This window comes from Quercus suber, unplaced genomic scaffold, assembly GCF_002906115.3.
Source record: "Quercus suber isolate HL8 unplaced genomic scaffold, Cork oak 2.0 scaffold_168, whole genome shotgun sequence".
In the NCBI taxonomy this organism is placed as follows: domain Eukaryota; kingdom Viridiplantae; phylum Streptophyta; class Magnoliopsida; order Fagales; family Fagaceae; genus Quercus; species Quercus suber.
In genome coordinates, this window is record NW_027069628.1 from 1,072,546 (window position 1) to 1,216,724 (window position 144,179).

A 144,179-nucleotide genomic window follows, 5' to 3' on the forward strand; every position below is an offset into this window, starting at 1 on the left:
AAATTACTATTCTATATAAAACCAATCACAGAGTTTAGATTAACATGTAATTCTCACTTTTCTTTTCTTATCTAATAAAGAAATTTAAATCAACTAATAAAGATTTTTTTTTTTTTTACTCAAATGATAGAACTAATAAAGAAATTTAAACTAATTACATTCTACTAATAACTGCTAAACCAAAAAAAAAAAAAATTCAGTATAAAACTATTATTGTTATAAAATAAGTTTTGTTGTAATTGGTTTTGTTATGGTTTGATGTGTTCTTGAATCCATAAATCAGACTTTGTTTATCTGTCATTTGATTTGTAAATGTTAGGTTTAATTGGTTAGAAAATCTGCAATTAACATTCAATAAAAGGGTACAAAACTTGCCACATCATTATTATTATTATTTAAATAAAACTGTTTCTATATTTATATAATATCTATATTTATATTTGAGGAGAAATTATATACGGCACAATTTTTCGTTTGCTAAATGGTGGATGGTAATAGTGGCAGAAGCCAAAAGATGTCTATCATGGTTACTTGAAATGGAAAAAAAAAAAAAAAACTTAAGCTTATCAGTTATCACGTTTAAACTTATGCTTTTCCCTTCAAAGTATTTGCAATGTAAAAATTTGCTTTCAATGTTACTCCACCTTTTTTTTTTGGATCATCTTATTCTTATCCCACTTATTACCAAAATAAATTTAACAAAATAACTTTAAATTTTTATAACAATCCAATCTATCCAATTTTAAAGAATACTATATTAGACAAGTTTAACCCAAACACAAAGTTTGGATTAATACATAACTCTATCTTTTCTTATATCTAATAAAGAAATTTAAAACCACTATTCTATATAAAACCAATCATAGAGTTTAGATTAATATATAACTCTCGCTTTGATTTTCTTATCTAATAAAGAAATTTAAATCAACTAATAAAGATTTTTTTTAACTGAAATGATAGAACTAATAAAGAAATTTAAACTAATTACGTTCTACTAATAACTGCTAAAAAAAAATTCAGTATAAAACTATTATTGTTATAAATTATTCCATTTACATATTAATAACTTAATAATACTTATTTTACAGGTCCTACTCTCATCTTTATTAGGTAATAAAGATTGTGCCCAAATATGTGTATGAAGCTATGACTTATAAGCTATTGGAATGTTGGTAATAATGTTTTCATTGCCATAAAGCAACCAAGGTGTGGCCTTTATGTGTTATGTGGAATATCCTACATTTGTAATCAAAGAACATGTTTTTAAAAAAAAAAACTATTTGTAATAGTTATTTAACTGATTATCCCGGGCAAACATCATTATCTATATGTTTATATATATATATATATATAAACAAACATCATTATCTACCAACGTGTGGACGTAAAAATTAATAAAATATCTATAAAAAATTATTCAATATCTTATTTTGTTCTTCTTTTTCGAACATTAAGATATTATATATAAATATCTATTTATTTATACAGTTTTTTTTGGTTATCATTTATTTATACAGTTAAAAATAAAATAAATAATAATAATTATTATAATAATAATAATATAAGAATTGACATGTGTAACTTGACGCAAATTGCATGTATCACTTGCCCATATTTGCTTTTGTTTTATATTTAATTTTTTTTATTAGAAATTTGGAGATGTGTGAAATTCTCAGCTTATACAGTAAATTGTAGGGGTGTTCGCGGTGCAGTGCGGTATAGTTTTGAGCCATTTTTAGCACCACATTTTACGGTGCGGTTTAGCTAAAACTATAACTACACCGCACCTTATTTTTGCGGTCACATGTGCGGTGCGGTGCAGTGTGATGTGGTGCTGTTTAAAGTTTAGCCAAAACCATAACCACACCGCACTTCATTTTGTGGTCACATATGCAGTGCGATTTATAAGATATGGTTTGAATGATTTGAAGTTGATCTATTTTTCAAATTTTGGGCTTTTTCTACCCAACCCAAAACTAATTTTTTCCTTTGTTTTGGTCCAAGTTTTAAATTATTGAGCTAGTTTTTTTATTTTATTTTGGGCTAGTTTTTCTAATCAACACTTGTTAAGATTATCAAACTATTTTTTTTTTTTTGAAAACTAGGGTTATTAAACTATTAATAATATATTTTATATTAAAAATAATTAAATATATAGAGAGGGTGTGGTGCGGTGCGGTTTGTGCGGTTTTCTTATTATAAAACTGCAAACCGTACTGCACCATGCAGTGTGGTGCGGTGCGGTGCAATATTACTTGCGATGCAGTGCGGTTATGCCATTTTGTGGACGGTTTTGGTACGATTTTTGCGTTTTGAACGGTTTGGTGAACACTCCTAGTAAATTGAATTAGTTGTATTTCTACAAATGATTAAACATAGAATAATAGAGAACAAAAAGAAGCAATTTATATATTAGGTAACTCATATGGTTATATCCATCATCAATAAATGTTCTAAATATATTACATCACTTTTGTCTGTCAATAGACAAGCGTTTGGACTATTGGAGTACTGGTTATCCTTATAGCCAAGTCTCCTCTATGAAAGTAAATCATTGTATTTAACCTATAGGAATCAACATTGAAACTTTGAAGTTAGTTATTTTTACTATGCAGTTATCATTTAAAATCATTCGCATTTTTAATATTCCAATATATAATTGGCATAGAAACATAACGCCCAAAGTTTAGTAACCATAACTCAACTATAGGTTTATGGAATAGTTCAACACAATTGAATTGATAATAACTCCGAAGCTTCCATTTAAAAATTTTGGGGGAGAGAGAGAGTGGGGAGTAGTGTGTGTGTCTATATATATATATATATATATAAGTGTAGGGACTCAGTTTGGGTTGACCCTGAGTATGAATGGGTTTTCAGCCCAATCAAGCCCAAACAATCAATTTATAGAGAGTGGGTTAAAGGTTTAGGCGCTGGCCGTCGTTCATTAAGCATGAACCTTTATTTATAAAAAGATACTTAGGGTTTCTTTACAACTGGGAGGATGCTCCTCGGCCCATGGCCGAGGAAGCCTTTTTCTTCTCTTTTTTCCTCTTCCTTTTTTTACTTTACTTGCTTTCCTTATATAGTCTTCATCTTTCTATCTCCTTATTCCATCTGTTGATCATTCATTTGCCTCTCTTCTGGCCGTTCGTCCCATCAGAGGCCTTATCAGTACTCGAGTGGTTCACTCTGATCAACGTTGCCCTGCTAAGGGGTTATATCCCCATTAATGCGGCTAGGGGGGTTAGGTGAATGCATTAAATGCGAGGGTGACAGCTTACATTGGGCCTGGTCTTTCCCGAAAATCACCCTTGTCAGGCCGAGGATGAGGAGGTCCTCGGCGTGGATTGGGAAAAGAGGCTTTCCCCAATTTAGCCTTGAATAGTCAGTGTTCCTCGGCATGGGCCTTGGGCCTGCTACCCGATGGGCTGAGGCTATCAGGCCCACGGGCCCCGCAATAGCCCCTCAAAACTCTGCTGCACGTTCCCTCGGACGGGGAGGAGGGTTTTGATACCTGCGGGCCCTCTAGACGAGTCTCCCCGCTTTGGCTCGTGTTAATGCTAGCGGCTTTTTGACTACCCGATACGCGTTTTTAGCGTTTTAAGACTTAATGGGTGTCCACATTAAATTTTGGCGGCACCACGTTTCCCACTTTCAACGGTATGATCTCTGGCTTTTATGAACAAGCGGTTACATTTGGGGACCTAAGGGGGAGTATAAGTACCTGTTTGAACCGCCTGGTTTCATCATTTTTGCGCTTACAACCATCGATGCGTATGACTTAAGTCTAGTTCAACTTGCACTCTTCCTGAAGAGAATCGTCATACTTCTGTAAGTCTTCTTTTTCTAGCGACCCTAAATTTCCTTGATTTTACTCCTCCTTTTCTTCTTTTAGAACTTTTAGTCATCTCTGGGGCATGGGTAAGTTTAAGAAGTTGGTTGAGTCCGACGAGATGATGAACAAATTCATTGTCGACTATGGAATACCAAATAATGTGAGTTTGAAGTACTGTGAAGAAGGGGAGTGGTACCTTAAGAGGAGAGAGGGTGAAGTTGTGATCCCAATAGTCGCTTTTGTAGAAGGGGGGATGAGAATCCCTATGAGCCCAGTAACTCTCAATTACCTTAGGCATTTTCGCCTGGCTCCTACTTAGTGTGCCGTGAATGTATTTAGGATATTAGGGTGTGTAGATACCCTGAATGAGAAAATGGGGCTGAGATTGACTCACCACGATGTGAACTGGTGTTACAACCTTCATCACCTGAGGGGTAAGACGTATTATATGAAGACAAGGGACGATAGGGTTCGTCTTATCTAGTGTCTTCCTGATTCCAATAAGGGGTTGACCCAAGATTTCCTCATAGTATCGGGAGAGTGGCACAACGGTTTTCATTGCCCAACAGTAGAGGGGGAGCCAGGTAGGATATCCGAAGTAAAAGACAATCTAGGTTTCAGTATTTTCAAGTTTTATAACTGTATATTTGATTTGGTTGATTAACCATAGGAGTTTCACTTTTCTTGTCACAGATCCGCACGCTTTTGCACGTCATTTCCATCTGGTTAACAAAGCGGATTTGGAGACCGTTCTTAGGTCGGACCTTTTCCTAAACGAAACCGATAACCAGGTCAGAGCTGCTCATCACATCCTCGGATGCGACCCAGCTCAGAAATCATTCCTAGTCCCGAAGCACGTAATTAGAGCTCGTGACCTTCGGCTTACGCAGATCACCGTGGTGGAAGACGGTTTTACATTTACTGAGGGGTCTTATATACCTGAAGGCATTCCGCTAGCAGGTCCCTCCTCATCCCAACAAGTAACAATGGCCGAGAAAGGACTATCTAAGAAGGCAAGGGAGGTGGTTGAACTGAGTTCTTCTGAGGACGAATATAGTGTATTCGACCTAGCTGATCAATCCGAGGATCCCTCTGGTGATCTAGGAGACCCTCATTTGTCCGAAGCCGATCTCCATTCCCTAAGAGTTAGTACTCCGACTGAGATGGGTTTAAAAAGACAGCCCCAAACCAATCTTCTTGACCTGCTCGAAGGCGGTTCCAAGAAAGGTGTATCAGATGAGTCGCAGCCCCAGCCCCCAGCACCTCCGCCCCAGATTTTAACTGTGCAAACCAGGTCGTCCTCTGTCCCCATAATATCAGACCCCCAGACTGAGTCTCCTGTCCTGAAAAGGAAAAGGCTTTCTAAGGGTAAAGAGCCAATGGATGGGGGCAAGTCCCATTCCCCGCCCGAGGAGGGTAGGTTTCGCAGGCCTCCGAAGCAACTGAAGTTCGGTGATCAACGGAAGAGTAAGAAGGCCATCCAGCAGTCTGAGGCTCAAGCCTGGCTGCTCGCTGCCATGCTCCATGATCAGCCCCTGATGGATAACGCGTCGATGCGGGAGTCTCAAGGAGCCGAGGGGGCTCTTGTAGCCGAGGCCTTGGAGAAATCTCTTCTTCTTCCCACTGACATGGCCGAGCTAAGAAATATGACTGGGGTAGAGGTTGTCCTCGACCTTAAGAAGTATCTAGGAATGGTGGGTCCTTTGGCACCTATTCACTTTATTCAAAGTTTGTCACTTAATACCTTCCTTTCTCTTTACGGAGTTACTTGTTTTTTTTGGCAGGCTATTCAGGCCCTTTTCAGGTTAGGTGAGGAGGTCGATGACCATAGCAATGCCTTAGCGCAAGAACGTGACAAGTTCTTGGAGGCTGCCAATACTCTTAAGAGATCTGAGGCCGACCTAAAAAAGGCGACCGAGGATCTGGCAGAAATGACGAAGGCCAGGGATACTGCTATTTCCGACCTAGCCGTGGCCAGGAAGCAAGCTGAGGATCAAACTAATAGCTTGCAAGACGTTGAGGGTCAATTACAAACTGTCAAAGAGAACATTACCTATATGAAGGAGAAATTGACCAAGGCAATCCATGAAAAAGGTGTTGCCGAGTATGCCAGGGACGAGGCTGTGAGAGCCAAAGACGAGGCGGTATTTGCAAAAATAGACGCTGAGCGCTCTGTGGAAAAGGCAGAGGAGGATGCTTTCGCAGATGGGGTGGCTAAGACTGAAGCCACCCTTCGGGCTCAAGTTCCTGCAGTGTGCAGCATTACTGTTCTCAAACCTGGCATGAAACCTCAACCAAGCAGGGGTTGATGCCTCATCTGATCTTAGAAGGGAGGACAGGGTATATTACCCTATTGCCATTCGCTGGTTGCACCTGCTGCTCCGAGGAGGGATTCATTACCAGCGGTTGAGAGTCACGATAAGACCGCCGAGGATACATCATTAACTGACCAACCATCCGAGAGGTTGAGTCCCAGAGACGTTGGGGAAGTTATAACCGAGGGTCAGGAAATACCACAAGACGTAGCGAGGCCTACGGCGGAACCTTCGAGACCAAGCCCTTAGGCCTTGGCTAAAGCCTTTTGATTTGCTCATCGGATTAATTTACCTACTGAGTCGGGAGACTAGTATACGACATAGGTTAATTTTGTTTATTTCTCTTTTATTTCATTTTGTTTATTGCCTTAGTGGCGTTGTAAGGAAATTGTGCACTTTTCGTTTGAACTGAATACTTAATACTTTGCTTCCAACTAATGATATTTTCTTTTATTTGCTTTACTATTGTATTCTGCTCAATATTCGTATTCTATTTGGAGTTAGCCTCATGAAACCATCTATTATCCTTCAAATATAAATCTAAAGACCGTATTATAGCTTGACTCTAAGTAACGCTTTGGTTTTTTTCAGATAGTTATTTTTCCATGGGTTCGAGTCCGAGGACCATGCAATACCTTGGTTAGGCCTAGTACTTCTATTTTTCTATAAGTATCTGGTTTTCCATAGGTTTGGGTCCGAGGACCATGCAATACCTTGGTTATGTCTAGTACTTTCATTTTTCTATAAGTATCTAGTTTTCCATAGGTTTGGGTCGAGGACCATACAATACCTTGGTTATGTCTAGTACCCAGGTATAATGGTGTGTATAGTTTTACCATAGGCTTGGGTCCGAGGACCATGCAATACCTTGGTTCTGTCTACCACTTCTATTTTGCTGTAAGTATCTAGTTTCCCATAGGTTTGGGTTCGAGGACCATGCAATACCTTGGTTCTGTCTAGTACCCAGGTATAATGGTGTGTATAGTTTTACCATAGGCTTGGGTCCGAGGATCATGCAATACCTTGGTTCTGTCTACCACTTCTATTTTCTGTAAGTATCTAGTTTCCCATAGGTTTGGGTCCGAGGACCATGCAATACCTTGGTTCTGTCTACCACTTCTATTTTTTGTAAGTATCTAGTTTTCCATAGTTGGGTCCGAGACCATGCAATACCTTGGTTCTGTTAGTACCAGGTATAATGGTGTGTATAGTTTACCATAGGTTGGGTCCGAGGACCATGCAATACCTTGGTTCTGTTACCACTTCTATTTTTCTGTAAGTATCTAGTTTCCCATAGGTTTGGGTCCGAGGACCATGCAATACCTTGGTTCTGTTAGTACCCAGGTATAATGGTGTGTATAGTTTTACCATAGGCTTGGTCCGAGGACCATGCAATACCTTGGTTCTGTCTACCACTTCTATTTTTCTGTAAGTATCTAGTTTCCCATAGGTTTGGGTCGAGGACATGCAATACCTTGGTTTGTCTAGTACCAGTATAATGGTGTGTATAGTTTTACCATAGGCTTGGGTCCGAGGACCATGCAATACCTTGGTTCTGTCTACACTTCTATTTTTCTGTAAGTATAGGTTTATCCTCGGATCGCTTTGCTGGAGGTGATTCCTCCTTGGGTCAGATTATGATCTTTACACGTGGCGTTGATCTCGCCTCCAGCTTAAGGCCCCATCTTTTTCATTTATGAAGCGCCCATTGTCCGTTCGTGTTCCGCGCTTGACGCTTCGGTGCGCGAAAGCGCCTTCATTAATGTCCTCTAAATTAACACGAGTCCAACGGTCTATGGCCTCCTTGGAAATTGGTAGCTTCATTATTAGCCCAGCTGATAATTCTCTTTTCGAACTCTGCATGAATTAATTTCACCAACCCCACCCCCTATAAAAGGTGGCGAGATAGTTTCTCCACAACCCATGGACCTTTCAACACAAACAGAAAACAGAACACATTTTCCAACTTCCCAAGCCCTTTCAACAACCCGCCGGAATCGTGACTGGAATGGGAAGAGCCGGTATGGCCGCAGCCCCCACTGGGCTTTCGGTGCGGCAGAATCTAGGCGTAACCCGATGGCGCCCTACAAGGTGGCCCAGAGGGATGTTGTTAGAGTACCTAACGTCTCTCCTCGGTGCGCACCCCCGACTAAGAAGACGTGGAATTCACCTCATGGGCGGTGCTCGAGTTTGCCATCTCCAACGGCCAACACTCGTGAGAATTGGAGAGAATCAAGGGAACATCATGGGGGAAGGTATCCCGGAGCCCCTGCATCTGCTCCTCTCTTTGTTCCAGCTCCGTCTAGCCGAGAAGGTAGTTGTCGTGGCCTGGAAACATGATGGCCCTCCCCCTTCTCTGCCTCTTGTCAAGCTCTCCCATTCTCTTTATACCAATAAAAGGACGGCTTGACACTTCCCATCGGCTAGTTTTTTCTTAGGGCAGCCCCACCTGGGCCTCTGATTGTAGATAGCTGGTAGGATTAGCTTGTAAAACCTGCCTGAGCCTCTGATTGTAATCTGAACTATTTCTATTTTAAATAATAATAATATTAAGATTTTTTTTTTTTTTTTTTTGCCAACCTACTGTAAAACGACCACTTAGAACAATTGCCTGTGCGCCGGCCAGCACCCTAATCCTCCCTACAGACGGCGCCAATTGTAGGGACTCAGTTTGGGTTGATCCTGAGTATGAATGGTTTTTAGCCCAATCAAGCCCAAACAATCAATTTATAGAGAGTGGGTTAAAGGTTTAGGCGTGGCCGTCGTTCATCAAGCATGAACCTTTATTTATAAAAAGATACTTAGGGTTTCTTTACAACTGGGAGGATGCTCCTCGGCCATGGGCCGAGGAAGCCTTTTTCTTCTCTTTTTTCCTCCTCATTTTTTTACTTTACTTGCTTTCCTTATATAGTCTTCATCTTCCTATCTCCTTATTCCATCTGTTGATCATTCATTTGCCTCTCTTCTGCCGTCCGTCCATCAGAGGCCTTATCAGTACTCGAGTGGTTCACTCTGATCAACGTTGCCCTGCTAAGGGGTATATCCCCATTAATGCGGCAGGGGGGTTAGGTGAATGCATTAAATGTGAGGGTGACAGCTTACATTGGGCCTGGTCTTTCCCAAAATCACCCTTGTCAGGCCGAGGATGAGGAGGTCCTCGGCGTGGATTGGGAAAAGAGGCTTTCCCCAATTTAGCCTTGAATAGTCAGTGTTCCTCGGCATAGGCCTTGGGCCTGCTACCTGATGGGCCGAGGCTATCAGGCCCACGGGCCCCACAATAAGTATCCAAAAGGTAGCTTTAATAAAGGTTTTTTTCCCTTTTCAATGGAGTAGAGTTCCCAAAACTAAAGGCCTCTCCAAAACCCTTGAACTCAGTTCGAAATGAACTTTTTGTTTATCATTTAGACGAATATCACATGTTAGTCGTCATAAATCTTATTTAATTACCTAAGAAGTATATGTTGAGGAGACACACAAATATATACATATTTTTTTTTAAAAAAAATGTTTATGTTTATGTGTACCATATGCATTGCAAGTAAAGTACACCTCATAAGTTAGAATTTTTATTTTAAAAAAATATTGAGGATTTAGAGTTGGATGATCCCATAAATTTGTTTGTAACCACAATTCAACTTATTTTGATATACTTCATTCATTATAAAAAGATTGATAATATCTTGGAAAAAAAATGCAATTTAGAGAATTTCAGTCAAGCAGAAGTGTAGCTTGCTCAAGCAAAAAAGAAATTCGGGTGAAAGATAACCTCACTTGCTCAAAGCAAAAAACCAACCCAAGACTTTGCCTATCCTTCACTCTAAGTTCTTTCAAGCTAGGCTGCATGGATCTATTTTACCAATTCCCTTGAACTAGGTTTTGTGCCGTCTTTTCTGAACCTTAATTGTCCACCTATTTTCATAATTTTTTTGATAAAAAGGAGATTAGGACACTTGGAGCTATTGAGAAATATTTTGTGGCTCTTATCTATTGAGCCAAACTCGTAAACCTTATCTGTTTTTCCACTCTACTTATGATCCCAAAGTGAGTGCATAAGAGATTGAAACCATGTAGTTCATTTCCAACGAGGTTTACTACTATCAAATCTTCAAGGAGGATCCTTGGAGTGCTATAAATTCTGGCCACTACTGAATCCTGATGAGGAATTTGTGGAAGAAGTTCGCTAAATTAAGAATCAAGCTGTACCAAGAATTTGTAGTGAACTATTGTAACCGTGTTTTCCTTAGTGAATTCTCAACATGACTAGGTCACTGGAGTGATTTTTCTATAAAGTGGTTGTTCTTTGTTTTTCCACTTTGTTCCCAATATGTGTGCTTTTACTACCTTATTAGTAGTGGTTTAGATTTTTTGTTTTGATGGAAAGTAGTGGTTTGGATTTGATATTTGATATATGTATTTAACATGATTCTAAAAAAGAAGAAGATACATGTATTTAATATATTTGCTTGTCTATATTATTATTATTTAAAAGACTTCCAAGTTTGGGATTGACATTTTATTGGTTCAAACATACCCCTATACAAGGAAGTCAATTCCGTACTGTACCGGCCGGTATATACCATACCGGCTAGTAAACCGATAAAGATAACCCTCTTGTTTCGTACCGAAACAAATACTGGCCGTACCAGCTGAAACACAATATGTTTTTTTTTTTTTTTTTTTTTTAGTGATAATTTTGGCAGTTTTTTAAGGGCAAGATGGTGCAAATCTGAGTAAGATAAGAAAACCCAGTAGAAAGAAAGAGAAAAATGAAAAAAAAAAAATGCACAATAGCTTTGCAAAATGAAGTTAGAATCACCTCTTCTTCAAGACTTCGAATTCATTATTCTTCACATTTTTCTTTTACCATCTTCTTCTTTAAGGACTCAATGATGACGATTTGCTTCTTCTGTTTTGTAACTTCGTTCTCTACACTTACTATTCCCTGGACTTCCCTTTTGCCTTTTCAATGTAAATGCTGAGTAAACTTGGTCAAAAGAATACACTTGCTTCTGATTTTCTCAAGGCATTAGATGATATTTTGAATTGGTGTTACCAATCTTTTGACACGTGGGGACTAGCATTTATTGAGTTTGGTAGGAGTTGGATTATTTAATAGTTTTCACTTTTATATATTTATGTTGATAACTCCATCAAAAAATATAAAAAGTTGCCAAAGTGATATACTGAGTTATTAGAAATATAACTTTGTAATTTGTATATTGTATAAAATAGTAAAAAGTATCAGTAAACTTGGAACGGTACACCGGTATTGATCAGTATCCGAAATATATTGTACTGCTAACTAAACCAATACAGTATCCGGTACGGTATTGACTCCCTTACCCCTACATCCCTAAGTTTAAGTAAAAACAAAATTAATAAATAAGCTTGTAAAAATACATTTTTAATTCCTACTAAAATATTACCTATAAAATAGGATCACTCTTTATTCAAATATTTGAATTACTCCAACTTTCATATTCCTCTAATCACTAAGCCCACGTTGTTTTGTTTTGTTTTTTATTTTTTATTTTTATTTTTTATTTTTTTAGCTTTTACCATTAACTTATTTCAGTTATTTGCTCTTATCAGTTATTTTCTTTAATTGTTCTTATTACCTAAAACAAATCTCCAAAGATTTGAGAGTTTTAGTAACTAAAATCTCCAATATCTATATCTATTAATCTGCTTCTATTTTATAAAGATAACTACAATTCATTAGTTCTAAATTATATGTGTAACGAACCAAGGAAAAGCGTTAGCCATATCTGCATTATACCTCAAAAGGCCTAGTCACAATTGAGGCTCCTTGTAGTTGTTAATAAAACCCAGATCTACCAAGTAAATACCCGATGTGGGACTCATCACACACCCACACACATCACATAATCAATCAAATTGGGGTATCACAATATGAATACCCAATAATTGAAGTTTTATTTCACCCTACACTTTTATGACGCAATTTTATTAATTTGATGTTTGATGATACCAACTAGTTGATTTATCAGTTTCGTCGATTGGCAATAATAATATAAACATAGAGAGCTCCATGGATGCACAATTATCCTCTATCATCATCCTACAATTACAAGTAAACACTCTCAAAGACATCACATTGGATTCAAGAAATATTATCTAGAGAAGAATTCTATTTTATAAAACTTGGCATATCAAAAAAAAAAAAAAATTATTATTTAAATTTGCATTATCCTTAAGTATTATCCTATGGACAAAGTTTAACTACAAAATTAGTTGTAGCTTTAGCCTACAACCTTACTCAATATTTTTTTTTATTAGAGGTGAATTTTGATAAATCCACCATTGGATTACATCTTCTTTTTATATACTCCATGCTTGTAAATTTTTTAGAAAATCGAAGATTGATAACTAAGTCATCAATAAATTGTTTAATTTGCAAGTTTTTGTAGCTTAAAATTATGCATAAAATATAAGTTTATAAATTATATAGTAAATAATATCCGATTAATACAAAATTTGATATGTATATTAAGAGTATAAAGAACATGCAATTCAACGGTTAGATTTTCAAAATATGTAGTGATGTTTATTTTATTGAGTAAAGTTATAGCCTAAAGCTACAAACAATTTTGTAGCTAAACTTTGTCTTTATCTTATTATCTATGGTGCTTATAATATCATATTCATTCAATTATCTTAAGGCATTATCCTTTATCATAGTGTTGCGATGATCTTGATGTGTTATCGTTTATATTTTGATGGCTTTTGCACCAATGCAAAATTTTCAATTTTTTTTTTACTATATTCAATTTGGTATAAAAAATTTTCATTTAGGAATCAAGTAAATCAGAAATAAAACAGTCTCCATAAAGTGGAGGTAATGGTATTATTAAATCATTACAAATTTTGCATATGGACATAAACAATTTAATGTAAGTACCTTAGGTTTTGGATCTTAAAAGGAATAAACTTATCTATGGAAAGCAAAAGCTATTTATTCAGGTGATAACACTTCGTTACAAGCTACTACATATGTCATTACAATTACATTGGTGATACTAAGGTGTTTGGTGTGTGTATATATTATGTATATATTGTTGGAAAAACTGGTTTTGCATCTCATACAAAACACGCAGCAAAAGCTACATAAGAATCTACTTTATTCATGAGAGATAACATATAATCTTGAATCCTAGAACAAATAACAGAAAGCGTAACTTGATGTAGTAAAATTCAAAAACAAGACTTGAGAAGACTTTTAATCTTCATCCCAATTCCACATGGTGCCTAAGATGAGTGGTCTCTTAATTAGTTCTTTAGTACGTTGATTTTTCTTTTTGGAAAAATGTATTCAAAATATACTGTTGAGAGAAATTGTTTTCTCTTCTTTTAATCATATGTACATTTTTAACTGCCTTGACAGTTACTTTATTTAATAATTCTTCTTGATTATCTAATTGAGTTAGCCTTTTGGGCCAGCCTAATTAGGCTTTAGTGTGTGGCTTGGGATGAGACCAAAGGGACAAATAAGACTCTAGCTCCATAGGGTTTTGGGCTTATCTAATTTCATTAAATATAAGCTTTAGTAACTCTTTACTAAAGTGGTTGGTCCTAAATAATCAGTTTCCTTATCTCAAGGGGATATTTTGTGTCTCTATAGAAAGAGATTATGGATCCTATTTTAAGAATATGTGTTCCCTCAACACTACGTGTAGTTACCCAACATACTAAGGTTTTGATCGTTAAATTAGATCACATTCTTGATATATTAAAGCAAACTACATTTCATGATTGGGTTTATAATCCTCTCAGGATTGAGAGTCTATGAAAATAGAAGTCGTAAGATTTATTATTCAAGTGGCAGTTGTTAATTAAATAATTAATCTCACAGCGGTCCAGTTCAATGTGTCTTACACACTAAAGACACATCAACTAGAAGTCTCCATTTCCATGATTAAGACAAACTATCTTAATTGACATGCTATAGTCTTCATAGATGAAATGTTCAATTTCATCATCAACTACGAACTACATTTTTTAGTTTTCAAGAACTTGTGATTTATATCTTTTGTAACTAAATCACATACATTGCATCTTATGGACTTTGATAATGTCCAATTAGTTCATTTAGGGTGTTAGATATTGATAATAATTAGATACTTTGATATTAACTTACATAAGCATCACCACCGCACGGCCTTAGTGCGATAGTCACTCCATAAATATAAATGCTTATAGGGTGTGGGGGCTAAGGACCAGGGTTCAAGTATTCAGTAGAAAGTTTCCCACATGTATACACTTAGATTAAGCTAGAGTAGAAGTTTCTATCTCGAATAAAAAAAAAAATTACATAAGCATCTTAATGTGTTGCATGTTGATATTAATTTGACGCTTTGTTGAGTCTTAGGAGTCTAAAATTGTTTTTTGAGAAAAAGGAAATTCGTACGAACTTTATTAAAAGAAAGCTTAAGGAATTACATCAACATGAACTACAAAAGAAATTTCTGGTGGAACACATTCCATCCACACCAAAAGGGGAAAAGAATTCTTAGCTCTCCTACCTAAGGTATGGGCAACCCCATTACCTTGCCGTTTAACATGAGAGAAAGAGCAGGTATGTTGCAAAACCATTATAGACTTACAGTCTTTTACTATGTAAAGTTGAATTTATTCAACTATGTGTTGGCTTTATTCCGAGCTAAATTTGATTGTAATTCAATATTTAGAAACCCTGTATTTAGGTGGGAATAATGTAATGATTGTATGTGAGAGAGTGTGAAGATTTGATCAAGAGTGTGCAACAAGAAGGTGACTTGTGATTGACTTGCGAGTGGTGATTCGCCAAAATGAAGCACACATGCGAAGCATGCAGGAAGATGAAGAGTCAAGCCAGCTAGGTCACTACAGGACAAAAAGTATAGTCTGGCCTAGTCTGGTAACTGGCGACTAGAACTTGTGACTCATCCCAGTCGCGAGTAACTAGCCAGTGCACCTTGTTTTGCTAAAAAGTAACTTTTCACATTTCATCTCATACCCTACTATAAATACCCTTATACCCATGAAATGTAGAGAGCTTCCAGAGAGAATTTTGAGAGAGAAACCCTAGAGAAAAATAAGATTGATTCATCCCCAATCTTATACACTTGATTCTATAAATTCCTCTACTCTCACCTTCTCCATTGTAATAACTATGAGAGGATCATAAATCAAATCCACACCTCACCAAATTTAGAGTAGTGGGAAGTTTCTTGGTGTTTGGAAGTAGTTTAAGAGAGAACCAATTCATATTTGTTGATGTAATGGGCTAATTGCGGGATTCGGAAAGCCAGAAAAGACACGGTTTGGCGTAACCTTGTTGGAGCAAAAAGCTTGGAGGGCTTAGGTGAATTAGGTAGATTAGGCTTGGAGGATCTATTGCTATTCATGTATCCCAACTGATTTTCTAGTAGATCATTTATAGCTTGGAGGGCGGCAAAGAGGTTTTTTGTCGAGTTTTTCGGTTTCCTCTTCGATAACACGTGCCAGTGCTTCTTGCATTTTAGGGTTTTGTAACAAAGTGCTTCTTGATCTTCATTGTTGATAAAGTGAAGAACTTTATAGCTAATAACATCTTCAAGTTGCAAGAGTTAGTCATGTACTGAGATCTGTGTATCATTGGTTAGTCACGTACTGGGATTTGTGCAAAGGGGTGGCGTTTATATATTGAAGAGTTCAGAGATTTTGAAGCGGTAGAAGGTTTCTGCTATAAATTCATCTACGAGATTGTAGAGTTTAGGGATAAAATTTTTGTACTAGATTTGAAACTTTTCTTTACAATAGTGAATTGCTTTTTAGGACTGTTTCTCCCTAAGTTTTTTATTGTGAAACTAGTTTATTTCATTAGTTTTCCTAGGTCATCATATCTTGTCTTATTTACTATTCCGTTGTGCATGATATTAACATGATATTGATGTTTTTTTTGTTTTAACAATGTTTATTCATAATAAATCTAATTAACAACTTGGGTTTAAAACTTGTTAATTCTATTAACTGGGGTCTAAATTTCTCATCAAAACCAATTACATAATCACAAATTTCAAATTTAAGGCACAAAAATAACAAATATAAAATCAGTAAGTAAAGTAGTGCGTGTGTGTGTGTATTAATAGGTAAAATTGAGAGAAAATCCAATTAGATTTTAAATTAAAATTTAATTAGAGTCTAATTTTGTGTCACGTGTCCCATTTAATATAAGTTTTTAAATTTTTGTGCCAAGTTAATTAATTCAATGTAAAAATTAGAATTTAATTAGAATTTAATTTTGCACCATGTATTTCATCTAATGTAAATTTTTTAATTTGTGTGCTAAGTGAGTTAATTCAATGTAGAAAATGAGAAGTTCAATATAAATAAACCACACCACCGCGCACTCTTGGTGCGGTAGTCACTCCATAAATATAAATACTTGTAGGTGTGGGGGGTAAAGGCTGGGGTTCAAATCTCTAATAGGAAGTTTTACACACATATACACTTAGATTAGGTTAGAGTAGAAATTCTATCTTGTATAAAATATATATATATAACCAATGTTTAGAGAAAATTTAATTAGATTCAAAATTGAATTATGCTTTTGTTAGCTTTCCATTCAAATTACACTGTTTAAATTTTTGCTGTTATTTTTTTTTTTTTGAACTAATGAGCATCTTTTTTTTATACTATTTCTATTTAGATATGTTGTATGCCAAGATCTTGAATGTAACAAATTGTAATTGAAGGATACTGTTCAGGTATCACTTCTTCATTAATGCGACATGAGAGTTAGCTGCAGAGCATTTAATGCAGTGGTAGAAGCTTTCCCTTTAGATATTTCATGGCCTCCCTCTGTTCCGTTCCTTCTTGATACTTATCATCATCAGTGGAATCATCCAGAATATTGTTCTTGATGTCAGACTGCACCTTCTGGTCTAGGCTTTACTTAGTCGAGGAAGCATTCCTCCTCGGACCGCTTTCTTGGATGAACATGATCAGATTTCACCTCTTTACTTACCAACATGGATTCTTAGGAAGGTGTTTACCCGTCCTCGGACTACTTAATGTCCTCAGATTGGGCCCCTGGTCCAATATATACATAGATATGTACTCCTGGGCTTATCACCCTTACAATATCTCCTCGAAATTCTTCTCTCTGACTCCTCGGGAAGAAATGAGGATTTCTATGTCACTATAGTTACTCTGTGCTCATCATACATCACCTCTGACTGCGCAGATGCCTTTTTAACTGCCCAAGGCATGCTCTTGACACTTCGGTATACGAGACGCGCCTTCTTCAAATTTTTACGGCTCCATGTTTCCCACATTCTACGATGCAATGCAGATCCAACGGTTGAGGATTTTTTTAGAACTCGGGTAGGAATTTTCCTGCTTGTAACTAACTTTTTTATATAAATACTCCTTGGCTCTTCTTTCTTCTCTTTATCTTCTTAGTACCTCCAAATCTCTCTTAGGAATGGGTAGGTTTGCCTATTTGGTAGACTTCGAGGAGGGTATAGAGAGCTCTAAAGCTCAATATAGGATCCCGCCAGGAGTCTCCATTAGGTATTGTAAGGAGAGAGAATGGCATGAAGCTAGGCAGGAGGGAGAGGAGGTTATCCTAATGATCGCCTTCATAAAGGGAGGGATGAGAATCCCTATGGGCACAGTAATTAGGGATTACCTAAGGCCTCATATGCTAGCTCCCACCCAATGTGCCACTAACATGTTTAGAATATTAGGTAGCGTCGTCGCCCTGAATGAGAAAATGGGCCTCAACCTCACCTACCACGATGTCAACTGGGTCTATAATTTTTACAACCTGAAAGGGCAGGGGTACTACCTAAAAACTAGGCACCCCGAGGTTAGACTTATCTCTTGCCTCCTTGATTCCAACAAGGGCATGAACAAGGATTCTTGATCATCTTGGGGGAGTGGCATGATGGCCTCCCCAGCCCGACGAGAGAGGGGCGACCAGGTGGGGTTTTAGGTTTATGTTTATTTCTTCAAAGTTACCCTTTCTTCACTTTGACACATTCTGTACCTATTTTCTTCTTTTTGTGTTGATACTTGAAATTTCTCTTGATTTATGTCATTCCCTTTTTTTTTTTTGATTGTGTTTCTTAATTGTTTTGCAGAAAGCTTTACTACTACCCGAGGACATGGTCGACCTGAGGACCATGAAGAAACAAGAGGTATTCTTATGGGGATTTTTCACCTTAAATTAGACCTTATTTTAGACTGTATCCCATGAACTCACGAAATGCATGACTGTCTCTTTTGGTTCGTTTGGTTGAAGGGGTGAAAAAGTGAGAGTATAGAAGAGGTTTTAGTTTTCCTAATTTGTATTTGGTTAAGGTGGAAAAGTGTTGGAATAATAACAATAAGTTTGTATAAATTTACTATATGCCCTTGTTAAAAAAAATGATGCACAATTAAAACAAAAAGGTGGCAAACAACCAAAAAAAAAAAAAATCACCTAAATTTATTAAAAAAAGAAAAATCATGTCAATAAATGTTTTTAAAAATATTCACGTCTAGCTAAACCCCTCCCCCCCCCCCCGNATTGTGTTTCTTAATTGTTTTGCAGATCGTCACGTCGCTATTCCTAACTTCAGTCTTGTTAACAAGCAAATTTTAAACAAAATACTTCAAGCTGAGGTATTGTACAAAAGGACGGTTAACTCCGAGTGGCCTACCTGATCCTTGAATACACCACGCTTTCATCAAGTTTCCAGGCACCAAAGTGCGTAATAAGAGCAAAGGATCCTCTCCTACACCAGATTAACGTAGCTGTGCTGGGCTTCCTAAATCCAAGCCTGTACCTTAAGGCGTACTAAAGGTAGAACCAATCCTTAAGTACAAAATTGAGGACGAGGTCACACCTTCACAACTAGCCATTAAAGAAAAAGAAGAAAAAGAAGAAGAAGAAGTAGTTGAAGTGTTTGATTCCTAGGACGAGTTTGAGGTATTCAACCAACCTCAGTCCCCAGAGGCTTTCACCAATGATTTCAATCACCTTCCTTAGCCAAAGTAAGCCAGATACAAGGGGATTCTTCTGTCCTAGAAGCTATGGGGATACAACGTAAACCAAGGGCCAACTTCATGGAGGTCATGGAGTCCTAAGTTGGGGGAAAGGCGCTCAGGCAGTTACTTAAGCTAAACTTCCCTCTCTTCTCCCTTTTCATGACCCCAGTAAGAGCTTGCCGATAAGAAGGGAAACGAGAGTAGAAGGGGAAGGACGTGGTGGAAGAGGGATGAGGTGCCCTCCCTAGGGAGATTGAGCCTTAAAAAGGGGCCAAGGTAGACAAGACTACCTAGACAAAGTTCTTGGGCGATGGGGCTCGGAGACAAGGGTCGAGATCTTTGCGCCAAGTTTCCAAACTGGAACCCCCTCTGGTGCTAGATGGGTCCCTTCTTCCTACAAACTCATCAATTAGGGACTTTCAAAAGGAAAGGCTAGGTATGTAGCAGATGCTGTAGAGCAAGCTTTACTACTACCCGAGGACATGGTCGACCTGAGGACCATGAAGAAACAGGAGGTATTCTTATGGGGATTTTTCACCTTAAATTAGACCTTATTTTAGACTGTATCCCATGAACTCACGAATGCATGATTGTCTCTTTTGGTTCGTTTGGTTGAAGGGGTGAAAAAGTGAGAGTACCTCCCAAAAAAAAGAAGAGCAAATCCTGTATCAAGCTAGGAAAAAAAAAAAAAAAAACAAAGCAACCAGCAGGTCCATGCCTAGGAAAGAAAAAAAAAAGAGTGGAAAATCGGCCTACAAGTCCTACACCCAGAAAAGAAAAGAAAGGAGGTAGTTCAGTCATTGATGCAACTATTCCTCACCCTTCTATTTTCTCCACAAATTGAGCAGATAGAATTTTGGTAGGCCAGAAGAGAAAACATGTGGGCCCTACCAATTTTTCCATCCTCCCCTTCTCTCCAACCAACTCCTCTAAAACCAATTTTATCTCCACTTTTCTCTCCCCTATTTTCTATCTTCCCTATTTCACCACAACCAAATGAACTCTTAAAGTTATAACTATATAATACTTAACACTAACCATCTGTTTTGGGGGGTTAAGTCTAACAAAATTTAGCATTAAAAAACCATTTTACCCTCTACTGTTTGTTTTGAAGGGAAGGTTAATTTTTTTTTTTTTTTAATGTTAAATTCTATTAAACTATCGAAATGCATAATTATCCCTTAAAATTATAACTCTATAACACTTAACCCCGGTCATTTGTTTTGGGGGTTAAGTTTAACAAAAGTTAGTATTAAAAGACCATTTTACCCTCTATTGTCTTTTTCGAAGGGAGGAGTAAATTGACCTTTTAATGTTAAATTCTATTAGATTGAACCCCAAAAAAGATAGTAGGAAGTAAGTGTTGTAGAGTTATAACTTTAGGGGGTCAATTGTGTGTTTCGATAGCTTAATAGGCAAAATGTAAAATGGGGCAAAGTGTAAATGTGGTATAGTTTATGGTGAAAAAGTATAATTTCCCCTTACTTTGTATTCCAAAAAATGGTGTAGTTTTGAATTAAATAAAATTGAAAGTTAACAAAGCAATTTTGAATTTTGATGAAGACTAATGTCATGATTGAATTGAATGAAAGAGAAGTTAGATGACTAATTTAAATTTTAGGTAAAGTTAGAAGGTGTTATTTATGATTTATCTTTTTTCTTGTGTTAAGTTGATGTTCCAGCCTATAGGAACTTATGAGAGTGTAGTTGGATGTTTCCCAGTGAATTTACATTTGTGATTGATTTCAGCTTCACTTTGTGGGTACCATGTTAGATGAATTTACATTTGTGATTGATTTTAGCTTCACTTTGTGGGGACCATGTCGGATGAAGGAAAAGTGACTATCCTTCGCTCCTTTCGCATATTAGACTTGTGAAGTCCTATGAGTGAATTCACAACATTGTCCACAAGTTGAAACCCCCCCCCCCTCTCCCTCACAAAAGAAAAACACCAAGTTAATTATTTGTTGGACATTGATTAAAGAAAAAAAATATATATTTACCTTTGAACCGATTTGAAGGAAACTTCCTTTAACTCACTATATGGTAGTTAAAAATACTATTTACATGTATTTTTAGTCACATGACTTTTTAAATGAATTGTGTGACTTATTTAATAAATGTTGTTAGGTTTTAAGACTTTAGGATCAAATGTATTAGAACTTCAATTTGTATTGTGTTGGCAAACCATGATCAAAACATAGAGTCTAGATTTAGGCTTGCTCAAATTATTTTATTTGTAAAATTGGAATCGAGTGATTGCAGAATTTATTGGACTAAATCTGTAAGGCTCGATCGATCGAAAATTAGACTCGATCGATTGAACCACGTGCATATTTATTTTTCTGTAGAATTCCAATTTAGTCCAAACTCTACTTAAACGTATTGGATTTCAAGTAAAACACTCCTATATATAAAGGAAACCCTAAAACGTTTTTATAAGTTTTTTAGAGAGTTTAGAGTGCCTCTTGTGCCTCTTTTGTATTTAGGGTTTTGTACCTAAAAGCTCTCTAAAGGTTACTCTTTATGCTGTGTGTGTGAATCTTTTGTGAGATCTAGAGGTGGTTACCTTCACACATACTTAGGGTTTCCAAGATTTAAGATTATGTTAGGAACTTGGTGATCATTCAGTTGTAGATTCAATATTTTAAAGATACACAAGCGAGAGTGCTTGTACTTGCTGGGAATCCAAGAAAGAAGTAGTCTGTAGACTCGGAGCTGTCACGTGGTCGTGGTAGTAAGTTTCTTACTTAAGGTAGCAATAGGATGTTAATGGTCTAAGTCGTTATTGTGTAAACTTTAATTCTTTCATAGTGGATTCGATTTACCTTGAAAATAACTAGGTTAACTCCTCCTTAGGTTTTTTACCGATTTGGTTTTCTTGGGTCATCATATCTTTGTGTTCTTTATTTTCTGCATTTTACATTGATATGATTTATCTGTGTTAACCTATAACTGATAATTTGACTAAGTAATCACTTGACTAATTAACTAGGTTAATCTTGTTGTGTTTTAAGGGGTCTAAAAACAAACAAGTGGTATCAGAGCGGGTTGCTCTCTTATTGTAGATCTTTTGATCTAAGAGCTGATCCTTGACCCCTGTTGTCATGGATAATTTTAAGTGTTTTACTATTTTTTATTATGATGATTTGAATAAAAAGGATACTATTGTTTCTGCTGATTTTATTGATACTTGTGAAACTCTTCATAAGGAATTATTGAAATCTATGAAAATTTCTAAGAAATTCAAGGAAGAGTTAAAATTGGCTAATCTTGAAAAAGAGAAATTGGTTGTTAGATTAGATGAGTCTAATAAAAAGAACGAATTTTTGAGAAATCAAATTTCCTTTTAAGATGAAAAGATGAAAAGCTTGGAACAAGAGTTAGTTGAATCTAAAGCTAAAATTGAAAATTTAACTAATACCAAGCCTGCTGTTGATAACAGAAGTGTTTGTGTTTCTCTTAAGCCTAAAATTGAGAAAGTTTATATCTCTCATTCCAAGAGAAATAATAAAGAAAATACTTATTTTGCTAGGTTAGACATAAGCAAAAGTTCTGATGTAGACGCTGAAGTTTCTAAATCTATGTCTAAACCTATTGTTAGAGAGCATAATAAATATATTTTTATGCCTACTTGTCACCTTTGTGGTGTTGTTGGTTATATTAGACCAAATTGTTCTTTGTTAAGGCAAAAACTAAAATCTGAAACTAGATTTGTTGTTAGGAATACTGATGTTCCTAAATTTGTTCCTGTTTGTCACTTTTGTGGTGTCTCCGGTCACATTCATCCTAATTGTCATAAATTGAAATTTAAGCATTATGTATTTCAATCTAGGATATGTGATGATATTTTTCCTGCCATAAGTCTAAATAAATTGTCTCATATGTTTTTGAAAAATTTAAGCTTGTTGGCTTATGAAAGGAAATTGCAAGATTTTAGTCTTTCTCAGAAGATAGGTGTAATCCCTCAAATACACTCTGCTTTTCATGGATTTTTACCTACAAAGCCGAAGACTCATGCTATATGGGTGAGAAAAGATTCTCTAAGGTGAATGTTGCTGACTTGTCCCTGATTTAATTTTTTCAATTATTTGTGGACATGTTTTGTTTCTGTTTTTGGTTGTTTTTTTTTAGGTTGCTTTTTATTTAAAAAAAAAAAAATCCAAAAACATTGAAAATTTTCAAAAAGACAAAAATATTTTATTTTATGTCTAGTTTTATTTTTCTTGAGGATTACATGAATTATTATATCTCTCTCTTGATTTAGAATATGCTTGACATTGTGGAAAAACTTGAATAGTATGTGTTATATACATGCTAAGTTATTTTTAATTTTGTGTGAGTATGTACTAGTTTATACATGTACTCAAGGATTAATTAAGAAATTGATATTTCTAATTTGTGTACCCTCTATAGCTTAGTTAAGCACTGTTATGCATTACATTTGCATTTTTAATCTTTTAGCATAATATGTGCTTTTGGTTTTGGTCATAAATTTTTTTTTGAAACCAAAAAGATTTTTATTTCTTTTGTATTACACATCTTGGATTTGTAATCAAGGTTGACCATATTATCTTCATAACATGTTTATGTATCTTGTTTAACTTGGATGAACTTATTTCTTACACTTTACTAGTTTGAGCTTTGTAGTGCATGTTGTGTGGAAGATGTTTATAGTTTTTAATTACATGATCTTGATCTTGAAGTCACATGCCTTTGATTGTCGGACTTGAATTTATTGAGAAAGACATAAATAACCATTTTGCCACTGTTTACTAGCCAATTGCGAACACCTTAGTGCATATCGTAAGATTTTATGCTCAATAAAGTGTAGCACATGCATAAAAAGAACATAAGGTGTAGTCTCGGTTTAAATGCTAAAATTGGTGTATACATTATTAAGCTATAATAACTTTAAATCAAATAAAATTTGTGTGTACATTATTCTGGCTATCTTTAATAAGTTTCTGATAAAATAAAATTGGTGTGTACAATATGAGGTAAATCAAGAAACTTACATGATTGCAAGCTTGTTTTCTAGGAGATGTGAGAGTTATATGATGTAACTCTTTAAGTGTTAATTTCTTTCAAATTCTATGTGATGAATTTTGTAGAAATTGTGCTTGATTTCTATTCACATATTACATCACATGTATCTCAAGTTTTTACTAGTTGTACACATTACACAAGTTACTATTTGCTAAACTTGGTACATTATATTATGTGTGATCTTGTTTTGGCCATTCAAGATTAAAAGTTCATTGATCTTAATGCAAAATGTGTTTAAAGTTTGAGATTTATGAACAAATTGATTGAAAATCTTGATTTTGGAAGTTCTGGGTTAAATTCAAAGGTTTTTTGAAAAACTTTTCATCTCATACTCATGCATTTTCTTCATAAAATATTGTGTTTTAAGGAGTTTCTACATTAAAATGCTCTGTTTTTTCAAAAATTTGATTTTTTTTTTTTCAGATTTTCGATCGATCGAACTTGTTGCTCGACCGGTCGAAATTGCGATAAAAATTTTGGTTTGAATCTGCCTAGCTCGATTTGTATTCAATCAATGCTTGATCGATCAAAACTGAAAATTTTTTAGTTTCTAAGTTTTTGACCAAATTTTTTTATGCATCATTTGTGTTTAGGATTTACATGTATTACATTGTTTTTCTGTATCCATCTTGCAGTTTTGCAGTCAAATTTCTCATTGTTTTCACACATAACATGCATGCACTTTACTAAATTGGGTACTCAACTTGATCTAAAAATTAATTGATTAATTTTTAAGTTATGTACTTTTAGTATATGCTATTTTTATGTGTGAATTGTATAAAATATTTATCTTAAGAGATATGATGGATAATCAATGTGCTAATATTTTCTCTACTCATGCAACTATTTATGAGTCACATAGTGTCAAGTTTGCATTTATTGAAAGAGAGAATTTTTTTTTTTTTTTTTTATGTGTATCCTCAACTTATCAACTTAATTTTTTTAAGTTTGGTTTGTGTCTTATTATTTTCCCACCTCCTAAATTTTCCCTAAAACTGTTTTTTCCAAAACTTATTTTGTTTTTTTTTTTTTTTTTTTTATAGGGGGAGAAGCTTGTTTTTTAACCTTTGCTCTTCATAAGGGGAGTTGTCTCTATTTTCTATAGGATTGAATAGTTTTGTGTTCCCTTAATTCTCCATTTTCTCTTAACTTTTGTTGCGTATGTTTTTAAAATTGGGCAACAATGAGTTGTCTTTGCCAATATGTGACAAAAAGGGGGAGATTTACATGAAATGTGGAAATCTTGTTTGTTTTGTTTAGGGGGAGTTGAAATTGTTTTTGAAAGAGGGAGAAAATAAATTTTTTTGATGTATCTAACTTAAGGGGAGAGTTAGTTTGTTTATTTTGTTTTAATTGTATTTTCCACACATGCGTTTATGTGTTTGTTGAGTATTTCAAGAATATACAGGTTAATTCAGTTGTGGCTGCTGTCTACACTTGCAACTAACAGATAGTAGTTAGGTTGAATTGTATTTGGGTTGTTTGTAACTTTGAGCATTTCATGTTTATGATGTGTTTTGTCATGGATTGTCAAATGGGGAGTTTGTTAGGTTTTAAGACTTTATGATCTAATGTATTAGGACTTTAATTTGTATTGTGTTGGCAAACCATGATCACAACATAGAGTCTAGGTTTAGGCTTGCTCAAAGTATGTTTATTTGTAAAATTAGAATCGAGTGATTGCAGAATTTATTGGACTAAATCTAAATTAGACTCGATCGATCGAACCACATGCAGATTTATTTTTCTGCAGAATTCTAATTCAGCCCAAATTCTACTTAAACGTTTTGGGGTTTCAAGTAAAACACTCCTATATATAAAGGAAATCCTAAAACGTTTTTATAAGTTTTTTAGAGAGTTTAGAGTGCCTCTTTTGTATTTTGGGTTTTGTACCTAAAAACTCTCTAAAGGTTGCTCTTTATGCTCTGTGTGTGAATCTTTTGTGAAATCTATAGGTGGTTACCTTCACACATACTTAGTGTTTCCAAGATTCAAGATTATGTCAAGAACTTGGTGATCATTCAGTTGCAGATTCAAGAGATTAAAGATACACAAGCGGGAGTGCTTGTACTTGCTGGGAATCCAAGAAAGAAGTAATTCGTGGACTCAGAGTTGTCACGTGGTCATGGTAGTAAGTTTCCTACTCGATGTAGTAATAGGATGTTAGTGGTTTATGTCACTATTGTATAAATTTCAATTCTTTTATAGTGGATTCGGTTTACTTTGAGGATAACTAGGTTAAATCCTCCCCAGGTTTTTTACCGGTTTCGTTTTCCTGGGTCATCATATCTTTGTGTTCTTTATTTTCTGCACTTTACATTGATATGATTTATCTGTATTAACCTAGAACTAATAATTTGACTAAGTAATCACTTGCTAATTAACTAGGTTAATCTGGTTGTATTTTAAGGGGTCTAAAAACAAACAAATGTGAAAAACTTTATAAATTGTCACGTAGTGAATTGGAGGAGATTCTTCCAAGTTGGCTTGGAGGGAAACATTGTCCTTGATTAAATTTATCATTCTTATCCTTTTTTTGTTGCCACTTCTTGTTAAATTCTATGATAAAATTTTCATGTTAATACAAGATATGGTGTAATAAGATAGATGCTTAACTTTTTTTTTTTTAATTATTGTTTATACACTTCTAAGTTAGATTACGAGTACTTTAAAATGCGAATGGTGAAAACAATCTAACCATAGATTACTTCGCTTCGACTTTCGTCTTAGCAACAGTACAAATAAATTTGGCCAAAAGAAATAAGATTGCCTTCCAAAATAGCCTCTTTATTTATTTATTTATTTATTTATTTTCTGAATTCTTCCTAAATTCACTTGTTGTAACGTTTGCTCCACTCCAGATATGCCATTAGCTTCTTCCAAATAAAATTGTATAAAAAATGCAAATTGATGGTTGCCACCCACATTTGGTAATTTAACAACTCCATACGTTGACATTTAAAAGGGAGTTTGCTAGGATTGGCTTTCGCTCAAACGAATATAAAGAAAGAAAAGTAGCCCAACCTTTCTTATCGCCAAAATAGAAAGTTTGGTAAACGTGTCAAACTTGATTCTATTTTATCAAGGAAAGTAACTGAGAACAAAATTGAGAGGGTTTGATTTAAGGAATACAGGAATCTGAGGTTTTTTTTTTTTTTTTTAGTTTTTGGGTAGGTGCAGCCGGTACGGGCCCAGATCCGACCCGACCAGTGTTGAGTCGGGGCGGGGAAGGAGCGATGGGTGCGAGTGTTGAGAGCGAAGCCGCCGCGCTCGAGGACGGGGTTGCCGGAGTCGGGCTGGATGGCTGGCCAGACGGTGAAGGGGCAGTTGTTAACGAGGGTTAGAACGAGGCCTGGGTTCTTGGCTTTGGTGAGGGTGCACAGGATAAGAAATGTGGCAGTGAGAAAGAAAAAGGAACTGGAAGCCATTTTCAGAAGCTGTGTGTGTGTGTGTAGAGTGATGGATAGAGTGAAGGGTTTGGTTGGGTTTTATAGGAGCTTGGTATGTAATGCAAACTGGTGTAGTGCTAGCGGGAAGTAGTACTGAGTTGAAGACTGGAAAGACCAGATTACCCTTATTCGTATATGAAACGTTGGCTTTTTTTTATGGTTTTTGAATTCGTGTACTATTGTCTCTTTGTGGTACTATGTACAACGCCGGTCAGAAACTACGACGTTGGTCAGAAACAACGGACAGAGAGAAGTAAACTTTTTATTATTATTATTATTATTATTATTATTTTTAAAAGGATTTTTTAATATTTTATTTTTACTTGTCAAAGTTATAGGTGATTCTTTTGACTACTAAAGTTAGACGTCAGTTTCGTTTTAAACAAGTGAACAAGCAAACGTGGGATACCAAGGACTAAAACGTCTTTTGGCCTCCCAATAACAGTGAAGTTGTGAATAAAGGCTAAATTCTATGGGAAATGTTAACAGTATTAGTAAACTAGTTCTGCTTGCTGGCACAGTGTTTTACTCTGTTTTTTTAGTTTGAAATTTGAGGATTGAGATCAGCCGGAGTATTTAGGGAATTGCACTTGATGCAATTTTTATTTTTATAGAATGTTAAAATTGATAGTTGTAAAAAGTAATTTTTAATCTTAATTATTAATTATAAAAAATTATTAGCTCGCATCTTTGATATAGTGGTTACTTCATAAATATAAATGCTTGTGAGATGTAAGGGGTAAGAGTTGAGATTCAAATTTTAGAAAGAAGTTTCACACGTATACACTTAGATTACTTAGATTACACTATAGTAAAAATTTTATTTTGTATAAAAAAATATTAATTATAAAAAAAATTAAAAAGAATTAAAGTAAAGGAAAAGGTAAAACTTAAAAATATAAAACGTAAAATTTTTTTGTGACACATCTTAGGCTAAATCTTAGATATTGAACCGGATCCTAATCCGAAATTTGAATAATTTCTTTTGAAGTTTGTACTCATGAATCCTGACAGATACTTGTCCATTACGTGTCATTGTCCACCGTAGCTTTTATCCTTACCTCTAGAAACTACAGTTGCTACTTAATACTCTTTTTTTTTTTTTTTTGGAGAGAATACTTGCTGCTNCCTTCAAATTTCTTTCCTTAAATCAAGACCGTATCAATCTTTTGAATTTTGATAAAATAGCATTGATGCATATTAGTTAAATTACATTTGAAGGGGAAATCTTTCTTGCATGCTTACTTGTACTGTTTGATCACATTCATTAGACATTTGCTTAAATGGTTGTTCAATCCTAATCATATATGAATGTTTCAATAAGCTTTCTCCGTTTGAACATAAATGGGGTTTTAACGTTGAGGGCTACTTTTTGATCTTTGACGAAGATATATATATATATATATATTCTCAAATTCCTAATTAGTTTTGGTTTGGGTTTTTTGGCGTAAAAGACAAGAAATTTACTTAGTGTGAAAGACAAAGATTCTCTTTGTCATAGAAAGAAAATATTTCTTATTGAAAAAGTAATGGTATTTTGTCCATCAAGGAATAAAATTGAAGTCTTATAAATAGGCATGGTTGCAAAGGGTTTGATGACTTATACCCAAAATTTTCTCTTAGGCGAGGAAAGGGTGAAAGGTTCTTAGAAGAACATGAGCGAGTTTTTTTGAAGAGCTATTTGATGGCTTTTGCCCAAGGTTCCTAGAAGAGGTGAAAAGCTCCTAGAAGTAGATAGTAGATTATTTTGGGTTGAAAGATTACCCATAGTTGTGTGTTAAGAGTTGTTTGTTTTGTGAGTGTGAGTTATTGAGTATATTAGGCTTTTATGTTGGTGAGATTTATGAGTATTGTATGTGTGAGTTGTGAGTGTTGATTAATGTCCTTGGCCGAACCATATTAAATATTGTTATATTTTGTATATGTTTATTGATGTGAGAGTTTCTACTCTTGCACAACAATATAATATATATATATATATATATATAAAATATTAGGCCCAACAAGTATTAGCGTATTTATTTTTGTTTCATAAGTTAGTGGGCTCTTGGCCCGCAATTAATTCATTACATGGGTTAGGCATTTGGCCCATATTTTCTTTGCTATATGGGCTGGACTTCAAGGCCCATAAATAGAAGTATGCTCTCACCACCAAGTACGTGCTCTTGGAAACAGACAATCAACCCTTACAAAGTTCATACGTTACATTATCCAGTCCAGAAAAACTGATCATGCGGACAAGCACTCATAGCTATTGAGACCCGTTCAGCTGCTATTACAATGAGAAATGCTATGTCTACAACATTTTTACAACAATTTTACAACTAATCCTAAGTGGCAGGTTGTTACTGGTTATTATTGTTGGGGCAAAAAAGTAATCTTACTATTAGTTTCAAATTTGAACCAATAATATCTAACCACCTATGATTTGTTGTAAAAATATTGTAAAATTGTTGTAGACTCTCTATTACAATATTTTAAATTGAAGTACCATTTTATATGTCTGAAGTGTGAACTTTACTACGTGAGACTAAAAGAGAGCAATTTTTGCTCATTAGCCACTGGCTAAGCACTATGTTGTTGTATTTACATTAAGGGAAGAGAGAGAGAGAGAGAGAGGAGAAGCAACCAATAATTACACAAATACACATTATACATGCATTAGACAAACCCCAAAAGATTACATCCCCACTCCAATCCTAAAAGAAAGAGGCTTTGCAGTTTGCACCATATAAGCCCATTACATAAGACACAGAGAAATGTAAATAACAACCCAAAAGTATATTTATTTATGGATTTTGCTAATGTGTGCCTAAGGGCACACAATAATTTTCATTTTTAGAAAAGAATTTCATAAGAATTGAAAAAGTATATAACTTTTTCAATTTCTAAAAAAATATTTCTAAAAATGAATTGCCGGCACACATTAACGGATGTTTTATTTATTTATTTTTATTTTTTTTACTTTCCCATTATAAGAATTAAACCGACTGAAATTAAGATGGGGCATGCATGCATATCTCGTAGTCTCTCTTCTGTTTAGTGGCAGAAAATGACTTTGAGCTCACGTGGAGAGGAGCACTTATGCATGAGAGACGGACTGTCATGTGCATAAGTAAACGTGGCAGGACAAGCATGCTTAAAGAACTGAGAGTAGGTCGAAGACCTACACGTCCGTGGGCTATTATAGTAGTTCCTACAACACAGTTCATCGGTACCAAACGCTTGACACCCACTCTTACAAGCAACAACTGGACCGTGACCCGGCGGCGACCGGAGCTGGAGTTTGTCAGGACAGGTGGCGAGCAGATTGACACGGCAGCCAACCACAGGGCATTGGCCTTTACCCTGATGTGGGGTCACAGTTATGGGGACGTTAAAGCCGTCAACGAGGCTAACAGCGTAGGAGGAGAGGTCAGTGTGGCCATTGTGGAGACTGAACTGAGCTAAAGTGGCTGGGGTGGCGCCGCCCAAGCCGTTGCACTCGAGACGGTTGCCGCAGCCACCGGTAGCGCAGGAGAAGCGGTTTTTGGCGTAGGTGCAGCCGGTACGGGCCCAGATCCGACCCGACCAGTGTTGAGTCGGGGCGGGGAAGGAGCGATGGGTGCGAGTGTTGAGAGCGAAGCCGCCGCGCTCGAGGACGGGGTTGCCGGAGTCGGGCTGGATGGCTGGCCAGACGGTGAAGGGGCAGTTGTTAATTTTTTGGAGAGAATACTTGCTGCTAGTTACGCCTAATTAATCCGAGATGAACAGATCTGGCCCCGTGGGTTCATAGGGTTATAATTTTTAAAACATAACCTCATGGGGGCATTTTCAACATAAACAAGCATTTATAAACGGAAGGCTAAGAAAGCAGACGATCTCTGCAGGGTCGTCAGCTTTAAGTCGATAAAGGGTCCTTGATAAATCGACGGCACTTGCAAAACTGACAACCTCGAGGTCGACGGATACATCTCGGATAAACAGGAAGAAATGAAGCGACGATGGACCATAAGACTGACAAAATGGAGAGGCTGACAGGTCTAGGTGGCCATGCGTGGTCCCCACGAGTGCTCGTATATGGAAATATTTTGCGCATCACGTACCAAGACCTTATCACGCTCATGTGTTTTTTATCATATGGAAAGACACCCTAGAATCATGGAAATCCTAACATCAAATACCCTTTACAAAGGAAGATCCCTACATTTAAGGGATTTCGGTATGCAAGAAATTCCTTGCCCTCTTGCTATAGAGTTCTTTGAGATTTCTCATTCACTAACTTGACATTTGGAGAGTTTTTGGGCGGGATCACATCGGTGCCTTCTGTTTCGTCCATTTTTTCTTATTCCATAGGTACCCATTGAAGTGCTTTGGAACCAACAACTCACTGACGATTTTAGCGTATCATCATAACCAATGATCAAACCAACCAAATGAGAAAAATGAAAGGTAAAACTTCTTATATGATGTAGCCCAAATTCTTTAATTAAATTCAACCATAAAATTATATTAACTCAACTCAAAAGGAAGTTCGTTTAAACTTATTTATCTGGTAAATAAGTTAAGGTAAAATTCAATTTTCAGTTAAAGTTTTAAAGTTAAGTCCAAAATATAATAATTTATTTGTATAAGCTTGATTTTTGTATTTAATATTATAATGACTAGACCGCAAGTATTGGTGGTTGAAATGGCATTTTTGGTCATTGGACCACTGGCATCAAGTCATCGACTACTTTGGTGGTGAATTTCGGTGGTTTGCTTGAAAAATTTTGCTTGTCATAAACACTTGAAAATATTTACTGCAAATTTTTTATATGTAAATTTTTTACTTCAAGAAAAATGGATCGTTAGTCAATATATCTTAGATGCAATACATTGGATTTCTTAATTGAATTCAAACACATGATTATTTTGAATTTAATTACCTTGGTAAAAGATAACCTGATTTATATTTTATTGATCAATTTTACTCAATGTTGAAATCAATTAGAAAACTGAAGCTTTACTATTAATTTTAAATATCATTATTATATTGTTTTGGTTTGTTGGAGTGTCTAACGGCGCAATTTAATTGGACAGCCACTAACGAAAAGCCTACATTGAAGTAGGATCAAATTCAAAATTAGATTGAATTAACATTATGAATTTTTAATAATATTATTAGAGCACTAGCATTTGGGGGTGAATTAAAGTATTTTACCTTATACTTTGTAGCGTTGTGTTTTTAGGGTGTTTTGTCTTTTGTTTTAAGCTTCATTTCTCATTTATCTTATACCCCTTATGCATCATTATCCTTGTTCATATCTTCTTTCTTTCCCTCTTTCTTCTCTGCCCCTTTGTCTATACGTGTCAAAAAGGGGGAGAGTATACTAGAGAGTATAGTCATTTCTATATGAATCTTGGGCACATTTATAGGGGGAGAAATTTCATAGGAGAGATGCATATACCAAAGGGGAGAAGACATCCTTTTATCAAGAAAACCATGTTTTGTTTTGTTTTACTCTTTATTTGTTTTCTAGTTTATGTTTAAGGTGCTTTGAGTTATGTTTAGTATCTATACTTTGTTGTTCTCATCGCATTGTGTTTATGCGTTGGACATGTAAACATTCCTTTTGCCTTGTACTTTATTGATTGCATGTTTGGATGATCATTTGTTGCTAAGTGATCATTGTAGTCATTTTCATATGACTGTTTGGTGTTTGATCAAGTTGCTCATATGTTTCACATCATTTTTACTTGATCGTAATTTACTTATTACATTTTACTTGTCCTTTTATTACTTGCTTTACCTTGAGGGTCTAATATGTTTTGTGCAAATGTTTCAAGTTATAGATATATATGTTCTAAGTTAGTCACATGTTTTAGATTTAGGTGTGAGTGACTTTTGCCATTGTTCACAAACCCATGTTTAAGTTTAGAGTTTGTTATAGGGTGTTTTTGTCATGGAATAACTAAAAGGGAAGATTGTTAAGTCATGGTTTTTTATATAACATTTATGTTGGCTTTATTTCATGACAAAAAGTATTGTAATTGCATTAATTTATTTCCTTGTATTTTGTGGGATTTATTTGTAATGAGTTTAGTATTAAGTTGGTGAAGATTGCTCAAGACAGTGAAGTTCGCAATTTGCTCGCGATTGACTCGTGAGTGGACGACCTATGAAAGGTCACATTAGAATCACATACTGGAAGCTAAAGAGTTAAGTGCCAGATTGTATTTTGCGAGTCATTTCTAGGGATGGCAATTGTTACCCGACTTGCGGGTACCCAGCCCAACCTTACCCGACCTGATAAACAGCATGGTCGGGTCTGGATTTTTAAAATAAAACCAGAAACAGGTTTAGGTCGGGTCTGGGTTTTTCCAATACTCGACTCGAACCCGAACCCGACCCGTTTAGTTTAGCTAAAATTACCAAAAAAACTAACTAACTAACTAACTAACTATATATATATATATATTACCTTATATCTAACCTTAACACTCACTCTCATTCTAACCCTCACTCTGATTCAGCAACCGCCCCTCTCACACGTGAGCCATACTCAGTTTCCAGTTTCCACTCTCATTCTTAAGTCTCAACTCAAGCGATCACGCCCCACACAAGCCCTCCCTCAAGCAATTAAGCACCACGCAACCGACAACTCACCCAAGCCACCATAGTGAAAACCAAGCCCAGAAAACATGATCCAAGAAAATCCTCGTTGACAAGTCAAAACTCTCAACAACCATGAAAATCTCCACAACCATTGTGAACCACCCCTCACCCGTTACAGACCCACAATCAGTTGGGTTTGGGTGGTTTTTTTTTTTTTGGGTGGGATTTTTAGATTTGCTAATTTTATTTATGGGTTTGCAAAATTTCTGGGATTTGTTGGATTTTTTGTGCAGATTAGTTTGTTAGATCCTGACATCCGTTTGGATGGTAAGAAAATTGCCAAGAAAATTCTGTGATTATTTTTATTTATTTTTGGGTTCGTTACATGTATGTTTTGTGATGATTTGTGATTTTGGGTTTGAACTGGTTTCTTTGTTCGTGATTTTGGGCTAAGGCGGATTTGGGAGCAACAAAAAAAACCCGTTTATTAAATGGGTTGGGTTTGGGTAACAGGTATGGACCCGTGGGTCGGGTTTAGGTATAAAGAAACCCGCCCCGAACCCACCCTGTTGCCATTCCTAGTCACTTCGCGACTTGGCTAACCCGCAAGTGACCTGTGAAACTCTCTGCCAGGATGATTTTAAGTGTGACTTTTATATCTTTCCCTCATACTGTCAATACCCTTATTACCCACAAAATTGTAATGAGCCTATTTAAAAGAAAACCCTAGAAATGTTTCTATAACACACCCACCTTATTAGAGAGAGCTACACATCCTCAAGAGAGAAATCCTCGAAGTCTCTTCTCCTCCCCTTTCCCATTGTTATACTGTGAGAGGAGATTTGTACCTAAATATAACCCACACCTATTCAGAGTGTAGAGAATGTTTTGGAGCTTGGGAAGCATCAGGTATTTGCCAAAATAAGCCGGTGACGCTTGGTGAATGCAATTGAGCGGTATTGTGTTATCTGAATAACTAGTGAAGACAAGATTCCGAGGGTCTTTAAGTACCCAGGGTGTGATGAGATTCATCATAATTCGGAATTTTTTCTAAAGGTTAATGATTTACATTCATCATAATTCGGAATTTTTACATTTTTCAATTACAAAAATACCCAGGGTGTGATGAGATTTAGGCATTTATAGGTGAAATAATTTTATTTCGCATAATTCTCATCACACCCTAGTTATTTTTGTGATTTGAAAATGTAGAAATTCCAAATTATAATAAATGTAAATCACTAGCCTTCAGAAAAAAGAAAAAAAAAAAAAGAAGGGTCTTTAAGTACGCTCGTGATAAGTAATAATAATCCCAACCATACAAAACTTAAGGATAGCACTGTAAAAATACCTAGAGATGTGATAAAAAAATTATTTCACCCACAAACGCATAATATTCATCATATGTATTTTATGAGTACAAAATGTAGTAATCTCTTAAAAAAATAGAAAGCCTCTAAGAAGCGCTTGATAATTACGGAATACTAGCATTTGAGCACGCACTCATGTGCGTGCTCAGTAGTTTTTTTTTTTTTTTTTTTTTTTTTGTAAATATTAATAATTTACATCTATTATAATTTAGAATTACTACATTTTTTAATCACAAAAATACATAGGGGTATGATAAGAAAATTATTTCAACCACAAACGCATAACACTCATCATACCCCTAGGTATTTTTTGTGATTGGAAAAATGTAGTAATCCAAATTATAATGGATGTAAATTAATACATATTAAAAAATATCTATTTTTTTTTTATTTTTACTCTTGAAATAAAATATTATTTTCCAAAAATTTAAACTATATTACCAATTTTAATCTATTTATAACGAGCCATATGAATTTTCAAAAGAAAAAAAAAGTCATGAATAATTATGCTATACAACTCAAGACACATCATGCAAGTATGACTTGTATTGCCAACTTTGATTACTAAAAAATTCTTATGATATACTACTAAATAATATAAAATAATTAACAAAATTTATCTTAAATTGAAAAATATTAACAATATCATCTTCTTTTTTAATTCATGTAATATGTTTGTAAAATATTCAAATTTTTTTTCAATAATTTTTTAATTGGACAAAGTTTAGTTACAAATTGGTTGTAGCCTTATTCAATAAAATAAATATTACTACATATTTTGATAATCTAACCGTTGAATTGTATGTCCTTTATACTTTTAATATACATGTCAAATTTTGTGTCAATCAAATATTATTTACTATATGATCTATACGTTTATATTTTATGCATAATTTTAAATTACAAAAATTTACAATTAAACAATTAATTGATGATATAACTATTGATTTTTAATTTTCTAAATTTTTTGCAAGCATGAAGGATATAAGAAGAAGATGTATTCATTGATGAATTTGTCAAAATTCACCTCCAATTAAAATATATTGAGTAAGGTTATAATCTTAGGCTACAACCCATTTTGTAACTAAATTTTGTCATTTTTAATTAAGGTTACTAGTTCTTACAAAATTTTTATTTTTATTTAGTTAATATTAATTAATTTTGACATCATCGTGGATGAACTATAATTTGAATTTACCATTCTTGTTATCATAACTATCAATTTTTGGAAAGTATATAAAAAAAAGTGTGTGTGTGTGTTTTTTTTTTTTTTGGGGAAACTTGAAATATCTATTAGTTTTAGAATAAGTAAATTTAGTTTCCATATGGATAAAACTTGTGTGCGGTAGCTTACTGGATGCTTCTTATATGGAATGACCCTTAGTCAAGGGTTCAATCCCCCTGGGTTACTTATCTTTATTTTTTAAACAAAAATAAATCATGAAGAAACTAACCAAACGGGAAAAAGAATCTAATAGAAGCAAAATGACAATTGAATTTCGGCAATCCAATTGACGAAATTGATGTCAGTTTCTGTCTCCACTTTTTCTTAAATTTCAGCAACACGAAATACCAAAATTTTGTCAGATTTGTTAGCTTCTCTCTCTTCTTTTACTTGTATTTCGACAACACCAATATTGAAATTTGCATCTCTCCTTTTAGTTAAAAAACTTTGCATAGTACACATAAATCCAATAAACTCTAATTTTTATAATATTGAGCCAAAAGACTTGTTGTATTACATTAAGGAGAGAGAGAGAGAGAGAGAGAGAGAGAAGAAGCAAGCAATAATTACACACATACACATTACACATGCATTAGACAAACCCCAAAAGATTACATCCCCACTCCAATCCTAAAAGAAAGAGGCTTTGCAGTTTGCACCATATAACTATAAGCCCATTACATAAGTCACAGCGAAATGTCAATAACAACCCAAACTATATTTATTTATTTATATTTTTTTACTTTCCCATTTTAAGTACTAAACCGACTGAAATTAAGATGGGCATGCATGCATATCTCGTGGTCTCTCTTCTGTCTAGTGGCAGAAAATGACTTGGAGCTCACGAGGCGACGAGCACTTATGCATGAGAGACGGATTGTCATGTGCATAAGTAAACGTGGCAGGACAAGCGCGCTTAAAGAACTGAGAGTAGGTCGAAGACCTACACGTTTGTGGGCTATTATAGTAGTTCTTACAACACAGTTCATCGGTACCAAATGCTTGACACCCACTCTTACAAGCAACAACTGAACCCTGACCCGGCGGTGACCGGAGCTTGAGTTTTTCAGGACACGTGTTGAGCAGATCGGGACGGCAGCCAACCATAGGGCATTGGCCTTTACCCTCATGTGGGGTCACAGTCATGGGGATGTTAAAGCCGTCAACGAGGCTAACAGCGTAGGAGGAGAGGTCAGTGTGGCCATTGTGGAGACTGAACTGAACTAAAGTGGCCGGGGTGGCGCCGCCCTGGCCGTTGCACTCGAGGCGGTTGCTGCAGTCGCCGGTGGCGCAGGAGAAGCGGTTATTGGCGTAGTTGCAGCCAGTACGGGCCCAGATCCGACCCGACCAGTGTTGAGTCGGGGCGGGGAAGGAGCGATGGGCGCGAGCGTTGAGAGCGAAGCCGCCGCGCTCGAGGACGGGGTTGCCGGAGTCGGGCTGGATGGCTGGCCAGACGGTGAAGGGGCAGTTGTTAAGCAGGGTTAGAACGAGACCTGGGTTCCTGGCTTTGGTGAGGGTGCACAGGATAAGAAATGTGGCAGTGAGAAAGACAAAGGAACTGGAAGCCATTTTCAGAAGCTGTGTGTGAGAGTGAGAGAAAGAGCGAAGGGCTTGGTTGTGTTTTATAGGAGCTTGGTATGTTATGCAAACTGGTGTAGAACTACTACTAGTAGGATTACCCTTATTGGTATATGAGAAGTTGGGCGTTTTTTTCTTTTGGTTTTTGAGTACGTGCACTATTGTCTTTTTGTGGTACTATGTACGACGTCGGTCAGAGACTTTTTTTACGTACAACGTCGGTCAGAAACTAAACTAGGGACAGAGAAAGTAAATTTAATTTTTTTTAATTTTAAAAGAATTTTTTTTTTTTTAATTTTTAAAAGGGCAAAGTTAAAAGTTATCTCACTCCTAAGGTAAAATAACTTATTTTTAACTTTGAAATAACATTATACATATTTTTATATTTTTTTTTACTTATGCATATTTTAAAAAATTAAGAATTATATTGCTCAAACTCGGGCAGAAGATTACCAAAGTTAGATAACTCACGTCAGTTGAACAAGCAAACGTGGGGATGCCAACGACTATAACGTCTTCTGGCCTCCCAATAACAGTGAAGTTGTGGATACAGAACAGGAAGTCATTTATTTAAGACTTTACAGTATTATTAAAAGTTCATAATTGTTAATTTAATCTAATTTTGAATTTGATCCTACTTTAATTTATCATAAACTAAATAAATGCTTTTTTTTTGGTTGAGAAATAACTATATAAATGCTTAAAGTTAACTTTATTTATTCAATTCTACTTTGTAACTTTTAAAAAATATATATATATATATATATCCATCCTATAATTTTGGCCTTTATTCAGTGTAGGCTGTCCAATAAAATTTCGCCGTTAAGACACTCCAACGGACCAAAACAATATAGTTCTGATATTTTTGGATATTTAAAATTAACAGTAAAGCTTCACTTTTCTAATTGAATTTAAACACTGATCGGTAAATTGATTTAAACCATGTTATCTTTTACAAGGATAATTAAATTCAAAATAATTATGTGTTTGAATTCAATTGAGTTTATATATATAAATTATTACATTTTGGGTTTATTATATATACAAAAATTGAGTTTATACAAAAATATTAAATATTATATATACAAAAATTGAGTTTATACAAATAAATTATTACATTTTGGGCTTAACATGTTTAATAGTTTAGTTAAAAATTGAATTTTACCTTAACTTATTTACTAGATAAATGATTTTAAATGAACTTCCTTTTGAATTGAGTCTAGACTATTCATAAACCTTTCAAATTATTTACGGTACTAGTTGAAAAAATAATACTATTTTTAATACATTAGTTAATATAATTGTATAGTTGAATTTAAATTAAAGAATTTTTTTTTGAGTAAAGAAATTAAAGAATTTGTGCTACACCATATAAGAAGTTTTACCTTTCATTTTTCTCATTTGGTTGATGTGATCATTAGTTATGTTTTAAAAATTATAACCCAAGGAACCCAGGGGGCCAAATCTGTTCAGCTCGAATTAATTAGGGGCATGTGTAACTAGTTGCAAGTATTCTGTCAAAAAGAAAAAAAAAAGTATCAAATAGCAACTGTAGTTTCTGGAGATAAGGATAAAGGATTTTGCTAACGTGGACAATGACATGCAATGGACAAGTATCTGTCAGGACTCATGAGTACAAACTCCAAAAAGAAACTATTCAAATTTCAAACTAAAAATGAGTAAAAGACTGTGCCAGGAAGCAAAACAAGTCTCCTAAATAGAATTTTATATATTATTCTTATGTAGTGTTTGGTACAAGGTAATGTTTTAAGATTTTTGAGAATGTTTAAAGATTTCTATATTTGGTTGCAAATTACGCAAGGGAATCAGATGTCAGGGGAATCTAGATTCCTCCCTTAAACCCCTCTCAGTAAGAATATGGATTCCTTTTAAAACATGTGAGTATCCAGATTCTCAAACTTAAAGAAAATTATATTTTTTATAAATTAACAATTTTAACAACTTTTCTTTATCATTTAAGCAATTAAGATAAAATATAAAACAAATCATAAATATCATTTCTCTTGTCTTTATCTTTTTCCGCCAAAACTTTTCTTGTCTTTGTTGCTTGATTCTGATAGTGACTAAAATGGTAAAATACAAAAACCAAGATTTGGGTTTGTATAAAACTATTATTTAAGAAATTTAAAAAATATCAAATTTATTCTCTAATTACAAATGGTGTTGAATACTGTTTGTGTTCTTTCTCCTCGTATACCTAATTTGTAGTTTGCATGGTTACTAGTTATGTTCTTGCCTCATGATCTTTAGCATTTTCAGTTAGCTGGATGGATAGGAAATTTGATATCAAATGTATTCAAAGTTGGTATCTCAATAGTGGTTTAGAATTCAATCTTTTCAAAGAACTCCGACTCCATAGCATGTGTTGAACAGTTGGTCTTGACTGCATTGGTCTCACAGTAACCGCGTTATGGCAATTATATGCACAAAGAAATGTTTGGGTAGCAAATGCTAAATGGATAGTAAGCAGAGATAAAAAAGAAAGTAGAGGATTTGAAGGAATATGAAAACTTTCAAATAGTATAAACTATCGTTTATACTTAGAGAATAAATTGGATATTTAAAAAAAATCTTGGTAGTGTTTTGTATTAGCTAAAATCTTAAGAGTAATTTTTGCATATTATTCTTAAATTTTTTTTCTTTCTTTCTACAAAAGTAAGTCAAATAAAAATAGAGAAGTATTTTGCATCAAATCGAACTAATCGTTTTTGGCACACACAATCCCAACATTAGGAACAATAAAAGAGGAACTCTGATTCGAATCAATGGAAATAGAAGTAATTTAGTTCGATCAAGTGGATCATGAGACAACAAGTTTAGACCCCAAATTAATTATGCAGTTAGTTTATCTATTTATTACCAATTAAACCAATTACGTAATCACAAATATCAGATTTAAAGTATAAAAATAGCAAACATAAAATAAATAAATAAAGTAATAAAACAATAAAGACACATTGATTTGTTGACAAATTAAAAAAATAGTGGAGAATGACTCATAAGGAAACCCACTATAAGGGACACACCCCGACTAAGGCAATCCACCATATGAAAATGAGTTACAATCTAGTACAAGACACTTGTTAGACACATGTTTCTAGATATAGCTAACTAAATCTATTTGATAGAAGCCATTTTCTACTTACCAAAAATAAACTTCTTTTTTTAAAAAAATTTGGCATTTAGAGAATTAGAGATATGGACTCTATATTTTTATTTTTTAAAATAAAGGACAATTAGGATTTTTGTTTTTTTGAGAAAACAATTAGGATTGTTGGTTAAGACACAACAGTTAGAAATCCATATTTCATTTGTCATCTATTAAAAATAATGTTTTCTTTATTTTTTATTATTGTTATATGTTTCATATATGGACTTATATATGGTTGGGAGTATAAAATGACGTTAAACTGTTTTAAATTGGTTATATTTTAATATATTTGAGAATTTTTAGAACTATTTGATATACTCAAATAGTGTATTTTCTACCTTTTTAATAAAAATATTGATCTAAAATGTTTAAAAAATACCAATTATGATCAATATAATTTAAAATATAATTCATAGCTTACAATCAAATTGAATGAAAAAAAAAGGGGTCATATTTAGTTATGTAAAAATTTTTTTTTTTTGAGAGCATGTAAAGATTAACTTGGTGTAAGCATTTTTATTATATATGAGAAAATAAACATTTATCAAAAGAATCATGTTACATACATATTTTATGTATAAATAATATATACATAATAGGTTATTCATATTTAAAATTTATCTATATATATACACATACTAGTCTCATCACATGTGCTTCACGTGTGCGATGAAGCTTTTTTTTTTTTTTTTTAAATGTGACACGGGTCATGATTTATAAGCTTATGTTTGATGTGTAATTTTAAACTACAAAACTTGCAAGTATGAAGTTTATAAGAATAAGATGTAATCCAATGGTTGTTTTGTCAAAATTCACCTCCAATTTTATAGCCTTAGGTTACAACTAATTTTGTAACTAAACTTTATCATTTTGATATAACGTATGAATCAGTAGTTTTTGTTTTTTTGATAGAAACTGTGGGTAGATTTTTTTTTTAGTTATAAGAATGTGGGGTATTGGAAGTACAAAGGAATTTTTTAATAGGAATTATTTTATTTTATATTTTATATTGGAGTAATGGGATGTGGGTGGTTTTTCTTTTATAGGAATATTTTAATATTTTGTTGATTTACTATTTTAACTCAATGGAATAATGATAAGTTAATTAAATTAGGGGTATTTTAAACAATAAAAAGACAATAATTAACTTTCTGAATCCTCTTAATACATCATAGAATTATTCTTTTGGCTTAATACTACCGTATGTGTCTATTATACTAGAACTTCTTACTGACTTTGAGGCACCTTTTTAAAGGTTTGTAACCACAGTGACTCACTAGGATGGAAGGCTACGTGGTTTTAGACTTTGATTACTCAAATTGATAATTAAGCGTTGTTTGGTTTGTGCTGGGTTGTATTCATTTTTTATTTTCATATTCTAAACTCATATTCTCTTTCTCAAATCCTATACTCATTTTTTGTTTGGCACTAATTTTCTAGTCTAGTATTTGTTTTATCTTTTCCTTTTATCTTTTGATTAAAAATTCCACCCACAGCCACACCTACTACCCTTGTTTACCACCACCAAACCCAAATCCACCACCTACAACCTATATTAATCACCATCAACCCCAAATCCACCACCCCCACAGTCACAAATCTGAACACATAGCTACAACCACATCCATCAGTAGCCACCCATATACAAATGGGTTCAAAACCCACATTAAATCCAAATCCACCACTCACATCCACATCTACAACCAATATTCTCCACCACCACCCCCAGAGAGAGAGAGAGAGAGAGAGAGAGAGAGAGAGGAGAGAGAGAGAGAGAGGAGAGAGAGAGAGAGAGAGAGAGAGAGAGAGAGAGAGAGAGAGAATTAACATGAAATTCCCAAATTTGTGAGAAACAAAATAGAGAAAACATACGCCAAAGAAAAAATAATCACATGCACAAGACAATGTTTACGTAGTTTGGTAATTTGCCTAAGTCCACGGAGTTGCAGGGATTTTACTATTATCAGGGAAAAATTACAAATTGCGGCAGTACATTTTTTCTCTTTTTCAAAAACTACATCAAGAACCCCTAATCACTAAAATAACGGTTTCTATATTCTACGCACAGGATTCATAATAAGCTACAAAATGGGCCAAAAAATCTTTCTCGGGGGCGTTGCACTTGGACCCCCAAGAGACTTGTCCATGAGTGCTACAACTTGGGCCTATTAGCCCAAGCCTTCGCTCCATGGACTAAGTCTTAAAAAAATTTCCATTAAAAACTACGCAACATCATTTCAGGTCGGATCGTCATCCGAATGAAACACAACTAAACCCCACAAAACCCAACATATTAAAAATCCATTGGTTTTGGAGCCTGCAAACTTTGGATTTTTTTTTTCAAAAATGTCGATATATTCATTTTTAGTGAATATGAAAACAGTAAAAATGTGTATACATTTTCTATATTCAAACTCACTTTGTTGAATATTGTATTGAAATAAAAGCTAAGTACACAAATCAAAGCTAAACCATTTTTTAGTGGTAGATCCCACAAAAATAGAAAATGAAAACAAAATACACAATTTTTTTTTTTCTCTTAACCAAACAATCTCTTAAGGGCTTAGCTTTCTATACTCACGGGCTAGAGACTGCAAAGTCTATTTGGCTAGTTTGAATATTCTACCTTTGACTTACTCTCACTATTTCTAAATGTCGTTTGGCATGAGTTTATAAGCTGGACTTTTAACTTTTATGTACAGTTTTTTTTTTTTTTTTTTTTTTAATTTTAAATCTCACATTTTCTTACTTTCTTTTTAAAGTACAAGTATACTCTAGTACACTTTTAACAAAAATTTTTTTGACGAAAAGCTAGATAAGTTGTTCTAAAAAAATGTATCGATAGGGTTGTTATTGAAACAACACAATTTTTATTAGAGAAAAAGTTAACAAATGGCCTAAGGGCAATAATTTAGAAGATATTTAAAAAAAAATTTTTATGGAAAAAAATAATTAATTTTTTTTACTGCTTTTTCATACCCATGAAAGTGGTGTCAATTTTTTTTAAAAATGATTTAGTAACAATTTTAGCACATTATTATACACTAATTACATCAAATCGTTATATACATATATNAGTTTTTTTTTTTTTTGGTTAGGAAGTTTTATTTATTTAGTGTTTTTGATATGGACAAAATTTAGCTACAAAATTGGTTGTACCTTTAAGGTACAACCTTAGTTAATAAAATAAAAATTACTACATATTTTGAAAATCTAACTATTGAATTTCATGTTCTTTACTATTACATCAAATCGTTATATACATATATATATATATATATATATGTATGTATGTATGTATGTATGTATGTATGTATGTATGTTACGAAAAAATTATAAAGAAATTGGTCATATTTATAGGTGCCTTTAGAGCAATTATTAATAAACCATTTTAGAAATGTAAGAACCCAAAGAACAGCCCAAGCCCACTTAGAATAGTGGCTCCCAATACTTCAAGCCCAATACAATAAATTTGTAAGAGAGTAGGCTTTTTGAGTCAATTGCAATTCTAAGTAAATTACAAGCTTGAGGATAACAGGATTAAACCAATTAACATGAACGAAACAAGCACATATCCAATGTAAATTCTTCCTTGGGTAGGTTTGAGGATGAATTGTTCATTAACAGTCAAAGTTGATTTGTTTACAGTTGGATCTTTAGTTCTCTCTCTTTCATTTCGTAAAAATGTCACTCCTTTCTAGAAGGGTTCATTTCATTATATAATCTTTTCTATTGCATCTCAGCCCTCCAATTGTACGTCTTAGGGGAGTAAGTTGGATGCTTGTCCCATCAGGATCCTTCTGGAGGTGGTAAAGAAAGTTGTGAGCTGTAAAGTCATTGTTCAGGTGTCTTTTCCTCATAAATGCAGCTAGCTCATTTAGTGCAGAGTATTGAATGTGGAGGTGATGACCACCTTTCTAGATATTTCATTTTTCCCTTGCTTGCACGACTCTATACCACAGTTGTGAAATCCAGACCGAACCGGACGGTCCGACCCGGTTACCCGTGACCGGACGGTCCGACTTGGTTACCCGTGACCCGGGCTCCAATCCGGTTCTTTAGTGAGTGAAACCGGTTTTGAAATTAATTAGGTAAAACGCGTGCTCCAGGAATAAAACCAACGACCTCCTAGGATTTCTGGACCTTTGTCCAACACGCCAACCACTGAACCACTAGGCTTCCTTGTGTTCTTCTTGAAACTTATATTTTATTTATTTTAATTCTACAAGATTAATAGTTTTGGATTTAATTTTATCACTATTTACTTAATAGTATTTTCTTTTTCTTTTTTTTTTGGTTCAAGAATTATTCTTTCACATCAATAAATATGAATATGAAAATTGTAAATTTATGTTAAAAATGATGTTATTTTAAATTAAAATGCATTTTTTATTTGAAAGAATAACAAATAAAATTTTTTAAAGCTTGTTTATATTTATTATTTTCTATTCACTTTATAAAAATAACGAAAAATACATTTGAAAGTTGTTTTAATTGCTTAATATTTTTTTAAGTGTAAATTTTCATATTTTTACACATTTAATACATTTATTTGTATTTTAATTAATATTAAATTAATTTTGACGTCATCACGGTTCAACCTTGGTTGGACCTCGGTCCGACCTTAAAAACCTTGAACCTCTCTCTTTTCCGGTTCTTTGAACGGTCTGGGTTTGAAAACCTTGCTCTATACCATAGTGCTTTACTTTCTAGTGCAAGGAGTTGAATAAGTTATTCCCAAAAGGCATTTACTCCTTGGTCTTCTTGGACAACGGGCTTGCTAGCCTCCTTTTCTCGGACCTCTTCTCATAAGTTTAGTCCGAATTAGAGTGATCTTCACATCTTCCTTCCTTGGTCTTAGCCCATGTGTCAGACCTGGGTTGGCGCATGAATGAGCCTTGATCTTCCTCGAACAGGACCCATGGGCCCTAAAATCTCTTTGGATACCTTCTCCCACAAGAACAATTATGACATCACTTTAGTAAGAAATATAAGAAATTCTTAACAAAAATTAATTTTTTTGCTTTTTTCATAAAATTTTTAAAAATATTTCAAAAATAAATATTTTTAGAACATCCATTAACTTTTTTTTTTCTTTATTATCCTTGAACTTATTAGAAATAAAAAAAAAATAAAATAAAATCATAATCACGTCGGATTTAATGGGAGGGATGCTGTAAGGCCCTGTAAACGAAAATGATTCAACCAATGGTGTTTACGAAAGCGTGCATGGTGCGTTAGAGTGAGAGAGTGACAGTGAACGCAGTGGCTTCGATCGAGGTGGACGGTCACGACAAGCACTTTGGCAAAAGAGGGTAACCAGCACCATCTCTGAGGTCCCTGTCGATTTGTTTATACGTTTAAAGAAATAAAGAAAGACAATTCAAAATCAAAATTTGTGTTTGGATTTACCTGCCTTGCTCACTGCTGGGTTGCAGGGGTACTGTGTTTGGATATGGATCTATTTTTTTCACTCTTAACTTTTTATTGCGTACTTTTTTTTTATTACTTTTACTTTATTTGGATTCCATGTAAGGGTGAAAATATCCTTGTTACTTTTTGTTTGTTTGTTTGTATTTATTAAGTTTATTTATTCGAATTTTTTTTTTTTTGGATCGGGTTTATTGGAGTTTCTTGTTAGTATGTCCGTAAGTTTCATAATAATACGAACTTTGAAGCATAGAGGTTATGAGAAAAGCATGGGTTCAAAGTTCAAACATATTAAGGATGGAGACACAAATATCTCTTCTTTTTTTCTTTTTTGGACTGAAAGATAGGTGTGAAAGTATCAAACATAATTTTTCATGAACTTTGCTATATGATTATTTTTGGGAAAAAGAATGTATGTGAAGGCCAGGTCATTTGAAACTCCCAATGCTACTAAGTCAAGCACTCAAACCATCAATTTGGCTTACTTAAGAAACTTTTTCTCTTCCATTCCGATTTTACATGAGTCTCACAACAACCAATTATTAAAATTTATGCACAACAAATTTCTCTACCTTACTCTTCAACCATGATGAATGGGGCTTGACCTGTGCTTGTGCCCTTGTCTGTAGTATACTAAGGTGGAAAAAGATCCTACGAAGCTAGAGTGATAGAGCTATATTATTGAATCGCAACAAATCTTTGATACACATCTTCAAATCCAACTTACGTGTTAAACTTTTGTTTCTTCTTTTCATTATAATTAATTTGACTCCATTGCCACCAAGTGTTTTAAGTCTTGGTTGATTTTTGGCTATCATAATTTGCTAGGCTCCACATAATTCGCTAGGCTCACCAGGAATGCCGACTACTAGATTCTCAAAGAAATTCATCATTCACATTAAGCCATTGTTTGGGTGGAGAGAAGAATGAAATGAAAATGAATGAAAAGAATAATTTTAGAATATACTTCTATTTCCTTGTTTGAGAGTTTTAATGGGTGGAACAGAAAGTTCATTTTATTATATGAGAGTTTAAGTGAGAGAGAATAGAATAGGTAGGGGGGAATACTCATTTCTTTCTATTTCCTTTAAATCTCAAATCTCAAATTTTCATTCCCCCAAAAAATTGAGAGGAATTTAAGGGAATGAAATTATATTTTATGAATTTTTTTACTAAAACTCCCAAAATACCTCTATATATTTAGACATTTATTTTAAAATAGAGGTTTAATAGTAATATTGTTATAAAATAATTCTATTCATTTCCGTTTATGTTATTTCCAAACAAGGCTATTTATCTTCCATTCTTTACCATTTTTTTTGTTTTAAAACACCCAAACAAAGTTACTTAATTTTATTCAATTCATTTCCTTTAGTCCTTTTGTAGTGATATTTTAAGTTAAGTAATGTATTTCAACTTGGCGAGAGAGTGTAATTAAGTGTGTGTGTTTAGTTGTTAGTTTGTTTCTCTAGAAAAAAAAAATTCCATTCTATTCATTTAAGATCATTGCATTTCATTCTATTCTATGTACTCTCAAGTAAAGCCTTGCCGATACTTGTTTCTAGAACTTTATACAACGACTAGCTCCTTTCGTGGCCCAAGCCCACAAGCCGCATAGTTACCTAGGAGGAAATAGGTAGGAGGACATACATCAAGGGAATGAAAAACCACATTTTATAGCTAAACTTGCATCCTCCCTTTTAAATCATGGTGCAATTCTCAAGCATAATTTTTGGTCATTTATCGCAGTTCAATCAATAATCAACAGTCATTATCTATCTTTTGCTCTTTAGACTAAATTACATCCAGATAAACTATGCTCTCTAGCAGTTTGGTTGGACTTTGATTACTTCAAATGCCTAGCTAGAACAACATTTGCTAAGTCCCTATACCTAGAAGGAGCCTTTCTTCTCCAAGGATTAAAAAAAACGAAAGGAATCTAGAATAAATGCACGAGGAACCAAGAAAAAAAGCTTGGAAATGCCATTGAAAGTGAGTGAGTCAATGTGGTTTGGATTTGGAGGTTGACGATGATTTAGTTGATAGGATAGCTGGAATCTGGATAGGTATTGATGGCATGGATTCCACTGACTTTGGTGGCAGCAAAGATAGCTTAAGAGTAATGCCAAACTATTTCACAAGCTAGAAGAAATAGAGTAATGCCGCCAATGCTCAAAGTTGAATGCAAATTATGGGCCCTCACTCTCAGTAATTCAGCTTAAGAGTTAAGGAACCCAAAAGTTCTCTTCACTCTTACTTTACCTGTTCATCATTACCGGGCTCATTGGCTGCAGCCCATCTTTTTACTTTGGCTAAGCGACCCATGGCCTATCTGAGCATAACATATCTAACTCAAAGTGATAAGAATATTGCAAGATCCGAATCTGGATAGGTATTGATGGCATGGATTCCACTGACTTTGGTGGCAGCAAAGATAGCTTAAGAGTAATGCCAAACTAATTTCACAAGCTAGAAGAAATAAAGTAATGCCGCCTGTTGAAGTGGGCCGTGTGTGTGGCTTGAATTGCCACAAGCCCAAGTCAAGTAGTATTAGGAAACCAAATTCAACTAGGAATTTAATTCCCAGTACAGCCGGCCTATAATATATATATATATATAGATATATTAAGGGTGTTGAATGGTAAGAGAGAATTAGAGAATTCCAATTAACCTAGTGAGCAGCCGCATGAGAGAAAAATAGAGAAAAGAGAGGCAGCCAGCTTCTATTCTTATTGTTTTTGTGAGAGAGTGCTAGGGTGTAATTGGGATTTGGGTTTCTTGAGAGTGTTATTGTGCACTATTGTATCTCCCTATTTTTTATAGTGAAATTTCTCCGTTGTCTCCGTGGAGGTAGGCAGTTTGCCGAACCACGTAAATTCTTGTGTTTTTGTGTGTGCTTGTTATTTAATTTCCGCTTATTTACTGTTATTAATTGGAGTCCTGGGGTGCTATCTGCACAACAAGTGGTATTAGAGCCAGGTTAGGATTCAATCCTTTGAACACAGTAAAGATGTCAAGCACAAAGTATGATGTAGAGAAGTTTTGTGGTAAGGGAAATTTTTCTCTTTGGCAAAGGCGGATGAAGGATCTCCTAATTCAACAAGGAGTTCACAAGGCCTTGCTTGGGAAGGAGAAGAAACCGGAAACGATGAAGGATGTAGAATGGGAAGAGATGGATGAGAAAGCAGCCAGCGCTATTCGTCTAAACCTAGGTGATGAGGTCATTCACAACATCCTAGAAGCAAAGACCGCAAAGGAGGTTTGGGAAAAACTAGAAGGTCTTTATATGAGAAAGAATCTGACGAACAAGTTGTACGTGAAGAAACAACTGTATAGTTTGCATATGAAGGAAGGTTCAGATCTGTTGGAGCATCTCAACACGTTTAATATGTTGAACACTCAACTGTCAAGTTTTGGGGTGAATTATGAGGACGAAGATAAAGCATTACTCTTGTTAGCGTCGCTTCCTACTTCTTTTGATCATCTAGTGACTACGTTGATGTACGGCAAAGAGACTATAGTACTCGAGGAGGTGACTAGTGCTCTCTTGTCACACATAAAGATGAAGCAAGATGGTGATGGTTCTCAGGCTGATGGACTTATTGTAAAGTCTGAGTCAAGCAATAGAGGTAGAAGCAGGTCAAGAGGACGGAACTCCAACAGGAACAGATCACAGTCTAAGTCACGTGCAAAGAAAGATGTAATAAGTTTATTTATTCGAATTTTTTTTTTTTTGGATCGGGTTTATTGGAGTTTCTTGTTAGTATGTCCGTAAGTTTCATAATAATACGAACTTTGAAGCATAGAGGTTATGAGAAAAGCATGGGTTCAAAGTTCAAACATATTAAGGATGGAGACACAAATATCTCTTCTTTTTTTCTTTTTTGGACTGAAAGATAGGTGTGAAAGTATCAAACATAATTTTTCATGAACTTTGCTATATGATTATTTTTGGGAAAAAGAATGTATGTGAAGGCCAGGTCATTTGAAACTCCCAATGCTACTAAGTCAAGCACTCAAACCATCAATTTGGCTTACTTAAGAAACTTTTTCTCTTCCATTCCCATTTTACATGAGTCTCACAACAACCAATTATTAAAATTTATGCACAACAAATTTCTCTACCTTACTCTTCAACCATGATGAATGGGGCTTGACCTGTGCTTGTGCCCTTGTCTGTAGTATACTAAGGTGGAAAAAGATCCTACGAAGCTAGAGTGATAGAGCTATATTATTGAATCGCAACAAATCTTTGATACACATCTTCAAATCCAACTTACGTGTTAAACTTTTGTTTCTTCTTTTCATTATAATTAATTTGACTCCATTGCCACCAAGTGTTTTAAGTCTTGGTTGATTTTTGGCTATCATAATTTGCTAGGCTCCACATAATTCGCTAGGCTCACCAGGAATGCCGACTACTAGATTCTCAAAGAAATTCATCATTCACATTAAGCCATTGTTTGGGTGGAGAGAAGAATGAAATGAAAATGAATGAAAAGAATAATTTTAGAATATACTTCTATTTCCTTGTTTGAGAGTTTTAATGGGTGGAACAGAAAGTTCATTTTATTATATGAGAGTTTAAGTGAGAGAGAATAGAATAGGTAGGGGGGAATACTCATTTCTTTCTATTTCCTTTAAATCTCAAATCTCAAATTTTCATTCCCCCAAAAAATTGAGAGGAATTTAAGGGAATTAAATTATATTTTATGAATTTTTTTACTAAAACTCCCAAAATACCTCTATATATTTAGACATTTATTTTAAAATAGAGGTTTAATAGTAATATTGTTATAAAATAATTCTATTCATTTCCGTTTATGTTATTTCCAAACAAGGCTATTTATCTTCCATTCTTTACCATTTTTTTTGTTTTAAAACACCCAAACAAAGTTACTTAATTTTATTCAATTCATTTCCTTTAGTCCTTTTGTAGTGATATTTTAAGTTAAGTAATGTATTTCAACTTGGCGAGAGAGTGTAATTAAGTGTGTGTGTTTAGTTGTTAGTTTGTTTCTCTAGAAAAAAAAAATTCCATTCTATTCATTTAAGATCATTGCATTTCATTCTATTCTATGTACTCTCAAGTAAAGCCTTGCCGATACTTGTTTCTAGAACTTTATACAACGACTAGCTCCTTTCGTGGCCCAAGCCCACAAGCCGCATAGTTACCTAGGAGGAAATAGGTAGGAGGACATACATCAAGGGAATGAAAAACCACATTTTATAGCTAAACTTGCATCCTCCCTTTTAAATCATGGTGCAATTCTCAAGCATAATTTTTGGTCATTTATCGCAGTTCAATCAATAATCAACAGTCATTATCTATCTTTTGCTCTTTAGACTAAATTACATCCAGATAAACTATGCTCTCTAGCAGTTTGGTTGGACTTTGATTACTTCAAATGCCTAGCTAGAACAACATTTGCTAAGTCCCTATACCTAGAAGGAGCCTTTCTTCTCCAAGGATTAAAAAAAACGAAAGGAATCTAGAATAAATGCACGAGGAACCAAGAAAAAAAGCTTGGAAATGCCATTGAAAGTGAGTGAGTCAATGTGGTTTGGATTTGGAGGTTGACGATGATTTAGTTGATAGGATAGCTGGAATCTGGATAGGTATTGATGGCATGGATTCCACTGACTTTGGTGGCAGCAAAGATAGCTTAAGAGTAATGCCAAACTATTTCACAAGCTAGAAGAAATAAAGTAATGCCGCCAATGCTCAAAGTTGAATGCAAATTATGGGCCCTCACTCTCAGTAATTCAGCTTAAGAGTTAAGGAACCCAAAAGTTCTCTTCACTCTTACTTTACCTGTTCATCATTACCGGGCTCATTGGCTGCAGCCCATCTTTTTTCTTTGGCTAAGCGACCCATGGCCTATCTGAGCATAACATATCTAACTCAAAGTGATAAGAATATTGCAAGATCCGAATCTGGATAGGTATTGATGGCATGGATTCCACTGACTTTGGTGGCAGCAAAGATAGCTTAAGAGTAATGCCAAACTAATTTCACAAGCTAGAAGAAATAAAGTAATGCCGCCAATGCTCAAAGTTGAAAGCAAATTATAGACCCTTCCTCTCAGTAATTCACAAGCTAGAAGAAATAAAGTAATGCCGCCAATGCTCAAAGTTGAAAGCAAATTATAGGCCCTTACTCTTAGTAATTCAACTTAAGGGTCCGTTTAGTTGGAGGAGTGGAAAAGCAAGAGGATGAAAAATTAGTGGGATAATGGAAAAGTGGCAGGATAAAAAAGATTTGGTTTTCTCTCATGTGTGTTTGGTTGGAGGAGTGAAAAAGTGGGAGGGTGAAAAACTCTTTTATTTGGTTGAAGAGAAAAAGGGAAGGATGGAAAATGTAGTTTATATAAATTGATTATTATGTCCTTGTTATATGATATATAAGAAATAGATATATTTACACTCATTAAATAATATAAAAATTAACACAAATACATATACATTTATATTACATTTCTTTATTATTATATATAATTTAAAATTTATGGGCAACAAAAATTGATTATGTGTTATCTGGGAAGACATTAAAAAAAAAAAAGGTTCATGTTGTTGTGAAGATGTTGGGAGATAAGGATGAAAAGGCAATAGGGTGGGAAAGCGAGAGGGGTAGGTAAGAGCAATAAAAAGCGAGGGTATTTTTGTCACATAGCACGCCTCAACATTTTCTTCTCTATTTTCTCTCCATTTTGGAGAGAGTTTTTGTGGGCCTTGGTGGAAAATGTCTAGCTCCACACAAAAGTTTTCTTTCCCCTCCTTCCAACCAAACAACACTCAAATTCATTTTCTTTTCTATTTTCTCTCCAGAGTTTTTCATCCTCCCTATTTCACCTCCAAACAAACACACTCTAAGAGTTAAGGTACTCAAAAGTTCTCTACTCTTACTTTACCTGTTCATCATTACCGGGCTCATTGGCTGCAGGCCTGCAGCCCATCTTTTTTCTTTGACTAAGCGGCCCATGGCCCATCTGAGCATAACATATCTAACTCAAAGTGATATGGATATTGCAAGATCCTAATTATGACATGGGAGACTTTCCTTCCTTTTAATGATTATATTTCCAAACCAAATGGTCAGACTTTTTTTATATTTTCTTTTAAAGTCTTGTCTCCCGGGCCAAACTCAAACTTTTATAAATTTGATTTACCGATCAATATAAGCGAAAGTGCTAAACCAGTAACTATCAAGTGTGATTTGACTTTAGATTTCAAATTTAGCTCAGCTCATCATATGCAATTAACGCTTTCAATCATTTACTTTCTTTCCTCTGCTACAAAATTTCTCATTCTTTGAACTAACACAAAATCTTCCAGATTGTTAGGACAAGAGAATTAAAGCATTTTAGAGACTCATAGGACCCTTGAATGTATATGATATTATGATATGACATGTATTGATGTTTATGAAACTGGGTCCACAGGACCACAAGAAAGAACTATGAATCTAAGCAGTAAAAGCCTCACCGCAGAAAACCTAGAGTCCCACTAAAACAGTTCAAAGGCTTCACCTAATGGCTGTGGTAAGTATTCTATAATAGAGATTGAGAGCTCCTCATTAGTCATTAAGTCATGCATTTTGCTATTGTATGTGTCTGAAGCTGGATAGGACCGATAGATCTAATTTGATATGGTTATCTGTATTGGCCAATATCCATGGAATTTTTTCAAAGTTAAAACCCTTAGCTCAACCGACAATCAATGGTTAAAATCCCTATAATCTAGGAAAAGATGTTTGGCATATCTTCATTGATAGCTTCATCTGAAGTCAATTATTGTATCTGATTTGGGTCCAGATGGCAGAGACTTCACCACCATTATGCAAAGCATTTCCACTCTTCTAGACAGCTTTTCTAGGTAGGCAAGTCCTCTTGTGCTTGTCCATGTATAGACATATGTCCATTTTATTGTATTATATAATAATAATAATAATAAAAAACTCCTTTTGATTTCTATAGAGGGTTTAGGATAGGGCTGCAAATGAGTCAAGTATTAAAAGTTTAGATTTGTTTATTTAATTTTATTTCAAACATGAGTCGAGCTCAAGCTCATCACCAACTAAGATCACATGTTTAAACTTGGTTCATTTACTTGTTAAACAAGCTCAAGCTTATTCATGAGCTAGTTGATTAAATTTTTTTCTCCTATATATACTTAAAATCATGACTAAAATGTTTTATCCTTTCACAAATTTATGAATTTTTCCTACAAATAGATTGTTTATGTTATGAATAAACTATAAATATAATTTTAATATCATATGAACCAATTTACAAACTTATACAACCCAATTTTAAGTCTATATAAATATATTTTTAGATAAGTGTATATATAAATATATGGTATTATGTATAGCTAATTTGAGTCTTTATGTTCACAAGCTTGTTCACGAATATATTATTATGTTTGAGCTTGATTCGTTTAATAATCAAGCCTAAAGTTAGGTTTGAGCTTAGCTTATTTACTAAACAAACGAATATAAACAAGTTTTTTCTTAATTCGGACTCAAATTGTTCATAAATAGCTTAGATCATTTATGGCCCTAACTTAGGATAAAAAATTAATTTCAATTTTATTGCAGAAAAGACAAAATAAGAACACAACCATTTTTTGTTTGTTGAATACATATACCCAAAACATTTTATAATGCCAGGAACTTAAATATTCAAAACTCATTGGCGGGTCCCTACATGCCATGCCGACGATATGGTTCAAATATACTCAAAAACAAAATTATAACAAATACTTATAAATTTTATCATGGATGCAATGATAGCAGTGAAGAAGTCAACCCACAATGAGGAGAAACACATATTTCTAATCTAATCAGTTCGGTATGTAATGGCATAGGATTCCCAAGCACTTTTAACAAACATTCCCACATTTTTTTCAAGTTTAGTAATGATTACCAAGGATGAAGTAGATAAATTGTTTCTTTTAGCTTGTGAAAAGCCCACTCACAATAAAGCATACCTATACCACTGGCAGCATGCACCAGCTCATGCGCAAAATGAGAAGACAGACTCTAATCCATCTTCTCTTAGCATGGCTCCTTCTTGCAACTTCTCAACACTCTTACTTTGCTACCAATGTCCAAGCTGTACAATCAGGTAAGCCACTATCCCTTATTGTTTTCCTCCTATTCAGGAGGTGTCTCTTTAGCTGAGTTATTAGGTTCTTTACTGTTATATAGTAGCACTAAAATGGTGTGGATAACAACTAAGCAGAGACACTATATTTATTCTTACAACTTACAAGCACTAACGTACCTTGGCTTTGTTGCTGAATACAGTTCATTTCAGGTTCAGACCTGGACAACTGAGCTCAAGGTCACACAATGGATATGCCTTATCTGCTAGGGTAAGTACAAGTACAAGTTTTTTCAACTCAATTATTTCTCTCATCTATGTAAGTTCTAAATGCAAATTCCATACACCTGAACTTTTTTATCTATCCTATGATTAGAAACAGGTCAGAGGAAAGAACAATCATAAAATCCCATCAGGCCCCAACCCAGTGGGGAATCAACGCCCACCGTCTAGAAAATAAATAGATGGATCCACTTTTTCCGCATAGCTTAGTAACAGTAAGGGCTACTGCATATTTTGGGAATTTAGAGATCAGATGTACTTGTAGCTTTGGAGAACTGTTGTTTAGGGTGTTGTGCTCATGCAAAAGAAGAAATTTAATGTAGACTGTATTCTAAAAGCTTCTATTACTGAACAATGGTTAGTATTTGATGTAGAATTCCATATGCTTAAATCTCCACAAAAATATTTCAGCATAAGATTTAAGCTCCATTATATAAAACCAAAAGGGGAAAAATGCAAGAAAACAAGGCACAAAATTTATTTCCATTACAATGTCTTACGTTTTTATGCATGGGCTGAAGAGGTTCACACCTTTATCAGCTGATCTCCTGTTTGCAAAATGGGTATATTTTACACATCCAAAATGGGTACAGAGATGCTGATGTATGAACCAATGTGAATATCATCTTCGGGGCTGCTTAAGTAAATTACCCAAATGCAGAAAAACCAATCTCCACAAACACAACAGACTTTTTTCTTTCACTAATTTGTAAGTTTAGAACTTTCTATTCTTCAACATAATAAACCCATTTGCAGATGGCACTTCTTGCAATGCTGTGTCACTTCATTTGACAGTAAGGATTTTATGGTAACCCATTTTCAAAGGGAAAGTAATTACTTGAAACATGAGTAACAATTGTGGGTAGGCTTGCTTAGAATTCATGTTGAATGTAGGGGTTGAATTATATTTTCAAAATGAATGAGCCAACATAAAAATGGCCATTATATATTAACCAAAATACAATTTGTTAAGATATACAGGACTCACCATAAACTACAAACATATCAGTTTACTGTCATTTTATAAGGCACGTTTCCGCTTTGATCGCTTGCTTCTCCTTGGGCGTGGATAATTTGGAACGTCTTTGCTAACACTAGAAGCATATGCTTCTTCTAGAGCGTTCTCATCCTGTCATAAAAATAAGTTAGTTTCTAAAGCCAACGTTAAAACAAAAACATTGGGAAAAAGATTTGCACAATATAAAGCTAGACATCCCAATTCCAGAACATAATTGAGGTTGGCATGGTCAAGAATGATAAAGGTTCTCCATTTCAAAAATAAAATAAAGCAGTTGCTAAATCTCTTTTAAAACACATTTCTTTAGTACTGAGTTCACACACATATCAACTGCGATCAACATTATTAATAGAGAATCATCTGTGCCAAAAGTAACATTCAAATTCGACTATTCAGAATAAAATTTTAATAATTTATGAACATAAAACAAATATGGTTTGCTTTTCATTTTGATGTCTCTTTGTCATATGCAAATCAATAGGCCACCTTCCTGTCATAGGGTAGTACAGTAGCAAGACACAGAACACCCTTTTTCCTAGTCTGTGTGGTTCCTTCCATGAAATACAATATGAGAAAATTCCGCAGATATGCACACATGCACCAAAACACAGGTACCATACATGTGTACTACTTGACTGTTTGATGTTGAGCCAAGGTCCAATCAGTGTCCAACTTTATGACAATAACAGAAGTGACAAACTTGAGGTAGGGAACCACAAACTGTTGTTAAGACAAACAACTCATGATCATGCAGCCATATGGGTTCTATTTCAACTCTGTAAAATATGACAAACTTTCATGTTTCTGTTTGCTTTTGCACCATCAGTTTTTAGTCAAAGAAATTAGAAGATGCACAGAAAAATATGAGAGAAGTGCTACAGACAATGTTGGCACTAAAATTTGCAACAAACTAGAGAATTCTGAACCTTCCATTCCTCGGTACCACAGATCTACTCTATCAAATTGAACTAACCTGATGAGCCTAAACATTCAAGTAGTATTCTCTTTTGCTTTAAAGGAAAAAATATGACCAAGTTGAAAAAAGTTGTAATCTTCATAATAACATTTGTGCAATCAGGATGGAAGGCTTCTCTAACTATGCACATGAGCTTCATACCCATTGAAGGTATTATTCACAAAAGGAAAGCAACATAATATTATTTTATAACAAATTGCTTTGGAGGCCAAGATCAATAACTCAAATGAGATAGGAAAAAACTAGGAGTCAAATTTCACCTTGTCCTTAGTCTCTTCATCTTGATCATCGTCAGAATCAGATGTGGAAACCAGAGTCTGAACATCTTCTGTGGGTAGTGCCTTCGTCTTCTTTTCTTCCTCTTCTTTCAACTTCCTAAACCTGTTGATTGCCACTTTCGTCGGTAAAACAACTTTTGAAAAAGCTGATGATACATGCATTTTTTTCACCAAAAAAAAGATGATACATGCATTTTTTCATGTAAAACTGACCTCTCGCCAGGCTGTTCTGTCTGAGAAGCTGATCGTTTTGCACGTCCTGCTGTAATGATTCCATTAGCATTCTCACTCACAACAGGCTTTGCACCACCTAATTTGCGTAACCATACTTGTTGGGCTGTGCTGAGCACATTGTTTGTGAACCTAAAAACCACATGGTAAATTCTATGAACAAATGGACAGAAGAGTTTGTTATAAAAATATAGTTGTTGAGGTCCACCAAGCATAAATTTTTAGAAGGGGGGAAAAGAGAAAGTATATCAGTGCAAAGCCATATGATTCAGTTTGCATTCAAAATATCTGATGCAATTCATTAGTTCTTGACATGTTAGTTTGTATGGAGCAATAAGATTTTAACAAATTAGTTCATATAAAAGAAGATTCAGACATCTAGACTAGCAGATTCTCAAGATAACAATAAAAGAAGATTTCTTTATTAGTAGGTATATGTTGTATTAACGCAAGCATAATCAGCATAGAACAAATCACAATTTTTCACAGAATCAGTACATGCACAGATCTTAAGGTCATAGAACAACCACCCCAAAGTTTTGTGCTAGTTCAAATTCTTATGGGACATATAAACTACTCTGCACATATCATAACGGTCAAATAGAAAATTTATAAAACCAGTTATTGACTACAACAATAACAACCAAGCCTTAGTCCCAAATTTTTGGGATTGGCAATGGATCCTCAACAACAATAACCAGTTATTGGCTAAAGCATATAGGTGGATAAGGATAAGTGAAATTGGCAACAAGAAACCAACCAGTAAATTGATAATCCTGATGGCACAGACAAGGAGAAGTAACCAATCATGAGTGGAAGAAATTTGAAAACAAGAAGTGTGTTCTTTTGAGTTGGATCGTCAGTCTGCCAATAAAAGACAATCAAGTCTTAAAAATGCTTAGAAAGAAAATTGAGAAGTGAGAGGAAAAAAAAAATGTTAAAGAGGATTATGATTTACCTGGGGAGGCTTCATGAGCTCCATTGAGACATATTGAGAAACAACAAGGAGGACAGGTAAAACAAGGTAAGCCACAGTGTCATACCAGCCCAAAGGTGGCTGGCCATCCTGCATGAAAATTATACACGGTAAAACCCATATCAAACGCAAAAGCTTGCCAAAAAAAATAAAAAATAAAAAAAGAAAGAAAATTGGCCATTAAAGTGCTATACTTGTATAAAATACAACTGAGGAACTAACGTAGGTTTTCCTAACTTGCTATTGTAAAAGCGTAAATCTGATGCTGCAGATCCTTGAAGGTTCACATGGAACACAGTTCATCAGTATCCTGTTCCTAGGACATGCTTACCAACCAAAACATGCATATTCCCAAATCAAACTACTAAGGCAAACTTAGCTTTTCAAACTTCAGAAACTGCTTATCTCCCTTCTTTTAGCTGCAAATTCTGGGCGGTACTATAAATTATATAAAAATTTAAAAATCTTTCAAAATTACAAAGGAGAAGACGTAGGGGGATATTTTTCACATAGAAAGTAGAAAAATTTCCTATTGAAAAAATTTTATAAGAAAGAAAGGTCATCTATTTCCCCAGACATTTAAGGCATCTCCATGGGCCATTAAAAGCTTCTCCAGTCATTGTACCACATGTTATTATATAAATCATCTGCCACAAGACCAGACAAAATTCCACAATTGGGCCCCCTAAGAGCCCATCAAGTAAGGAGTTCAGACCCACATATATTCTATAGATTGTGCTTGCTTTGGAAGGCAAACAAGATTGACATAAGAATTTGCACCAGTCACCAATACCCAACTAACCCAACTAACCCAACATGCAACAATTCACCTGAAAGCAGTTAGTATAGATTATTTTGCCAGGAAGAGGATAGCAATGAGTCGATGACTTAAAAGATTGGACAGTGTAGGAAACAAGCCACAATACCAAACATATCCTGACCACTGACTAATAATCTCTGCATCATTAAATGTTGCAGATATGTGCTTCAATTTGAGACATTGACCTAACACTTCCATGATCAGTAACTAACAGAAAACTTCCATGACAACGGAGTTTAATTAAGAATTTTATGTGAAAAACTAATGTTCAACATAGATAAAGATGAAAGACAACTTTTAGCTTAACAAGCCATGGAAACAAAAATTATTCTTACCACAAATGGAAAAAGCCAAGAAACGCCAGATCCACTTTGTCGGGCAGCAATTGAAGTTGGGCCACCCAGAGAGGGAATCCAAAAGAAACCTTCTGTCAACAGTCCCTTCAAACAGAATGATTAACAAAAATTAACAATAATGAACTTGCGTGAAGACATAAAAGTTTCAGTTGAATAAAATCACCCAAAAGATAATGGGATAGCAACCTCTTAATTACCTCATTTGCCACATTTGATAGAGCTTGATATAACCCTATCCAGACTGGAATAGTAGCCAAAGTTGGGAAACAACCTTTCCACAAAAAATAAATAAAGATGTTAATATGCATCAGCAGAGCAGCACTATAAGGTGAAGGGAAAGATAACACTGGTAAGGCCTTGAAATAAAAAGAGAGACAAAAAAGAACTAAGAACCCAACATAAAAAGGTACTGATGATGTTTGTCTATAAAAAATAGAGAAACTGTCCAGGAGGACCTGAACAAAATAAAAAGAATGAATTTTTGACTCCATATCATTAGACAAGTTCATGTACAAAACAAAACAGTCAAAGTGTTGCATCTGAGGAAAATAATGCAATGTTAGAACTTTAAGATTGAGAATTCTTCGAGGGAGGACTTAATATAATATGTTGGAGCCCCCGTTAACCTAAAAGCTTAAGCTAATTATTTTGAACCCATTAATGTTTCATCACTTAGCCACTCACATGAGAATTTTTTCAACAAATGTTAAGAGACCAATTAAAAAACATACCTGCTAATGGATTAACCCCGGCCTGCTTATACAGCCTTGATGTCTCAAGTTGTATTCTTTCCTTAAAAGAGAAAAAGACAACAAAAATATCAGAATGAACTGTACTTACTACTTTTTCGGGGAAGGTGGGGGAGGAGGAATTGTTAAAAAAAAAATAAAAAGAAAAAAAGCAAGACCCTTATAAGTTATAACCGAGAATGTGTGGACTCACCTGATTTCCGGCATATCTTTGTTGAATGGCTTTAATCTTTGGTTGAAGGTTCTGCATAGCTAGTGTTGATTCAACCTACATATATTACTAAATGTCAACCCTTTTTAATAATACCATCACCATCGAGACCACCACCACCACCACCACCACCACATAATATCAAATAGCCACACCAAAACATTCATAAATTAAAGGTGGAAATTTACAATTGGTCCCTAAAATTTGGGTCAGATTCTATTTTAGTCCAAAAACTCAAAAAGTTCTTTCTCAGTAAAACATCCTAAGTTAGTCATTTTGTAACCTTGTCTTTATAACAGCTTACCATGAGACAACGGCTTTGTCGAATTTTGTCACGTAAGCAAGAATTACAACGATAATAAGGCTACAAAAGAACTAACTTGGTATGTTTATAATTTCCATCAGAAGAACTAACTAACTTGGTACGTTTATAATTTGTTTAGTACTATAAAGGACCTTTTCAAATTTGAGTTCTATAATTAAACCTAATCCAAAATTTACGGACCAAAGTTTTTTTTTTTTTTTGGTTAATCTAAATTGAAAGTTGCATTTGTATATTGTTTGAAACACTCACCTGTTGCTTTGTCAATGGATATGTGGCAATTTTAACAATAATTGTAAGTAATATTATCGCAAACCCGTACGCGTATGGCACGTGCACAGCTGATAGTCCATCCTTCAATACCTAATACAATCAAAAACAATTTCCATTTCACAAATTGGCAAATTTCGATGAAATGAAATCATTTTATTAGCTCACAATTTCTAGCAAAAGCATTTACACAAGATTAGCAACAGTAGTTTTATTATTTACCTTGAGAACGACCTCCATGGCGTCGGATATGAACCCGAACCAGCCGTTGTTTTTCTGCACGGCGGCGTCCGCGGCGGAATCGGCGGTGGCAACGGCGGCGTCGGCTAGCGTGTAGAGAAGGCCTTCGGTTCTGGTGAGGATAGCGGAGAAATCGATATGAGAGTCGAGGGAATTGATGGGAGGAAGGTTTTCGTGGAAGCTGAACTTGACTCTGGTGGAGACGAGTCTACTGCGGTGTGAGTGGAGGAAGCCATGGCGAGGAGACGGGAGAGGCGTGCCGATGAACGGTGGGGATGAAATTAGGGTTTTCGCCATGGATGGTGACGAGAAGTGAACTAGAGGGAGTTGAGTGAAGCTCAAGCTCAGCTTCTCATTACAGAGAGAGATGGTGGAGAATGAATTTTCGAATTATCCGTATTTTAATTTTAACGTAAATTTTTTGTTTTTTGGTGAGAAGGATGAATTATTATATTATAAATAAATAAAGCATAAAGGGCAAGGGATCTAGCGCGGGATTGGCTAACGGTGACTGATTGAGCGAATATCAGGATAACACGTCACTGGATTGAAGGGTTCTTTGGTCATCTTGGGTTCAAGGTGGTGTGACGTGGCATATATCGTTGGTTAGTTAGATAAGTTTTACGTTTATCAGTTTAAATTTTATGTTCACTTGAGCTAATGTAAACAATGATGCAAATATGTCTGCTTAATTAATAGAAAAATAGTTCCTCAAAAAAAAATAATAATAATAATAGAAAAATATTCTTTCACTTTTTTTTTTTTTTTTTTTTGGGAGAAGGAAGAACTTTCTATTATTGAATGACTGGTAAATCAAATACAATGAAAGACTGGAGGAATAGACTCCATCCAGACTAATAAAGGAAAAAACATTCTAGCCCTCTAGGCTAAGCATGTGCTACCGCATTTTCTTGCCAACTGACATGAGAGAAAGAGAAGCTCTGAAGCAAGTTTACTTAAGACAAAATGTCCTGAATTATGTGTCCATCTTGTGAGTTTACCAACCCCTTCCCCTGAAGCGATTTGATAACCAACTCAGAGTCGCCTTCGAAGATTGAGTTTTGAAAACTCGTTTCAATGCAGAAAGTGATTGCTCTTCTTGCTGCCAACAGTTCAATGAATTGGGCTGAATGTGGTTTATGGATCTTTCTGAAAGGGCAGCCATAACCTGTCCTTCAGAATTATGAATCACCATTCCAAGACCTGCTTGATCAGATTCTCTAAACATAAATCCATCAAAATTAGTCTTCATCAGACCTGAACCTGGAGGACTCCACTTCCTTGTTTGGCTTTTTCTATAAACTAATTGTTGCTGCTGCTGCAGATTTTTGAAGCCCTTGATGTAATCCTTTGCATACCCCGCAATTCTATTCAAAGGCAAACTGCTCTGTTGAAGGTGAGACTTGTTCCGATGGTGCTAGATTGACCACGCTGTGGTTGCAAACAGCGGTACCTGATGTTGTCTTGACTGCACTAGTCGGATCAGCTTTGGGAAGGAACCCGATGCTGCTGCAAACCTATCCACCCAACCAAACTCTACTGTCCACACCTGTTGAACCTTTTCACAACCCCATATAGCGTGTAGCACATTTTCAGACTCCTTGGAACACAGATGACACAAAGAATCTGTGAGTATAGTCTTTTTGAACAAATTCTCTCTAGTAGGAAGAGAATTAGTACAACATTTCCATAGGAAGTGTTTTATTTTTCCAGGAACTCTCAAGTTCCAAATACTCTTCTAGCATTGCCATCGAGCCATAGCTTCCTTAGAATTTGTCAAATCCGTATCAGGTGTCTCACAAAGGAACTTGTAACCCGTTTTGATTGAGTAATTCCCTGAATTTTCCTTTGGCCATATCAATGTATCAAGTTGTAAGGTAGAGCAAAGTGGCAGTGATTTGATAAGTTTTGCTTCAGGTGGGTAAAAACACAAGTCGATCAGGTGAGTATTCCACCATCCTAAATGAGGATCAATGAGGCAATCCATTGTGGCTTCCCTAGATAAGAGACTCGGTGGAGTAACAATTTTTCCTCCCTCTGAATTCACAGCAACCAAGCATCCTCAAAAATATGAGTAGTCTTCCCATCCCCAATCCTCCATCTAGAGCCTTGAGTAATCAAAATCTTGGACTTTAGTATACTCTTCCAGGTAAATGATCCGGAAGAGGAATATGCTTCAAAGATTGAACAATTTGGGAAATATTTTGCTTTGAAAACTCGATAAAATTGGGAACTAGTATCCTGAATCAATCTCCACACTTGTTTCACCAACATTGCTTCATTGAATTTGCATAAATCCTTAAAACCCATCCCCCCTTCCACTTTGGGTTGGCATAAAACTTCCCACTTCTTCCAATGAATTTTTCTCCTATCACCTTGTTGCCCCCACCAGAATTTTCGGATCAACATCTCAATATCATGACATAAACACATTGGAAGCCTAAAACAACTCATTGCAAAGGTAAGAATGGCTTGTACTACAACCTTCAATAAGACCTCCTTACCGGCTTGGGAAAGTAATTTTTCTTTCCAACCCTGCAACTTAGCCCACACTCTATCTTTGATGTAATTCAAGCTAGCCCTTTTGTTTCTTCCTACCACCGAGGGCAAACCCAAATACTTCTCATATTCTTTTATCTCTGGCACTCCCAACATATTTTTTACATGCTTCTTAAAGAATTCGCCACATTAGAACTAAAGAAAAGGGTCGTCTTGTCATTGTTAATTTTTTGCCCCGATGCCTTCTCATATTTGCACAAAATATTTTGTATTTTTTCAAGCTTATCCACCCTAGCTCGACAAAAGAGGAGTCATTTGCAAAAAATAAATAAGATATTTTTGGTCCATTCCTACAAAGAGAAAAACCCTCCACATGCCTATTATCAATTGCACTTTGAATCAAACCACTTAAACCTTCTGAACATATGAGAAAAAGGTAAAGGGAGAGGGGGTTCCCCTAACGAATACCTCTAGTCGGAGTGATGTGGCCTTTAGGCTCCCCATTCACCAATATAGAGTAAGTCACAGAATTGATACATTCCATGATCCAACCAATCAATGTCGCATGAAAGCCCATTTTTTCCATAATATGTTGGAGGAAGACCTACTCCAATTTGTCATAAGCCTTACTCATTTCCAACTTCAAAGCCATATGTCCTACCTTTCCAGTTTTCTTCATCTTCATGTGATGTTGACTCTTAAAAGCAACCAACATGTTATCTGAAATAGCTTTATTAGATTGGAATGCACTTTGTGATTCAAAAATAATCGGAGGTAACAATCTTTTTAATTTGTTTGCTAAAACTTTAGAAACAAGTTTATAAAGAATATTTACATAAAGCTATAGGGCGGAATTCAGTAACATATTCTGGACTTTTAACTTTGGGGATGAGAGTAATAAAAGTGTTATTTAAACTTGGCAAACTTTTTTTTTTGAATTGAGACAAGAAAGAACCGCCTTAACTACGTCATCACCAATGCTATTCCAATGTTGTTGGAAAAAAATAGGGGGCATGCCATCTGGGCCAGGACCTTTTAAGGGAGCCATTTGTTCTAAAGCCACTTCCACTTTTGCCTTAGTAAACTCACTGATTAGTTCTGCATTCATGGTATCATCCACCCTTCTGTTTGTATGTTGCACAACCTCCTTAATATCACTTGGACTTGAGGAAGTGAACAATAGCTGGTAATATTCCACAATTAGAGCTGAAACATTCTCATCCCCCGAGACTAACCTTCCATTTAGAGCTTGAAGCTCTGAAATGTTGTTTCTTCGAAATCTTTGTGAAGCCCGATTGTGAAAGTAAGATGTGTTTCTATCACCCGACACCATCCAATGAGTGTGACTCCATTGTTGCCATAGCTTTCCTCCAACCTAAGAAGATCATTCACCTATGTTTTTACCTGTCAAAAAAAATCTACGTTACCCCCTTTCACTGCTGCATCCTCGGCCTGCTGCAATGATTTTTTCTTATCCACCAAAGTTCTTGTAATGTTACACGTTGAGTGCTTACTCCACTGCCTCAGCCGTACCTGACAGTTTTCAATTTTTTCCATCACTTGTGCCATCGGTGGACCCGAGGGAACTATCCTCCAAGCTCTTGCCACGGTGACATGGCATCCTTCGTTCTCTAGCCACATATTCTCAAACTTCCAGGGTCTTTGAGGCTTAACAATAAAACCTTCAGGCAAGATCAGAAGAGGTATATGATCCGAGGACCTGCAAACTCAAGTTCGAGCCTTTGTCGCCGGAAAACTATGAAACCAACTTGTTGAGCTCACGGCTCTGGCTAATTGTTCCCACACTATATCACCATTTGCGAAATGTTTGACCCAAGTGAATTTCTGTCTCACAAAACCCAAGTCTATTAATCTGCACTCATCCAATGCCTCTCTAAACCGTTGCATTTGCCAATACAGATGTAATCGACCTCCTTGCTTCCCATTTGACTTCAGTAATTCATTAAAATCACCTGCACATAACCATAGCACTTGAAATGTTTGTGCAGATCCTTTAGCAAATTCCATGATTCAATTCTATTATTAGTTTTCGGTGCTCCACAGAAGCCTGTAAAACACCACACATGGTTCACGTAAAAAAGAAAAAAAAGAAATTGTGAACTTATGGATATGTGAGAATCAAAACCGTTAATTAATTATTGATTACAGGTTCATGATTTTAGTGGTGTTCTATAATATTCATAGAGGGAAGTCAGTGTTCAAATTAACCCTCCTCACTTGTTGCAGGGAGAGAAAAAAATTGCGATAGAAAAAACATGAAGAGAAAAAAAATTGGAAATGCAATTTTTTTTTTTAAAAAAATTGTGGATAGAAGGAACGAAATAAATTGATTAAACCAAAGACTAAGAATAAAATAGTTGTAGGAGGCATGGCAAACTATCAAGCTCAATTAGGATAGGAATGGGTTGAAATTAAGGCCCAATACAATTGATTTGTAGAGGTGGATTATTAATGTCAATCCTTCAAATCTCAATAGCTGTACTTGGTTAAAGAAAAGAAATTGGCTAAGACAACAGTTTAAGTAGTGAATAATAGGAAAAAAAAAAAGATTCTTATTCAAGTTCTCTAGATTACACACTTCTCGGTTACATAATTCTTAATTCCTCTCTCCCTTTTCTATTTCTTTCTTCTTCTCTCTTCCGATTCCTTTCAGGAGTATCTTCCTTATTATATATAGCTACTAGGATTGCATCATAACCCTCCACTTAGATGGTTGTTAATCTTTCCTCAGATACTTGTCCCATTGTTGCTTTACTGGTGATGGTAGAGTAGGTTGTAGGCTGTGGGGGTATTGTTTAGGGGTCATTTTGCCATTAATGCAGTAGGCTGAGTTGGTACAAAGCATTAAATGTGGGGGTGATGGATTCTTTATCTAGAAGCTTCATCCTCTTATTGCTTGCACGTCTCTACTTCCTTCATCAACCTTCAATCCTATGGCCTTGGTGGTTTGTCTCTAGTCTCTCGAGGAGAATATGCTCCTCAGGCTGGCCGTCTTCCTTAGTTTCACTATTTAGACTATCTTGATTGTGCTGGGCCTGATCTGATGAATGGTTGGGCCTAGCTGCTCCCTGAGTTGAGCCCATTTGATGATTTTCCTTCCTTGGGCTTTCCCCTCCCACAATAGTGATTTATAAAAAGACAGTTTATTATTACTTTGTTTCATAGAGAGATCAAATGATATCATAATAGAGTCTTGAGATACAATTCATTAATAAGGCCTAGAGTGTAATAATATTTTCATAGTGACACTTGTTATATAATTAATAATAACTTTTGATTAGTCAAGAGTTGATGGAAACCTGAAACTCATTAGAGTTAGAGCCTTATTTTTTTTTATTTTTTATTTTTTGGTCCCATCTTAAGCCACATACTAATTAGATAATTAATTATTATTTAATAACTAGTCGTAGACTATTTTGTAATGTGGTATAATGTATGATTTATTCTCTAAAACGTACTGGAGATAATTTGTTCTCCTTAAAAGTTGAACTATTTCTAAAATTATTTTTCATCTCTCAATCTCTACAAATATATCATCCTATTATTTTGAGTTTTTTATTTTATTTTATTTCATTTTTATTTTATTTATTTATTTATTTAAAAAAAAAAAACTTAGGTGCATTTGATTGATATTATTCCATTTTTTTTTAAGACAAAAGATAGAAATACTATTCTTTTTTCAAGTAATCTATATTATTCAAGTTTTTGTATAGTGCATTATGTTTTTTTTTTTCTACAACTAAAATTTTTATGTTCCAAAATTAGTTATTTGAATTTCTCATTCTCTTAAGAAGATTATCATGATAACCAAATCTTATCACAAATTTACAATTGATATTACTCAAATAATTTATAAACATAATCAAATACATAATCATTTAGATTGTATTTTGATATAAACTCAAATTCTCATTTCTAAAATATCTAATGGAGAGAGAGAGAGAGAGAGAGAGAGAGAGAGAGAGAGAGAGAAATTACTTTTTTTTTTTTTGGAAAAGAATGTGAGACAAAAAACAAAATTATATAAAAGAAGATGAGTAGAAAAATATTCAAAAGAAAATGCATAGTTGTAAACACCAAATTATCTAAGTCATGCTATGCAATAGAAAAATATTAAATTATTTTGTAATTTCATAGGATAACATGTAACAAACAAAGGAAAAAAGAAAAAGAAAAAAAAAGAGAGAATATAATCAAATCATGGAGATTAAGTTCTATGAGGGTGATGAGATTGACATGAATGGAGCTATGCAAGAGATTGTGCCTAAGAAGGAGATTATTAAGATATGTGGAGGTGCTGATTGTTGCATGGTTGGAGCCATGCAAGAAGATGAGAAGTATAAGGAGATTAAGAACAAGGCGTAAGGGGCTAAGAACAAGATTGGGGCAAAGAACACATTGAAAAAGCATGTTTACTACATGTACAAAATTAGAGATGTGAAGAATAATTTTTTAACAGAGATTCTATCTAATGTTGAGTAATTAATGATAAACATGTTCGGGATCGGCAAGGCTATTGGGTTTTATTTTTCTTAAGAGCCTTCAAAATAAAAAATATTTTATGATTCAAAACAAGACTAACACCCATATTTAGCATTAAAAAATTGGTAAAACTTGGATTAAGGGTGTCCACCCAAACTCGGACTCGACCTAACCGACCAGACCTGATCATAACTGACCCACCCGTGATCGATCCGAGAGCTTTAGCGGGTCGGCGGCAGGTTATAGAACCCAAAATCCAACTCCGATGGGTCAATTGGCGAGTTCTCTCCTTTAAAACCTGCCTCAATCAACCCGACCAGAACAAATTCCAAAATTCAGCGAAGCAAGAATTTTTCGACGAGTTTTTGGTCAAAATACTTTAGATTTTTGTGAGATTTATGTTGGATTTTGGGAGATATCACCAAATCTAGTGGAAATCTCACTAGATCTAGTGAGATCTCATTATATCCGGTGAGATCTCCGCTGGATCTGGTGAGTTTTCACCTGAAATCAACTATTTTGGCCAACTTTTTCACCATGGACGGTTTTGACCGAACTGACTATTTTCTGGTGCAAATCCAACTGCTTCGATTCAACTCGCTTGCCAGTCAGTAGCGGGTTAGAACTTCCTCTAGTCGATTCTATCGGGTCGGTCTCAGGTTGGGCACAAACCCAAACTCGAACTGACCCGTGGACACCCCTAACTTGGATACACTTGTTTATATGCAATTTTTGTTGGTTCCACAACTAAATTAAAAAAACATAATTGCATTAAATTTAATTGTCCTTGAAATATTTGTGCTTTATCGAAAAATGTAATTATAAGTTTAAATTTAATTGCGAAACCTAATGTATAAAATCTAATTAAAAAGTTATACCTAAGTTTTGCTCTTAACCATATATATATATATATATATATATATATAGCCAAATCCAATTAGATTTCAAATTGGAATTCAATTATAGCCTAATTTTGCACCACAGGTCTCATCTAATCTAAGATTTTAAATTTTTATACCAAGTGAATTAATTCTATGAAAAAATTGGATTTTAATTAGAGTTTAAATTTGCATCACATGTCCCATCTAATCTAAGTTTTTAAATTTTTGTGTCAAGTGAGTTAATTCAGTATAGAAAACGAGGAGTCCAATACAAAAAAACCATAAAAAATTCTAACCATATATTTAACTTTATATATAAAATTAGAGGAAAAAAGAAGTTCAATGATTTTATATTTATGAGCCATTTTTTCTATGTAACTAAAAATAATTCAAATTTATAAGTCATTTATGTAATATATCATAACTATGTACGGTCCATTGCTAATTATGTAATATGTGTGTGTGTGTGTGGGATGATGAAGCCTGAAGAGAGAGGATCATTGAGTGGAATCCACCCAAGGAGCAACTGGGCCCAACTATTCATCAGATTAGGCCCAGCCCTAACTAGGATAACCCAGTCAGAGAAACCGAAGAGAGTAGTCTAATCAAGGAGCATCTGCTCCTTGGGAGATTGGGGATAAACCACCAAGGCCAAAAGGTTAAAGGCCTAGGAAGGAAGTAGAGATGTGTAAATAAGGGAGGGAGGAAGCTTCCAAATAAAACACTCATCATCTCCATATTTAATGCACTATACCAACTCAGTCTACCGCATTGATGGCAGAATGACCCCTGAACAGTGCGCTCACAGCTTGCAGCCTACTCTACCACTACCAGTAAGGTAGTGATAGGACAAGTATCTAAAGAGGGGTCAACGGCCATCCAAGTGGAAGGTTGTGATGCAATCCAAGCAATTATATAGGAAGGAATATCCTCCTAGACAGGAGATCAGAAAAACTCACAAGGAAGATAGAGAGAAAAATTGAGAGCTGTAAAACCGAGAAGTGCATATCCTAAGAACTGTTGCTCCTCGACCCACCCAAGGACAAGCATAAATAAGAATTTCTATTTTCTTTGTCATAATACTCCATTTAAAATGTTGTCTTTGCCAACCTTCTTTCTCTAATTACTGAACCACAGTTATCAAGGCATAAAAGTTTGACCTTGGCTAACCACCTCTACAAATTAATTGTATTGGGCCTTCATTCCAGCTCATTCTCTTCAAAATTAGATTTTTCTTTTGTTAGCATTTCATAAAAATTAAATTGTTTAGATTTTTGCTGTTATTTTTTCTCTAAACTAATGATCATATTTTTATACTGTTTTTATTAAGATATTTTGTATGCGAAGATCTTGAACCTAAAAAATTGAAATTGAGCTGAATAATACTATGCACCTATCCCCATTCAATTTAGGAGATACTATTGGACCAATCTATTCTTTTTATTTTGTATTGTATTTAGTAGAATTTCACATGTAATGATTGTGAATTGATATTACATATGTAGTATCCAATAGTGATTTTCAAAATTATATGCATAATAGTAATGTAATAAGAAACTGACGTAACTAACATCATGAAAATTATAAGGAAAAACCATTTTAACACCTTCAAATGTCCTAGTTGAATTAATGTCTTATATGTTTAAGAACCCAAGCTAACATCAATAGTACCACAACAATTTATTATTCTTGTGTGTAAGTACGAGTTATATACTAGTATAAATAAGAGAAAAGATACAAAATGATAGTTTTTAAATATGTAGACATTTTCTTTTCCTTTTTAAATATTGTTTAAAATGATGTGGTTTCCAAAAAAAAAAAAAAAATTGTTTTGTTCTTATTTGTTACATTACTCATGGAGATGGATTGAAGAGTTACATTGAAAATTGACTCAAACTTGAGCAACGAAAATGTAAATTTGAATACATGAGGGACATGAAAACCCCATAACGTCAAGGGGCAAAAACATGATTTAGGCTTTAAAATATTATTCACATTATGGTCCCTATATAAATAAGTGTTAAATAATTAATGATATTGTGTATATATATATATATATATATTTTTTTTTTTTATGTATTAAATTATATAAGTTCTGTTGCGTAACCCATCCATGGTACTAGTTTAATTGTATGATAATTCCTGGAAATATAAATGCTTTATTGGCTCATGATATTATTGGGACTTAAACAAAGCAATCTCATAAACCCAAACGTTGCATCACCGCCGGCCACCATAAGTTTAATCAAAACCAGGACACCTCACCAACAAATTTACCCATGCCCCCATGACTACCTAACACCATATTTGCAAACAACCAATGGACCTATCAACCCGCCACCATGATGTGGCTTAACTCGCCCTTAAAACAACAGAGTTTACGCAGTTTTGATTAGTAAAAAAACGTCATTTTGAGGTCATGTGACACATAATGACCACATCTTTAGCAAAATTAGATGGAATGATAAGATTTAAAGCAATCTCAAATGTTAAAGACGAAAATCTAAATTCTTAAATATATTGGGAAAAAATCAAAATTACTCCAAATTTAAAAAGTGGAGTGTAATTTAATCTAACTTCTTTTAGAATATAGCAGGAACTTTCTCCAAAGGTGCTTTACTAGCTTTTGTTATTCAAAGTGTGTAATGGAAAGCTATTTAAAGTGAGTAATGGAATCGGGTGCTTTTTGGTTTATTAGTTATTATTTATGAAATATTTTTTGTGTATATATATATATATTTATGTTTTTCAATGATTGATAATATTAGAAAAAAATGAATTAAAGGAAAACTATATTTGGTTAACAAAAAAAAATTATTGCTTATTTTTAAATTTTTTTTATTAAAATATTTTTAGAAAAAAATTCTATGTCACAGTAAGCTAAATAAGAGAAGTTACGAGATTATTTTTCAACTAATTTAATGTTTCTACAAAATATAAGTAAATGAAATAATTTTATAGAAAATACATTTCTGAAAAATCACTCATTTTCTAGAAAATATTACTACTAAAACAAATAGAGTGTTAAGTTATTTATATATTAGGTTATACAATTATATTCAAACACATAATTGATTTGATTTGATTTGGGTTTTTTTTTTTTTTTTTTTTTTTGGGAAAGAAAACATCTTCTGTTATGTAATTTGAATTTAATTAAAGAACCTAATTTATTGTACCTAAGGACTTGTAATAAGTTTTACCCATTATTTATTACTACTTAATGACAAAGTCACCCATATTTGCTAATAAGGCAGACATGCTAGTAGTATTGCTAAAGATATGACAAATTTTATAATATTTTCCATAATTTATTGAGAGTTAGATGTCAAATTGTGATTGTTATAACATTACTTTAACATGAACTTACAACATACACAGCTTTTATCATACACCAACACAGCAAAACACCTTAACCAGTTTTTTTTTTTTTTTTTTTTTAATTGTAATTTTTTTTGTGTCAATAAAATCGTTGTCCAATTTATCAAATTGTTCTAGAAAATTTTTTATTTTTCATAACTTGTTGAGGTGACAGATTGTAATTAATACAAATCTGAAGTGACACCAACAAACGTCACATCTCATACTATTGCCAGAACTAGGGGCATAATCAAGAATTTTTATTTGTGGAGTCAAGATTAATTTACGATATTGATTTGCAATTGAAGAAAAACTCAGAGTACTACATACTTACATACATATATGTCTTTGTAAATTATTTTAAAAAAGAATATTAAATGCAAAGTAAACCATAACTCATATATATAATAGCACAAGATTCTTGTAATGGATTTTTAATTAGTGTGCTACGTATTATATAGTAGCACTCAAAATATTAACAAAGCTAAATGACCAATTTAGTACCTTAAGGTCATTTTTTCCATGTGTTTCTCATATTCTTTTGAAAAATCATAAGGTCATAACATTCTTAAAAATTAAATATAAGTATATAAAAAAATTAGACTACTTCTACAAGAAGACATACTATCAATAAAAATTAAATATAAAAAAAATCACTAATAAGCAAGGATAAAATAAATAGAATTTAAATTAAACTAAAGTAGATTACTATAGTAAAAAATAAATTCAAAACCGTTTTTGTAAAAAAAAAGGGGCATACATCATTACATTGATTCTCAAAAAAAAAAAAAGAAAAAAAAGAAAAGAAAAAGGGCATACATCTGACATGTTGGGAAGAGTAGTGGAATAAAAGTTGAAAGAATTGGAATTTGGGAAGGGGCTGAATTTTGGGGCTGTGTGGTGGGTGGGGGCCAAACTTTGCACTTGGAGGGGACGGCTCTTATAAATATGAACAGGGATCTAATTTACTTGCAGTTAGAGCGTTAGCATTGGCAAATGCTAAAGCCATATCTAAGAGATATTTAGCATTTTTGGTCTTAAAATCAGCTGCATCAGAAGATTGCAAACAGCACTATTGCAAATTTTTTTGCAATAATGCTACAGTGCAATTCTAAACATAGAATTGCACTGTTCACAGTATTGCAAAAAAAAATTAATATTTTACTCCTTTTTATACCCGAAATTTCTCTCTCATCCCTCTAATTTTTTTTGTTCTCTTCTCTCTCTTCCTTCTCTGTTTCTCCATCTGGTCTCTCATCTCTGATGCTTCATTGCCGAAATTTCTCACCCATCTCACACGGCCTCTCTCTCATCTCTCATCGCACGGCCTCTCTCTCAGTGCACCGGTGCTGGGTTTTGGATTTTTGAGGTTGAATTAGCGTGGATCGGCGAGCTGGGTTTGGATCGGTGGGCTGGGATCAGTTGATGGCAAGCTCTGATGGTGGCTTTGGGGATATTTTTTTTGAATGGGTTTGCTCCGGTGGCTACATTACATTGATTCTCAAAAAAAAAAAAAAAAAAAAAACAAAAAGGGGCATACATCTGACATGTTGGGAAGAGTAGTGGAATAAAAGTTGACAGAATTGGAATTTGGGAAGGGGCTGAATTTTGGGGCTGTGATGGTGGGTGGGGGCCAAACTTTGCACTTGGAGGGGACGGCTCTTATAAATATGAACTGGGATCTAATTTACTTGCAGTTAGAGAGATTTTATAAAATTTTGTGGGGGTTGTGGCCCCCTATGAACAACATAGTTCCACCCCTGGCCAGTACTTAGGAGAAATTCGTTATTTTCTTTTCTGTTATACCTATCCAGAAACCTTTCTATATAACCCTAATTTCTTATGAAATTCTACGTGCACTTCCCACATTAAAGAGCTAGAGATCAACCTAAAACCATAGAGAAAATTTCTGTTTGTTCTCTCAACATTCACACCCTCCATTTCTAAATTTAATGGGAGAAGATTCAATGCCATACACACATCGATACTTTGAGTGTTCTCGAGTGTTGTTAGTGCTGGGAAATCAATATATAAAGTAGTCCCAAATCCTCAAGAGGCCTTTCAAGCTGGTTTTGTATTATTAAGGAGACTTGTTCATATATTCATATGGTTGATGGCTCAACTTGTGAATCAAAAGACTAACAAGGAGAAAAGATTTAGGGATTAGTTGCTAACAAGAGCGGGAGCTTGAGTGCATAGCCTTTACTTAGCTTTGAGGGTTTTGTTAGTGATTTATATTGCAACTATCCTTGTTAGCGGATCGTTCGACACAATTGGTACCATAGTCTTTTTTTTGACTGATTTTGGGTTTTTTCTTTTTGTAAACAATTTCGGTGTTCTTTTGGGTGTGATTGATTGTTTAGGATTTGTTTTTTTGATTATCTATCCATGTATATATTAATTGTTTAATTACACTAATAATTTGATTTGGTTTGCAATTAGCTTAAAATTGAGGTCTAAACTATAATTCTCAGAATTAGAGTACGCGGGTATCTTTAAAAAATAAAAGATGCATGTAAGCAAAATAAATTGACTAAACTTGCCCTAAGGATATAGAATAGTTAAATAAAGGAAGAAGTTAAAATGTTTTCTGATAATCCTTTTTTTACTATTTTTAATCTCAAAACAATTTTATTTTTTTTATTTTTCATAAATTGGTGTATGCTACTCTTTGCTTTTATTCTCAAAAAAAGAAAAAAGAAAAAAAAAAAAGAGAATCATTTCAAAAATGATACTTTTTTTTTTTTCAATTTATGTTTTTGTTACATAATAAAAGATTTTTTAAGAAAAAAAATGATATTTTATTATAAAACTTAACGTGTTGTTTAGAAAATGAAGGAAATGTTTAGTAGAGGTATTTAAACAATAATTTTTAATATTTAAACTTCATAATTCTTATTTTTACAACATTTTTTTAATTTACACATATTATCAAGTCACTTAAACAGCAATGTTAAAAATCTATAATCAAACGGGCCTAAAAGATTTGCCGCGTTAAAAGAAATTATTAAAAAAAAGTTGTAGGAAATTTCGAGATCATTGCTCTGTTGAAAAAGAATTGGCCTTGGATAAAAAGAAACGCTTTATCCTTTATGACATTGAGTGAAAGTGGTACGAAAAGTGGAACAAGAGTCGTCGTTGATTTTTCTTGGGACCAATAATAGTCATCTAAACAGACAAACAATCATGAGACTTGTGAGCTAAGTTTAACTTTGAACATATTACAAATAGAACTCGTTTACTCCACTTCCCACTGCGTCTTTGAGTCAGCAAACCATAGTGATAGTGTAGAATTTCTGTGATCTTAAAGTTTCCTACATTTTCCTTGTTCTTTTTTTTTCTGTTCAATCTTGTTAGCTAAGATGGGAAAAGGAGAGGGTCCGGCGATTGGAATTGACTTGGGAACGTGCTACTCATGTGTGGCAATTTGGCAACGTAATCGGGTGGAGATCATACCCAATGATCTGGGGAACCGTACAACACCATCTTATGTGGCTTTCAATGAAACTCACCGCTTGATTGGTCAGGCAGCTAAGGACCAGGTTTCCATGAACCCCACCAACACTGTTTTTGGTGAGTTCCTTACTTCTCTGATACCATTACAAGTTTAGATTTTTAGAGTTTTATTGGATTGTTTCATGTTTGTGTTTAAACATATATATCTGGGTTCTGTTTTAGTCAAAATTATTGTGAAGCTGAGGAAACTTGAAAAAAAAAAAAATTATTACTATTGTTTTGCTTTCTTTTATAATAGTGAAAAGGAACAGTCATTTGCTGTAAAATGGGGAATTTCTCTTTCTGTTATAGGAAAGTCCTTTGCTTTTAGTGAGACTTGTAGTTTAGCCCTGGTTATCGGTTTGGTTTGAAAGCTGGGTTTCGGACTATTGTGATCTGTGTAATCAAGAGTTTTTCAAGTCACAGTTGTTATAACTGTATTGGATCATTATTAATAATCAATGTGCCATGACTTTAAAGTTTAATTTTTGTAAGCAAGCTTCCTATACAATAGATTGTGAAAATTAGAAATTAGATTTTAGCTTTCCTTAATTATGCATGGCTTTACCAATAATGTTATGGACAACTTTTTTCATAACAAATTTCATAATTTTTGAAGTTATCAATTGTGAGTAACGGGTCCATGATCATCAGTTATATCTACCATTTATAGTTAACTACTTTAGCAATTGTAAAATTTGTAGTAAAAAAAGTTGTGTTTGCCGCGTTACTAATTGTCTAAGGTAAATTAAAACTTAAAAAAAAAAAATTCATGTTTTTTATATAAATTTTACGTCTTAACTATGATATTTGATATTTTATCTATGAAATTGTTTGCTGATTTAGTTAGTAATAATTCATCTAATTATTTCTTAAAATTGTTTTTGTTTGAACAAGTTAAGATCGTTGGGTGATTTATTAAGTTACAATATTGACTTTAATAAATTAGACTATATTGTTCTATGCTTTATATTTTATTTTATTTTTGTCATATTCTAATTTTATATTATTGATTCTATTTCAATTATTTGTAAATATTTTTCAATTATAAATATCTACTAAAAAAATATCAATCTAAATATGAAACATTTAAGAAAAAAAAAGAAAGAGAAGAGCAAAAAAATCAACTGAATCTCAAATAGAATCTCTTGATAAAGTTATTAGGAATTTAATAAGTATAACAAATTTATGTGAAATTTGAAAATTCAAAATAAAAATTTATCAAAAAGAGTTGGAAGGGCATGAAATAATATTAGGGAAAAATGGCGATGAAAATAATCATAATAATACTCAAATTTCAAAAATATAATATAACAATTTTTGATAACATAAAAATGTTAATCATTCTTTTTAAAATGCATATATAGCTTGCAAAATTTTACTACCAATATTTATTTACAGTTGTTTATTTGTTTCTATGAAAGGAAAAGTTTTTAAAACTAGAATTGATTATCTCACAAGAAAATTAAATGAATTAGTTATATTATAATTTGAAAAGTGGATATGAGAAGAACCTAAATATAAAAACTTAATTAGTAATTTTACATCTCAAAAGGTAAGTAGAATGTATTTTAATATTTTTTTTAAATAATGAATTTTAAATTTAAGAAATGCTCCATTTCAATCTTATTTCAAAATCAATTATATCATAAGAAAATTAAATGGATTACTCATATTATCGATTAAAAAGTTGTTATTAGGAAAACCTATATATGCTAACTAAATTAATAAGAGGAGTAGCTTTTATGTAATTAAAAAAAAAAAAAAAAAACTATAATGGATTTTAGATATGAAATGGTCCCACTTAAGATTATGCTCTTAGCCTCTTAGGCCTCAACTTGATTTAAGCCGGTACTGATTGTATCTATAGCTCATTAGTGGCGTGGTCTTGTCATATTGTGTTTCTCTTGTTAATAATATTTTCTCATTCAATGTTGAAATTTTATTTTGCATAAGACAAATCCCTGGGGCGGTAAGAAAAGTTCATCTATGTTTGCTTTGATATGGTTTCAATGAAGCTATGAATGTTTAATGTAATGATTTGTTTATTCAGCAAAAAAAAAAAGAAAATAAGTAATGATTTTTTTGCATATTGATGTTCATGTTGGTGGTATGAAGACTCTAAACGTTTGATTGGAAGGCCATTCAATGATGAATCTGTGCAACGTGACATGAAACTGTGGCCGTTCAAGGTGATTGCTGACCCTGATCATGGGAGGCCCATTATTGCGGTCACATACAAGTATGAGGAAAAACATTTTTTGGCTGAAGAAATCTCTTCAATGGTACTCGTAAAGATGAAGGAGATTGCTGAGGCTCACTGCGGTTCAAAGATCAAGAATGCTGTCATTTCTGTCCCTGCTCGTTTCAACCACTCACAGCGTCAAGCCACAATGGATGCCGGTGTCATTGCTGGTCTAGATGTGATGCGACTTATCAATGAGCCAACTGCTGCTGCTATTGCATATGGGCTTGACAAGGATGGTACTGGTGAGAGGAATGTGCTCATCTTTGATCTTGGTGGTGGGACATTGGATGTCTCACTTCTTACAATTGAAGGGGGTATCTTTGAAGTGAAAGCTACAGCTGGTAATACTCACTTGGGAGGTGAAGATTTTGATAGTAGAATGGTGAATCATTTCATTCAAGAGTTCAAGAGAAAGCATAAGAAGGATATTACCGGGGGTAAGGCTTATAGGAAGTTGTGGAATGCTTGTGAAAGGGCTAAGAGGATGCTCTCATCTAACACTAGAACAACAATTGAGATTGATTCTTTGTATGATGGTATTGATTTCTATTCTTTTATCACCCGTGCCAAGTTTGAGGAGCTTAACATGAATTTATTCAGGAAATGTATGGGGCCTGTTGAGAAGTGTTTGAAGGATGCTAAGATGGACAAGAGCAGTGTCCATGATGTGGTACTGGTTGGAGGGTCTACGAGGATCCCCAAGGTTCAGAAATTGTTACAGAACTTCTTTGATGGGAAGGAGCTCTGCAAAAGAATTAATCCTGATGAGGCTGTTGCTTATGGTTGTGCTGTGCAGGCTGCAATTCTCAATGGTGAGGGTAATACGAGAGTGGAAAAAATCTTGTGCCTAGATGTCACCCCTCTATCTCTTGGTTTGGAGACCTCTGAAGATGTCATGACTGTGTTGATTCCAAGATACACCTCCATTCCCACCAAAAAGGAGCAGGAATTCACAACCTATTCTGATGAACAGAAGAGTGTGTATATCCAGGTTTATGAGGGTGAACATGCCAAAACAAGTGGTAACAATTTGCTGGGCAAGTTTGAGCTCTCTGGTATTCCTCCAGCTCCTAGTGGAGTTCCAAAAATTGCTGTTTGTTTTGACGTTGATGTTGATGGAATCTTGAATGTTTCTGCCAAGGACAAAACCACTGGAAAGAGGAATAACATTACAATCACTGATAAGTGCAGGCTCTCCAAGGAAAAGATTAAGAAATTAGTGCAGGAGGCTAAGAAGTACAAGGCTGAGGATGAGGAGCATAACATGAAGGCCGAATTAAAGAATGCACTTGAGAACTATGCTTTCAACATGAGGAGCACATTCAGAGAAGAAGAGACTGTTGCTAAGGTTCGTGCTGTGGACAAAAAGATGGTTGAAGAAGTAATTGAGGAGACTATCGATTGGCTTGAAAGGAATCAGCTTGCTGAGGCAGACGAATTTGAGGATAAGATGAGCGAGCTAGAGAACATCTGCAATGCAGTAATTGCCATGATTGGTCAAGGTGCTGATGATGACGTGGGTGAAGCCACACTTGAGGATGAACAGCAGATGGAGGAGATTAAGATTCATCAAGGTGTTGATAGTGACATGAATGTATCTACTCAAGAGGATACGAAGCCTAAGAAGGAGATTCACATTTGTCAGGGTCCTAATGGTCATATGGCTATAGCCATGAAAGAGGTCAATATTCAGAAGGAGATTAAGGACAAAGCGCAGGAGGCTGAGAAGAATATAGCTCAGGATAAGGAGGACAAGAAGGAGATTAAGGACAAAGGGCAGGAGGCTGAGAAGAATATAGCTCAGGATAAGGAGGATAAGAAGACGGAGATTAAGGACAAAGGGCAGGAGGTTGCGAAGAATATAGCTCAGGATGAGGAGGATAAGAAGAAGGAGAAGGTTGAGAAGTACATGGCTGAAGATAAGGAGCATAAAAAGAAGATTGAGGCAAAGGACGCGTTGGAAAATTGTGCTTACTACATGAGTTACAAAATCAACGATGTGAAGAAGGCTTTGACAAAGACTGAAGATGCAATTGAGCAGACCATCTTCTGGCTTCAAAGGAACCAGCTTTCTGAGGCAGATGAGTTTGTGGATAAAATGAAGGAGCTGGAGGGCATTTGTTACCCGTTTATTACCAAGATGTACCAAGGAGCTGGTGGTGATTATGGTAAATGATTCTCTTGCACATTTCCTTGCTTAATAGCTTATTAAGAATGTTGTTGCTGACAGAACCATGATTCTGTCGAGGTCTCCCTCTGTAAATTTGGTAGTAGCTTATTAATAATGTTGTTTATAAAGATGTAGTAACAGCCTTATTGTAATCTTGTTTGGGTTTGTGAATGATGAGGGTTACTTGCTTGGGCTGATATGGTCCATGCTCTCTGTTTCTCTCTGTTTTGAATGCCAATATCTTTTTACCTCTATGAAGCTATTTTCTCTGGAAAAGATACCACTCTTGACCTTTCTCAAATCTCAAACCGGCGAACCTTTGTAGTTAACAAAGCAATTAAACTGCAATTTGAGCGTAAAATTTCATTCGGTAGTTGAGTATCTTCATGTGACAAATTTTGCTATATTTCTTACAACCCAATGCCTTCCAAAGATGCAAATTGGTAAAGGACATTATTAAGTGATATTTGCAGAAGTCAATACCTGTAATTCCAAATTTAATCAACATTAGAAATGTGGCCCGTGCGGACTAAGTAAACCAAAAAAGAAAACCAAGAAAAAGATTTTAAGAATATAATCAACAAGAAAGTGGATAATAAACATGAAGAATAAAACTGACTTCAAGTTACATGGTAAAAATAAACACACAAAGACCAAATTTTTACTAGAACCAAAAATTATACTGTAATATTTTATAATGAACTTTCTTTTAAGTTCTTTAAAAATTTTGGCATCTAATATAATCGGAATAGTATTCTAAATTGTTTGAATATTCAGTAATGAGTTTTATTTTGTGCAAACTATATTAAAAATTCCGTTGTACTCATAATGTGCCAAATGGAAAAGCATGTTGAACGGTGGGACAAAATAGGTTTTTGCCCTTTTCAGGCAAATTATATAGCATTATGCCTCCCTTTCCAAACTAAATAGGAAAATGCCTCTATTTTAAAACTCGATTTTTGATAAATCGAGTTTAAAAAAAAAAAAAAAAATTCTTAGGTCCTATAGTGATGTTTTAAGGAGCCTATAGTGACGTTTTTAGGACCTATAGTGACGTTTTTTTAGCTCAACTTCAATGAAATTGAGTTATAGGTAAAAAAATGCCACTATAGGTCGGTTTCATTGCCTATAACTCGATTTCATTGAAGTCGAGTTAAAAAACTTCATTATAGGTCCTTAAAACGTCACTATAGGCTCCTTAAAAACGCCACTATAGGACCTAACTCGATTGATCAAAAATCGAGTTTTAAAAGAGGAGCATTTCCCTAATTAGTTTGGAAAGGGGGGCATAATGCTATATAATTTGCCCGAAAAGGATATAAGGCATTTTTGTCCTCGAACGGTGGGTAAAACTTACTTGAGCCATATATCGCAAGCACGCTGTGTAAGAATTCATTTTTATTATTAAAAAAAAAAATGTTATTTAAAAATAATTTGATAAAAGATGAAACTTCTTTAGGACTATTGCTTAATTTGAGTAGTTTTTCTAAACTTTTCGAAATGTTAGGCAAAAAAGTTTATAATTGGGGTAAAATGTTGTTAACATCCCTGAGATTTATACTAATGTCAGTTAGGTCCAAGACTTTTCAAAACTGATAAACTTTTTTCTAATCTCAACTTAGACTCTAATTTGTTATTCATTTTATCCTCTCTCTCATGGTGATTAGGGACCAAGTTAGTCAGTTTTGAAAAGTTTTGGACCTAGCTAACATTAACTCAAACCTAAGGTGTTAAGTGTATTTTATCCTAATAATTTTAATGTAGTTTTGGTGCAAAGCATGGAGAAAGCACATGCTACACATCATACCACACATAACACTTGTGTCCAGCCAATTGGCACAACCACAATGTGTAAAGATAGAACATTTAGTATTTAGTACTAAGCATGGGCAAGATACATTTACATCCTACATTAAAATTTTCTGTGGTCTCTAGTAACACGACCCCCCCCCCCCATCGGGTTACTAGATTAATATCTCTCTTGTTGTCATCTGCCTTGTCCTGTTTTTTTTCTCCCTATCGTTGTAGACATCTCGTTTTGTATCTGTTAATAAGTTTTAGTCCCCGCCTCCAATGATAAGTTTGATATACGTCAACCAAGGGTAATTAAAGAGTACACAATAGTTTGGAAGTAATCACGACTTAAAAGCGCTCAAATCGCTTTGAAAACAATGCTGAAAAATGACATTTGTTTACTGTTTTGACCATAACTTTGGCTCCACAAACACTTTTTGAGTGAAGTTTGTTTCATTGGAAAGTAGACATCCTGGGCTTCAATTTGAATACAAATTTTGCCTAATTTGGATGAGTTAGTTATAACCGTTTGAAGTCAGGCCATTAGAGCTATCGGGAATTAGGGTATGCGTACGCATAAATCAAGTGTGCATGCACACACTTGAAAGATGCGTACACACACTCATTTTCTGGGTAGTGAAAACTTAATTTTTAAGGGCCTAAAACATCATTCTTTGATGTGGACCAACCCCTAGATCCTTGGGAACGTCCAAAGACATCTAAAAAGCCCAGAAAACCCTAAATTTTACTTTTAAATACTCACCTTATGTTTTCAATCAAAACCCTAGCTAGAGAGAGTTTATTTTTTGCCTCCATCTTCTCTAAAACCTTAGTTCTCTTTTCTAAAACACCCACCCAGCACCTAAGCACGTTTTTTACAGATTCAAATCCTCTCTCCTTAACTCTCTGTGGTCTTGGGAAGTAAAAGAAACCAACTTACGTTGCCCAATGTAAGATTCAAACCTCTCTAGTCTGTTGTGTTGACTGTAGTAGGGGATTTTTTTTATTCCTCTCGTGTATTTTTCTGCTATTCTTTCTTTGATACTTTTCTTATTATTAATGGATGCGATGATGGAGGAGATGTGGAGAAAATTTAGCCTATCAAAAGAGGAAAAAGTAGTTTTGGTTGTGAGCTCCCAAGATGTGTCAAACTCAAAACAACATGCAAAATTCAGTATCTTGTTCAAGTTACAAACTAGTAAGGACTTTAACAAGGAAGTGTTCAAATCCATCATTTAGAAACTTTGGTGTGGTTTGCATGGTGTTACTATTAAAGAGGTTGGAAACAATCTTTTTTTGGCTATTTTTATAAGTGAGGAGGACATGGTGGAGGTTCTAGACAAAAGTACTTGGACCTTTGACAGGAGATTGATTTTATTGAAGCAATTTAAAGGTGATCTCAGTTCAGGTAATGTTTCCTTCCAATTCTCCACTTTTTGGATTCCGGTCTTCAATATTCCCATTAAATGTATGAACTCCTTTTTTGATACTCGGATTGCCGATGAGAATGGTGTTTCATTTTTAGTTGATGTCTTGAAGAGTGGATTGGCTTGGGGTCCCTTTCTTAGGATTTGGGTTAATATTGACATTACTAAACCCCTTATGAGAGGAAAAATGATTCAAATTGAAAGAGTAGAGAAATGTTGGGTATTTTTTTAAGTATGAAAGGCTGCCTACCTTTTGTTATAGATGCGGCATACTTGGTCATCAAGATTGAGAGTGTCGTAAGGTACATAGGAATTGTTTGTCAATAGATGAGGATGAACTTCAATTTGGTCCGTGGATGCGTGCAATTGCTCCAAAAATTAAACAGAGAAAAGGAAGCCCCAGCCAGTCCAGGTTTAGTGATGATGATGAAGAGGACAATCAAGTTACTGATGGGGAAGAGGATGGAACTAGACAACCCAATATCCACCATTAGCCACCATTTATTCTGATGGCTAGTGAAGTTGATATGGATACAACGAAGCAACAACCAAACAATCCGAGACAGTTGACAGATCTGAGTAAGCTGAAATTTCCTGATCCTATTCAAATCTCAATCTTTGAGTGGGATAGTGGTGTATCTGAATCTGTATCTTCTAAGAATCCATATTTTTCTTCTTTTTCAAAATTAAATCACCAAGGAATCCGCAGGTAAGTGTTGTGGAGGTTGCAGAAGTTTCAAAAGAAGAAAATACAGATATATTGGGTCCTTTTTCTGGGGACTATATTTCAACTAGGACTGTTTTAAGTGATGGGAAGCCAGAGAAGGTTCCAACTCTGAACAAGCAGAAACTGATAGGTAATATGGCAAACAGTGTGACAACTGCGATTAAGGGGAAAACACTGGCAGATGTGGATAACCAAAATTCAATTGAGAAAAATTCAAATTCAGATACAAAGATGGAGTGTAATTCCAATTTTGCCGAGGATTCATCAAGCAAAAAAGATTCTTATTTGAGATCATGGAAGCGTATTCTATGGAATTCCAATACTCAGACTTCTCTTGAGAATTTGTCTAAGCTTAAACCTTTGGGTAAACTTTCTTTTTCTTTTTCCTTTGATCCTTCACATCTTAAAAAAAAACAAGCTATTTGCTCAAACAATTCAAGTGTCTCCCAAAAAGCTATTGCGGGTAATTCCTTAACACCCCCCCCCCCTTACCATGAAGATTCTTAGCCTTAACTGTAGAGGGCTTGGGATCCCAGAGGCAGTAGAAGAACTCTATTGTTTGGTGAGAGAAAAAGGTCCCAAAATTCTTTTCCTGTCTGAAACTCGTCAATAGCATGGATGGTTTTCACAGGTTAAAGAAGAAATTGAATTTCACAGTTGGTTTTGTAGTTCCCAGAATTGTGTTGGGTGGTGGTTTGGCCCTCCTTTGGGCAGATTGTGTGGATTTGGATGTCCAAACTTCTTCCCCACATCACATTGATGCTCTAATTGTTTTACTGGTTTTTATGGATATCTTGAAACTTTAAGAAGAGGAGAATTGTGGGAAAGTTTTTTTTTTCCCCTAGTTTTGGGCTTTTCTCTTTTGCAAACAGTTGTAGTGTTCCTTTTTTTTTTTTCTTTTTTTTTTTTGATGAATCAGCAATTTTATTAAACAAAGAACAAAACTACACAGACAAAGAAGGAGCCTCAGCTCTAATAACAGAAACAAAGCAATGCGGCCCCAACCCCACATCAAAAGAGCCAAAGTAGTTGTTTGACAAAGACCACTTGGCTAAAACATGAGCAGCAACATTTGCTTCTCTAGCCACCCAACTGAATCTACAAATTGAGAAATTCAACTTTAAGGCTAAAACATCAGAACATATGGTTTTTATTCTCCAAGGAACATCCGGGTTAGGACAACTCAGTGCATCAATGCAGGACTTTGAGTCACTTTCGATGGAAATGGAGTCGACATCCAAGTTTGCTGCCAAGATGAGGGCCCAAATTATAGCTTCAGCCTCTGCTTGGAGAGGGAGAGTGGTGTTCACTCTTTTAGAACAAGCAAACACTACTTCCCTTCTCCAATCTCTGGCTACAGCAGCAATGGATGAACTCACAAAATTGCAAGCAGCATCTACATTGATCTTAATAGTGTCCCTATCTGGATTAGACCAAGCTGAATGAATCCTATTGCTTGTTGACCCCATCGGGATATCAAGAACCTTCCAAAACTCAGCAACAGATCTAGAAATCTTTAGCAAAGTCCCATCCAAATTTGGAGAACCTCCCACAAATTGAACTTGGTTTCTTAACTTCCAGACCACATCACATATCATTGCACCGAATAATAAAAATTCTGCCTTGTTAGTTGAATTTAACCCAACTATATCCGGAGGGGAGATCAAGGTTTGAATGAATTGGGAGGAGGAAGAGAGGCCCAAACCATCAAATCTAAACCCCCAATGGCTGTTGAACCAAATAGCTTTAGTCAATGGGCACATAACAAATAGATGGAGACAAGTCTCTTCTTCCATGCCACATAATGAGCAAGACGTGTCTCCAATATTTATATATCTAGCCAAAAAGGATTTAGTAGGGAGAAGATTTGCTGCAATCCTCCATAAATGCATTTTTAGTCTCTCATGAATCTTGGTTTTCCAAATTTCTCCCCTTGACACATCTTGACTAGTAGGTGGGTTCTCTCTTCGACCAAGCCAATAAGCTGATTTCACTGATATTTGCCCATTAGAAGTGGCAGTCCATATCCACCTATCTACTTATGAGTGAAAGGAAATAGGAATTCTCTGAATAGCTTTGGCAGTTTGTTCATCAAATAAGCTTCTGAGCTTATGGCAGTCCCATCCTTTATGACTTGGATTAATGAGTTGAGATACAATCAATGCACTGTCTGGATTAGAGCCTTCCTTTGGGTGAGGGATGAAAGAAGGTAAATCAGGGATCCACGGATTCGACCAGGTTCTAATAGAATTCCCATTACCAACTTGTAAGCAAGCACTTTGAGCCATAAGACGTTTTGTACCTTCAATGCTTCTCTAAGTGGGAGAAGAGCTACCCGCTGTTTGGTGGTTTAGCCAGTTGGATCTAACCTTATATTTTGCTCTCAATAGCTTAACACAAAGACAGTTTTTTTTCTGACAGTGTCCACCAAGCCAATTTGGAGAGGAGAGCTTGGTTGAAATCCTATGCCATCCTAAAGCCCAAACCTCCTTCCTTCTGAGGCCAACATAAGGACGACCACGCCATTGGGGTCAAGTATTGTCCCTCGCTTGATTTTGGGTTCCACCAGAACCGTTTTATCACTCCATCCAATTGCTCACACAGAGCTTTAGGGAATTGGATGGTTGACATGTGATAGGCTGGAATGGACTGAGCAACTGACTTGATAAGGGTGGCTCTCCCTGCCCATGATAGGTTTTTACTTTTCCAGCCACTCAATTTATTTTCCAATCTTTCCTTGATTGGTTGGAGATCTTTGCATCTACTGGAAGTGAAGAAAAGTGGAGCTCCCAGATATTTTGAATTGGGTGGTAGCCTATTGAGACCCCAACATGATTTTATTTGATTTAAGAATTGTCGACTAACCCCTTTAGAGGGAAAAATTCCAGATTTCTCCACATTAACTTTCTGGCCTGACCATGAGCAGTATTTCTCTGGGCAGATCTTGAGAGAAGATAATTCAGACATCTTGGCCTTGGAAAATAAAATGACATCATCTGCATAGCACAATTTTGAGATGGGAGGAGCATTACTAGACACTTTAATTGCAGTAAGTTGCCCACGATCCACTTCTCTACTAATAAGCCTCATCAGCACTTCACTTCCCATAATAAACAAATATGGTGACAGTGGATCTCCCTGTCTAAGGCCTTTAGAAGGGTTGAAGCTTGGGCATTTACCACCATTAAGCAGCACTGAGTATTGCACAGTGGACAAACATTGATTGATCAGATTTGTAAACTTGTTGCTGAACCCAAATGCTTTGAGAGTTAGAGATAAGAACTTCCATTCCATCCGGTTGTAAGCCTTTTGAAAGTCTATTTTAATGCCCAAAAATCCTTTCTTCTTCTTTGTTTTCTTGAAACTATGCACAACTTCTTGGGCAATTACTACATTCTCAGCGATCCATCTATTAGGGACAAAAGCCACTTGAGCTGGGTCAATCATACGTGATAAGAAAGGCCTTAATCTGCTCACAATGATTTTAGATATCACCTTATAGCAAACATTACACAGGCTGATAGGGCGGAACTGATTGAAATTGCACGAGCCATTTTTCTTGGGAATAAGAGCAATGAATGTTTCATTAAACTCTCTCAGAATCCTTCCACATCGAAAGAAACTTTGTGTAGCTGAAATAATCTGGTCACCCACAGTTTCCCAATAATGTTTATAGAACAAGGCCGGGAAACCATCAGGTCCGGGTGCCTTGAGAGACTTCATTTCAAAAACTACTTTACGAACTCTGCACAACTCCTCATTCTCTTCCACCGAAATGCATGGCTCAATTAAATTCTCTAAATCTTCAGGAACATCATTGCACTCAGATTGATATAAGGATTTAAAATTTTCATTGAAATAGTTTTGGATTTCTTCCCTTGTATTTATCCATGATTCATCCTCCAACTTAATTTCTTTGATACGATTCCTTCTTCTCCTCACCAGGGTGGAAAGATGAAAGAATCTTGTATTCCTATCACCCTCCTTAGTCTATAACTCTCTTGATTTCTGCTTCCACTTTAGATCCTCTCTTTCCAGCCAATCATCAAGTTCCAAGTTCAAAGATGCCTCTAGCTTAAGATTTTCCCTTGTAGGATTTGAGTCTTGTAGCCGAGCAATTTTTGCCTCCAACTCCTTAATTCTTTCTCTTGAATTCCCAAAGCAATTTTTATTCCACCTTTTCAGTTCCCTCCTGGTGGCATCCAGCTTTCTAGCAAGTCTGTAACCTTGTGAACCCTCTACAGACGTTAGCCAAGCGCTCTCCACTACCTCTTTACTTGATTCCTCCTTGGTCCACATTGCCTCAAATCGGAAAGGATGATCTGGAGCTGTATCTTCCATGTATGTATCCATAAGAATAGGGTTTTGATCTGAATTTGAATTACTTAAGTGTCTAATTCCAGCTTTTGGGAAGTATTTTTGCCATTCCTGATCGCAAAAACATTGGTCTAGTCTTTCCTTGATATTGGCTAGCCCCTCTCTTCTATTTTTCCATGTGAATGCCGGCCCAGAAAACCCCAAATCAATAGCCCCAGTGTTGTTCATAAAGCTTTTGAGACCATTTACTGAACTCTGAGAGACAGTGGATCCTCCTTTTTTTCCCCTTGACTCCTTAATGCTGTTGAAATCTCCAAACACAACCCATGGTCCTGAAAATGCTTTCACCATCTCTTCAAGTTTGACCCAAAATCTTTTCCTTTTGGCTCTTCGAGGAGGACCATAAATACAAAATAATAGCCAAGGAGATCTAACTGGGTCTGAGTAAATTAATGCAGCTATGACATTACCATCAAAGAACACCACCTCTAAATCAACTCCCATCCTCCAAAATAGGGCTAAACCCCCTGCTTTGCCCATCACATCCACACAGAATGAACCAAAAAAATTCAGCTTAGATTTTATCTTATCTATTCTAGTTGACGTTAATTTTGTTTCAGATAGGAATACTAGATCCGGGCATGACACATGGATTAACTCCCTTATAGCTCGGATAGTCGGAGCACTGTAAGCACCCTGACAATTCCAAGCGAGTGCTCTCATGAATTTGCAACTTTTGATCTTACCAAACCCAAGTTGAATTAAAACCCCAATCAAATCGGAGCCTCTACAGGGTGAAATGACCTCCCTTCACTTCAACCGCACCCCTTTCCACAGCACATACTTCACTACACGAACTCAACCAACAAGCTACTAGTAACAGAGTATATAAAAGCAGCATATAAAGTACTTACAATATGGGCTTTCTCAAATTCAGATAGGGTCCTTGATCCACGGTCTCAACGATCCTATCACCAGTCGTGTAAAAAAACTGCCACACATTGGAGGCAATCCATCCCACACAACATCCATGCGCCACAGAGGGGCAGGAAACAGCCACTTCCCGAAGCAAAGCTAGCGAGAATGGCAAAGAAAAGCTCGTGCACACGATAACGACTGAAGCTTATCGTATGCTAAGAGAGAAAGGAGAGACTGGGCTCTCAGTTGAACACAGAAGGCAATCCACCCCACACAGCAGCAAGGAGCCACAGAGGGGCAAGAAAAAGCCACTTCCCGAAGCAACGCTATCGAGAATGGCAGAGAAAAGCTCGTGCGCACGATAGCGACTGAAGCTTATCGTACGCTAGTGTTCCTTTGGGTGTGATTGATTGTTTATGATATATATATATATATATATCTTCATCGTACGCTAGTGTTCCTTTGGGTGTGATTGATTGTTTATGATATATATATATATATATATATATTTGATTATCTATCCATGCATATCTATATTGGTTAATTACACAAATAATTTAATTTGGTTTGTTAATTAGCTTCATATTGACATTAGCCATAAAATTGAGATTTAAAGTATAATTCTCAAAATAAAAGTACGTAGGTATCTTTGGAGAATGGGGGCAAAAATCAGAGTTCAAGTTTCCATAAGAGAGCCTGACACAAATATACTTTTAGATTAATTTAGAGTAGAATTTTTATGTCGTATAAAAAAAAATGATAAATTTATAAAAATGATGTTGTTTTATAATAAAACTTAGCACATTGTTTGGGGGGAAAAATTGCCCTGTTAAAAGAAATTAATAAAAAAAAGTTGTAGGAAATTTCGTGATCAATATTGCTCAATTAAAGAAGAATTGCCTTTGGATATATAGTATCGCTTTATCCTTTATGACATCGATTGAAAATGGTACGAAAAGTAGAACAAGTGTAGTAGAATCTTCTTGCAACCAATAATATAGTCATCTAAACGAGGTGGTATACAGCATCTGATGCCCCCTCCACCTCCATGTATCATGAAGGAAACATACATGGTGTATTAATTTCTCCATCTAAACAAACAAACAACTATGTAGCTCGTTTACTCCACTTCCTACTGCATCTTTGAGTCAGCAAACCATAGCGTAGAATTTCTATGATCTTAACTTAGAAGTTCCAAAATTTTCCTTGTTCTTTTTTCAGTATCTTTTTTCTGTTCAATTTTGTTAGCTAAGATGGGAAAAGGAGAGGGTTCGGCGATCGGAATTGACTTGGGAACGTGCTACTCATGTGTGGCAGTTTGGCAACGTAATCGGGTGGAGATCATACCCAATGATCTGGGGAACCGTACAACACCATCTTATGTGGCTTTCAATGAAACTCACCGCTTGATTGGTCAGGCAGCTAAGGACCAGGTTTCCATAAACCCCACCAACACTGTTTTTGGTGAGTTCCTACTTCTCTGACACAATTACAAGTCTAGATTTTTAGAGTTTTATTGGCTTATTTGTGTTCAAACGTATGTGGGTCCTGTTTAGTCAAAATTATTGTGAAGCTGAGGGAACTTGAAAAAAAGAAAAAAATTATTACTGTTGTTTTGTTTTCTTTTATGATAGTGAAAAGGAACAGAGCCATTTGCTGTAAAATGGGGAATTTCTCTCTCTGTTATAGGAAAATCCTTTGCTTTTAGTGAGAGTTGTAGTCAAGAGTGGGTTTCGGACTATTGTGATCTGTGTAGTCAAGAGTGGCCTGACTCGTTTGTTTGAGTAGTTTCGTTTGGGTGTTGCATTGCTGCTTATTTTATGAGCCCGTTCAACTACTCACAAAGTGTGGGACCCCATAATCTTGTGACTTGCGGGCTTATTAATAATCAATTTGCCATGACTTTAATTTTTGTAAGCAAGTTTGATTGTCAAAATTATAAATTAAATTTTTGCTTTCCTTTATTATGCATGGCTTCACCAATAATGCTATGGACAACTTTTTCCACAAAAAATTTCATAATTTTTGAAGTTATTGATAGTAAATAATGAGTCCATGAGTGTCAATTATATCTACAATTTATAGTCAACCATTTCAGCAATTATAAAATTTGTATTAAAAAATAGTTGCATTTGTCGCATTATTAATTGTCTTTCACAAGGTAAATAATAAAAATAAATTTTCATTTTTTTAATATAAATTTTACATCTCAATTATGATAATACCCAATGATCTGGGGAACCGTACAACACCATCTTATGTGGCTTTCAATGAAACTCACCGCTTGATTGGTCAGGCAGCTAAGGACCAGGTTTCCATAAACCCCACCAACACTGTTTTTGGTGAGTTCCTACTTCTCTGACACAATTACAAGTCTAGATTTTTAGAGTTTTATTGGCTTATTTGTGTTCAAACGTATGTGGGTCCTGTTTAGTCAAAATTATTGTGAAGCTGAGGGAACTTGAAAAAAAGAAAAAAATTATTACTGTTGTTTTGTTTTCTTTTATGATAGTGAAAAGGAACAGAGCCATTTGCTGTAAAATGGGGAATTTCTCTCTCTGTTATAGGAAAATCCTTTGCTTTTAGTGAGAGTTGTAGTCAAGAGTGGGTTTCGGACTATTGTGATCTGTGTAGTCAAGAGTGGCCTGACTCGTTTGTTTGAGTAGTTTCGTTTGGGTGTTGCATTGCTGCTTATTTTATGAGCCCGTTCAACTACTCACAAAGTGTGGGACCCCATAATCTTGTGACTTGCGGGCTTATTAATAATCAATTTGCCATGACTTTAATTTTTGTAAGCAAGTTTGATTGTCAAAATTATAAATTAAATTTTTGCTTTCCTTTATTATGCATGGCTTCACCAATAATGCTATGGACAACTTTTTCCACAAAAAATTTCATAATTTTTGAAGTTATTGATAGTAAATAATGAGTCCATGAGTGTCAATTATATCTACAATTTATAGTCAACCATTTCAGCAATTATAAAATTTGTATTAAAAAATAGTTGCATTTGTCGCATTATTAATTGTCTTTCACAAGGTAAATAATAAAAATAAATTTTCATTTTTTTAATATAAATTTTACATCTCAATTATGATATTTGATTTTTTTTTATTTATTTATATAAAATTGATCGTGATTTGTTTAGTAATAATTCATCTAGTTATTTGTTAAAATTGTTTTTGTCTGAAAAAGTTAAGACCGTTGGGTGATTCTATTATTAAGTAAATTAGCGGCAGACTCACGCGATGCGTGAGAATATAAATATTATGTAATAAGATGTAATATATAAAAGGTAACAATTACTTTAAATATTGTCTATTTTTTTAAGAAGATTTTTTTGAGTATTTTTTTTTTTATCTTTTTATCTGTACAAATATATAATTTTTTAAATTATTTTTTTGTGTTTGATTAATATTTTTTGAATCATATTCTTCTAACATCTATCGTAGTGTATTATATTTGCCTAATATATAACTAAACTTTATAACTTTTAAATTTATTATTCAAAATTTTCATATCTTAAGGAATGGGAAAATAATCATAATAATCAAAACTCATCAGAAAATTGCAATGTTATCTTAGCCAAAATTAAATGAAACTAAATGAATAAAAAAATAGACTTTATAATAATTTATTACTCAAACAATTGGTAGGCATATTCAAATTCATATTTCCAAAAGAAACTAAGTATTGACACAAACCAAAATTCAACCAAAGTTATAAAAGGGAAAGAAAACACTTTCTAATGGGGGGAAAAAAAAACACAATCCAAAACACATATTAAAAAAGAAAGAAAAAAGAACCATCAACCTTAATAAGAGGTGTAAGAAAGAACAAAATCCATAGAGAGGGGGGGGGGGAGGAGAGAGAGAGAGAGAGAGAGAGAGAGAGAGTACTAACACAGTTTTTGTGTGGAAAAGAATATGGATTGAATGGAATAAATGATATCAAATTTATATAAAATAAAATGGAGAGAAGAAGAGTAAAATATAAGAAAGAGGAATGATGAAGGGAGTTTAATGGTAAAGAGTAGTAGAGAGATAAAGAGACAAAGAGGGAGGGAAAAGGTTGGAGGAAGAGAAGAAGAGTTTTTTTTTTTTAAAGAATAGGAAGATGAAATGTTTAAATATTCAATTTTAATAATTACTTGAAATTAGAAGAAGAGAGAAAAGTTGAAATCAATTTGGATAGCTAAATATAGTCAAACATTTGCATTTAATGAATAGTAATCTTTGTAATAAACAGTAAACATGTGCAAATATCCACTACATGATAATGAATTATTCAATTTTAACAATTACTTGAAATTAGAAAGAAAAAGAAATGAAAAAATGAAATCAATTTGGGTAGCTAAATGGTTAAATATTTGCATTAAAAACAAATGAATAGTAACATGTTGAATAGTAATGGAGTGTATTAACATGTTTTTCCATTAACTATATTTAATTATTTTATATAAAATAAAATAGAAAAATCATAAAGGACATTAAAAAAAAAAAAAGTATGATGTGGTTGATGGATGGCTCAACAAGAGTACAACAATATTAAATTATATGTCTCAACTTTTAGATATATATAAATATAAATTTGTTATTAAGTTACAATATTGACTTTAATAAAGTAGACTCTATTGTTATATGCTTTATATTTTATTTTATTTTTATCGTATTCTAATTTTACATTATTGATTCTATTTCAGTTATTGGTAAATATTTTTTAATTATAAATATCTACTAAAAAATATCAATCTAAATATAAAATATTTAAGAAAGAAATAAGTGAAAAACAAAAAATCAACTGAATCTCAAATGGGATCTCTTGATAAAGTTGTTAGGAATTTAAAAGGTATAACAAAAAAATTATGTGAAATTTGTCAATTCAGAATAAAAATTAATCAAAAAGAGTTAGAAGAGCGTGTAATAATGTTAGGGAAAGATGACAATGAAAATAATCATAATAATATTCAAATTTAAAAAATATAATATAATAGTTCTTGATTACATAAAAAGATTAATCATTCTTTTCAAGATGCATATATGGCTTACAAAATTTTACTACCAATATTTTTTTAGAGTTGTTTATTTGTTTCTATAAAAAGAAAAGTTTTTAAAATTAAAGTTGATTATGTCACAAGAAAATGAATTAGTTATATTAAAATATGAAAAGTGGACATGAGAAGAACCTAAATATAAAAACTTAATTAGTATACATCTCAAAAGGTAAGAAGAATGTATTTTAAATCTTTTTTTAAATAGTAATGAATTTTAAATATAAGAAATTCTCCATTTCAATCTTATTTCAAAATTAATTATATCACAAGAAAATTAAATGAATTACTCATATTATGATTAAAAAGTAGTTATTAGGAAAATCTATATATACTAACTAAATTAATAAGAAGAATAGATTTTATGTAAATAAAAAAAGAAACTATAATGGATTTTAGATATGAATTGGTCCCACTTAAGATTATGCTCTTAGAGCAACCACATCAATGGTTGCAAAGTCTTGCAAAATACAAAAAGCAGCTCAATTTACACATTTTGATAAAAAAACACTCACATCAGTGGGTGTAAAATTGTGCATAAATGCACAAATGCTACAGTAACCGTGCATATATGCACGGTTATTGTAGCTCTTCTATATATTATTTTAGTATTTAAAAAAGATGGACTAATGGATTGATGTGGGTGTTTTGTAAAAGTGATGGTAGGTGTTTTGTAAAAATATTTTTTATAAAAAATATAGTGTATAATAAATAGACTGATGTGAATATTTTTTAAAAGTGATAGTATAAAATAGAAAAAAGTAAATTTTTTATGTAAAATAAAATGAAATCTTTTAGAAAAGCTGATGCGGTTGCTCTTAGCCTCTTAGACCTCGGCTTAAATGAGGCCTCAACTTGATTTAAGCCGGTACTAATTGTATCTATAGCTCATTAGTGACGTTGTCTTGTCATATCGTGTTTCTTTTGTAAACAATATTTTCTCATTCAATGTTGAAATTTTATTTTGCATAAGACAAATCCCTGGAGCGTCAAGAAAAGTTCATCTATGTTTGCTTTGATATTGTTCAATGAAGCTATGAATGTTTAATGTAATGATTTGTTTATTCAGCAAAAAAGAAAAAGAAAATAAGTAATGATTTTTTTGCATATTGATGTTCATGTTGGTGGTATGAAGACTCTAAACGTTTGATTGGAAGGCGATTCAATGATGAATCTGTGCAACGTGACATGAAACTGTGGCCATTCAAGGTGATTGCTGACCCTGATCATGGGAGGCCCATTATTGCGGTCACGTATAAGTAATATCTTATGTTGCACGGACATAACTAAAATGGCCAAGCACCTGTACGTACCCGTGTGGGTACTTATGCAACTTAAGTTTTTAATTTATTTGAACTCTTAATTTGTATTTTAGACAATATTTTATGGATGTCATAGTATTTCCTTGCTTATTTCAATTTTATATATGTTTTCAAGCATTTTATTGTTGTTACTTAATTTTAAAATCTAATACAAACATATTATGTCCAAAAATATTTAAAATATACCTAAAAATAATTAATTAATTACCATATCTTTGACCTGTCGTCGTACCCTAGTTTTTAAGAAATGTTATAACCCATACACGTATTCGTGTCAATACTCTTACAACTTAGGGCTTGTTTGAATTGAGGGGAGAGAAAGGGGGAGTGGAGAGGAGAAGAGTAAAGTTGGCTGAAAATAATTTAATTTTGAGCCAATTCTACTATCTTCTACTCTATTCCCTCTCCCTCCTCCTCAATTCAAATGGACCATTAGATTTTATAGTTATGAAGGGCCTTGAAGATGTTGATGATATCATTGTTCTGATTGGATGGATCTGGCGGTGTACGCTTTTGGGGCAGCTCAAGCCGAATGCCTTCTGTGGGTAAGCTATTGTCCTAGAACAGAATTGGAAGAAAAATTGATAAAGGAGAATGTATCAAAATTGTGAAATTGCTTTCATGCATGAAACGTACAAAAAGAGTGGCTACTGTATTTGAGTGTTCACACAATTGATTTTATAACGACAAAATTTTGGATACAAGTCCATAACCTTCTTCTAGAGAGGCAACCGAAACAATATCTGAAAGAAATCATGGAAGTCAAAGTGTAGGATAGCGGAAACAATGAATATTTTTGTTTTTATATTAAAAAAAAAAAAATTGCATTCTTTTTACGTATGGCTTTTACTTAATCAATCTTACAATTAAGTAGGATCTTTGTAAGTGTTCTATACTGTCACTTATTGCCTCTTACAAAATATTGATGAGACTATAATGGAAACTCGTTGGGTAGTTTGTGTTACAAGAAAACAATACTCAAATATCAAAAATCTAAATGCGCTAATGAAATTGATGAGAAAATTAAGAAAGATATATTTCTTGTTCTAAACAATACAGCGTATTAATATAATCATCACCATTTACAATGATGATGCCGAAAAAATCACCAGTGAGCCACACGGTCCTCGCACACCCGAAACAGCACCTGCACAACACAAAAGCTAAAGACCTTAAGAGGAGTACCGGTATGGTACTAGCCAAATACCCTCCGAAGGTCAAGTTAGAACTTCTCACAACTCTAAAGTGCTAGAGCGGGGTCAATTATGTGTACCTTGGCTTGTGAGGGTATTGGGGTTTTTATAGTAGTAGAGGGTGGACCTCTCTTTCTTGGAGTAGAAGTCTTTTCCTTATAGGAATCCTTATGAGCGTAGATTGCGGAATCCTTTCCTTATAGGACTCTAATACTGAACGTGGAAAGCAAGTCATCTTTTTATCATTCATGTGCGGTGATCAAGTCAAGAATACATTGGAGCCGTCAGCTTTAGAGCCGTCAGCTTTGCCTACTTCCTCATTAGGGTCGTCAGCTTCGCCTACTGCCTCGTCAGGGTCGTCAGCTTTGCTTACGACCTCGTTAAGGTCGTCAGCTTTAGGGTCGTCAGCTTTGCCTTCGACCTCGTTAGGGTCGTCAGCTTTGCCTACGACCTCGTTAAGGTCGTCAGCTTTAGGGTCGTCAGCTTTGCCTTCGACCTCGTTAGAGTCGTCAGCTTTGCCTACGACCTCGTTAAGGTCGTCAGCTTTAGGGCGTCAGCTTTGCCTTCGACCTCGTTAGGGTCGTCAGCTTTAGGGTCGTCAGCTTTGCCTTCAACCTCGTTAGGGTCGTCAGCTTTATTATCTTCAGCTTACTGCCTTCAGCTTACCCTTCAGCTTACTACCTTCAGCTTACTATCTTCAGCTTACCCTTTCAGCTTACTACCTTCAGCTTACTATCTTCAGCTTACTACCTTTAGCTTACTATCTTCAGCTTACTATCTTCAGCTTACCCTTCAGCTTACTACCTTCAGCTTACTATCTTCAATATGCATAATAGAGCTGACGGGTCTTTGGAGATCAAATTTTATTTTTTCAATTAAAAATTCCCCTTATCATACAAAAATGAGCACTTGCCAAGCCAAGAGATGCAACTCTTTCACCGTGGGTATAAGTTAAGGCATTGGGCTAGACAGGACTCACTATGGGCACATTTATTTTAAGCAAGGTTTTCAGACTTGGACCGTTCATTGAACCGTAAAAATGAGAGGTTCAAAGTTTTTGAGGTCGAATCGAGGTCGAACTGGGGTCGAATCATGATGTCGTCATAATTAATTAAAGCCTAAATATAGATATTAAATTTATAAAACTAGCAAAATTGACTAATATATCTATATATGTGAGGGAAATTTAATGATTTTCAAGCATATATTTAACAATTAAATAAGAAAGTTAATAAAATAAAATAATAACCATGAAAACATTAAAATTTATGATTAATTTTTGAAGTAAAGTTGAATATCTTTGAAGATTTTTAATCATAATTTTTTATTCCTTGTAAGAGATGGACAATTTAATTAAGTAGAATAAAATTGTGTTAAGTTGTTTATATAAAATTTTTAAAAAAAAAAATTGCTAAGGGGTTGGGCTGCACGGTTCTTGCCATCGGTTCGTGCGGTCCAACCCTGGTTTTAGGGGTTCACGGAATTAACAAAAAATCCGGTTCTTTATGCTTAAAAAACTGGTTTTCATCTCAATTCTCGGTTTTCACGGTCCAACCTCTTGGTCTGGTCTAGTTCTGAAAACCTTTTTTTTGGGGGGGGGGGGGGGGGTTGTAGNTACGACCTCGTTAAGGTCGTCAGCTTTAGGGTCGTCAGCTTTGCCTTCGACTTCGTTAGGGTCGTCAGCTTTAGGGTCGTCAGCTTTGCCTACGACCTCGTTAAGGTCGTCAGCTTTAGGGTCGTCAGCTTTAGGGTCGTCAGCTTTGCCTTCGACCTCGTTTAGGGTCGTCAGCTTTAGGGTCGTCAGCTTTAGGGTCGTCAGCTTTGCCTTCAACCTCGTTAGGGTCGTCAGCTTTAGGGTCGTCAGCTTTATTATCTTCAGCTTACTGCCTTCAGCTTACCCTTCAGCTTACTACCTTCAGCTTACTATCTTCAGCTTACCCTTCAGCTTACTACCTTCAGCTTACTAATCTTCAGCTTACTACCTTCAGCTTACTATCTTCAGCTTACTACCTTCAGCTTACTATCTTCTGCTTACCCTTCAGCTTACTACCTTCAGCTTACTATCTTCAGCTTACCCTTCTGCTTACTACCTTCAGCTTACTATCTTCAGCTTACTACCTTTAGCTTACTATCTTCAGCTACCCTTCAGCTTACTACCTTCAGCTTACTATCTTCAGCTTACTACCTTCAGCTTACTATCTTCAGTATGCATAATAGAGCTGACGGGTCTTTGGAGATCAAATTTTATTTTTTCAATTAAAAATTCCCCTTATCAAGACCCATAAGAATTTGAGTTCAATAAATATAAGAGTAATGCTACATTCACAATATTTTTACAATAATTTCACAATAAATCTTATGTGGTAAGCTGTTACTCTAATTCGAGTTCAATATTAACATGTTTTACTCACTAATAACAGGCTAACAACTTATTGCTTAAGATTTGTTATGAAATTGTTGTGGTCACTTTATTATTCTCATATCAGCATTTTCAATTTGCACTTTATCTTTTATTAGTTTTTTTTTTTTATTCTCTTTGTTAATACAAAAAAATTGTAATATTTCATATATTTGCGTTTTTTTTTTTGGTGACGTTGATATATATATTTTTTTAAACTGACGTTGATATATTCAAATTGTCTTTTATTAAATTTTGTATAATTTAAGTTTCTTAGTGACCATTCTATAAAAAATTTCTAGAGCCGCCATGGCATACAAAATCAAGGATTTAGAGCTAGGAGAGAGAGAGAGAGAGAGAGAGAGAGAGAGAAACTTTCTTTAATTCTATTTGTTTTGGCATTAACATTTTTGGAAAATGAATTATGTTTCAATAAGTATTTTCTAAAAAACTATCTCTTAACTTCTTTTATTTAGTTTTTTGTATGAAATAGAGTTATTTTTCTTATAACTTTCGTGAGATAGTCGGGTGTTTTTTTTTTTTTTTTTTTTTGGTTGTGCCTTCTTAGAAGTTTTTTTAGGGAAAACAACTCTAGTTTATGTCAAGTAAAAGAAGGGAAATTATCAAATAATTTTTCAAGAAGGTTTTTTTTTGTGATATTACCAAACATAAGAAAATGCGGAAAAATATGGTTTTCCACTTAAACAAAGTCTTAATCAAACAAGAAGGGCCAAGGACTAGTTGCTGCAAAAGAGAAAAACAGAATATTAGAAGCAAGTAAAGCAAAAAACTGAATTGCTCTCGCACACAAGAGGAGCAAGTGGAACCACGGAGATGCCATAGATATATATATATATATATATACACAATAAAGAAACATCAAACACGACAAACATGTGTGCGTGCTTTTACTATCTTGTGAAAGCATAGTCTGCATGACAAAAGAAAAAAAGGAAAAAGATGAGTTGGCAACAACTATAAAAGATTTAAGTTAGCAAGCATATACAAAGGAAAAAAAAAGTACCAGAGGCCAATGCATGATGAGGCGCATGAGATAGGATTGGTATGAATTATTTGTACATCTCAATTGAATGGGGGAGTCACGCATCATGAGCTCTCCTCCTCTGTCACTCTCGCAAGAAGAACAAAAGAGCTAGCTCGTAGTAACAAAAAAGTAAAAGACGTGAAGCATGCTAGATTCAGGGAAGAAAGGGGGTCGGCTCTGTCATCACCAACCCATGGTCAGGGGCCTTGGAATGGATCGGCTACATTCAGAGATAAACTTATAGGAGAAATTCCTGGTGCTTTCACGCAGGCTTTTTGTTTTGGTGAGCTTATGGAAGATGAAGCGGAATCGGATGATGAAGTAGAGAACCTGCATGAGGGGCTTGTCGCTGTCAAGTTCTCAGGAGACTTTAAGAAGCGTATTCGAACGCCATGGTCAAAAGCTCTTATAGTTAAGGTGTATGGCAGATCGGTGGGGCTCAACTTTCTGCACAATAGGCTTCTTTCCTTATGGCAGATTGGTATGAATTATTTGTACATCTCAATTGAATGGGGGAGTCGGGTGTCATGAGCTCTCCTCCTCTGTCACTCTCTCAAGAAGAACAAGAAGAGCTAGCTCGTAGTAACAAAAAAGTAAAAGATGTGAAGCATGCTGGATTTAGGGAAGAAAGGGTGTCGGCTCTGTCATCACCAACCCATGGTCAGGGGCCTTGGAATGGATCGGCTACATTCAAAGATAAACTTATAGGATAAATTCCTGGTGCTTTCATGCAGGCTTTCTGTTTTGGTGAGCTTATGGAAGATGAAGCGGAATTGGATGATGAAGTAGAGAACCTGCGTGAGGGGCTTGTCGCTGTCAAGTTCTCAGGAGACTTTAAGAAGCGTATTCAAACGCCATGGTCAAAAGCTCTTATAGTTAAGGTGTATGGAAAATCGGTGGGGCTCAACTTTCTGCACAATAGGCTTCTTTCCTTATGGAAACCGCCTGGGAGGTTGGACTGCGTCGACTTGGAGCATGGTTTCTATCTCACTCGCTTTTCTCTAAAAGATGATTATGAAGCCATTCTTAAAAAAGGCCCTTGGTTCATTAGGGAAAACTTCCTCTCCATTAGACCTTGGGAACCAGACTTTCGGCCGGCGTTGGCGAACGTCACATCTATAGCTGTTTGGATACGGATAAAAGAGCTACCAATTGAATACTATAATCCTGAGGCTCTCATTCATATTGGTAAGTCCATCAAAAATGTTTTGCGAGTAGATTCACACACTGCCATGGAAACGAGAGGTAGATATGCGAGGATATGTGTACAAGTTGATGTGGATAAACCACTGCCCACTGCAGTTTTAATTGGGAAATGTGAGCAAACCATCTGTTATGAAGGATTACAGAGTTTGTGTTTTTCTTACGGACGAATCAGACACCGTAAAGAAAATTGCCCGTATACAATCCGAGCTGAGTCATCGTCGTCGACACTTGGAACGAAGGAGAATGGGACCTCAGATAGCTAGCCATGCGATGAGCGTGTGCCTGACAATGTGGGGCCCGAGGTGGAGCCCAGCAAGATCATGCATGAGAGTGTGTGTGAGGAGGTACAGTCAGGTACATACGGACCATGGACTGTTGTATCACGCAGGAAGAATGGGACTAAGCTCCAGGGTAGTGGAAGGGCCTACAATGGTTTGGATAACGGTCGACTAAAGCATGAGCTAAGAAAGAATGTGAATGAGGCAAGGTTCAGCAACGTTGTGGGGAAGTTTAAGGCTAGTGATGGGTCGGCCAGGGAGTTTAAAAGGAAATTGTTTTCATCAAAGCCCGCCACTGAAGCCCATTTAGCAGATGTTGAACTAAAAGCAAGTAGTAGTGATTCTCACTAGGCCTATGTTGCGTTGGGAAGAAGCCCAAAGTTTCATAAAGTGATCAAAGGTAAGGATGGTTCGTTGAGTAAAGTGGACCACAAAGCATCGGTCAAAGGCAAGAAAGCCCTTGCACGAGCTAGGGCTTATATAATAAATCCTCAGACTAATACAAGTAGTTGCCAAGCCCCTTCCCCTTCAATTTAGTCTGTGAGTTGTTCTCCTTAGGAAAATCAGCAACAGGGTGATAGCATGAGCAAGCTAGATTAGGGTAGAGAGCCATTGCCATCAACCAGGCCTTGGCCGAAAGTGGGTTTTGAGTTCAAAGGGAGTTGTGGTGGAGAAGAGTGTGAGGGTGGAAGCTCGAAGTTTCGTGGGTCTAGCAAGTTAGATGGAGGCGCCGATGGTCATATGTTGTGTAGTAAAGCTTTTGGGGAGTCGGCAAGAGAGCTGGTTGGGATTGGGTCAACAGATTGTGATGTGGTGCCCAGGGGAGGGGCAAATCATGAAGCTGTTGAAACAGAGTGTATGGAGCTTGAGGAAGAAGGTCATGCCTTTATTTCCTACTGATAAGTGTCCCTCTCCGCTTGGTGCTTGTCCAATTTTTCTTGTTTTGTTTTTAATGAATTTCATCATCTGGAATAGCAGGGGTGCTTTAAAACCCAATTTTCAAAGTCATTGATAGGTCACAATGTGAATGACCCCTTGTGATTAACCCTAATTAATTAATTTAGCCAAGTAATTAATTAATCAATTAATCATGCAATTTTATGGAAGCACAAACAAATCACCAATCAACTAAATAAGCAGCGAAAAATAAATAACACGGTGATTTGTTTACGAATGGGGAAAACCCTAATGGCAAAAACCCCACCAGGTGATTTTCAGGTCATCACTCTCGAAACTCCACTATTATTAAATCAAGCGGTTACAAGTAAAGGAATCCCAAGTACCTTACCAACCTACAGTTGAACCCTTACCCCAATACCCAATTGGACTTGATCTGTAGTGACAGTCTCCACTTTTGATGCACGGCTCCCAAGTATGTGACTAACCAATGCGCGGATCCAAGTATGCGACTTTAGAACACCAACTGATGAAGAATGGTTGGCTGCAAAGTTCTTCAGATCATCCTTTCTGATGAATAGCAGGAAGATGCTTGGTTACAAAACCCTATGGTGCAAATACACAGCAACTTCTTGATGGAAGATGAACTAGGTCAAGAACTTCGTCTGTTGATCACAATTTGCTTAAACAGAGATTGCTCAATGATAATGCAACTTGTGTCACCCAAAACGGCTCTTAAAATAATCATTTTATATGTTTAGGGTTAGAAGAAAAGAGGGCCCAAAAACATATTCACGGATCCCAAGAAAATCAGATTGGAAATCTGACTTTTTAAATCTCGACAGATAGCAGGTGTCGAGGTAGCTGTCGAGAGGTGTCGAGCTTTATAAATTTTGTACTTCAACTTGCTTTCTCTTGGACAGACTTGATGACTTCAACACTTGACCTTGAAACATTGTTTCTTGAAGTATTAAAAACACCTAGAACTACCCAATTACAAGCAAAGTGCGTTTTGTCAAAGGATTAGCCAATATACATAACTAAATGACATATGTTCTTAAACAAGTTAAAACATATATGTCCTAACAAATCAGCAATGGAGTCATTCATTACAAGAAATTGGAAGCACTTAGCCAATGCCCCTAGTTTGGGGCATATTCCTTGCTTGGATGGAAGCTGAGTTAATTTGATATTGCTACCATTGGGGAACATGAAAGAAGATCATGGTCTACCATCATTGGTTTTTGCAAAATGGCTTTCTTTCTCTAGCTCGTTAGAAACAAATTATCATGAAAACATTTTTGGTCAATGCCCCTAGTGTGGACATGCTTGAAAAAAAAATGGATTGATGCCTTAAATGAAAACATGCTTTCATGCAAAAAGGACATATCTACACGCAATGTAAATAGGTCAATGCCCCAAGTTTGAGCATGCTTGATGGAAAACAAATGACTTTAGCCTAACATGCACCCAAACAATTGTGTCACATTGTTTTGACTTTGTTTTCCAAGGTTGTTTGGGTGATTGGGACCAGATCTTTGAAAGGCTGCCTACGTACCTCTCTCATAGAGGATCAGGTCAATACGTAGTTCAAGAGAATAATTTTTTTTTTTTTTTGAACAAGATGTGATCCTTTGAACAACCATTTTGGAAAATCATAGTGTTTAAAAACCAAACAAATCTCTTTGATCAGGAAGGATCAAGATCATTAAACTCATGTAATCAAATTTGCTTCATCCTTTTGAACATCGTCAAATTGAGTCTCCAAAGGCAATCAAGACATGAAATGTGATAATATTTATGAATCACATTGTTTGGTGCAAACAAGGAGAGTGCTCCAAGTTTGGAAGTTCTTTTGAGTCATTTTGAGGATTTGAGAATTTGAGAAATTTTGTCCTTTGATATATCATCATGTGGGATTTGAAAATTTTAAGCATTTTTCCTTTTTAATTCAAGAGAAAAATATTATTAGAGTTTAATATGTGTCTATAACTAGCAAGACTTCAAGGAGGTCTTTACTCATGGGTTGTAATGTAGGCCGGGTTGAGGTTATAAAATGAAAGAAATAAAAGGCTCAAAATTTCCTATGATGTTTCCCGCAAGTATGCATTACTCAAAAATCAAGTATTGGAGGAGTTTTCCCATTTCTTCATTGTCATCTTCTCACTAGTCTTCATTGGTCACTTGCATCAACAATCGTTTTTATGCTCATTCCTCTTGAATCATACCTCTAGACTTTCATCTTGTAAAATTATTCTCTTTTTAGGTTGAATCTTCAAGTTTCCAACTTGGTAGGATCTTCCAATTTTTTTTCTTTTCTTCTTCTTCATTTCTTTGGCCCTAACTTTTGCCTAGACTGTCCTTTTGGGTTTTCAGTCTAGCGGGCTTTTTTTTTTTGGCCCTAACTTTTGCCTAGACTACCCTTTCAGCCTAGTAGGTTCCTTTTTTTTTTTTTTTTTGGNAATTATTACTCATAGAGGCATTTTCACAAACACGTAGCATGCTACAATCATCAACATCCAAAACATGTATAGAAGCATACAAAGCACTATCCATGGCAAATAACATAAGGGGTCAAGGATCACACTTACGTATTTAAACCACAACAAATGTATCCGCTCTAATACCAATTGAGAGCTCAAAAATGTGTTGAAAACACAAGAGCTATTTAGACCACTAAATTAAAGTTACGGCTCGATTGATTTTATACTAACTTAAAACTAAATGTGGAATAGTATAAATGCGAGCGGATAAACAAACAAGCTATTATAATCCATAAACTAAACAACATAGCATTAAAATGGAATGTAAAAGAGTAGGGAAGAAAGAAGCAAACACAAGATAACAAGTCTATGTGTTATCAAAGAGGAAACCGAAGAACTCGGCGAAAAACCTCTCCGTTGCCCTCTAAGCGGTAATCGATCCACTAGACAATCAGTTGAGATACATGGGTGAACAAGAGACCCTCTAAACCTAATCTACCTGCTGTACCTAAGCCCTCCATGCTCCTACTCCAACAAGACTTCTCAGAATCGTGTCTTGTTTAGTTTTCCGGATCCCACAATATACTTGATTGCATCCACCAAGCCTCACCAACTTCTTTTGGCAAATCCCAAAACTTCTTAAGTTCCAAAACCCTCTCTACACTCCGAATAGGTGTGGGTTGTGTTTGGGTACAAATCTCCTCTCAAAATATGACAAAGGGAGAGGGAAGGAGAAGAGGCTACAATGATTTCTCACTAAGGATTAGTAGATCTTTCTCTAAAAGATAGGTGTGTGTGTTGTAGAAAACCTATCTAAGATTTGGTCTCCTTTACATTTGTGGGTAATGAGGGTATATATAGTATGGGTGAAGGGTAAAAAAGTCATACATTAAAATCCTTCAGGCAGAATGTTTCATGATTACCTCACAGGAAGGCCTTACCCGTGAGATATTCGCGAAAACGACAGCCTGACACGACTCTTCAGCTTCTAGTCATGTGCTCCTCACATGCCCTTTTCACGGGAACCCTTCTCGTGAACTTCTCGCGAGCTAGTCGCGAAATGCATTGATGTTCAATTAAGCTTGAGTCTTCACCAACTTAATACTAAACCCAATACAATAAAATTCCATAAAGTACAAGGAACAAAATTAAAGCAATTACAACTCATTTTGTCGTGGAATAAAGCCAACATAAAACATAGTTGTAAATCAAAACTTTACAATTTTTTTTTTTTTTGGGCGGTGGTGGCTAGCCATGGTTGTGGGTGTGAGTTTGCTTGAGTTGAGAAGAAAGTGGTGCGGTTGCTTTAAAGAAAAAGAGACACAAATTAGAAGAGAGAGAAAGAAACATATTGGAGAATAAAAAAATAATATTTAAATGAGTGGTAAAAAAAATAGAATTTTTGATGTCGGATATATTGTAAAGTGAGGTGTTAAATGGATAAAGTAGTTTTTAAGTTGTTAAAAGCCAAAAATTTTAATATTATTGATTTAGATTTGCCAACATGAGCATTCACAACAAGGTTCTCAAAAAATATAGCTTTTAGCAATTCAAAATACTACTTTATTTATTTTACTTTATAATATACCCAACATCAAATGTTTTATATTTTTTACCACTTCATTAAAATATTATTTCTTTATTATTTTTTAATTCTTTATCTACATCTCTTCCTCCCTCTTTCTTCCTCTCTCTTTCTCTATGTGTATCTCTCTCCTCCCAGACAAAAACAACCAACCCACCACTCACAACCACTGCTAGCCACCACCACCATCAGAAAATCCAAGCCATTGCAAAACCGAAACTCACTGCCACTGCCCACACCCACTACCACCAGCCACTACTGCCTAAACCCACTACCACAACCACCACTGCCCACAACCTCAAGCCCAACCACCAAAATCACAAACAAGTCACTAACCCAAAACCAAATCTCAAACCCAAATTCAAATCACAACCAAATCATAAATTCAAACCCACAACTGTTGAACCACCAAGAACAAACAAATCACAAACTCAGACCCACAAAAATAGAAAACAAAAACAAAAATAAAAACATCAAAACCCAGAAGCACCATGGTGAGAGAGAGAGAGAGAGAGAGAGAGAGAGAGAGAGAGGGACGAGCAAGAGAGAATCAATTGGTCGACGAGGCGGCGAAGCTTGCGAATTGATTGGTCGACGACGAGCGGTGAGGCCGAGTGAAGGCATCGAGATATGGCATCTTTGTTGGGTTTGGATTCAGAGTTTAGGTGTTTCGAGTGGACTGGAGAGAGAGAGAGAGAGAGAGAGAGAGATTAATGAAAAAAGGTAGCAACTTGCTACAGTAAATTGTTACTAAATTTAAGTTTGGCACCATTGATGTAGGGTCTTTTTTGGTAGTTGAGGTGCTAAAATAACTTGTGGGTTATTTTAGCACTTTTATTGTGAATGGTCTAACATAGTTTTGACCCTAGCAATTTATATATAATTTAACTGAGTGATAAAACTTTTGAAAAGGTATGTCTGTTTGAAGGTAGTTCGCGGTTTCAATAAATCCCATGGTGGTTTGTATGATTTTTTCCGAAGCAATTTTAATTGAAAGGATGAGTTGGGTTTGTATGACTTTTGTATTAAGTAGGACCGACCATACACGTACACGCAAACGTGTACTTGGGCCAGAGGGACCATGACATATTGCTTTAGAAATTTAAAAGGGTGCTTTAGCTGGGGCAGGGAGTCTCTTAATTAATTAGGTCAATGATAAAATTAAATTCAGAGAAACCTCAATCTAATGCCAGTTACAACGTGAACATAAAGAACACTTGTTTAAGACAAATGGGGTCTCTTCTATGCTTCCTATGAAAATAAATAAAATTAGGTTTAGTGCTGTTGGAAGCAATAATATTTCAATTAGTAAATTAAAAGAGACAAAATAAAATAAACAAATGATATTAAAGAAAGAGACTTGAGTCTTGGATTTGCATTCGCCAGGAAGTTTCTTAATCGTACCTTTTTTGGCTTATTATATAAGTGTTTATTTTTGTTTTGTATTTTGCATGCTTACCTAGACTCATGGGACATGCATTTTTCGGGAAGGTTACTTTACCTTAAAGTATTCTTTTTGTTTTTTAGAAGAACTTTACCTTAACGTAAATTGGTATTCGTTCATGTCGAATTCATCAATTTTGTTTATAATTATATCAAATTCTCTAGTAGCCGTAGGAGCATGTTCTAGCTAGCATTGCAACTTTTATTAAAAGTTGGCCTATGGTGCTACTGTTAATTAATTAGCTTATAGGCTTATACCCTAGAACTTCAAAGAAAGTATTAAAAGAACTAGTCTTTTATTTTTATTTTTGATGAAAAAAGATAGAGTCTTAGAATAACTCACCCAAGTTCATTTTATATTAACGAAATGATATAGGTAAGAGTCTCATAATTTAGTGGTATTGCTTGTTCTCATTTATGAGGTAAATCAAGTTTTGAATTCTCTTCTCTTATTGTTGCCTCATAATTTAATGGTATTGTATGTTCTCATTTATGAGGAAAATTAAGTTTCAAATTCCCTTTCCCTATTGTTACAACTTACAACTATTGCATTATCCATTAAAAAAAAAAAAAAAAATCAAAGGTAACAAAAGACGGAGGTAAATGGAAAACCAGTAATAAAATGGTCAATATATTGGATGACATAAATGAGATAACCTTGAAGGGTTTGTTGCTATGGACATTAACATTTTAAGGTCAAACCATGTTAATTTTTGTGTGTATACTCCCCCTTTGTCTTTAACTATTAAAATTTATTTTTAACAGTTTCTCATATATACTTATTAGGAGTGGCAAAATTCGACATGATTTACAAACTTGACATGATATGACATGAAATTAGCAGGTTATAAGTTGAGACTTAAGGAGTTTGTGTTATAATTGAGTTGACACGACTAATCCATTTAAATAAATATGCTGAGTTCGTGTCCAACCCATGAAACCTATTTAACTCGTCTGACTCACTTAACTAAATAACATTTTACCAATATATCTTTCAAACCCTAGATACATAAACTTATTAGTTGTTATGATTTATTTTCTTTGACATATTGTGATTGATTATTTGTGATATTGAGATATGCTTTATTTTTGAATGATTATTTCTGATGTAGTTACTCGTTAGTTTTGAATTTTATATTAACAAAATTTATTTGTTTGTTTTTTTACAGTTCAGATTAATTTGGTTAATACTAAATTTTTTTTTTTTTTTTTGGGATAAAACCTAATAAACGGATCGACATGACTGATCAGTTTAATAAATTGGTCATATTAGGTAGGGGTGGCAAAATTAGACACAATCCGCAAACCCGACATGACAAGAAATTAATAGGGGTTCGTGTTATATTCAGGATGATACGAGGGACCCGTTTGATAAATGGGTTGGATTAGTGTTCAACCTATAAAACCTGCTTAACCCGTTTAATTAAATGAAATTTTACCAATATATCCTTCAAATCCTAAGTATATAAACTTATTAGTTGTTGTGGTTTTTTTTTTTGGACATATTGTGATTGATTATTTGTGATATTAAGATATGCTTTAATTTTGAATGATTATTTGTGATGCAATTACTCATTAGTTTTGAATTTTATATCTAAAATGTTTATTTGTTTCTTTTTTCATAATTTTTTTTTCCAGTTTGATAAAATCTGATAAATAGGTGACACGACTGACTCATTTAATAAATAAGTCGTGTTAGGGTTAAGTAATCTTAACTCGTTTAATAAACATGTCGGGTTATTGTTGACTCATATAGTTGGATACGCATGAATTATCACGACATGAACCTGACACGCGAACAAAAATTGCCACCTCTAATATTATTGTTAAGGATTCTTGACTCATTTAATAAACGTGTCAGGTTAATTTGACCCATATAGTCGAATATTTATGAGTCGACACGATACAAATCTAACACGCAAATACAAATTGCCACCTTTGGTATCATTTTTTTTTTTTATTCTTTATAATCGTATACTTTATGATCATTGATAGTATCATTACTTGTATTTTTTTTTTTTTTTATATAACAATTTTTAAAAAGTTGGTATTTAACTTTTATGTGGGGACGTTGTTTACACTTTACAGAACGAGACCATCACGGGCATATGAAAAATAAAACTTTTGTTTAAAATGTTTTTGCCACATAGAATAAAAAAGATTGAAGATTTTGAGATCCTTTCCAATGATAAAAATAAAGATAATCGATTAGAACTTAAGCCATATGTAACACGCGGTTTGAACACAAGTTTGGACTTGGCTTGTATAATAATTAAAGATTAAATTTGGCTTGTATAACACGCGGTTTGAACACAAGTTTGGACTTGGCTTGTATAATAATTAAAGATTAAATTTGGACTTGAATTTAGCAAATTAGGTAAAAAAAGATTATGCCAAAAGTTAAGCTAAAATTTTGAAAGCCCAAAGATGTGAAAAAAGAAAAAAGAAAAAAGAAAAAGAAGAAGAGCTCGGAAATGAAGCCTATATGCTGCTCCTCCGATCTCATGTAGTCATGTCATAAGTCATGCGTAATTGAAGTGAAACACAATTTTCCGTAGCAGCCCTCCCCACTTATAGAATTAAAGGCATAATATTATATATATATATATATATATTTTTTTTTTTTCAAGTGTTTTCCTTATTATTTAAGCTAGCATATTTTTTCTCAAAAAAAAAGAAAAAGAAAAAGTTAAGCTAGCATATTTAAATAAAAAACAATCACAATTATATTATTCAAATTATAAATTTTTTTAGAAGATGTTGAAATTATACATAGTATTAGCTTATACTTTATTTAAACCGTTGTTTTTTAAAATATGTAATGGTTTCTATATATATATATATATGTATATATATGTATGTATAGACTTTTTAGTTTTTGAACCTAATAATTCACTTGACACAAAAATTTAAAAAATAGATGGATTCATGACGCAAAATTAGACTCAAATTGAAATCCAATTTAGAATCTAATTGAATTTTCAATTTTCAATTTTTTATACTCAATAATTTACTTTGTACAAAAATTAAAAATTAAATAGGATACATGACGCATAATTGTACTCCAATTAAAATTCAATTTAGATTCTAATTTGATTTTTTATTTTTAGCTTTGGCTTTTAATTTATATATATATATATGGAGAGAGAGAGAGAGAGAGAGAGAGAGAGAGAGAGAGAGAGAGAGAGAGAGAGAGAGAGAGAGAGAGAGAGAGAGAGAGTCATTAAAGAGCCATTAAAGAGTCATTTAAGAGTCATACGTGATTTGAGGATATATACGTATATTTATGTGTGGTCCCCATTGAACACCCAAATTTAGAAAAATTTTGGGACATATGACTCAAAATTAGACTTTAATTGTGTGTGTGTTAAAAAACTTAGTATTATCAAAGAAAAAACAGTGAATTAATCACACATTAGAAAATGAGTATAACTTAAAGAGGTTTAAAGTCTGTATTGTGTATTCAATAGTTAGTCCATTTAGGATATACACTAGTGTAAGTTTTTTTTTAAAAGACCTTCTCTCCTCTTCCTGTGTGTGTATTAAAAATTACTTAGTATTCTAAAAAAATAAAAATAAAAATAGATTTCAATTGTAAATTTTAATTAGATTTTCTTTGAGTTTTGTCTATTAATATATATAGATGATAGAAACCGTTTACACATACTAAATAAAAATGCATTAGGTTAACACAATCACCAGATAGCAATCAAGACATAACAGGAGACCAAAAAAAAAACAAAAAAACAAAAAAAACAAAAAAGTAACTATTATTGTAATTAACAAAGTTCCACAAGATCAAATCCTAATTCATTTCATAAAACTTTTTTTTAGAGTGCATTTCATAAAGCTTAAGAGAACAAATCAAATAATTTGAGACAAAATCCACAATATAGTTCATGAATAACGGTGGCGAATCCCCATCCGTGTACTTCCTTGGTGAATGGGCACTCCAAAGGTCGTTATACATTCTCCTCTAGCGTATATGCTTTTATTTATGTGTGAAGATTTTGATTTTCTGGATTGAGAAGTGTACTAGACAAGCTAGGGGCTTGCTTTAATTTTTAGTGCAACGATATTTTTGATGTGTGCAAGTGGAGAAATGCTTTAATGGGTTGAAGCAGAGAAAGGTTTTTTTTCTAAGAATTTCGTGGCTCTTTGGGATGGGAGACGGTAGTTTTACCATGTTCGATGAAGGTCATTTTCTTTTGATTGAGTCCTATATTTTTAGAGAAAATTTCTTAGGAATTCTAGGAACTTGGGAAACTTCGTTTCTAGGTGATCGATGAAATATTTCTTTCAGTTCCACAAAATGTGAAAAAAAAAAAAAAAAAATTGAAGAATTACTATTTTTCTGATTAGGCTGACACATTAGACTTTCCAAATTATCAAAGCAGTTTTTTTTTTTTTTTTTGGGAGAGATTTAGTCTATGAGATCCGCTCCTAATGATAGTTTTTTATTATTAAACCAAATACCAATCAGTTTTTCGTATAAGTGGGAATTGAACTCTAGATCTGTTATACAACCATCAAAGACTTTACCAGTTGAATTAATTAGAACCCACATCAAAGAAGTTATTTATACACAAGAACAAAGAATTAATTTTGATGATTAGAAATGCTACAATTATCTTCTATGGTTATCTAATTATTATTATTATTATTATAGATATTATTATTTGTTATAGAGTTTCAACCTATGACATTTGCAACCAAGACACAATTAATTTTTGATGTAAACAAAAATTGAACCTCAAATCTCTTACTTAACCATAAGAGATTTTACCAATTACTAGTTGAGTAAATTAGAATCTACAATTATCTAATTCTTGAATGTCTATGGTTGTCTTTCATTTGAACCGATGAGAATTAATATTTTACTTAACTTTTATCACTCATTTCAAGGTGAAAGTTCAAAATGTGTCTAAAACACCTTTGAACGTTTAGACCCTAAAATATAAAATATCAATTCAAGCTTATAATCAAACAATTAATGTGCGGAATATGAACATAAGCCCAACACAGAATTGATAACTAATTTATGCCAAATATAAACACATCCACAGCAGTAAATATAAGGCAAAGATAAATGGAAGGAAGATGAACACACGGACAACACACAATGTGTTATCGAAGAGGAACCGAAGCTGAAGTCTCGCATTAAAACCTTCTGTTGCCCTCAAAACGGTCAAATAATCNCCAATAAAATGGTTGATAAATTTCAATCTTACAATCTCCCCCTTTGGCTATTCCGTGACAAAACCTAAAACAAACTCTAGACTTAACGCTTGGAAACAGTTGAAAAACTCACTCATACCTAACTCTAGAATCTGTGGAGCTTTAGAACCATAAGAACAAGTAACTCTGAAACATAACAACACAATAAGTTCATTGTATCAGAAAACTTTTAAAGCAAATGGAACAAGCACAATGCGATCAAGCACAATGAAATAAAGCAATAAACCATGGCAAGACCAAAAAATGCAATCACTATAACCAAGTGATCACAATGCTCATTCGACTTGGAATGAACATCCAGACATTCAAGATGGCAAACACAAGGCAAATCATTGAATGACCAGCATTCAACCAATCACAATACATGAAGTATGTGATTAGGAAAATCTACAAGGGTACAAGAGTGACGTACTTAAAAAAGAATGCATATCATTATGTTAGAAGTACTGATTTATCAAAGCACAAAAGCTACATATAGTATGGCAAAACCACAAAGGCCTACAAGAGTGCATAAACAAATCCTTAAAGCTTACATAAGCAACATGGGTACAAAACAGAACATATGCTGAATAAACTGACTAACAACAACAATATATAAAAGAACCAAGTATTAAACACATTCAAGAGTTTTGAGTTTAAACCAAAACAAGGCTAGGACCTATAATAACAAGGCTAGGACCTATAATAACAATAGTTAATCAACAAACTATCAAAACTACAGACAAAAACTTTTAAGAGATAAAGAAATCTCCCCTCAAAACAAGCACTCCCTTTCAAGAGTTGCCCCAAAAATTCTCCCCCTTTTTGATCGGAATGGCCAAAGGGTCACTGCTTCTAGTTAGTGTGAATGCTTTAAACTTGGCTGAGAGTACATCCAGTTGATCCTGCATTGCTGTCATCCTTTCAGTATGCTGGTTTTGAACTTCTCTGAGTTCATCAAACCTTTCCAAGATGATCTGAAATACATCAGGAGGTGCAGCTGATGAAGTAGAGGCCCTGCTTCTCTTGACTCTTCTTCTTGGTGTGGAAGATGGTCCTGTAGCCTCTGCTTTAGTCTCCATTGGATCACCTTCTTTTGAACACCCTTCTCTTCTTCACCTGGAAGATGACTTTGTATCCTTGTGAGGGTAAATTTGTTAATTGCTGATAGAGGAGGCAAATTACTGATATCCTGAGAAATTGCAACACCCTTTTCTTTGAAAATCCTCATGAGAAACTAGGAAAAATCAGCTTGGGCTTGAGGTGGATTTAGTCTCATCCACTATAGTATCAAGGATATGAGAGTTGATGTCAATAAAGGATTTCTCCTTAAGTTCCATAAGAAAGATGGCCCTGGCATTTGTCAGTGTAGTCATCTTCCTTATAGGGTACAGATTGTACATCATTATGGTGGTTAGGCACCTCATATCTTTAAGAAAATTAGAAGTTTTGAGACATCTCTTTTCTATAACCCCACAAATTCTTTTCTGGATAGTTTCTAGAGAAAGCATTCTGTCCTTGTAGTTAGTGAATTCATAATCTTCCAATCCCTCAAGCCCTAGAACCTTATCAATATCATGAGCATCTAAGGTAAATTCCTTTCTTCTTATTCAACAGTAGTATCAACAGATAGACTGAAGGTCACCACAGGTGGAAGGTCACTCAGCAATTTTTCCCAACCTCTACCCTCAAAACACTCTGGAATGAAAGTGTCCTTCAACTCCTTGAAATCAACAAATCTTTACTGAATGATGCTTACTTTTGAAAAAGAATCCCTATATCTCTCAAAGTATTGAATGGACCTAAATAGGTTAGGGTCCATTTTCATTCTTTTGTCAAATTTCTTAGGAGTGGTCTTTTTCTTTGTAGGTGATGCAGCCATCTGTAAACAAGCAGAAAAGGCCACAACATGGCAAAACACAATGTGGAAATTCACACATATTAGCAACAAGGTAGTTACAAATAGAGTAACAGAGTGACCATACAGAACACAGAATTAGCACAGTTGATAATCAAAGGATGGATATATCAAAACACACAGGTTTAAACAGCAAAAAAAAAAAAAAAAAACACACAATCAAGGGTAAAAAAAAAAGACATTGTAAATCTTATTCAGATAGATATGAGTCTATGTCAATGAGCCATGACATGATGGGTATGAAGAGTGCAAGAAAGAAACTAAACACAACATCACAAACAAGATTAGGTATTTTAAAAACAAGAACAATGCCAACCTCAAACACCACATACTCAATTATCCTGAAAATTCTAACACCACATTCAGAGATAAATATAGAAACCCCAAAGCCATATGCCCAAAAGAGAATCTAACAAATATCAATGTTTAGACCAAATATTGGTAACCTGATGAACAAACATAACACTAAAACACCTCTGCAACAAAAAGAAATACCCTCACATAATCAAACTCAACATTTCAGGCAAACCCATGTTTGAAAAAAATATATCGCAAAATCACAGATGCAGCATTCAAACAAAAACCTAAAAGGCAAAACAATAAGAATGAAGTAAGGGAAAGAAAACCCATACCTTTTCTTGGTGTTTGATGAGGACATGATGCAAAGATGGGAGCTTTTTCTAAAAGGCATAATTGTCACCATAAAAAAATGGTGGAACATTTAAGGATTGAGACCTATCCATCTCAAAGAGGGTCAAGGATCACACTCAGGTATTTAAACCACAACAAGTGTACCCGCTCTGATACCAATTGAAAGTTCAAAATGTGTCTAAAACACCCTTGAATGTTTAAACCCAAAATATAAAATATCAATTCAAGCTTATAACCAAACAATTAATGTGCAGAACATGAACATAAGCCAAACACAGAATTGATAACTAATCTATGTCAAATATAAACACATCCACAGCACTAAATATAAGGCAAAGATAAAGGAAGGAAGATGCAAACACATGGACAACACAAGATGTGTTATTGAAGAGGAAACGAAGTTCTCGGCATAAAACCTCTCGCGCCCTCCAACGGTCAAATAATCCACTAAAGAATGTAGTTGGGATACATGAATAGTAGAAGACCCTCCAAGCCTAATCTACCCAAGTACCTAAGCCCTCCAAACTTCTTGCTCTAACGAGGTTACTTTCTTCTTTAGTTTTTCAGATTCTGCTACTAGACTATAGCATCAACCAATGTATATTGGTTCCTTCCAAATTGCTTCCTTTCGCACCAAATGAACCTTTTCACAGACGTAGGTGTGGTGAGATAAGAATTTGGTCAATGACCTCTTAAGGGTATGACAATGGAGAGGAAGAGAGTAGAGGAATTTATAGAGTCTCTAAGGTAAAGATTGGGGATGAGACAATCTTGTTTTTCCCTAGGGTTTCTCTCACAAAAATTCTCTCTAGAAGCTTTCTCAAATTAGTGGGTATAAGGGTCTATATATAGTGGTGTGTGTTTGGAATACGAAGAGTCAGTTTTTGCCAAACAGGGCTGATTGGCTGCTTGATCTCGCGGCTTGTCCAAGTCGCGAGTTCAAGTCGCGTCATAACGGCCTGGTCAACCTGGGACTTTTGTCCTGTAGTGCGACAGCTGGCGTGACCCTTTAGCTTCCCTGTGTACTTCTTATGTGCCTGCATTTGGCGGCTTGCCAGTTGTGAGTCAGCCGCGAGTCCTAGTCGCGAACCCTTGCTTTCTTCCACATACTTGAGCTTTTCTTCACCTCTTCTCACACATTACCCTTACATTAATCCCACCTAAATACAAGGTTACTAAGTGCTAAATTACAAGCAAATTGGCATGGAATAAAACCAACAAGATGGTTGATAAATTTCAACCTTACACAAGGATCAGTCAAAAACTTAAAATTAATCAAACCAAATTCCATGCATTCATGCTTATCTTAAAAGGTTTTATTTATTTATTTATTTTTTGGGGAAACATTCTGGTAACTTTTATTTAGACGTTGGTAAATCAGCAGTTACAAAAGGATTAATATTCGGAGGAACAAACTCCATCCAAACTAAAAGCGGTGAAGATATATTTAGCTCTCTTAGCTAAAGTATTTGCAACAGAGTTGCCTTGCCTATAGATATGGAAGCAATTTTGAACCAAAAATTGTTCTTTTATAAGATTTGATTGAAGATCTTAATTTTCACCAAGAAAATACCATTTTACCCTTAAATAACTTTTTTTTTTTTAATGGAGAAAACCCCTTAAATCACATGATGACTCATTATGATGGGGGAGTTTCACTTATATAGATCAAAAATTGAATTTTCATTGAAGTAAAATGACACTATTTCCTTTTGACCATATATTTATATGTTGCTAAAAAAGTGGGATTTTCAAAAGTGGGATTTGCTAAAGTTATCAAATAGAATATCAGACACATGGTATATTATATCTTGTATTGTTTTTCATTAGGTACAACATTTAGGGTTGAAAAACATTGATTTCCATGGATTCTCTCTCTTTCTTTTATATGTATTTATTATTCATATTTTCTCATACAATTTATGATAGTATCTTTTCTCATAAAAGACCTGAGTAAAAGTTTTACTCAGGTCTTTTCTAAAATTTTTCAAAAAGTTGGTATCTACTTTCATGTTGCGTAGTATACAGAACGAATTAAGCATGCCATGATGAGGGTGTTTGGTCTCTGCGTTTTCAGTGTGCGTTCATGTTTGAGTTTTTCTTTTTTTTTTTTTCCCTGTTAGTGAACAGTAAAATCACATGATTTTACTGTGCAGGGAAAAAATACTGTTTGGCACTATTTACAGCACTGTTTACACACTAAAAAATATTAAGAATAGGTCCTATGGTACTATTTATATATTTAAAAATTATTTTATTACAGTGTTTTTTATTTTTAATTTCAGTAATAATAAGTTCAATCCAAACAGACCCGATATAGGCATGCGAAAAATAAAACCTTGTTTCAAATGTTTTTTCCCACACGAAAAACAAAAGAATGGTGTTTTTTCAGCTCGGCTGAAGTAATTAATTGTAAGATAAGAAAAAGGCTAGTAACGACAAAATTCTCAATCCCTTTTCATTATAAAAAAACGTGAACCATTTATAACACGCGGTACGAAGTAATTGAAGTGTACCACAATTATCCATAGCAGCCCTCCCAATGATAAAGTTGGAGCTGGGGGGATTATATTATATTTTATTTTTGTTTTTATTGAGGTATTTTTTTTTAAGAAAATGTTAACAATTGTACTTAGGGTACTTATTAATAATTTATTTAAAATTTTTTTTTATGAGAAATAGAAAAAAAAGTAATTAATATTTTGACAGTTTTTTTCATTTTCTATAAAAATGGTATCAAAATTTTCTTAAAATTAATTATTAATTAGTGCCCAAAGGGCATTCGTTAGCATGACCCTTCTTTTTTTAATAGTAAAATGAAGAAAATTTTTGGATAATTTTGGAGTATAGTGAATTTATGCTATTTTTTCTCACATTTATGGTAGATTTTATCATGAATTTAATGAGCAGTCCTTACAATAAATATAAGAAGAATGAGCTCTGTTCTCCATGCTTTTAAAATATCTAAGAATTACTCGTAAAATGATAGAAAACTTAAACAAGTTTATTGGCAAAAAAAAATAATAATCTTAACAAAATCCCAAGGTGAGCTATTTGTAACACGCCGTACAAAGTAATTGAAGTGTTCCATAAGACAAAGTATAGGAATAGAAAAAATTTGTTGCGATGATCATTTTAAAAGTACAAAGTTTTTTGTGAGGTGAAAGGTAAATGTCGGGTTTAAGTTTCACGTGAGAATTTCACAATTATATATACTTAGATTAGGTTAGAGTTGAATTTTTATCTTATATATAAAAATAAAAGAACAAAAAAAATTTGACAAAACCAACATGAGCTTACCAATTTAATTGTTATCAATTTTTTTGTGCGTACATTGTGTTGCTCGTAACACAGTTATCCGTAGCAGCTTCCTAGGGATAAAGTTGGGAGTTGGAGGGATAATATTATATTATATATATGTTTTTCTTTTGAGGTATTTTTCTTAATAGTAAAACGATAGAGACCGTTGACAATCTACAGATACTAACTAGAAACCAATTAGGCTAACACAATCACCAGATAGCAACTCCCCAGTTTTGCAATCTCATGATAATCACAACTCTCTGTCGCTCGCCCAAATATTTCTTCTTTGGTTAACGTCATCATCACAGCAGACTCATCTTCTCTAGCTATAATTATCTCTATCAATTTCTTTGAGGAACAACTATATATGGATTCCAGTGATGAAACACAAAACATGGATGGTTTTGCTTATAGCTTTGGATTCTCCCTTGGAATTCTTGCGGTGATCGTAGTGATGACCGCGGCTTCTTACTATTGCACTCGCTTGCATTCAGCTTCTGATCCTACGAACCACAACAGCAACACAACCCATGAAGATTCAGTGACCATTGACATAGGCCTTGATGAATCAACACTCCGTAGCTACCCCAAATTGCTTTACTCACAAGCCAAGGTTCACAAAGGTGACTCAATCGCTTCTTGCTGTTCTATATGTTTGGCAGATTATAAAGAGAGTGATACGCTTAGGCTTTTGCCTGATTGTGGCCATGTTTTCCATCGCAAGTGTGTGGATCCATGGCTACGGCTGCATCCAACATGTCCTATATGCCGGAATTCCCGAGCCTCGACGCCTCTATCGACTCCTCTTGCTGAGGTGGCTCCCTTAACAGGGCGATGAGATTGAGAAGTTGGCTGAAATTGTTATAGGTTTTATCAAATGTATTTTTTCTTTTCACCATTTCTCTATGTTATAGAATGAATGTTGTAAAAATTCATGCGGCCTGTTTCTATCTTTTTCTTATCATGAAGTTATTTACTTATTTTGCTGCGCCCTATGAGTATTTTGATTTTTTTTTTTTCCCTTTTATAATTCAAAATTTCAAATGTTACAAATTAAGATACTGGGATTCGAACTATGGTTTTTGTTATAAATTCAGGAGATCTTATGGGCCCGTTTGAGAAAAAAAGTTTAAGTATCGGTTTTTATAATAATGAAAAAATTGTAATTTAAAAAGTGTTGTGTAAAGTACAAAAAAATGTGTTTGGTAATGAGTATGTGTTTTTAAAAAAACACAATTGAGCATTTGGTATGAGTATGCGTTTTTAAGAAAAAATATGCATTTTATGTTTTGTTAATGTCATTTGAGTTTCACGATTTTTAAAATAATTATAATAATGTTACTCAAAATTGTTACTTGAAAACTGAAAACTTCTCTTGAGATGTTCTCAAAATACAATCTTGACTCAAATACTCTTTGTTAAACTCTTTTATAAACATATCTTTTTTTTGGGCCCATAATTTTATATTACTTAAATACTAAAAATTGTTGTTAAAATCACCAAACAAAACATAATGTCACTTAATGCATGATTCTTGGTTTGCGTATTTATGCTTATTATTCAAACTATATTTCCGGGACATATTTGTTGGAAACCTTTTTTCTTTGGTTTTGTTTGTTAGGATCTTACAATACCAATGAAAGATCAGGATGATTTTCTGTTTTGTACACATGATAATTTCCTGTTTTCTACATACGAGAAATCGTACTCTTCCAATTTGATTTGTTAGAAATACTGAAAGACTGAATTGTATTTTTTGAAATTAACTACATGACAATGCATATTGAGATGTCTTTGTATAAAAGATACATATTTGCAGTACAAGTAGTATACATTAACAAACTTAATTAAAATTTTTTCAATAATTGACCAACATTAAAATAACAATAAGAAAAGAAAACATTGTGTATTTTCCAAAATAAGAATTTGCCTGCCGACTCTAATGCTAAAAGAATTTTCTGTACTCGATCACTTCTTGGAGTGGAAAAGTCAAGGAAGCAAAGGTTTTAAATAGAACTTACAAGTTAGAAGTAACTGCAACGTAATAGTATAAGATATTGTCAACAAGGGCAAGAAAGGCCAACTTGGTACTATTAATTATACATAGGGCTGCAACTTGCAAAACGCAACCACATGTTTAAAGTTTAATACCAACCAAATAATGGATTGAAATAAATGATTGGTACGTGTACCACCATTAAATGATTGGAACGTGTACGCGTACAGGTACAACCATTATATAAGTCCTGTTATGAAAAAAAAAAAAAAAATTCCAACCATTAAGTAATGAATTAAATTCCCTTCTCAAAAAAAAGAAAAAAAGAAAAAAAAAAGATTTAGAAAGTTTTCTAAATAGATAAGTACGTTGTGACAGGTAACTACTGATCCAAAACATGCTTTAGAAGCTCACATACAAAAAAATAAAAATGAAAACTACCAGCCGTTGAATAGTTCAAAGATTTTCAACGTTAGAAGTCAGATTGAGTGCTTTTTCTTTTTAATAGAAATTACAAAGTTGGGTTCTATCCTTTACATTATATATGTTAATTTAATCTATAATTTTTTGATTGTGTTAATTTAGTTCCTAATATTTTTAGTTTCATGTCAATTTGGTCTATTTCGTTAAGTTTTGAATAGAAAAATATTGAAATGACTAACAGCTTAAATAAAATATTATTTTTTACCACATCAACTAAAATCAAATACCAAAGGTCTTGTAGTTGAATTGACACCTCTCCATGTACAAAGTGCTTGGGATTTAGAAGGAAAATATTTGAGTTGTAGAATTAGCAACATGTTGTAATTATTTCTAAAAAAAAAAAAAATCTAACACCAATATTGCCATGTCATATCATATTCAAATTAAAAAAAACCAACAAACGATATTACTCAGCACGTACGTGATGATCAAAATCTAACACACAACTTCCACTTTTTTTTTTTTTTTGGGAAGCGGTAACTGAATTTCATTAATCAAAAAAATAAGAAAACTTTACAAAGACTCTTAAGAATAATATAAAAAATGCAGACAGTTTCTTCTATTAGGACAAAGGACATTAAAATTACATTTTGAGCTAACAAACTAATAATGAATCGTCCATCAATTTTTTAAATTCAAATGGGTAACTATAAATCAAATACATTCTTTATCCCACATAGAGTCTCCAAAATTAAAAACAAAAAAAAAAAAAAAAAATCCCAGATCAGCAATAAAAATGAAGACTTGGATGAAAAACAAAAAAGGTAGTTTCTTTCTTTTCTTTTTCTTATTATTATTGTTGTTATTATTATTATTATTATTATTTTTGAAGTTTCTTTTCAAGGTCCATCTTAGTCACTCCCTAGTCACCAAAACCAATCTTAGCCTTATTCTCAAGAAATGGTATTTTACTTGGTGGAGTTTGACTCGCTTCAAACTGCCATAGAACTCAACCCACCATTGAATTTCAAGAAGAAATGGCTATGGAACCCACCAATTGAAAAGAAATTAGCTTGCTTCAACAGCGGATATCTTTGTTGGGCTTGGAAGACTCAAGAGGTGTGGAGATCGACATGAACTTGGTCGACGATGAAATATGAGCGGAGGGAGAAGAGAGAGAGAGGAATGGTGCCAAATTGGCTTCTTTTTTCTTTTTCAGATTTTATTTTAAAAAACTTTTTGATGAATATTTTAACTATATCTGATGTGTAATTTTTTAAAAATATTTTTTTAAAAGTTTATGCTAACATTTTAGTATACATTAAATGAAAGTAATATTTTATTTTGATTGTTAGCCACATCAATATTTTCCATCCATTTCTTAAAGGTAATGATTATTTTGACACAATATCAAAATGTTAGAGATTGAATTGACACATTTGAAAGATTGAGTATCAAATTGATACATAGCCTAAAAGATTAGAGACCAAATAAGCAATTTACCCTTCTTTTTATTTCTCTCTCTCTCTCTCTCTCTCTCTCTCGAATAAATATGTGTGGTGATTATATCTCCCAACTATAATATCAATAATTATGACATCAATCAAATATTTAAATTTCAAGTTTTTTGATCTAAAATTATGCATAAAAAATAAGTTTATTGATCAAATAGTAATAATATCTAATTTGAAAAAAAATTGACATGCATGCTAAGAATATAAAAAAATACAATCCAATAATAAGATCTAAGATTTTCAAAATTCACATCTAATAAAAAGATATAAGATAAGTTGAAGGCTTTCTTTTCAAACTAGTTTGAAAAAAAACCTTGTCCTATTTGATATTTCCCAATTAATAAGATATAGCTCTTTTGGACTTCATGTATCATGTATGTGATGTGGGACATCAGAGGTGATACTGTAAACACAAATTTCTCAATTGCGAAAAATCAAACAATTAAAAAAAAAAGTGCTTTGCAAATATAAATTTGTATTGATGAATAATGAGTACAATCTTTATTTCAATTCTTTTACAAAAGAATACCTCTGATTCTATCTTCTTTGAACTTGACTCGAGCAATAAATCTTATTGACTTTAGTTGAAAGATGGATTGAATGGTCTTTACAACAAATATTTAGCTTTGAGCTTATTTGATATTTATTGTTCGTCAAATCTTCGAATGTGAAGGCTTTTAGGTCAAAGTTCTTTGGGGCTTTAGAGACTTGATCCATTGAGTTTCAAGGATTTGGGGCTTGTTGAAGTTTATGGAGGCTTTTTAGCTTAATTTCAATAGAACTTCAAAGAATTTCTTTTAATGTTCTTGAGGCAGAATTTCTCCAAAGTTTTGATGTCTTAGAAAAATTAGTGTAGAATGAGAGGAGTCTACTTCTAGTGGTTTCAAAGGATAAGTCCCACTTGGGATTGACCTCCTTGTAGATAATTATCTCTATTTTTTATTTTTAATGGAGATGATGATTAACTATTATCATCCCAATTTAATTCAGATATTTATCTCTATTTAATTAGGATAATTATCATCTTAAATGACATATGTCAATACTTGATTTATATAATTTAATGACATATTAATTTAGAATTTGTCACTAAATTTTAATGTGGAATTTTATAATGGGCTTAAAATTTTGCCTCCTACAGATAAATTTCATGCAAATTTCTAATTTTCTCTTTATCTCCTTTCTTGTTTTTGTCAATTTATATAACAAATTAAATATTTATAACAAGGCGATCAAGTATCACAGTATTTTTACAATATTTTAAAGATAGAGAAAAGAGTTATTCCATGAACACATTAAATTATCATAATATTTTTACATCTAAGATGTTAGTTACTCATCGTTCAAGATAAAATAAAATAATAATAATACATTAAATTGAGATCCACCACAATTGAAAGTAAAAATATAGTAAAGGGAAAATTACATTTTACTCACTTATGATTTGGCCCGTTTTAACAGTGTCAACTTGTGGTTTAAAAGTTATCACTTAACCCACCTGAAGTGGCCTCCGTTAGACCCCCGTTATCCACCTCTGCCATTTCCGTTAAAAAATCCCCTTTACTATATAAGCCAAAATTAGAACTGAATTAGAACCCTAAAAAAAAGGAACAAGCTCTCTCCCTCTCTCTACCTTAGAACCCCCAAAAATCCCCAAATCCATAATCCCTTTCTCTTTTTACTTTGATTGCCAAAGTGAAATCCTTGAAAAATGAATTGTATATAACAAAAACTAGACCAGTTCGAAGAACTGTTTCATTTTGAGTCTCAAAAAAGCCGATAAACATAGAATCCTCCGACCTTATCTCCAACACATCCATACGGTATCCGACGAAATCGAATAGCTAAAGCCTCAAGATTTGAAGTTGTACATGAACATCAAAGACCAGCAAGGCAACAGACGGTGGAGATCTATTCCTTTCATGCATCCTTCGACTTTCGAAACCATCTCCATGGAAGAAGATCTCAAAAACAAGGTAAAGTCCGACCTAGAATCTTTCCTCAAAGGCAAACAGTATTACCATCGTTTAGGCCGTGTTTGGAGATGCAGTTTTCTCTTGTATGGTTTTTCAGGGACAGGGAAATCAAGCTTCGTGGCAGCCATTGCTAACTTCTTGTCCTACGATGTTTATGACATTGATGTTTCCAAGGTCTCGAAAGATTTGGATCAAGTTTGGAACAGAGTTGGTCCAGCCGCAACCGTCGCCAACATAGCAATACTCCACCTGCTGAACCTCCTAGACCAGCTCAGAGTGGCGCCATTTTGAATAGAGTTGAGTTCACTGCTGGATCTGTGGCTGTAGTAGTATTAACCCATTAACCCACAATAAATAAAACCCAAAAAATTTGAACAGATTGCTGGGTTTATTTATTTATTTTTTTTTGTAGATTTTTTTTTACTTGCAAATTTGGGTTTTTTTTTAGAGAACCCAGCAAAACAAAGAGGGTTAGAGTTTTATTTTGTGATTGTTCTATGGAGAATTAAGTAGTAAATTTTTGGATTTAGCAGTGGAAGGCTAGCAAATCTGTGGGTGTATGTTTACATGGATTTGTGGCTTTGTTTGTGACTGTTGGTGTATTGGTTTTCTTTTATGTTTTATGTGAAGAAGAAGAAGGAGAGAAAAGAGGAGAGAGACATAAAATATAATGAAAAAGACACATTTACCCATATTTTTAATGGTGAAAAGAGAGAGGTGGGTAATGGGGGTCTAACGAAGGGCGTCTCAGGTAGGTTAAGTGACAACTTTTAAACTACGGGTTGACATTGTTAAAACGGGCCAAACCATAGGTGGGTAAAATGCAATTTCCTCTATAGTAAAAATATTGTGACATTTTATTGTGTTTTTAGACTTTCTTTAGAGAAAATCACGTTGTTCACAAGTTAAAGTAGCTTGTAGAATTATAGTGGGATAAATATTCATATGAATCATATGTAAGAGGTTCCATCTTGAAAGCTTGTTTGGCTAGTTGACCATGGTTTTTCGACACGAACTGTTCAATAAACTGTAAAAAGGAGAGGTTCAAGACTTTTGATATCAGACCGTGGTCAAACCGTGGTTGAACCTTAATGACATCATAATTAATTTAATAATTATTTAAAATATAAATAAATATTTTTAATTATTACAAGTAAAAAAATTAACTAAAATAGTCCAATTAAATAAAGGATGTATCTTTGTATTTTTTCATATCATAATTTTGACTAGGCAAACAAGAAATATCAAATCTTAAACGAACATAAATATAATATTTTTTACTTATTTTTATGTTAATTAGTTAAACTTGTGATGATGATAATAATAATAATAGTTTGATAATTATAATTATAATTGTAATATAAGAATTATAACTTTAGAAGGGCACTTACCTCAAATAACATTAAAAAAAAATTAAAAAAAAGGGACACCTATTGTTTAAAAGGACATCAATATTGGCGGATGACAATAGTTAAAAACACTTGAATAGTCAAATCTTACTGTTCATCTATTGGGTTGCACGAGGTCATCTGGTAGTGGTTTTGTTGGGCAAAACAGTGGGCACACTTAACAAAAAAAAGAATGCAGCTATATAAACTCGAAATTATTGGGGGCATCTCCAAGTTCTTTAGATCCCAAATTTGGAGAATAAACTCACAAAAAATGCTCCGGCAATCTCTCTAATTTACTGTTTATTAGCAAAAAATTGTTTGCTAATGAACAGTGGCTCTCTTGGTCTGATGATCTACTCTTCATTAGTAAAAAAATTAATGGGAATAAAAAATTCAACACACCCTTTAAAATATTCAATTTTACTCAACAATCATAACGGCTACAACTCAACCATTCAAGATCTTTTTTCTCTCAAACATCTCTAAACACAACCACAATCAAAATACAAACTCAAATCACAATCTTAAAACTAATCAAATCATAACAAAAAATGTAAAAAAAAAAAAATAGCAAATTTGACCCATTTGGGCTGCTGTGTGGAGGAGGACGAGTGGTGATGGAGAGGACGAGTTATCCACCGGTGATCTCTATTTGTGAGAGAGAGAAAGAAAGAGAGAGAGAGCTCTAGTTTGGATGAAGTCATAAGAGAAAAAAGAGAAAGGAAGAAAAAAGAAAAAAAAAAAAAAATTTTTTTTTTTTTTTTTTTTTTTTTTTTTTTTTTTTTGTTGTGTTGTTGTTGTTGTTGTTGTTGTTGTTGTTTAAGTAGACATGAAATTTTTTGGAACATAATTTTTATTTTTTAATAAATTGGGTGATTTTTTTTTTTCAAGTTGTTTGTCACTTTTTTGTTTTAATTGGTCATCTAATAAGGGTGTACAAGTAAATTTATACAAACCAAACAAAAAGGAGAGAAATTAAAATTTTTTCTATCCTCCCACTTTTTCATCCTCTTACTATTTTCTATTCTCCCACTTTTCCACTCCTCCAATTAAACGTACCCTAAGGCTGTGTTTGGCTCCATGTAATTGAATTTCCAAGCGTAAAATAATTTTAGGGGAAAATATTTTACGAGAAGGAAAATATTTTCAGATATTTGTTTTGGATTCTATGAAATACACTGGAAAAGTATTTTCAGTGTTTGGTCGTGCATGTAAAAGCATTTTTCCAATAAAACCCAAAAGATCAAAAAATGAAGCTCCACAAATATATATATATATATATATATGAATATGTAAATTTTGTTGGAGTTGGAGTGGGAAATTTTAGGCATGGGTTCGCCGGAGTGGTGGGTTTGAGGAATGGGTTTGTCGGAGTGGTAGGTTCATCAGAGTGGGTTTGAGGAATGGATTTTCGGAAATTTCAGGGATGGGTGTGGTGGGATGCGTAAACTGGTTTGGGCATTGCTCGACAAAGATGGAGGGGACTTTCGACAAGGATGGGTTTGATTTTAGAAAATAAAGGAAGGAAGANAAGAAAAAGAAAGAAAGAAAGAGAGCTCTGGTATGTTCTGGAGTTTGGAGGAAGCGGTAGGGAAAAAGAGAAAAGAAGGACAAAAGAAAAGAAGAAAGAGGGTACGTGGGTGGAGGAGAAAAAAGAGGGGGGGGGGGGAGAAGAAAGAAAAGAAGAAATTTTATGGATGAAAAAAAAAAAAAAAGGGAAAAATAAAATATAGAATAAGAAATTAAATTAAGAAATTCTAACACAATATTTTCACAATAAATTTTAAGTGATAGGTTGTTATTGGCTATTATTGGTGAGAAAAAATAATTTCAGTGGTGACTAGTGAGTTCAAATTAGAAACAATAACTTATCACATAAAATTTACTGTGAAAGTATTGTGTAAAATATTGTGAATGTAATACTTTTAGTTTTTTTTTTTAGAATAATTTCTAATTAAAATTAGATGACCTAAAACTCACTATATCGTTACCACAAGTGCTTTATGAGATTTGTTAAAAAAATATCATTAGGAAAAATTTAAAAATATTACCATTGAGAGATTTTAAAAATATGGTTGTTGGGTATTTGAAAAAAATATAGTCATTAGAAATAAAGGAAGGGATATTGAAAAAAATAAACAAAGAAAGATTAAAAAAAGAATGAAGAATAATATTTAAATGGGATAGATAAAAGATAGAGAGTCTGTTAGGAAGTTTATTTGAAAAAGTTGGTAGATAAAAGGTAAAAAAAAAACTGTTCACTTTTCAAATAGTACAAAATTTTAGAAAGTCTGTTGGAAATGCGCTTAGTACACTACTAAAAAACAAGACACAATATGAGGAGATGAGTTTCTAGTTGTTGTGGTGCTACCTACTAGGTGAATAATTTTTATTTTTTAATAAATTGGGTGATTTTTTTTTTTCAAGTTGTTTGTCACTTTTTTGTTTTAATTGGTCATCTAATAAGGGTGTACAAGTAAATTTATACAAACCAAACAAAAAGGAGAGAAATTAAAATTTTTTCTATCCTCCCACTTTTTCATCCTCTTACTATTTTCTATTCTCCCACTTTTCCACTCCTCCAATTAAACGTACCCTAAGGCTGTGTTTGGCTCCATGTAATTGAATTTCCAAGCGTAAAATAATTTTAGGGGAAAATATTTTACGAGAAGGAAAATATTTTCAGATATTTGTTTTGGATTCTATGAAATACACTGGAAAAGTATTTTCAGTGTTTGGTCGTGCATGTAAAAGCATTTTTCCAATAAAACCCAAAAGATACAAATATATGTATCTCTATATATATATATATATATATATATATGAATATGTAAATTTTGTTGGAGTTGGAGTGGGAAATTTTAGGCATGGGTTCGCCGGAGTGGTGGGTTTGAGGAATGGGTTTGTCGGAGTGGTAGGTTCATCAGAGTGGGTTTGAGGAATGGATTTTCGGAAATTTCAGGGATGGGTGTGGTGGGATGCGTAAACTGGTTTGGGCATTGCTCGACAAAGATGGAGGGGACTTTCGACAAGGATGGGTTTGATTTTAGAAAATAAAGGAAGGAAGAGGAACAGAGCACTCACCGTCGCCTGGAGGGGACGAGGACGGCGATCTGATTGGCGAGGATGTGCTTGGGAATCACTTCAGGTGGAGTGTGCTTGCGCTCTCTTTCACTCTCTCTCTTTTCGGGTGTGTAGTCCGGAAATTTGTTGAAGGTAAAATGCAAGCGTAAATGATTTTATAGCTTTAGGGGTTTATTTTACAGTCAACGTGTATTTGAATTTCCGTTTGATTGCATTTTCCATAGTTACCAAACACACACAATGGTGTAAAATAATTTCCTAAAAGCGATTTCAGGTGAAGCAAACACAGCCTAAGTATGTAACTAATGTGGCTGACGCTAACGTGAAATAAACACTTTCTGCATAACTTGTTGGTTTAGAATACACGCAGGTAGCACCTAAGAGGAATATATGATCTTTTAGTTTTTAACTTAATTGAACCTTATGATTTTTTTAAAATTCTAATTCTTTTCAAAAGCGAAATTCCCATAAAATTTCAGCTTCCCAAAATTTTAACCATCTAATAAACCCTTTATTGATTAGTAGTGACATCTCAATTTCACTCATATGCCCTAGAAGCATATGCTATTGTGACTACAAAGTTGAGGAGAGCAGAATTGTTGGTGTCATCGAATAAAAATCATGGTCACAATTTCTCTCCTGGTGTTATATCTTTAGGAAAAATGAAATTATTATTTCTATGGAATGAGTAACGAGTTACGAATCTGAATAATTAGGGGCCTTTATTTTTTATTTTTACTTTTTTGAATATCTTGTTTATTTTGTTGGGTTTGCACGTGTGAGTGAAGTCTTATATATTTAATAGTGGTGAGAAGAATGAGTGAATAGTATAACATAGTTGAGCATATACCCATTGAGCTTAAGCCTTTTGGGTTAAGGGTGTCTATATGTTATATTAACTAGTCAAAGAGGTAGGAGGCTCCCCAAGGTGTTTATCTACCCAGCACATTTGTTGTCTTTTGGACTAATTTTACTGTTATTTGGGATAATTTTTTATTGTTGTTACTTGAAATTTTAGTTTCTTTTTTTCAAAAAAGTTAAAGATCATGTTTGGGAGCCAATATTATTTTTGTTGATTCCAAATTTTTGGAATTTTCAAGTTAAGGAATTCAATATTTTTTTTAAGTAGACAAAATAGGTTAGTTTAAAAAGATTATGTATATAATTTTTTTTATTTGAAAGTATAATTTTTTTTTTTCATTTTTTGCAATTCAGGGTATTCATAGCTCTGGCAATATATAGGAGCTCCAATATTAGCTAACTTTGGCTATTTACTTGGAGTCGAGATTCTTTTAGGCTTACATGGATTTGTTAAGGAAGTTCTATTTAATTTATTTGCTTTTGGTCTTTATGGTAGAAAATTATTAAGTACTTCCGGAGTATCATAAATGCGTACTCTCTCCTCTCACATGAATGGTGAGTCCCACTAATTAAATTAATGGTGAGACTCACATTCATGCGAGAGGAGGGAGTACGCATCCATGGCAGAAAATTATTAGGTACTCTCAGTGTATCATAAATGCGTACTCTCTTCTATCATAATTTTTTCTTTATGGCAAGCCAAATTTGGATTAACACACACATATATAACTCTATTTAACAGAACTTCTAATTATGTATGCCACGGCTAAATAATTAACTAAATAGGAATTCTTCTGTCTTGCTATGTGCTAGTGTTAATTGTGTGGGCAAGCGATTCTTTGAGTGTATTTAGATTTTGCCAAAATAGCTTTGTCTCCCTATTGTGTGTGTGTGTATATATATATATATATTGTTAATAATTCAATAGATACAATTGCAAATGTGGAATTTGAACCCTACACGTCTCTGTTAGCGTTTCTTTTCTTGTGTGTTTTGTGTGGTCTCTTTTTTTCTTTTAGTTTCTTTCATTCACAAGTTCATAATAAAGTTCACAATCAATCTTGTGTGGTGCTATATAGAGCCTATTTCCTAGACATGAGAGAAATATGTAGAAGTTGATTCAAAATTGGTCATAAATATCACTGCACATCTTTGGTGCGATGATTACTTCACACGTATAAGTGCTTGTAGGGTATGAGGGGCAAGAGCCGGATTTCAAGTTTTCAGAAAAGAGTTTTACATACATATACATTTAAATTAGAATTTTTATTTTGTATAAAAAAAATTGGTCATAAATAATCTTTCGATTTCTGAGGATAAATATCTATAGAAAATTTAAATATAATATTTCATCTATCCCACTTTTATGCTCTGCTAGTTACAGCTTGCTAATTATTTGTTTGACTTTTTTTATAAAATAAAAAATTTAAAAAAAAAAAAAAAAATACATGGCAAGTTATGATTGGTGGAGTATAAAGTGGGAATAGAGAATTTGAACTGGTTGATTTTATGGCTTATATGAATTAATTAGTTTCTTTGACACATTCAAATCTTTTGTTTTAATCGTTGTAAGATTTATCTGAAGGTCTTTTTAGTAGACCTTTTCAAAGGTTATGAGTCTTTCTGTCTTCTAATTAATCTGAAGGGAAAAAAGAACCTCAAACGAATAACTACTCCCACACTTTTCTTCTCTTGGTCTCTTGAAAAGCTATACTATTGAAAATCTTTAGATGGTGCCCCAAAGGTTGTAGACAATAAGCAGATGAAAAACTCGTGAGCTTGGTAGCTCAAGCTACGTCTCTCTCTCTCTCTCTCTCACTCTCTCTCTCTCTGATATCACTTCCTTCATTAACAACTCGATGACCTAACGCATACCTGATACCCCTCATTAAAAAAATGGATGATGATGTGACTCTCGGGCTTCTTTGCCTTGGCGTTTTTTCGTTGCCCATAATCATTTTCGTGGGTCTCCATTTTTGCACCCTCATGTGTATGCCAGAAGTAATTGCTAGCTCACCTAACCAAAGGGCTCCTCAGGACCAACGCTTAAATGGCATGGAACGAGGCCTTGATGAAGCCACTGTCCGTAGCTATCCGAAACTTCTCTACTCCCAGTTCAAGATCCAAAATGGCAACTCAGTTGGTTCCTCCTGTTCGGTATGCTTGGCTGACTACAAAGACACTGACATGTTGAGGATGTTACCTGCTTGTGCTCACGTCTTTCATGCCAAGTGTGTTGACCCTTGGTTACGAATGCATGCTTCGTGTCCCATATGTCGAAAATCACCACTCCGAACTCCTGTTGCTGAGGAGCCCCCCTTGACGGCTTCACAACATTGACAACATAAACAAAGGTAGGGTTTTGAAATTCAAACCATTTTAGTTGTTTATGTAAATAATTTTGGAAATATTACAATGAATAAACAAGTTTGATAAAACAATTATATCCCAAATAATCAACAAGAAAAAGAAAAAGAGTTTAGGAACAATCTTACTTTGCTATAGAATCATGCAAATGTATCATTTTTAGAGGCCGATTCATGTTAGCCGGAGTAGAACTTGGTGCGATTTTTGTTCAGGCTGAACAACCCCCAAGATCATATTATAGCATCGACTTTTTTTATTGGATGCACTTCTACACAGAGATTCAAGACCAACCTTTTGAAATATGTCTTTCATTTTGATCTTGATTGAGCAATAAATGCTAATTGAACAAGAGAAATGAGTTTGGCCATGCAACAAAATAATAATTTTGAGGTGGAGCTCTTTGATAGGAAAAATAATTTTAGTCTTTGGCAAAGCACTATCAAAGACGTCTTGGTGTAGCAAGAATTGAAGGAGGAGTTGCTTGGAAAGTCAAAGAATTTTTTGCCACTATATATATCTGATGGTGACAGTGAAGAATTTTAGATGAAAGCAGTGAGTATTATCGGTTTAAGTCTTGCTCATGAGGTAAAGTATTGGGTGTTGAGTAAGACTTCTCCCCAAGAGTTATGGAAAAAGTTAGAGAAAATTTATATGTCAAAGTTGTTGTTATTGTCTTGAGAAGAGCCTTTAACGGTACCAATGTAAGAAGTTGAAAGATGATTTAGAAGAGTTCAAGAAAAGGCGTGATAGTCATGAAAAAGGCTACGAATGCAACAGTTTGGATTATATTGAAGATGAAGATTGTGGTGATCTTCGTATGGTTAACGAAGGTTTGTATTCTATTGAAAATTCATGGGTTTTGGATTCCGCGTGATGCTTTCATTTGTGTTGGAATAGAGATTGGTTTGACATCTACAAGACTTGTGATGAAGGATTGTTACGTTGGCTAATAATATCGAATGCAAATTAAGTTGTGGAAATAGGCATAATAAAACTTAGATTTTTTTATGGAACTGTGAAGACCTTGGATAATGTTAGACATGTATCCAAGCTTGGAAGAAATTTGATATCATTAGGCTGACCGGATTCTTTGGGTTATTGATATTTTGCAAGAGAAGGAATTATGGAAGTTACTAAAGTTGCTTTGGTGGTGATGAAAGGAAAGAAAGCACTCAAGAATTTGTACTAGTTGATTGGAGAGATTGTCAAAGGTGGAATGTCTAGTGGAGTAAAAGGAAAAGAGAAGCATTTGGGTGGGACACCACAAAGGAAAGATAATAATGGATTTAAGAAAGTAAGATTTGTGGAGAATGTGACTGACATGGTTGTGAAGCCAAGTTCAAGTATGGTTGTAGAGACAAGCTCAAGTGAAAAGTTCAAGCATTGTTTGAACTCAATTGCGGGTATGTCTTGTTGAAAACGAGGTGGAGCACCCCTACTCATAAACGACGTGCAAAGGTAGTACCCAAAGGGGTACTAGTGAAGACAACTCATTGGCTGGAGGTGGAGATTTAGTGAGCCAGCCCATGATTGAAGAAGGTTAGAGAATTCCTCATTGGTTTTGGAATCCCACATTGGTTAGAAGAATGATAAGGAAGTGCAACAATTATGTTAAAATAGTAAGGAGGTGTGTCATCCCTTATTATAGAAGTGGGTGGTATAACTTTGTTGTATATGTGAGAGTTAGGAGCAAAGCTATGGCTTGTGAGAGAGATAAAGACTAGCCTTTCCTTTGGATGTATTGGGGTTTTGGATTGGTTTATGTTTGAGAGTTTTTGTAAGAATTTGTGTTGTTGTAATCCTTATTTAATAATGGCGAATTTTTGCTGGTGTTGCCCGTGAAGGTAGGCTAGGAGTTAGCCTAACCATGTTAATTTTTGTTGTGCTTGCTATTATATTATTTTGCAGTGTATTTTTCAAGGTGCAATAGGAGCTTCAATATTAGCTGACTTTGGCTATTTACATGGAATCAAGATTCTCTTAATCCTACGCGGATTTGTTAAGGAAGTCCTATTTTATTAAGTTTTGGTCTCCAGGGCAAGCCAATTTGGACTACATGGTTATAATTTTATTTGACACAATTTCTAATTTTGTATGCTACGGCTACATAATTAACTAAATAAAAATTCCTTTGTCTTGATATGTGCTAGTGTTAATTGTGGGTCTAATTGAGTCTTTGAGTGTATTTGGACTTTGGCTTTTGACATAATAAGTTTGTTCCACTATTTTATTTTATTGATAATTTAATATATATAATGGAAGATGGAGAATTTGAATCCTGAAAATCTTTGATGGAAACACTAGGAAATTGAGTTACAAGGCTCTTGATGTCCCACTATTGTAATCTAGAATCTCTTTATCACTACTCATAAACTCTTGCTAGACCACGTAAATCTTTATGTGTCGTTTGGTACAGGGTAATATTTTAGAATTCCTAGAAATATTTAAAAATTTCCATATTTGGTTGTAAATCATGCTAGGAAATCAGATGCTAGGGGAATCTGGATTCTCCCCTTAAACCCCTCTCAGTAAGAATGTGGATTCCTTTTAAAACAAGTGAGAATTCAGATTCCCAAGCTTAAAGGAAATTGTATTTTTTATAAATTGACAATTTTAACAATTTTTTTAAAATGACTTGGTAGTACACATTCAAATCTAAGGATAGAATGAGAAAAATAAATAATTCATTTAAGATTCCTGGAAATAAATCAAACATAGAAATAGCTACATTCTTAGGAATGTAGATTCCCCCGTACCAAACGCCACATTAGTATTTCTTTTCTTGTATGTTTTGTATTGTCTCTTTTTTTCTTTTAGTTTCTTTCATTCACAAGTTCATAATAATGTTCACAATCAATCTTGTGTAGCACAATATAGAGGCCATTTCCCTAACATGAGGGAAACATGCATATAGAAGATGATTTAAATTAATTGGTCATAAATAATCTTACTGAAACCACTAACTTGATCAAGGATTTTCAATGTCATTTTGTGTGACACTATCGATTTCCCATGGTGAATATCTATAAAGAATGTAATTAAGTAGTTGACTTTATGGCTTACACGGATTAATTGGTTTCTTTTTCAAATTTAAACCTTTTGTCTTTATCATTGTAAGATTTATATCAAGGCATTTGTATTCGACCTTTTCGAAGGTATTTGTTTTGATAGTTGTGGGACAAAGCTGTTAACACTCTACAGATGGTTATCCCATAGATGCTAAACTCTTGAACTTGGAAGCGCAAGCTACATCTCTCCCTCTCTCTCTCTCTCTCTCTCTCAGATATAACTTCGATGAGCTAATTAACGCATAATATTCATCATAAAAGACATGGGTGGGGCTGTGACTGGTTTTCTTCTCTTCGTTGGAGTTGCTATGTTGCCCACAATCATTATCCTAGTTTTCTATATCTGCTCTGTCATGTTTATTCCAGCAGAAACTATCAACCCATCTCACCAGCAAAGGGTTGCCAACCCATCTCACAGAAGGGCTCACAAAAGGGCTTCCACAACCACAATCACTAGTGAAATTTTGTATTTGTATGCCACGGCTAGAGAATTAACTAAATAGAAAGTGTTGTGTGCTAGTGTTAATTCATAATTGTGTGAGGAGCTGATTGTATTTGGACTATGGGTTTTGTGAAAATAACTTTGTACTACTATTGTAATCTCCTTAATTTTTTAGTATATTTGGACTTCGGGTTTTGTGAAAGTTGCTTTGTACTATTATTGTAATCTCCTTAACTTTATAATTAATTTTCCCTTTCATCACTACTCATAAAATATTGCTAAACCATCTAAATCTTTAGCGTTTCTTTTGTTGTGTGTTTTTTTCTTTTTAGTTTCATTCATTTCACAAGTTCATAATAATGGTCACAATCAATCTTGTGTGGTGTTATATAGAATCCATTTCCCGGACATGAGGAAAACATATAGAAGCTGATTCAAAATGGTCATAGATTGTTGTTCCTAGGAACATAAACTAATAAATAAAATAAATTACATAATATTCAAGCTTATGATTTAAATAATAATATTTCACATAATTAGATTTCAACTTAAAACAGAAATTAAACTAGGAGATATTATCTCGTTAGTGCTTAAAGTACATCTCATAATATGATGAACAAATTACCATTAATTCCATGAGTTTTAGGTGCTAGTCTCTTGAAATGATACGCACCACCTATGGAGTGTTCCGATGTATAGTAAACTAGCAATTATGTGTGTTGCCTCTGAAATACAACAAGCCTAGCCACCCACTGTATATCCTTACAGATCTACACAATTTGTAGAATCAGACTCTCTCAATAGTACTTTTTTTTAAATCCTAAATAAAGTGTAGTGAAGATATATTTATTTTTTCTCAAAAGAAAAAGAAATTGACTGAGCAAGTATTTTAAGAGTTTGTTGTTACATGATAAGTCTAAAACCAGAAAAAAGAAAAAAGAAAAAAAACTTTTTCTCTAGTTGCCTTTTTTGGCTAGATATAGAAATCTATTTAAAGTAAAGAATTCAGGCAAATTAAAAACACGTTTAATGAGATATATGTTAAAAAAAAAATTTCTCATGTTTATTTCTTTAATTCTTTGACTAATCAAATTATAAAAAGGAAATGTAATTTAGGAGGTGTACATTACACAATTAAGGCACGAAAAAATGCATATGTGGATGGATTTGGACCTTACACGTGGAACGATTGTGAGCAAAGGAAGAGGAAGCATTAGCTAAAAGATTATATTCCTGGCTCGTGCCAAAGGTGTGACTGCCTTGGGAAGGAAGTAAGATATGTACCTGGCATAATACTTAAGCACTCATAAAAGAGAGATAGTGGCTTTCTAAGGCCAGTAACTATGAAGACACCTTTGATTGGTTGAATGCATGTTGGACCACTTCAGAGAAACGTGTATCACTCACGGTACTCCTAATGTCCATCTCAACACCCAGGGCTTGTCTCCCAAGCCATGGCAAAGTCACCTACCCACGGGTCCTAGTGCCACGTTGGTATAATTCATATTCTCTAGTCAGTAGATAATATCATGGCTGTGAAAAAGTCCAAAATAAGGAAAAGATGACTTGACGCCTGTCTTTGTACTCAGCCATATTCCTCAGATTAGAAGAGGAAAATGTAGCTGTATTTTGAGGGTAAGAACCTAAGGAGATATTTGAGAAAAGAGAGTAGAAAGTTGATAAGATAGAAGACAAAGTCTCTCTTTAAGGAAGAACGCCCTTATTGCACAAAAGATACATCTTTTCTTCATATAATACAAATCTGAGTAGAGTGTTCTTGCTTAAATCATGGTTTTTTTATCCCTTCACTAGGGTTTTCCACGTACATCTTATGTCCTTTTCTCTTTCTCATTATCACTTTCTTCTTCTCTAACATGTGTCATGTCAAAACCAGCATTTTTGTCATTTTAGAAGCTTTTTAATGTAAATGTACTGTTAGATAACTTATTTTATTCCTACAAATAAGCTCAAATCAAACTTGCACGTACATTTTTGGCGACTCCGCTAGGGATCTCTGGTTACTTCATTTTTTTGTGTGTTTTTGTTGGGTTGTATACCTTTGTTTTGCTGCAACTTTCTCCATGCCTCCGAGGAAGGAAGCTATGAGGGTATTAACTGGTGTGGGTGAAAACCATCGGTTAAAGCCAAGTGTAGACCACATGTCCATGCACTTCGAAGGCACTGGGTCCTCTGGTGAGGCTGGTCATCTAGAGAACAGGAGCATCATGGTTGCCATTGAAGACCTTTAGCTTTCTCAAGTTCCTATGTGAGTAGAGCTCTAGTCTCTGCGTTAGGAGACAGCCATACCTCAAGCCCCCCAAGGTGGTTAAGGTCTACAAGGATCTCATTTTTTGATCAAGGAAGATATTTCTGCTATCTTGTTTGAAGCCAAGAAGATGGAGAGTGCTGTTTACGTTGATACCAGACCTCTTTATCCAGAAGAGATAGTTGGAAAGCCTTATCCTATTAATTACACTCCTCCTATCTTTCCCAAGTATGATTGCATGACAAGGAATGCTAGAGAGCACATCAGGTGGTATGTAAATGTGTTGATAGCTCACTCCCATGACCATGAGTTGAGACTCAGGGAGTTCTCTAAGTCATTAGAAGGTTCGGCTTTTACTTAGTACACTAGCCATGCACTAGGATTAGTTCTGAGTTGGAATGACTTGGCAACACAGTTCATGAAAAAGTTCTTTACTTTAGAGGGAAAGCTCACATTATCAGATCTACAACATGAAAAGCAAAGGGTGTATGAAGGGTTGTTGGAGTACATTCGCTGGTTTAGAGACCTTTCCTTGCTGTGCTATGACCCTGTAGAGGAGGAAAGCCTCGTGGATGTTTGTATTGTAGGTATGATGTATAACTGTCGACCTTATCTAAAGAATCTCCAAATTTTCAGCTTTACAAGGCTTGTAGAGGCTTTGAGAAGAACAAGTGTGTCTGTGAGGAAACTTTCAAAAGGTTCGACTTCATAAGTTGTGAGTATGCCTAAACAACCTTGGAGTAGAGAAGGCAAGAAGGTGGAAGTCTCATTAGCCGAAGAGCCTAAGAAAGTAGTCAAAGGTAAGAAAAGGGAGAGAGGTGGTATTTCTCCTCATTTTATAGTTTCCACTAAAGAGTTATATAGCATCCTAGAAGTTTGGCTAAGAGATGGTGTAGTGGTGTTGCTTGAATACAAGCATGAACCAATAGAGGAAGAAAAGAAAAATCTACTTTACTGTAGGTATCATAAGAGATGTGGCCACCATACCATGGATTGTTATGCTTTGAGAAACATCTTCCATGATAGGGTCCAAGGGAGATTTGGTTATCAAGGCTGGGAAGAGGGCTGACCTAAGGATGCATAGATGACGGGTGGCAATGACTTCTTCATAGGTCATGAAGATCCCATGGAAGAAGAAGCGAAGAATATGGCTAGCAGTAGCTCAGCACCTCCACCCTTGTTAGATGAAGAAATGGTAATGAGAATTTAGCAAGAAGATAAGATACATTCCTTTCTTGAAGGAATATATCTTAGGCCATTGGTAGGAGAGAGGCAACTCAAGTTTTGACCAGGGTGATAGAAATGAATCACGAAGTAGCAGCGGTTGAACGAAGTTTGATGCAAGTGGCATACCAAGAAGCAAAGGACCCAGTCAACTTTTCTAGTAAAGATCTAGCCAATGGAGTTGTTGATGGCGACAGACCTTTATATCTTACTGCCTTTTTGGGAGCATCTCAAATTATAAGGGCCTTGGTAGACACTGGCGCATCCACCGATATCCTGCCTCTCCTAACATTTGATGCCTTGGGTATTTCGAGGGACAGGATCATCCCAGAGCCACTTCAAGTAGCAGGAATAGGGTCCTTATAGCAGAATACCCTAGGGCATGTGTCTTTGGATCTTAGGGTTAGGCAATTCGAGCACTCACTCTCATGCATGTAATGGAGGGAAATACGTCTTATCATCTCATTTTAGGCCATCCATGGCTAAAGGCATATAAGGTTGTGGCTTCCATATATCACCAATGTGTGAAGGCCGTTTGGAGGAATAGGCAAGTGGTTATTGAAGCCACTAGGATGCCTTTTGATAGAGCCGAGCTCCATTTTACTGAGGCAGCTTTGTATCAAGAGTATGAGCCTGAGGGTGAAAACAAAATTCTTTCTTTTAACCCCATTACTTTGCAAAGGGAGGAAAAAGATGCTGGCGAATTTGTAGTGCTAGAAAGACCTTCTAAGATACAAAGAACCACTAGGCTTGATGGCAAGGTGGTAAATGAGTTTTGACGGTTAAAGGAGGGGGATGAGAAGGATGGCAAGCCTAATTACCCCAATCTGATGCAACAGACAAAGGAAGTTCATATAGTTGAGCGGCTTGTGAAAGAAGCTCCGAGTACATGAATGATGATGTTAAAAATGTACAGGAAGAACTTATTGTGATTGATTTGAATGATGGAGAAGGAGGTGAGAGGTTGGTGAAGATTAGCAAAAGTTTGTCTAAAGAAGAAAGAAAGAAGTTGGTAACCTAGTTGAGGGAATTCAAGGATGTTTTTTCTTGGAGTTACCAAGAGATGCCAGGTCTAAGTTCGAGCCTAGTAATGCATAAGTTAAAGGTGGATCCTAACATTAAGCCTATGAAATAACCACCAAGGAAATACCGTTTGGATATCAAGGAGAAGATAAAAACTGAGGTGAATAAGCTTTTAAAGGCATATTTCATTGAGGAGATTGAATATCCAAGTTGGTTAGCCAACATAGTTCTTGTAAAGAAAAAAGGCAGTCAGATAAGAATTTGCGTGGATTTCCGAGATCTCAATAAATCTTGTCCTAAGGATGAATTCCTACTTCCCAATGTTGATATTTTGGTAGACGCAATAGTTGGGCATGAACATTTTTCCTTCATGGATGACTATAGTGGGTATAATCTTTGTGGAGCCAGGACATGCCCCGAAAACTACTTTCAGGACACCTTTTAGTAATTACTTTTATAAGGTGATGCCTTTTGGGTTGAAAAATGCAGGCGCTACCTACCAAAGGAATATGACTTTGATCTTTGGTTATATGCTTCATAAGCAGGTAGAAGATTATGTTGATGATCTTGTGGTGAAGGTAAAGAATCCTTTTGAGCACTTGTTGCATTTGAGGCAAATCTTTGAGAGATGCATGGAGTATAACTTGAGGATGAACCCTTCTAAATGTGCCTTTGGGGTATCTTCAGTGAAATTCTTGGGATTTCCTGTTTATCACAGAGGTATTGATTTGGACCTCACAAAGGCCAAAGCAATAACTAACCTTAGTCCCCCTACAACTTTGAAGGAGTTAAGAAGTTTTGTGGGAAAAGTTTCTTATCTAAGAAGGTTTATCCTGGGTCTAGTTGAAATCCTGAAGCCTTTCATAGAGTAGACTAAGAAGGGAGTGAATTTTGTATGGTGTGATCAATGCCAAAATGTTTAAGAAAATTCAGATGATATTGGTGGACCCTTACAAAATGGTTGCCTCTTTACCTGGCAAACCTCTTTTGCTGTACGTAGTTAACACAGAGCAGTCCTTGGAAGCGTTGTTAGCTCAGGATCAAAGATGGATGGAAAAGCTAGTGTATTATATTAGCAGGCTTATGAAGGGACCAGAGTTGAGATATTCAACTGTTGAGAAAGTATGTTTATCTTTAGCCTTTGCTATGTCAAACTTTAATCATTACTTTTTAGGGCATTGTGTATAGTTGGTGACTAAGAGTAATCCTGTGAAGTACCTCTTAACCCGCCTTCAATTGTCGGGGAGAATGACGTAGTGGGCCATCTTGACGTTGTGTCTTGATATCAAATGCATAAGACCAACTACCATCANGGGGGATATGAGTGGTATTAAAGTCACCTGAGGAGGAGCACACATTTGCT

The 144,179-nt window shown here is 34.5% G+C and overlaps 7 protein-coding genes across 7 annotated transcripts; 4 read left to right on the plus strand and 3 right to left on the minus strand.

Annotated features, from left to right (window-relative positions):
* Window positions 1-30,285: 30,285 nt before the first annotated feature.
* On the minus strand, window positions 30,286-31,986 carry LOC136069413 (osmotin-like protein). Its single transcript, XM_065777918.1, has 2 exons — window positions 31,931-31,986; window positions 30,286-31,386 (listed from the first exon to the last, which is right to left on the minus strand). Exons 1-2 carry the CDS (start codon window positions 31,984-31,986, stop codon window positions 30,708-30,710), a joined length of 735 nt encoding a protein of 244 aa, XP_065633990.1. The 3' UTR covers window positions 30,286-30,707.
* A 5,319-nt stretch (window positions 31,987-37,305) lies between these two features.
* LOC112019496 (osmotin-like protein) lies at window positions 37,306-38,489 on the minus strand. The gene has a single exon (XM_024052015.2). It carries the CDS (start codon window positions 38,407-38,409, stop codon window positions 37,657-37,659), a length of 753 nt encoding a protein of 250 aa, XP_023907783.1. The 5' UTR covers window positions 38,410-38,489; the 3' UTR covers window positions 37,306-37,656.
* Window positions 38,490-57,255: 18,766 nt separating this feature from the next.
* LOC112019501 (inner membrane protein PPF-1, chloroplastic) lies at window positions 57,256-63,273 on the minus strand. The gene is made up of 11 exons (XM_024052019.2): window positions 62,839-63,273; window positions 62,599-62,709; window positions 62,007-62,081; window positions 61,796-61,856; window positions 61,262-61,335; window positions 61,044-61,148; window positions 59,871-59,978; window positions 59,673-59,776; window positions 58,895-59,044; window positions 58,664-58,784; window positions 57,256-57,538 (listed from the first exon to the last, which is right to left on the minus strand). The coding sequence occupies exons 1-11, from the start codon at window positions 63,151-63,153 to the stop codon at window positions 57,431-57,433; spliced, it is 1,332 nt and encodes a 443-aa protein (XP_023907787.1). The 5' UTR covers window positions 63,154-63,273; the 3' UTR covers window positions 57,256-57,430.
* Window positions 63,274-77,276: 14,003 nt separating this feature from the next.
* On the plus strand, window positions 77,277-82,285 carry LOC111995730 (heat shock cognate 70 kDa protein 2). Its single transcript, XM_024027661.2, has 2 exons — window positions 77,277-77,669; window positions 79,710-82,285. Exons 1-2 carry the CDS (start codon window positions 77,459-77,461, stop codon window positions 82,013-82,015), a joined length of 2,517 nt encoding a protein of 838 aa, XP_023883429.2. The 5' UTR covers window positions 77,277-77,458; the 3' UTR covers window positions 82,016-82,285.
* Window positions 82,286-102,491: 20,206 nt separating this feature from the next.
* On the plus strand, window positions 102,492-103,669 carry LOC112037459 (uncharacterized). The gene is made up of 2 exons (XM_024070301.1): window positions 102,492-102,617; window positions 102,935-103,669. The coding sequence occupies exons 1-2, from the start codon at window positions 102,492-102,494 to the stop codon at window positions 103,667-103,669; spliced, it is 861 nt and encodes a 286-aa protein (XP_023926069.1).
* Window positions 103,670-121,575: 17,906 nt separating this feature from the next.
* On the plus strand, window positions 121,576-122,019 carry LOC111987525 (RING-H2 finger protein ATL70). The gene has a single exon (XM_024019249.2). It carries the CDS (start codon window positions 121,576-121,578, stop codon window positions 122,017-122,019), a length of 444 nt encoding a protein of 147 aa, XP_023875017.2.
* A 12,303-nt stretch (window positions 122,020-134,322) lies between these two features.
* LOC111987512 (RING-H2 finger protein ATL70) lies at window positions 134,323-134,766 on the plus strand. Its single transcript, XM_024019232.1, has one exon. It carries the CDS (start codon window positions 134,323-134,325, stop codon window positions 134,764-134,766), a length of 444 nt encoding a protein of 147 aa, XP_023875000.1.
* The last annotated feature ends 9,413 nt before the right edge of the window (window positions 134,767-144,179 follow it).

Coding starts and splice junctions, on each gene's coding strand:
- LOC111987525 (XM_024019249.2), top strand. CDS start 121,576: ATGGATGGTTTTGCTTATAGCTTTGGATTCTCCCTTGGAATTCTTGCG.
- LOC136069413 (XM_065777918.1), bottom strand. CDS start 31,986: ATGGACGAAACAGAAGGCACCGATGTGATCCCGCCCAAAAACTCTCCA. Junction 31,387..31,930: donor AAAAACTCTCCAAATGTCAA/GTTAGTGAATGA, acceptor CGTAACTAGCAG/CAAGTATTCTCTCCAAAAAA.
- LOC112019496 (XM_024052015.2), bottom strand. CDS start 38,409: ATGGCTTCCAGTTCCTTTGTCTTTCTCACTGCCACATTTCTTATCCTG.
- LOC112019501 (XM_024052019.2), bottom strand. CDS start 63,153: ATGGCGAAAACCCTAATTTCATCCCCACCGTTCATCGGCACGCCTCTC. Junction 61,857..62,006: donor AAAGATATGCCGGAAATCAG/GTGAGTCCACAC, acceptor TTCTCTTTTAAG/GAAAGAATACAACTTGAGAC. Junction 61,336..61,795: donor CGGGGTTAATCCATTAGCAG/GTATGTTTTTTA, acceptor TTTTGTGGAAAG/GTTGTTTCCCAACTTTGGCT.
- LOC111995730 (XM_024027661.2), top strand. CDS start 77,459: ATGGGAAAAGGAGAGGGTCCGGCGATTGGAATTGACTTGGGAACGTGC. Junction 77,670..79,709: donor CCCCACCAACACTGTTTTTG/GTGAGTTCCTTA, acceptor GGTGGTATGAAG/ACTCTAAACGTTTGATTGGA.
- LOC111987512 (XM_024019232.1), top strand. CDS start 134,323: ATGGATGATGATGTGACTCTCGGGCTTCTTTGCCTTGGCGTTTTTTCG.
- LOC112037459 (XM_024070301.1), top strand. CDS start 102,492: ATGGAAGATGAAGCGGAATCGGATGATGAAGTAGAGAACCTGCATGAG. Junction 102,618..102,934: donor CAAAAGCTCTTATAGTTAAG/GTGTATGGCAGA, acceptor GCTTTCATGCAG/GCTTTCTGTTTTGGTGAGCT.